At 42.6% G+C, this 116,459-nt stretch overlaps 3 protein-coding genes across 6 annotated transcripts; 2 read left to right on the top strand and 1 right to left on the bottom strand.

Annotated features, from left to right (window-relative positions):
• Positions 1–11,611: 11,611 nt before the first annotated feature.
• Positions 11,612–61,131, bottom strand: cfap74 (cilia and flagella associated protein 74). Of its 3 annotated transcripts, none has more exons than XM_036947180.1 (39): positions 60,773–61,131; positions 60,452–60,559; positions 60,059–60,149; positions 59,611–59,760; positions 59,092–59,190; positions 58,646–58,750; positions 57,994–58,167; positions 57,289–57,399; positions 56,969–57,071; positions 56,284–56,441; positions 55,930–56,152; positions 55,487–55,636; positions 54,185–54,349; positions 53,944–54,062; positions 48,451–48,517; positions 48,265–48,354; positions 47,819–48,016; positions 45,497–45,632; positions 45,081–45,235; positions 42,615–42,737; positions 41,919–42,040; positions 34,382–34,510; positions 29,289–29,376; positions 25,490–25,663; positions 24,934–25,067; positions 24,551–24,827; positions 24,155–24,316; positions 23,684–23,844; positions 22,566–22,700; positions 22,264–22,376; positions 21,909–21,964; positions 20,901–21,020; positions 20,660–20,815; positions 20,293–20,434; positions 19,938–20,092; positions 18,651–18,783; positions 13,676–13,806; positions 12,980–13,114; positions 11,612–12,063 (listed from the first exon to the last, which is right to left on the bottom strand). In XM_036947180.1, the coding sequence occupies exons 2-39, from the start codon at positions 60,552–60,554 to the stop codon at positions 11,941–11,943; spliced, it is 5,166 nt and encodes a 1,721-aa protein (XP_036803075.1). In that variant the 5' UTR covers positions 60,555–60,559; positions 60,773–61,131; the 3' UTR covers positions 11,612–11,940. The 3 variants fall into 3 exon arrangements, with proteins under 3 accessions (XP_036803075.1, XP_036803076.1, XP_036803077.1); XM_036947181.1 differs by having other exon boundaries at positions 22,264–22,373; XM_036947182.1 differs by having other exon boundaries at positions 55,487–55,633.
• On the top strand, positions 60,434–76,756 carry LOC110492221 (gamma-aminobutyric acid receptor subunit delta). Of its 2 annotated transcripts, none has more exons than XM_036947183.1 (9): positions 60,434–60,544; positions 68,873–68,988; positions 70,412–70,479; positions 70,999–71,219; positions 71,556–71,638; positions 73,386–73,523; positions 74,015–74,170; positions 75,055–75,266; positions 75,566–76,756. In XM_036947183.1, exons 2-9 carry the CDS (start codon positions 68,877–68,879, stop codon positions 75,890–75,892), a joined length of 1,317 nt encoding a protein of 438 aa, XP_036803078.1. In that variant the 5' UTR covers positions 60,434–60,544; positions 68,873–68,876; the 3' UTR covers positions 75,893–76,756. The 2 variants fall into 2 exon arrangements, with proteins under 2 accessions (XP_036803078.1, XP_021421998.2); XM_021566323.2 differs by lacking the exon at positions 60,434–60,544 and adding an exon at positions 63,166–63,547.
• Positions 76,757–80,768: 4,012 nt separating this feature from the next.
• On the top strand, positions 80,769–107,843 carry LOC110491091 (transmembrane protein 26). Its single transcript, XM_036945783.1, has 4 exons — positions 80,769–81,122; positions 82,651–82,798; positions 83,270–83,998; positions 107,772–107,843. Exons 1-4 carry the CDS (start codon positions 80,929–80,931, stop codon positions 107,841–107,843), a joined length of 1,143 nt encoding a protein of 380 aa, XP_036801678.1. The 5' UTR covers positions 80,769–80,928.
• The last annotated feature ends 8,616 nt before the right edge of the window (positions 107,844–116,459 follow it).

Below are 116,459 nucleotides of genomic sequence, written 5' to 3'. Positions count from 1 at the left end.
ACTTGTTGCACCCTCAACAACTACTGTGATTATTATTATTTGACCATGCTGGTCATTTATGAACATTTGAACATCTTGGCCATCTTCTGTTATAATCTCCACCCGGCACAGCCAGAAGAGGCCACCCTGCTTCTACACCTGCATTTCTTGCTGTTTGGGTTTTTAGGCTGGGTTTCTGTACAGCACTTTGATATACAGTGCCTTGCGAAAGTATTCGGCCCCCTTGAACTTTGCAACCTTTTGCCACATTTCAGGCTTCAAACATAAAGATATAAAACTGTATTTTTTTGTGAAGAATCAACAACAAGTGGGACACAATCATGAAGTGGAACGACATTTATTGGATATTTCAAACTTTTTTAACAAATCAAAAACTGAAAAATTGGGCGTGCAAAATTATTCAGCCCCTTTACTTTCAGTGCAGCAAACTCTCTCCAGAAGTTCAGTGAGGATCTCTGAATGATCCAATGTTGACCTAAATGACTAATGATGATAAATACAATCCACCTGTGTGTAATCAAGTCTCCGTATAAATGCACCTGCACTGTCATAGTCTCAGAGGTCCGTTAAAAGCGCAGAGAGCATCATGAAGAACAAGGAACTCACCAGGCAGGTCCGAGATACTGTTGTGAAGAAGTTTAAAGCCGGATTTGGATACAAAAAGATTTCCCAAGCTTTAAACATCCCAAGGAGCACTGTGCAAGCGATAATATTGAAATGGAAGGAGTATCAGACCACTGCAAATCTACCAAGACCTGGCCGTCCCTCTAAACTTTCAGCTCATACAAGGAGAAGACTGATCAGAGATGCAGCCAAGAGGCCCATGATCACTCTGGATGAACTGCAGAGATCTACAGCTGAGGTGGGAGACTCTGTCCATAGGACAACAATCAGTCGTATATTGCACAAATCTGGCCTTTATGGAAGAGTGGCAAGAAGAAAGCCATTTCTTAAAGATATCCATAAAAAGTGTTGTTTAAAGTTTGCCACAAGCCACCTGGGAGACACACCAAACATGTGGAAGAAGGTGCTCTGGTCAGATGAAACCAAAATTGAACTTTTTGGCAACAATGCAAAACGTTATGTTTGGCGTAAAAGCAACACAGCTGAACACACCATCCCCACTGTCAAACATGGTGGTGGCAGCATCATGGTTTGGGCCTGCTTTTCTTCAGCAGGGACAGGGAAGATGGTTAAAATTGATGGGAAGATGGATGGAGCCAAATACAGGACCATTCTGGAAGAAAACCTGATGGAGTCTGCAAAAGACCTGAGACTGGGACGGAGATTTGTCTTCCAACAAGACAATGATCCAAAACATAAAGCAAAATCTACAATGGAATGGTTCAAAAATAAACATATCCAGGTGTTAGAATGGCCAAGTCAAAGTCCAGACCTGAATCCAATCGAGAATCTGTGGAAAGAACTGAAAACTGCTGTTCACAAATGCTCTCCATCCAACCTCACTGAGCTCGAGCTGTTTTGCAAGGAGGAATGGGAAAAAATTTCAGTCTCTCGATGTGCAAAACTGATAGAGACATACCACAAGCGACTTACAGCTGTAATCGCAGCAAAAGGTGGCGCTACAAAGTATTAACTTAAGGGGGCTGAATAATTTTGCACGCCCAATTTTTCAATTTTTGATTTGTTAAAAAAGTTTGAAATATCCAATAAATGTCGTTCCACTTCATGATTGTGTCCCACTTGTTGTTGATTCTTCACAAAAAAAGACAGTTTTATATCTTTATGTTTGAAGCCTGAAATGTGGCAAAAGGTCGCAAAGCTCAAGGGGGCCGAATACTTTCGCAAGGCACTGTACCTGCTGATGTAAGAATACATTTGATTGATTGATTTGATGACACCGAGGAAGCTCACAAACCCGCTCCACTACAGCCCTGTCGATGTGAATGGGGGCCTGCTCGACCCTCCATTTTCTTTAGTCCACGATCAGCTCCTTTATCTTGCTGATGTTGAGGGAGGGGTTGTTGTCCTGGCACCACACTGCCAGGTCTCTGACCTCCTCCCTATAGGCTGTCTCATCTTCGTCAGTGATCAGGCTTACCCCCTTCTTGTCTTCTGCAAACTTAATGAAGGTGTTGGAGTCATGTGCAGCCACACAGTCGTGGGTGATCAGGGAGTACAGGAGGGGACTAAGCACGCACCCCTGAAGGGCCCCTGTGCTGAGGGTCAGCGTGGCAGATGTGTTGTTGCCTACCCTCACCATATGGGGGCTGCCCGTCAGGAAGTCCAGGATCCAGTTGCAGAGGGAGGTGTTCAGTCCCAGGCTCCTTAGCTTAAGTATGAGCTTGGAGGGCACTATGGTGTTGAACGCTGAGCTGTAGTCAATGAACAACATTCTCATGTAGGTGTTCCTTATGTCCAGTTGGGGCAGTGTGGGTTGCATAATTTGTGGATCTGTTGGGGTGGTATGAGAATTGGAGGGGGTCCAGGGTGTCTGGGTTGATGTGAGCCATGACCATTCTTTCAAAGCATTTCATGGATACAGATGTGAGTGCTAAGGGGATAGTCATTTAGATAGGTTACATTGGTGTTCTTTGGCACAGGGACCATGCTGGTCTGCTTGAAACATGTAGGTATTACAGACTGGGTCAGGGAGAGATTGAAAATGTCAGTGAAGACACTTTCCAACTGGTCAGCGCATGCTCTGAGTATGCATCTGAGTAATCAGTCTGAATGTTAAACTGTTTAAAGATCTTACTCACATCGGCTATGGAGAGAGTGATTACACAGCTGTCCAGAACAGCTAGTAATCTCATGCATGGTTCTGTTTTGCGAGCCTCAAAACGAGAATAGAAGGCATTTACCTCATCTGGTAGGCTTGGGTCACTGGGTAGCTCGTGGCTGGGTTTCTGGTTCTAATCCGGGATAGTTTGTAAGCCCTGCCACATCTAACAAGGGTCAGAGCCTGTGTAGTAAGATTCGATCTTATTCCTGTATTGACGCTTTGCCTGTTTGATGGTTCGTCAGAGGGCATAGCGGGATTTCTTATAAGCGTCCAGATTAGTTTCCCGCTCCTTGAAAGTGGCAGCTCTAGCCTTTATCTTAGTGAGGATGTTGCCTGTAATCCATGGCTTCTAGAGGTTTTTAGTTGCATAGGTGACCTACTGGTAGAAATTAGGTAAAACGGATTTCAGTTCTGCTGCATTAAAATCACTGCCACTAGGAGTGCCGACTCTTTGTGAATATTTTCTTGTTTGCTTCTGGCCCTATACAGCTTTTTGAGTGTGGTCTTAGTGCCAGCATTGTTTTGTGGTGGTAAATAGACAGCTCCGAAAAATATAGATGAAAACTCTCTTGGTAAATAATATGGTCTACAGCTTATCATGAGGTATTCTAACACAGGCGAGCAAAGCCTTGAAACTTCGCACATCAGCTGTTGCTCTGATGTTCAGAACCTCTTTTCGGTGATATGAAGAAGAAAAAACACAAAATAGCACAATGACACCTGCACACTGACCTCTCTACTATCACAGGGGCCACTAATGGTATTTACGGACATATTCAATCTCTCAATCAGTATATTGTCCCCACTTGCTTCAAAATATCCACAATTGTTCCTGTACCCAAGAAAGCAAAGATATCTGAACTAAATGACTATCTACCCATAGCACACTCTTCTTTCATCATGAAGTGCTTTGAGAGGCTAGTTAAGGATCATATCACCTCCACCTGACCCAACACCCTAGATCCACTACAATTCGCATACCGCCCCAACAGATCCACAGATGACGCAACACCAGTGCCCTCCAAACTCATCACTAAGCTCAGGGCCCTGTGTCTGAACCCCTCCCTGTGCAACTGGGTCCTAGACTTCCTGACGGGCTGACCCCAAGTGATGAAGGTAGGCAACAACATCTCCGCCACGCTGATCCTCCACAGAGGTGCGTGCTCAGTCTCCTACTGTACTCCCTGTTCACCCATGACTACGTGGCCACGCACGTCTCCAACTCAATCAGTGGTAGGCCTGATTCCTAACAACGACGAGACCGCCTACAGGGAGAAGGTGAGAGCCCTGGCGGAGTGGTGCCAGGAAAATAACCTCTCTCTCAATGTCAACAAAACTAAGGAGCTGATCATGGCCTATAGGAGACAGCAAAGAGAGCATGCCCCCATCCACATTGACAGGGATGCAGTGGAGAGAGTCAAAAGATTAAAGTTCGTCAGGGTGTACATCACTGAGGAGGACCTGAAATGGTCCCATTGCACTGACAGCGTGGTGAAGCGCCTCTTCAACCTCAGGAGGCTGAAATTCGGATTGGCTCCTGGATCTATGGCCTGTTCCCCCCACTACCATCTACAAGGTAGAGACAGTACCGGTGCATCAAAGCTGGGACTGTGAGACTGAATAGCATCTATCTACAGGCCATCAGACTGTTAGACAGTCACGACTAGCCGGTCTCCGCCCAGTCCCCTGCCCTAAAGTTCAGACACTGTCAATAGCCGTCCACCATCCGGTACTCTACCATGCACCTTAGCGTCTGCTGCCATATGTACATAGAGCCATTGAACATGGGTCGCTTTTATAATGTTTACATACTGTTTTATCCACTTTATACTGTATTCTAGTCATGGCTTATCCTATATAACTACTGCTATACACACCTTTTCTATTCACATACTGTCTATACACACCATTCACAAATACAGTACTAGTCAAAAGTTTAGACACACCTACTCAGGGTTTTTCAGGGTTTTCCTTCATTTGTACTATTTTCTACATTGTAGAATAATAGTGAGACATCAAAACTATGAAATAACACATATGGAATCATGTAGTAACCAAAAAAGTGTTAGACAAATCACAATATATTTTATTTTTGAGATTCTTCAGAGTAGCCACTCTTTGCCTTGATGACAGATTTGCACACTCTTGGCATTCTATCAACCAGCTTCATGAAGAATGCTTTTCCAACAGTCTTGAAGGAGTTCCCACATATGCTGAGCACCTTTGGCTGCTTTTCCTTCACTCTGCTGTCAAACTCATCCCAAACCATCTCAATTGGGTTGAGGTCAGGTGATTTTGGAAGACAGGTCATCTGATGCAACACTCCATCACTCTCCTTCTTGGTCAAGTAGCCCTTACACAGCCTGGAGGTGTGTTTTGGGGGATTGTCCTGTTGAAAAAAAAATGATAGTCCCCCTAAGTGCAAATCGGATGGGATGGCATATTGCTGCAGAATGCTGCGGTAGCCATGCTGGATAAGTGTGCCTTGGATTTTAAATAAATCCCAGACAGTGTAACCAGCAAAGCACCATCACACATCCTCCTCCATGCTTCATGGTGGGAACCACACATGTGGAGATCATCCGTTCACATACTCTGTTTTACAAAGACACAGCAGTTGGAACCAAAAATCTCAAATTTGGACTCAATCAGACCAAAAAACAGATTTCCACCGGTCTAATGTCCATTGCTCATGTTTCTTGGCTCTTCTTTTTATTGGTGTCCTTTAGTAGTGGTTTCTTTGCAGAAATTCAACCATGAAGGCCTGATTCATGCAGTCTCCTCTGAACAGTTGATGTTGAGATGTGTCTGTTACTTGAACTCTGTGAAGCATTTATTAGGGCTGCAGTCTGAGGTGCAGTTAACTCTAATGAACTTATCCTCTTATCTTGGTCTTCCTTTCCTGTGGCAGTCCTCATGAGAGCCAGTTTCATTATAGTGCTTGATGGTTTTTGCAACTGCACTTGAAGAAACTTTCAAAGTTCTTGAAATGTTCCGTATGACTGACCTTCATGTCTTAAAGTAATGACGGACTGTCGTTTCTCTGTGCTTATTTGAGGTCTTGCCATAATATGGACTTGGTCTTTTACCAAATACGGCTATCTTCTGTATACCACCCCTTCCTTGCCACAACACAACTGATGGCTCAAAAAAATTAAGGAAAGAAATTCCACAAATGAACTTTTAAGGCATTCCTGTTAATTGAAATGCATTTCAGGTGACTACCTCATGAAGCTGGTTGAGAGAATGCCAAAAGTGTGCAAAGCTGTCATCAAGGCAAAGGGTGGCTACTTTGAAGAATCTCAAATATAAATATATTTTGATTTGTTTAACACTTTTTTGGTTACTACATGATTCCATATGTGTTATTTCATAGTTTCGATGTCTTCACTATTATTCTACAATGTAAAAAATAGTAAAAATAAAGAAAAACTCTGGAATGAGTAGGCGTCAACTTTTGACGGGTACTGTATATTTATATTCCGGACTCTGGTCCGCAAGCAACTGTCCTGCAATTCTATCCATTTTGCCATGGGGTTTTGTACTGTGTATTTATACTGAATTTTTGACATTGCTCACTGTAATATACTGCTGTACATATCATTCTTAGTATATCTTGTGTAAATTCAACTGGTGTATATACGTGTAGATTGCATTTGGGTTACTGTTACAGTGCTATGTGTTGTTAATTGGATTCGTTCCAACATTTGTTGATTATTTGTCTTTTTTTGGGGGGGGGGGGGGGTACTGGTTTGACATTATACTACATTGTTAGGAACAAGTAACATAAGGTGGGTGCAAAAAAGTGCTTAACAAGGCTCTCCAACCCTGTACCTGGAGAGCTACCTTCCTGTAGGTTTTCCCTCCAACCCTAATCTAGCACACCTGATACTAGTAATTAGTTGGTTGATAAACTGAACCAGGTTAGTTACAACTGGGGGTTGGAGTGAAAACCTACAGGAGGGTAGCTCTCTAGGAACAGGGTTGGAGAGCCCTGTGCTATAACATCTGCAAAACTGTGTATGTGACCTATGAACTTTTGGTAATGATACAAAATATCACTCAATGAGCTGCATTCCTCATGCTTGAAAAACTACAATATGTGCATTTTGCAATGATAGATGGGCAACAATAATGCCTCTATGATATACACATACTATTGTATTAGTCATTAATCTTTGGATTTATAAAAATCTATATGCGCGCATGTGTATGTATTGTGGCGAAATCTGTAAATACCGCTATAGTATTGCAGACATTTGAATGGATACTTCTGTAAAAAAAAATACACCTTGTGGAGTGTGTGTAGAGCAGGGGTAGGCAACCCTGTTCCTGAAGTCCTGTACTGCAGGATTTTGTTCCAACTAGTCACCCACCACACCGACCAACTGAGCTAATTGATCAGTTCAGTGATTGCCTAAATTTTACACACCTGGTCTTCCAGGTCGGTTAAATCAAAAACATTAAGTGCCTGTGGCACTCCAGGAACAGGGTTGCCTACCTCTGGTGTAAAGACTGCTATCTATAAAGCCAACACCTCTGAGTTAAGTTGGTGGCTGGTTTCATAGGGACCCATCTGCACAGCCCAGCCCCATTTCAGCTAGACCTGAGCGCTGGTGAGATTTAGTTGTCTTGGATACACTATGTCTGCATTCATGTGTTGTGAAGCTAATGCCATGTGCCCCAGGGAACCTTTTCCAAGATTGTCAAAGGCAGGCGCAAGTCAGACAATAGGCTGTAAGAGAAAGCCCCAGTGTACTATCTATCCATTGTTTAGGAAAACACCAGTCTCAACATCAACAGTGAAGAGGCGACTCCAGGATGCTGTCCTTCTAGGCAGAGTTGCAAAGAAAAAGCGACATTTCAGGCTAATAAAAGATTAAGATGGGCAAAAGAACACAGACATTGGACTGAGGAACTCTGCCTAGAAGGCCAGCATCCCGGAGTCGCCTCTTCACTGTTGACTTTGAGACTGGTGTTTTGCGGGTACTATTTAATGAAGCTGCCAGTTGAGGAATTGTGAGGCGTCTGTTTCTCAAACTAGACACTCTAATGTACTTGTCCTCTTGCTCAGTTGTGCACCGGGGCCTCTCACTCTTTCTATTCTGGTTAGCGCGGTTCTGTGAAGGAAGTAGTATAGTGTTGTATGAGCTCTTCAGTTTCTTGGCAATTTATTGCATGGAATAGCCTTAATTTCTAAGAACAAGAATAGACTGACGAGTTTCAGAAGAAAGTTCTTTGTTTCTGGCCCTTTTGAGCCTGTAATTGAACCCACAAATGCTGATGCTCCAGATACTCAACTAGTCTAAAGGCCAGTTTTATTGCTTCTTTAAATCAGCACGTTTCAGAAAAATGGAGGCCAATTCCCTCTCTCACACACACAGTCTTGCACAGCTAACCTTGTGGGGACATACAATTCAGTCCCATTCAAATTCCTATTTTCCCTAACCCGTACTCTTAACCTAACCCTAGCTCCTAAACCCCCTAGAAATAGCATTTGACCTTGTCGGGACTAACAAAATGTCCCCAGTTGGTTTGTTTACTATTCTTGTGGGGACTTCTGTTCCCCACAATAATAATTCAACATGTCCACACCAACAAACCACCACCACCACACAAATACACTAACTCTCACAACTCCACTGATCATAGAAAACAAGTAGTAGCAGTATCATATGGTATTAGTGGAGATCAGACAACAAATCAGATTAGAAAAACGCAAAATGGCAATGCAAATATGATCTCATACATTTAATAAAACGGGTGACATTACATTAAACTAAGCTCATAATGACCTTGCTTTTTATAGCCAGGTTGGGATGCACTAATCCGATCTAGTGTAATCTGTTTCAATCTCTGATAAATGCTTACCACATGCATCTCTCTGAACGGATGGTTCCTATTGGCCCATCCATAGCATCTGCTATTCCTATAAAGAGCTTCACCACATGATTAAACTGAGCACTTCGTTCTCATTCTCCTTGTTTTGTTTTGTAGCTGCGCAGTCCAGGATGTAACGACAGAATGCATGTTAAATTGTAAATTCACAAATAGGAATATATCCTGATCATTACATTTTCAAAGCCTTGTTATAAGTAACTTAGCACATTTTTAAAATTCTTATATTACAATTGACATGGAATTATTATCAGAGATACACTGAGTATACAAAACATTAAGAACACATGCTCTTTCCATGACATAGACTGACCAGGTGAAAGCTATGATCCCTTATTGATGTCACTTGTTAAATCCACTTAAATCTGTGTAGGTGAAGGGGAGGAGACAGGTTAAAGAAGGATTTTTAAGCCTTGAGACAATTGAGACATGGATTGTGTATGTGTGCCATTCAGAGGGTGAATGGACAAGGCAAAATATTGAAATGCCTTTGAACGGGGTATGGTAGTAGGTGCCAGGCGCAACATTGCTGGGTTTTTCACACTCAACAGTTTCCCGTGTGTATCAAGAATGGTCCACCACCCGAAGGACATCCAGCCAACTTGACAACTGTGGGAAGCATTGTAGTGAACATGGGCCAGCATCCCTATGGAATGCTTTCGACACCTTGTATAGTCCATTGAGGCTGTTCTGAGGGCAAAAGGGGGGGGGGGGGGGCAACTCAATATTAGGAAGGTGTTCCTAATGTTTGGTATACTCAGTGTATACACTATAGTAGATATACTGGATCTTGTAACAGTGATGGAACTGATCAGAGAGTAGGCATACATTGACAACAATACAGTATGTGACAGGCAGGGAGGGACGTGAACTTGCAGTGGTCTGGACTTATTCTCCAAATAAATTATACACCATGCACTTTTTGACACTTACAGTTGAAGTCGGAAGTTTACATACACCTTAGCCAAGTACATTTAAACTCACTTTTTCACAATTCCTGACATTTAATCCTAGTAAAAACTCCCTGTCTTAGGTCAGTTAGGATCACCACTTTATTTTAAGAATGTGAAATGTTAGAATAATAGTAGAGAAAATGATTTATTTCAGCTTTTATTTCTTTCATCACATTCCCAGTGGGTCAGAAGTTTACATACACTCAATTAGTATTTGGTAGCATTGCCTTTACATTGTTTAACTTGGGTCAAGCGTTTCAGGTTGCCTTCCACAAGCTTCCCACAATAAGTTGGGTAAATTTTGGCCCATTCCTCCTGACAGAGCTGGTGTAACTGAGTCAGGTTTGTAGGCCTCCTTGCCCACACATGCTTTTTCAGTTCTGCCCACAAATTTGTATTGGATTGAGGTCAGGGCTTTGTGATGGCCACTCCAATACCTTGACTCTGTTGTCCTTAAGCCTTTTTGCCACAACTTTGGAAGTATGCTTAGGGTCATTGTCCATTTGGAAGACCCATTTGTGACCAAGCTTTAACTTCCTGACTGATGTCTTGAGATGTTGCTTCAATATATCCACGTAATTTCCCCTTCTCATGATTCCATCTATTTTGTGAAGTGCACCAGTCCCTCCTGCAGCAAAGCACCCCCACAACATGATGCTGCCACCCCAGTGCTTCGCGGTTCTTCGGCTTGCAAGCCTCCCCCTTTTTCCTCCAAACATAACAATGGTCATTACGGCCAAACAGTTATATTTTTGTTTCATCAGACCAGAGGACATTTCTCCAAAAAGTACGATCTTTGTCCCCATGTGCAGTTGCAAACCGTAGTCTGACTTTTTTATGGCGGTTTTGGAGCAGTGGCTTCTTCCTTGCTGAGATGCCTTTCAGGTTATGTCTATATAGGACTTGTTTTACTGTGGATATCTTTTTACAAAGATACCTTTGTACCTGTTTCCTCCAGCATCTTCATAAGGTCCTTTGCTGTTGTTCTGGGATTGATTTGCACTTTTCGCACCAAAGTACGTTCATCTCTAGGAGACAAAGCGTCTTCCTAATGAGCATTATGACAGCTGCGTGGTCCCATGGTGTTTATACTTGCAAACTATTGTTTGTACAGATGAATGTGGTACCTTCAGGCATTTGGAAATTTTCCCAAGGATGAACCAGACTGAGGTCTTGGCTGATTTCTTTTGATTTTCCCATGATGTCAAGCAAAGAGGCACTGAGTTTGAAGGTAGACCTTGAAATACATCCACAGGTAGACCTCCAATTGACTCAAATTATTATTATTTTTTATTTAAAAAAAAATGTTACCCCTTTTTCTCCCCAATTTCATGGTATCCAATTGTTTTAGTAGCTACTATCTTGTCTCATTGCTACAACTCCCGTACGGGCTCGGGAGAGACAAAGGTTGAAAGTCATGCGTCCTCCGATACACAACCCAACCAAGCCGCACTGCTTCTTAACACAGCGCGCATCCAACCCGGAAGCCAGCCGCACCAATGTGTCAGAGGAAACACTGTGTACCTGGCAACCTTGGTTAGCACGCACTGCGCCCGGCCCGCCACAGGCGTCGCTGGTGCGCGATGAGACAAGCACATCCCTACCGGCCAAGCCCTCCCTAACCCGGACGATGCTAGGCCAATTGTGCGTCGCCCCACGGACCTCACGGACTCAAATTATGTCAACCTATCAGAAGCTTCTAAAGCCATGACATAATTTTCTGGAATTTTCCAAGCTGTTTAAAGGCACAGTCAACTTAGTGTATGTAAACTTCTGACCCAATGGAATTGCGATACAGTGAATTTTTAAGTGAAATAATCTGTCTGTAAACAATTGTTGGAAAATGTACCTGTGTCATGCACAAGGTAGATGTCCTAACCGACTTCCCAAACTATAGTTTGTTAATTAACAACATTGGTGTATTCTGCCCCCTGGTGGTGAAACCAGCCTAGAACAGGGGCTATCTCTAATTTGAGTTTGAGATAGTCCCCCAATAATGATCAAAGGCTGATTATGTGATTATGCCCATAGGTATTTATTGAAATGCATTGTTGTCAATGTTTTTAAATATTCTTTCCACAGTATTTTTGCTTATAAAATAACCCATATCCATATAACTTGTCCACAAAGTGCCTTAAAAATTATGCTTTAAAACATTTCATATTATTTCCAATAAGTACCATGACAAGGGACATTTTGTCCACACTCGTATATTACACTAAAGTATTTAAACAATATTTAAACATATAACAATGAGTTAATTTTCCTCCAGTCCCATCTGAAGTGTTCTGTGTCTTTGGATATTGGTTACTGTGTGAAGTGTTCTATATGTTTGCATATTGGTTAGTTTGTGTGTGAAGGGTCTTGACTAGCCCTGGAAGCCAAGGCCAGCAGGGTGACACTGTATACCTCTGTCTCGTCTCCTCTCAGGGTGAGGGGCGCACACACCTGCACCACCTCATTCGGCTAAAATCACACATACAGACACACGCACGCACGCACCGACACAGACACACACAATCAGAATTAAATCAACAATCAGTGGAGGATGTACAGTACATGTGCAAATACAATAAGAGGAAAATATATTTTTTGTAATGTAGAAAGCCACATGAAGGAACAGGAAGTGTAGTTGGTACGTTCTCTTCACACTGAGACTTTGTAATACATACAGACTCTTTTTTTGTATGCAGTTATGGTTTCACTTGATTTGCACATTTTCTTTGATAACTGAAATATGTCAAAACAAAAACGACCATCCTATGCAGATCTAAGGGAGTGAAATAACTAAAACTATATTATACAGTTTTCCCTTCACGTGGAAGCACCTGGGACGAATAACTTGACAGCTTGCTGTGTCTAGTACAGGGCTCTCCACCCTGGACGTGGAGCACTACTGTACTGCATGTTTTCACTCCACCCCTAACCAAACACACCTGATTCTAATAATTAGCTTGTAACTACCCTGATTGAACATTTATCTGAATAGGAGGTGAATGTTACACCATAGTGCACAACAGAGCAGTGTTTCTCGGGGGACCACTAGAGTGTGCACATTTCTGTTATAACCCAGAGCTAACACACCTGATTCAACTAATCAAGGGCTTGGTGATGTGTTCATAAATTGAGTCTGATGTGGTATTGCTGCTGGGCTAGAACAAAAATGTGGCCACCTTGAGAAACACTGTGTTAAAGTACAGGTCATGGTATGGTTATACACCATTCTAGATCTGTCCATTCAGGAGAAGTGAATGGCAATTAAATTCATGAACTAAAAAACTTTCAGCCACGTTTTCCTCGTGAGATTATTTTCAATAGATGAATTGAACTGAATTGACCCCAAAGCCCAATTCATGTTGAGGCTTTTAGACGGCAGTCTCACCTTAAGGCCACAAGGAGGAGTCCAGATCACAGTGATGGTGCGTCTGTGGCCGGCGTCCACCGTGCCCCTGGTCGGCTCCACGGTGAAGCCCCTCTGTTGCAGTGCCTGAAGCCCCTCCCAGCTGAACTCCACGTTCTGCACATGGACAGGAGAGGGCAAAGTTCACAACATAGGTAAGGTCAACACAGGAGGAGAGGGAGGGGGAAGTCATGTGTTGTGGTCAAGTGGTCCGATTGTCTACTCTTCTCCCCTAACTGTGCAGTTGCTCACTCCATCTCATGGAATAAACAGCATGGGATCTTTTCAGAAATGTGGTGGAAACTAACTCCCTAGCCTATGCTTTCACTAATTCACTGATTTTGAATCCATGAGAGAGAGTAAATAAGGGGGAGTGGTACACTGCAGCCAATGTTAGGATCTCCAAATGAATCTGAACTCATACTAATGACGTTATTTAAGCTAGATTTCAAGCTGTTTTTAATTATGTTATTTCAACCTGTTTTGTAATGACGGTATTTCAACCTGTTTGTAAGGCTGCTGCTGCTGGAACCAGTGAGCTAGCAGTGACCCTGGTCGTGGTCATGTGCGTGTTTACTTTATTTAAAGATAGGGTGTTGTAACCAAAAGTCTCCAGAAGAAGTCTAACCCCTTGTTTTTTAATTGTAATCAACAACAATAGTATAAGTATTAGCCTACCTTTTTGGCCATAGGCTGTGTGGAGCAGATGCAGCCCACCTCCAGCTCTCTGACCGCTGGGCTCATGGCCCCCTCTCTGTAGACCCCTCTAAGGGTGAGCAGCACAGGGAGAGGGGGCTTCTCACAGTCTACTACACAAGGAGAAGAGAACAAGCAAAACAGGCTTACAGTCACAAATCAAAAATTGAAAACATTTGTATTTGTCACATGTTTCGTAAACAACAGACTGTAGACTGACAGTGAAATGCTTACTTACGGGTTCCTTTCCAACAAATCAGAGTTAAATATTAGTGACACGAGGAATAAATACCAGTGAATAACAAATAACAAGTAAAAATAACATGGCTATATACAAGGAGTACCAGTACCAAGTCGATGTGCAGGTACTTGAGGTAGTTATGTACATATAGGTAGGGGTAAAGTGACTAGGCAACAGGATATATAATAGACAGGTAGCAGCAGCATATGTGGCGAGTGTGAAAGTGTGTGTGTCAGTATGTGAGTGAGTGAGTGAGTAGAGTCCATTATGTGTGCATAGAATCAGTGCAAGAGAGTTAGTGCAAAAAAGGGTCAATGCAGGTAGTCTGGGTAGCCATTTGATGAACTATTTATCAGTCTTGTTTAGCAGTCTTATGGCTTGGGGGTAGAAGATGTTCAGGGTCCTGTTCGTTCCAGACCGTGTGGTAGCATTTCATGGCTATTGGTGAATGCTACGTGGAGATAGTAATTTAGATCAAATCAAATCAAATTTGTCATATACACATGGTTAGCAGATGTTAATGCGAGTGTAGCGAAATGCTTGTGCTTCTAGTTCCGACAATGCAGTAATAACCAACAAGTAATCTAACTAACAATTCCAAAACTACTGTCTTGTACACAGTGTGAGGGGATAAAGAATATGTACATAAGGATATATGAATGAGTGATGGTACAGAGCAGCATAGGCAAGATACAGTAGATGGTATCGAGTACAGTATATACATATGAGATGAGTATGTAAACAAAGTGGCATAGTTAAAGTGGCTAGTGATACATGTATTACATAAGGATACAGTCGATGATATAGAGTACAGTATATACGTATGCATATGAGATGAATAATGTAGGGTAAGTAACATTATATAAGGTAGCATTGTTTAAAGTGGCTAGTGATATATTTACATCATTTTCCATCAATTCCCATTATTAAAGTGGCTGGAGTTGAGTCAGTGTCAGTGTGTTGGCAGCAGCCACTCAATGTTAGTGGTGGCTGTTTAACAGTCTGATGGCCTTGAGATAGAAGCTGTTTTTCAGTCTCTCGGTCCCAGCTTTGATGCACCTGTACTGACCTCGCCTTCTGGATGATAGCGGGGTGAACAGGCAGTGGCTCGGGTGGTTAATGTCCTTGATGATCTTTATGGCCTTCCTGTGACATCGGGTGGTGTAGGTGTCCTGGAGGGCAGGTAGTTTGCCCCCGGTGATGCGTTGTGCAGACCTCACCACCCTCTGGAGAGCCTTACGGTTGAGGACGGAGCAGTTGCCGTACCAGGCGGTGATACAGCCCGCCAGGATGCTCTCGATTGTGCATCTGTAGAAGTTTGTGAGTGCTTTTGGTGACAAGCCGAATTTCTTCAGCCTCCTGAGGTTGAAGAGGCGCTGCTGCGCCTTCTTCACAATGCTGTCTGTGTGAGTGGACCAATTCAGTTTGTCTGTGATGTGTATGCCGAGGAACTTAAAACTTGCTACCCTCTCCACTACTGTTCCATCGATGTGGATAGGGGGGTGTTCCCTCTGCTGTTTCCTGAAGTCCACAATCATCTCCTTAGTTTTGTTGACGTTGAGTGTGAGGTTATTTTCCTGACACCACACTCCGAGGGCCCTCACCTCCTCCCTGTAGGCCGTCTCGTCGTTGTTGGTAATCAAGCCTACCACTGTTGTGTCGTCCGCAAACTTGATGATTGAGTTGGAGGCGTGCATGGCCACGCAGTCGTGAACAGGGAGTGAACAGGGAGGGTGAACAGTCGTGAACAGGGAGGGTGAACAGGGAGTACAGGAGAGGGCTCAGAACGCACCCTTGTGGGGCCCCAGTGTTGAGGATCAGCGGGGAGGAGATGTTGTTGCCTACCCTCACCACCTGGGGGCGGCCCGTCAGGAAGTCCAGTACCCAGTTGCACAGGGCGGGGTCGAGACCCAGGGTCTCGAGCTTGATGACGAGCTTGGAGGGTACTATGGTGTTGAATGCCGAGCTGTAGTCAATGAACAGCATTCTCACATAGGTCTCTTGTCCAGATGGGTTAGGGCGGTGTGCAGTGTGGTTGAGATTGCATCGTCTGTGGACCTATTTGGGCGGTAAGCAAATTGGAGTGGGTCTAGAGTGTCAGGTAGGGTGGAGGTGATATGGTCCTTGACTAGTCTCTCAAAGCACTTCATGATGACGGAAGTGAGTGCTACGGGGCGGTAGTCGTTTAGCTCAGTTACCTTAGCTTTCTTGGGAACAGGAACAATGGTGGCCCTCTTGAAGCATGTGGGAACAGCAGACTGGTATAGGGATTGATTGAATATGTCCGTAAACACACCGGCCAGCTGGTCTGCGCATGCTCTGAGGTCGCGGCTGGGGATGCCGTCTGGGCCTGCAGCCTTGCGAGGGTTAACACGTTTAAATGTCTTACTCACCTCGGCTGCAGTGAAGGAGAGACCGCATGTTTTCGTTGCAGGCCGTGTCAGTGGCACTGTATTGTCCTCAAAGCGGGCAAAAAAGTTATTTAGTCTGCCTGGGAGCAGGACATCCTGGTCCGTGACTGGGCTGGATTTCTTCCTGTAGTCCGTGATTGACTGTAGACCCTTCCACATGCCTCTTGTGTCTGAGCCGTTGAATTGAGATTCTACTTTGTCTCTGTACTGACGCTTAGCTTGTTTGATAGCCTTGCGGAGGGAATAGCTGCACTGTTTGTATTCGGTCATGTTACCAGACACCTTGCCCTGATTAAAAGCAGTGGTTCGCGCTTTCAGTTTCACGCGAATGCTGCCATCAATCCACGGTTTCTGGTTAGGGAATGTTTTAATCGTTGCTATGGGAACGACATCTTCAACGCACGTTCTAATGAACTCACACACCGAATCAGCGTATTCGTCAATGTTGTTGTCTGACGCAATACGAAACATGTCCCAGTCCACGTGGTGGAAGCAGTCTTGGAGTGTGGAGTCAGCTTGGTCGGACCAGCGTTGGACAGACCTCAGCGTGGGAGCCTCTTGTTTTAGTTTCTGTCTGTAGGCAGGGATCAACAAAATGGAGTCGTGGTCAGCTTTTCCGAAAGGGGGGCGGGGCAGGGCCTTATATGCGTCGCGGAAGTTAGAGTAACAATGATCCAAGGTCTTTCCACCCCTGGTTGCGCAATCGATATGCTGATAAAATTTAGGGAGTCTTGTTTTCAGATTAGCCTTGTTAAAATCCCCAGCTACAATGAATGCAGCCTCCGGATGAATGGTTTCCAGTTTGCAAAGAGTTAAATAAAGTTCGTTCAGAGCCATCGATGTGTCTGCATGTGGGGGGATATATACGGCTGTGATTATAATCGAAGAGAATTCTCTTGGTAGATAATGCGGTCTACATTTGATTGTGAGGAATTCTAAATCAGGTGAACAGAAGGATTTGAGTTCCTGTACGTTTCTTTCATCACACCATGTCGCGTTAGTCATAAGGCATACGCCCCCGCCCCTCTTCTTACCAGAAAGATGTTTGTTTCTGTCTGCGCGATGCGTGGAGAAACCCGTTGGCTGCACCGCTTCGGATAGAGTCTCTCCAGTGAGCCACGTTTCCGTGAAGCAAAGAACGTTACAGTCTCTGATGTCCCTCTGGAATGCTACCCTTGCTCGGATTTCATCAACCTTGTTGTCAAGAGACTGGACATTGGCAAGAAGAATGCTAGGGAGTGGTGCACGGTGTGCCCGTCTCCGGAGTCTGACCAGAAGACCGCCTCGTTTCCCTCTTTTTCAGAGTTGTTTTTTTTTTGGGTCGCTGCATGGAATCCACTCCGTTGTCCTGTTTGTAAGGCAGAACACAGGATCCGCGTCGCGAAAAACATATTCTTGGTAGTACTGATGGTGAGTTGATGCTGATCTTATATTCAGTAGTTCTTCTCGACTGTATGTAATGAAACCTAAGATGACCTGGGGTACTAATGTAAGAAATAACACGTAAAAAAACAAAAAACTGCATAGTTTCCTAGGAACGCGAAGCGAGGCGGCCATCTCTGTCGGCGCCGGAAGTTAAGACAGGTTACCTTGGCGTTCTTGGGCACGGGGACTATAGTAGTCTGCTTGAAACAAGTTGGTATTACAGACCGGGTCAGGGATAGGTTGAAAATGTCAGTGATAACACTGGCCAGCTGGTCAGCGCATGCACCAAGTATGCATCCTTGTATTCCGTCTGGCCCCGCGGCCTTGTGAATGTTAACCTGTTTAAAGGTCTTACACACATTGGCTACGAAGAGCAGGATCACCCAGTAGTCTGGAACAGCTGGTGTTCTCATGCATGGTTTAGTGTTGCTTACCTAGAAGCAAGGATAGAAGGCATTTAGCTCGTCTAGTAGGCTTGCATTGCTGGGCAGCCCATGGCTGGGTTTCTCTTTGCAATTTGTGATAGCTTGCAGGCCCTGCCACATCCGTCGAGCGCCAGAGCCGGCATAGTAGGATTCGATCTTAGTCCTGTATTGACGCTTTGTCTATTTGATGGCTCGTCGGAGGGCATAGTAGGATTCCTTATAGTAGGATCCTTATATGCGTCTGGATTATTGTCCCGCTCCTTGAAAGCTACAGCTCTAGCCTTTAGTTCAGTGCGGATGTTGCCTGTAATCCATGGCTTCTGGTTGGGGTATGTCCATACGGTCACTGTGGGGACGATGTCATTGATGCACTTATTAATGAAGCCGGTGACTGGTGTAGTAAGGAGAAAGAGAGAGAGCACCAGAGAGAGAAAGAGAGCGCGAGAGAGGGATACCTGTGTGCTCAGAGTCCCCGGAGGCTGGCAGAGGGTGAACGGCATCAGTGGGCACTGCCAGTGGGTCTCCTCCACACAAGTACATGATGTGAGAGCGAGCTGCACCCTTCAGCACCATGACACACACTGTGCTCTAAGGGAAGGAGCGGCAGGGTGTTAGAGCAGCTTATGTCCTCTACATACAATCCAAAATGACACAAGTGTCAGTTTATCTTTAAAAACACTTTACAGTCTGAGACGGTGATTAAAATCGGAAACATCCTGTGTCAATAAATCTATCTAGTTCCACTGAACTCCTGCATTAGATACCTTCTCACTCAGTGCCAACCTAATATAACAGCCTTTATCAGGAAACTGGTTCATACATTGCTCTATATTCAGCTGTGTGTGTACATGTGTGTGTGTACACGTGTGTGTGTGTGTGTGTGTGTGTGTGATGAGTGGCTTAGTAAAGTTTAATTTATTTTTTTCTCACATTGACACTGACTGCATCATCTCTTAGTAATACCACTGGGTGGTGGTGGTGAGGTTTCATTTGAACAACGCTAAATAAACATAAAAAAATAGGCAGAGGCTGCGGATCCGAAAGTGACTACTCCATCCCGCCCCCCTGGAAGCCTCTTCCCCAGAGCTGAAGTTCTGAATCACGCATGCCTTTCTTTACCTCTACTTTATGCAAAAAATGTTGTAGTCACCCTGCCTTCACATTTCTCACTGTCATTCGTGAATGATAACTATTCAAGTTGTACAGGTGAAACGTCCATGCAGCATCTGCATAACAACCATTTGATCTCAATCAGTTTAATGAGAATATGCATTTAGGATCTTCTTGAGTTATAAAGTGTTGTTTCGAGGTAGACTAAAGTGTTGTTTTGAATTATGTACAGTGAATTTCATTTTAGAACAGATGGTGTTAAACTGTAGCATACCTTTGTTTTGTTTCATCCAAAGCACATATTTTGCCTAGTGGTGCGCGCTGTTGAGTTTATGCAGCATGAGAGAAAAATATGACCATTCGCATAATCACCCTAAAATCTCATAAGAAATTAGTTGGTGTGTTTTGTTTCATTAAAAGGAGCACCATTTATTCATCAATGAAATTCGCCAGAGTAGCCAGTTGTCTGGGCAGTCGAACGAGTAGAGAAGAGATAGCGTTAAGTAGAGAATCATGTGCATTAGCTATAGTGCACCACTTTTGTAATAGCACTATGTATGGAATATAGAGGCAGAAGGGTGCCATTTCAGATGCAGCCACTATGTCAGGCGAGCTGGATGATTCTGTGGTACCTTGTTCATGAGCTCCACCTTCAGTATGTCCGAGTAGTGGAGGCTCTCGTGGTCTGGCAGGAAGGTCACGGTGATGTCCTGGCTCTTTCCTGGGGCGATGGTGCCCTCTATGGGCGTCACATTGAACACACTCTGACCACTGTAGTTCTGGGTCCCTGGCCACGGGGAGGTAGAAGAAACCAATATTATTAATTCATTTAACAACAATGTTAGCTTCAGAAACAATTTAACATAATTCGATTTAATATAATGCTGCACCAGAAAACGCTAGATTTTTTAATCCAACAAATGATAGCTAACACTAACTACAGAGAATGCAACAGCTGTGGACATAGGTCGGATGGACTGGTCTTACCCACAGTGGAGTGTGTCTGTTCCTCTGGGCCTGGGCTGAGGAGGGCAGGGAAAGAGTCTGCTCCACTCTGGGCTTTACACCCCAGCGACAGGCTGTGCAGCAGCACAGAGAAGCGCACCGCCAGAGATGACGTGTTCTGCAGCTGAAGACAGAGGACACAGCTTTCAATATCACAACTTCATTGACATGGTATTGGGCGCAGTACAGGATAAGTAGCCTGCTGCTGTAGAAGTACACAAAGTAAGCTTAGTTCGAACCAGAATGACCCATAGGAAAAGATCCTCTCTCCTGTTTCTGTAGCTTGAGGCAGCTTGACCTACAAGTACACCCCCCTGGACAAGATACTAGTTGATGCTGGCTAACTGACCTTAAAGACCTGGGAGGCTCTCTCCTTCTCCAACATGTAGCCAAAGTCCATGAGGCCACCCTGGTGGGAGGAGGTGAGAAGAGGATCCACTCCCACCCCGCATAGCGTGATCTCCAGGGTCATGTTTGGGCTGTGGATCTCCACAGTCTCGCGGTACTGTGAAAGGAGCCACAGCATCAGCTATAAGGGAGACGGCAACATGTGTGTTTGTTTTCAGGTCCATTAAGTGCGATTGACCCACCCTTTTTCCCAATGCGGGTGTGAAGGCCAGTAACAATGTGTGTGTGGCTCCAGGACCCAGCCGTCTCAGAGCATTTAGGAGGGAGAACGGACCACTCAGGTCCAGCACTGAGGACCTCAGCTTGGCAAGGGTTAAGGAAGAGTAGTCAGGTAACAGCAATATTTTAATCCTACCTTCAAAGGGACCTGTTCAGGAGGGTGCAATGGGTGAAAGATACGCTTGTGTGGGTCCATTGTTCTGCAAGTGTTTTCTCAGATCAAGTGTAAAACTAAATTTTTTGCATCATCCCCAAAGCCAATTTTAAAAAGTAATAGCTACCTTAAGATGAATGCACTAACTGTAAATCCCGCTGGATAAGAGCATCGGCTAAATTAATCAAATGTACATGTTCAAGTCACTATTGTCTTGCAAAGTTAGAAGACAATCAAACTTGCAATTATGCTATTTTTCAACCAGTGGATCTGTGGAACAAATACGATTGTCAGCATGTAGACCAGGGAATCATGTCAGTTCTATTCATAACTTTTTTATCTGTTTCACCTCACTGAATAACCTCTGGTTTCTAGGTCTGATGTGTCTAGATTAGCCTTAAAGCTATACAATACTAGCTATATATAATGTGTGTATCAATGACACAAATAGGCCATGCGATGTTATATATTTTTTTAAATATAGGCTACATCAGCACCTTTCAACCAGCACATAGAGAAAGACTGAGGCTTCTTTTTTATTTAAATTAATCAACCACTTTATGTTGAAAACCAATTAAATAATGAATCAAGTGGATTGATGCATGCATCATACTCAGAATGTCAACATGTTATTAGAACTGAAATAGTTTTTCATTCTGACCACCAGAATTTTTTTGTCTTAGAAAAACAGGTGGTAGAAATTCTGCAGAGGTAAAGATTCATGAATAAACCCCACTGACTTTTCTCACATAACCACAGATCATCACACTCTGGCGATCTAGGTCGTTTGTGCATGTTGTGACCCAGAAAAGGATACCTCCAAGGCTTCCTGAGAAATATTCTGAACAGTGAGTTTTTTGACCACTTTCTGTCCTAAGTGAACAAAAGAAACACAGAATTGACACAAGTAGCAATATATTCACAGGCAAGGGAAAATAGGGAAAAACTTCCAATGTCAGAATCAGACCTGGGTTCAAATACTATTTGAAATACTTTATCTGTCCTTGATTGAAATCAAAATATTAATGAACCAATAAAATTGTCCCAAAACCACAAACTCGGTCCATTTGGCACTCTGTCCACTCGCTTAAGCAAACACTCAAAGTTTCAAAAGATTTCAAATAGTATTTGATTGCAGCTCTGGTCAGAAGAATACATTTGAATGGACTGACCCACAGCCACCTGGTGGTAGTTGATGGTGGTCTGGCCATTACTGGATGCGACCACCAGGGGGGGCCTAACGGCTGGGCAATGCAGCTCCAGGTACAGCGTGTTGAGGGGGCTGCTGGGACAGAGTTACAACAACAGAGGCAGTGGGAGAAACACTTCAACCTGTTCTCTCCACATTATCCCCACTAAATGAATGTGTGTAATTGATTCATGTAAATGAAAATGGGGGGCACAGACAAATTAATATAAGGTTGGTATTGTAAATAGGATCTACATGGGAGTTGTAGTGTGTATAGTATACTACCTGCAGGATGGCTGGGCCTGGGGGTCACTCTGGGGTGGCTCTCCGTCGGACACGAAGCAAGGGATGACGTATCGACTGTAGTGCTCAGGGAAGGAGTGCAGGAGGGAGGCCCTGCCTACAGCGTACTCCTCTGATCTGCGAACCAAACAACACAAACATCACTAACTATTGACCCAATCCTAAACCTATCTTGATTGCCTCCCGAGTGGCGCAGTGGTCTATGCCACTAGAGATTCTGGGTTCAAGTCCAGGCTCTGTCGCAGCCGGGCCGCGACTGGGAGACCCATGGGGCGGTGCACAATTGGCCCAGCGTTGTCCGGGTTAGGGGAAGGTTTGGCCGACAGGGATGTCCTTGTCCCATCGTGCACTAGCGACTCCTGTGGTGGGCCGGGCGCAGTGCACGCTGACACGGTCACCAGGTGTATGGTGTTTGCTCCGACACATTGGTGCGGCTGGCTTCCGGGTTAAGTGGGCATTGTGTCAAGAAGCAGTGTGGCTTGGTTGGGTTGTGTTTCGGAGGATGCACGGCTCTCGACCTTGGCATCTCCCGAGTCCGTACAGGAGTTGCAGCGATGAGACAAGACTAACTACCAACGATACCACGAAAACTGTGGAGAAAAAAGGAGGGTTAAATCCCATTGACATAAATGCATAATTTGTGCAAAAATAAGTTGTCTTCGAATGTGCGTAGTTTAGGATTCTGCCCAATGCCTTTAACAGTCATTATTTCATAGAGAAGACAAAATATTACTCACTAAACGCTAAAAAGTAAACGCACTAAACACAGTGCAAGGTCTGAAGCAGATGGTTAAATGTAATGATGTCAGCTTGCAATTAACCTCTGCCTAAGTTACTTACGTTTTAACATAGAAAAGCTTTTAGGATGAAGTTTACATCAGAATTAAGAAAAACATTTAAGGTACATTTTTGATTTGTCACTGAAATATGTAAGGGATTATCAACGAGGGGCTATGCGTTCTATGGAAAATAATACATGTACGCTCTAGAATGCCCTTCAAGCCAATCAGAAAAAAGTATTCAACAATGATGCCATGGTATAAAAATGTATGTATGCATGGTATCTAAGTGATAGTTGTGGTGGTATAGATGAGCCTTACCCTGACTGTATGTCGGCTGGGTTGGGGGCTCTGAAGGGGCTGTCTGTTTTGGGGCTGATGGACACTTTGCTGATCTTCTCCTTCAGGGTCTGCTTCACCTGGGGCCGGGCGGGGGGCGGCTTCTTGCCTTTCTGGGGGGCCGTAGGGGCCTCCCTTTTACACTGAGTTAGCATACACATACAGTACACATGAACAATAATGTGCACATGCGTACACACACACATGGTCAAAGTCAAGTACATTGTATGGCATCAAGACAACATTAAAAGGATAGTTTGGGATTTTTTACTTTTTACAATTTTTATGTTTTTGTGTGCAGTTTTAAGGAAGTTGCTATCTAACGTTAGCGCAATTGCTAACTAGCATTAGCGCAATGACTTCCAGTCTTTGTGCTAAGCAGACAATATTGACCATGCAGACTCATTCAACTTTTATTAGGAGGATGGAGTGACTCCAAGAACTGAAGCTTACCAGCCCCTCCTGCTCCCCTCCCTTCCTGTTCCCCTCGGCCTTGGTAACCCTCTCTAGCTCGTGGAGGCGCAGCTCTTCGGAGCGACACAGCAGCCGCACCGCTTCTTCCCTTATGGCCTGGTCACACAACCTGGGACTGAATGTCACCTGCACCAGGCACCTCTGGGAACACAGTAACGAACCAGTCAATGACCTAATGACGTGACCAGTCAGGTTGTTATTGCAAAATAAAACGTGTTCTCAATGGTTAAATAAAAGGTAACATAAATAAACAATGCAGTCATCAGAACAGAGTATACACTGGAATGGAGTAGAATAGAGAAACTACATAATATGCTAGGCCTCATCACAAAGTGTTCAAGTAAAGTGGAAGCACACTGCTTGTTGGTAGAGTACCTGTCCAGGTAAGACCTTGCCTGTCCTGGGGGTGAGGCTAATCTCTGAGTTTTCGGGGGGAGTGAAGGCGAACAGCCGGGGGCCCACCGGGGCAACAGGGTCCCGGCCAATGCGGGGAACGGGGTGTGTGAACTCGTTGAGGCTGGTGTGTGCGTTGACCACGTGCAGCACGGCTGTGGAACAGTCACCAACCGCCGTGGCTCCGAACTGGACCAGAGAGTGAGACAGCTCTAGCGGAGGGTGCACCCCGACTGCACGACATGCCAGGGGGAAGTCTCTATAGCAACCATTGGGGAAAACACAAAAGTAATGCAGTGAAATATACTTGATAGCACTCTATTTTGTGACACGACCTGGTGTAGGAAGGAACAAAACCTTGATACCTGTTAATTCCGGATTTGCAGTTGAGCTGAAAGCTGTACTCTCCTGCCTTCTTGGCGCTAAAGATCAAATCCACCTCCAAGGTTTCCAATGGGAGGAGAGTGCCGAAGCCGTCGTTGGGCTGAACCTGCACAAACTAGGAGGAGAAAAACACTGCTCAACTGCTCAGTGCTCAGGCCATCCAAACACGGTTTTGTCCTGAAAGCAGAAAATCTCCATAGGGCCGGATTAGCTATTCAGGACAGGTTTAGGTGAGATCATGAAGGTCTAAAGCCACAGATAACAGCAGACACAGAGTCAAATACATAGAAATATAATTCATTCTAATTCAATTGTCAGATATCTCCTGCTGGAGAGTATAGCAAGGCCAAATTGGCATATCAGAGTAAAACCAGTAGAGTCCAAATTAATAAACAGAAGTGTTTCCTACTGATGTTTTATGATGATGACTTGATTTAGCCAAGGTGGAATAGTGGATTATAGAGATGCAAACAGCAGGAAATTAGGTCAAAGGTCAGTCCATAGGGATGCAGTCCGTCAGGCAGATGGAGGCCGTACCTGAGGTATGCTCAGAAAGCCAAAGTCCTGGGGCAGGAGGGTTAGGTTTGTGAGGCGCACGCTGGTCTTCACTGATTCGTAGATGGAGCAGTAGCCAAAGTCCACCTCTGTCCGGTCAAAGCACAGGTCAGAGGAGGTGATGACTGCATGGACCGTGAATGGAACAGGCCGGACCTGAAAGCCCAGTGAAAGAGAGTATTTCTGCCTTATTTCTGTTCTGTTTTGTAATATCCTATGCGGTCAATGTCTTTTATTTGCAAAACAACTCTTGATGTACGCAAAAATTGTGCATAACTCATATTTGGAACTTCAACTTCTATCTAGAGGTTCTTTACGATGCTTATTCATTTAAGCAGTCATGGGACCTATAAATAGAATTACATGGGTATATATGTACAATACCAGTCAAAAGTTTTGACTCCTACTCATTCAAGGTTTTTTTTACATTGTAGAATAATAGTGACGACATCAAAACTATGAAATAACACGTATGGAATCATCTAGTAACCAAAAAAGTGTAAAACAAATCAAAATATATTTTAGATTATTCAAAGTAGCCACCCTTTGCACACTTTTGGCATTTTCTCAACCAGCTTCATGAGGTAGTCACCTGGAATGCATTTCAATGAACACGTGTGCCTTGTTAAGTTAATTTGTGGAATGTCTTTCCTTCTTAATGCGTTTGAGCCAATCAGTTGTGTTGTGACAAGGTAGGGGTGGTATACAGAAGATAGCCCTATTTGGTAAAAGAACAAGTCCATATTATGGCAAGAACAGTTCAAATAAGCAAAGAGAAATGACAGCCCATCATTACTTTAAGACATGAAAGTCACTCAATCCAGAAAATGTCAAGAACTTTGAAAGTTTCTTCAAGTGCAGTCGCAAAAACCATCAAGCGCTATGATGAAACTGGTTCTCATGAGGACCATCACAGGAAAGGAAGACCCAGAGTTACCTCTGCTGCAGAGAATAAGTTCAAAAGAGTTACCAGCCTCAGAAATTGCAGCCCAAATAAATGCTTCAGAGTTCAACAGACACATCTCAACATCAACTGTTCAGAGGAGACTGAGTGAATCAGGCCTTCATGGTCAAATTGCTGCAAAGAAACAACTACTAAAGGACACCAATAAAAAGAAACATGAGTAATAGACATTAGACCGGTGGAAATCTGTGCTTTGGTCTGATGAGTCCAAATTTGAGATTTTTGGTTCCAACCACCGTGTCTTTATGAGAAGCAGAGTAGGTGGTGCTTTGCTGGTGACAATGTCAGTGATTTATTATTCTACGATGTAGAAAATAGTAAAAATAAAGAAAAACCCAGGAATGAGTAGGCGTGTCCAAACTTTTGACAAGTACTGTATATGTTTCAATCCCAACTTGATTTAGCTAGCCTGGCATGATTAAAACAACAAAATAGTCCGAAAAGTGAAAACCCTGCCCACAAAGCCCACGGGGAAAGCTAAATCAAGTGCACCTAAAGTAATAGAATGAAAAAAATAAACATTTTTGACCCAGGTGGAACAATCTGTTGTCAAGAAAAAGGAGATGAGTGTGGACTACAGGAAAAGGAGGACCGAGCACGCCCCCATTCTTGTCGACAGGGCTGTAGTGGAGCAGGTTGAGAGCTTCAAGTTCCTTGGTGTCCACATCACCAACAAACTATCGTGGTCCAAACACACCAAGACAGTCGTGAAGAAGGCACGACAAAGCCTATTCCTCCCCCTCAGGAGACTGAAAAGATTTGGCATGGGTCCTCAGATCCTCAAAAAGTTCTACAGCTGCACCATCGAGAGCTGGTTGCATCACAGCCTGGTATGGCAACTGCTCGGCCTCCGACCGCAAGGCACTACAGATGGTAGTGCGTACGGCCCAGTACATCACTGGGGCCAAGCTTCCTGCCATCCAGGACCTCTATACCAGGCGGTGTCAGAGGAAGGCCCTAAAAATTGTCAGACTCTAGCCACCCTAGTCAGACTGTTCTCTCTGCTACCGCACGGCAAGCGTTACCGGAACGCCAAGTCTAGGTCCAAAAGGCTTCTTAACAGCTTCTACTCCCAAGCCATAAGATTCCTGAACAGCTAACCAAAGGGCTACCCAGACTATTTTCATTGTCGTCGTCTCCTGTCCCCTTTTACACTGCTGCTACTCTCTGTTTATTATCTATGCATAGTCACTTTAACTCTACATACATGTACATATTATCTCAATTACCTCGACTAACCGGTGCCCCCGCATATTAACTCTGTACAGATACGTAGCCTCGCTACTGTTATTTTACTGCTGCTCTTTAATTATTATATTTTATTTTTTTACTTATCTATTTTTTACTTAACACTTATGTTTCTTAAAACTGCATTTTTGGTTAAGGACTTGTAAATAAGCATTTTATTGTAAGGTCTTCTACACTTGTTGTATTCGGCGCATGTGACAAATACAATTTGATGTCTTGAGAGCAGCGTTCCTACCTATGTATTAATGTCCTCCTCAGCCGTATCTGGGTGCGGCAGCTTTCCTTGTTTACCCGTTCACGCTTTCAGCACCGGACAGAGAGGGCCTGGTGGCCAGAGAGGGAGGCCTGGAAGGGAGCCAGGGTTAAGGGTTCAAGAATGGGGGCACAGCTTTGGGTCTCTGCAGGAACATCCTGCTGGCCTGCTTTTGGCTCCGTGAAAACATACTGCCTCCAAATCCTCTATGCTCCTCCCAAGTATAGGGGTGTGGGTTTAGGAGGTGGGCGAAGGGGCATGGGGGGGCAGGGAGGGTAAGGTGATGATTTGGCTGAAGGAGTGTGACTGCTGGCCAGTTTGGGGGATTTGATGACTGGGTAACACAGCACAAATGCGGCACGAGTGTTGGGTTGGAGCCTGTTTTGTGTGTTGGATTTGAGTCTGCTGTTGAGTCTCTGTGTGTGTGTGTGTGTGTGTGTCTGTGTGTGCACGTGCATGTCAAAAGGAATTTAACAATCCCTGATGTACTTACTTAATACTTCACTTGGATAACTATACATTGATAAAAAACTTTTGACATAAATCAATAGGTGGTGGGATATCCAGAATAATCCCTGGAGCATCACGAATCAGTGCCTGAAAATGGAAGATAATCCCTTTATGATTTCCAGTTGTATTACACGATCAGCAGTTTACGTGCCAAACACCCTGAATGTAACAGTTTCAGAACTGAAAGCTGAATAGAAATAATATTCTGTGAGATAAAATCTTTTTAATCTATTTTTAATCTATTTAAAAGAGCTCAAATGGAGTGGAAACAACACGAAAAACAAATAATCCAAATGATATTATGGAGACCTTTAAAACAACGTGGAATAACCTTTATGCTTGGCTCATTAGCACTCATGGAACAGTGCAGGCCTTGGGGTGGTGGATCATTTTTTAGCTTGCTACCATTAAAATGGGTTAATTTACAACCTTCAGTGCTTCTGCCCTTCATGGGGACCTGCAGAAGGTTTGCTACTTATGAATAAGTACTCAACGCTTCCCTGTGGATTGAGAGGGGCTGTTGTATTGTATGATACTTCATACTGTAGACTGCGTCCAGAATTCAATCATCACATATTGACACTTTCCACAATGGTATCTCTCGAAGGCTGTTTGTGCAGTATTTGAGGAAAACTCATCTCCCAAATTGCTTCCTTCTGCATCCCTAGCAGTGTCCCTTTTGTGGACATTTTCAACTGATAGTATCAGTGTTAGTTGACTGATACAGATTGTTTACTTTTTGTGCACTTTGAAATAACACAATTGAATTCTTGCCTGTAAGTTTAGAGCTTAACAGTGCAACAAACCTGATCAGCCACTTGCACTGTCAAGGGGACTTCCAGCACTCCTGTTTCACTGTCAAAAAACGTTTTTGCATCCTCGAACAAGGAACGTCTAGGGGGGGGAAAAACAGGGTAGTGGGTATAAGAATACAGGAAATCATTATACTGTACATTAACTCAGCAATATGACACCATCATGCACAGCGTGGCAACTTCCTGCTCATGAACAACCACAATCTGTCAAGGCTGCTACTATTGGGAAGAGCCAATGCTAGCAGTCTTGTTAGATTAGAATTTTGTTGTTGACTTCTGTAAGTCGCCCCACTGTGTATGTCATATTTCAGAGTTTACCTTCAAACATTACATCAGCAAATATGTCCCAGCCCTCAACAACTGGGAAAATTCTCAGTGCGAGGGATAGAGAGAGCCCATGGAGGAAAACCTTCAGCGTTTCACTGTAAACCAACACGACTATCCCCCGTTTAGATCTGTAGAACCACCAGGGAAGGCAAGAGAGCACGCCTCCACACTACTGTGGGCTGTAGCCATGGTGATGTTCGGCATAAGTACACATCAAAGAGGGCTTGCAGTCATACACAGAGCTTATGTAAAGCACTAGCTCAATCAATACCCTAGGTGGAGAGCTGCTCTCGTGAGAACTGCCACCTCTCTACTACTACGCAGCCAATACTTGATTAGCATGAAAACAACAGTGAGATGCCAATCCACAGTGGATCCACAGTGAGCAGCACAAACCCAGCCCACTCCCTACTCCTCTCTCTCCCTGTTTGGTAATGCTGGCTCTATGAAGGCATGAGAGCTAATGCTTCCAGTGTTAGAGGGTTTAAAGCAATTTAAGAGGGATTTCCAGATGTCAGAGGTTTTCCAAATGAATACAAAGCTCTGGAAGTGACGCCCAATGCTTCCAACAAATCTGTCAGAGCCTAGGGAAAAGGCGTGTTTCATAGTTACGATCTTACAGCAAATCAGTGTTGTATTTCAACCAGCTCGGATGTACAGATGTTGGATCTTATATTTACCAGTTTCTCACAGCAGGAAAATAATCCTGCAGCAACAGGAAATGTGAATTATTGTGTGAATTCTAATTAATGTACACTTTTTTACGGGTTAAAACACATTTTTTGGTTCGGGGAAATTAAGTCTGACATATTAAAGTGGAAATGAAACTTTAGAAGACTTTTTAAACCTTGAATACACTACACCTCTGCATTTCCTGCAACAAAAGGGTGATCAAATTAAGATTCTTCATCTGTACTATATGACATTTACAACAAAACAGAGAAGCGAACATGTCTCAATTGTCTCAATTGTATCTCAATCCCTCAATGACAGAAGGGGGAATTATTTTGGGGAGTTGTTTGGAAGCCCTTGTGTTCTCTGCTAATAGAATCTCTGCTGGAGAGTCACTCTTGAACTAGCTTGGCAGGGTAGAGTAAAAAAGCCTGGCGGGATGTCGCCAGACCCATATGCTGCTGAGGGGAAATGTGCGGTTGGATGAGGTTTTCAAGTTTTTGGCATCCCGCAATTTTACCTCATGCTGCACTCGGCAACCAGTTTATCCACCATTTCTCTCCTCCAAATCTTACCCAAATAACACTATGCACATGTAGTCTTCAACAAGATAATGAATTATAAGAGAACTTAAAAGGTAACTTCTAAAATAAAGGAAACACCAACATAAAGTGTCTTAAAAGCGCGTTGGGCCACCGCGAGCCACCAGGACAGTTTCAATGCACCTCGGCATAAATTCTACAAGTGTCTGGAACGCTACTGGAAGGATGCGACGCATTCTTCCACCAGAATATCCATTATTTGGTGTTCTGTTGATGGTGGTGGAAAACGCAGTCTCAGGCACCACTCCAGAATCTCCCATAAAGTGTTCAATTGGGTTGAGATCTGGTGACACACACACACACACACACACACACACACACCCTTAAAACCCCTATGCTCCTTTGAGACCCCTCTTTCAAAGTCACTGAGATCTCTTCTTCTAGCCGTGGTAGGCAAAATAATGGGCAACTGGGCATTTTTAAACATGACCCTAAGCATGATGGGATGTTAATTGCTTAATTAACTCAGGAACCACATCTGTGTGGAAGCACCTGCTTTCAATATACATTGTATCCCTCATTTACTCAAATGTTTCCTTTATTTTGGCAGTTACCTGTAGACCTACACTGAATAGTTGTACCTGTGGTGCTTAGAAAGCAATGCTTGTGTATAAACCAATGACATTATTCATTATATTATCCTCACATAAGCAGTCAAAGACCAAGGTGGCATTTCAGCGAACATTTCATTGGCATCTGCCTGAGTCACAACACAAGTGGCAGAAAGATCCTGTTGGAGTCATTTTGTGTCACTGCTTAAAACTTGGAAAGTCTAAAACGCAATAAGCTGTGGACCACCTATAATCCTGACAGTGGAAGGCTCAGCAGACTGACAGAGAGTGAGAGTGTGAGCGAGAGTCAGAGATCCATCAGTCTCTGTCAGCGGAATACTGTCTAACTTTGGGACAACGTTCGTGCTATACAGTGGTTTAAACTTTAGGCTACCTGAGAAAAGGCAGCAGAGTATGTTTAAAAAAATATATCCCTATTCAAAATGGGCTCCTGCTTGGCTTTCACTTTCACATTAAACAGTGATTATGAACAAGGATTACAAAATGGATTAAAGAAGATTAGGGAATTTCTCATCATCACATTTAGGAAAAGGAGGAAAAACACCCTTGACAACTGACATCCCCCCTCATAAAATATTATTGAAAATATATATTTTTCCTTCCCTGTAACTCATGTACAGTAACATTTATGTATGTTAGTGATGTAGACCAGTAAATTATGCACCGCTTGGTGAAAGCAGCAGCTCTGTAAAATGTAATCTGAGTCAATCTGGGTAAATCAAGAGTAATCTCCCTTTTACCAGACTGAGCTGACTAGTTGACCGGACGAGCTGGGCAACATCTCCCACAGATTAGACCTAAACCATTTATGATCCAGAACAGGTCCCTGTTCAATCAAATCCACTGACCATGGCCCGTATTCACAAAGCTCCTCACAGTAGTTGTGCTGATGTAGGATCAGATCTCCCCCTGTTAATATGATCATTTTCATTATCTAGCTAAAAGGAAAAAACGATCATAGTATATTGAGTACATAAAAAAACTGGATTTAGCTATCAATATCTGCCCTAATACTATATAAAAAAAGGATATTTATCCCCACAATAAACTGCTATAAGAGTTGATCTACTGCTATGTATATTTTGGTCTGGATATGTACTGTAAAGACAAAGAGAGATGATAGAGAGACAAAGAAATAGAGAGAGAGCGAGACAGACAGAAAGCAAGAAAGAGACATTTCTAGGACTGTGGACGATTCCGAACTCTCTGTAGCCTGAGGGCGATCCATCTGTGGTTCAGGAGTGTACACTACATTTACACTTGCAGTCAGAATCTATTGGAGAAGAGGCAGAGGCAGAGATAAACGGCCGTCTGAAGAATATGTAACAAATGACTTATCTAGCAGTAAGATGAAACAGCCCTGCCTGCCTTCCTGCCTTTGTGTGTGATGAGGCCAACCTACGGAAGCTTCTCACACGGAACTTACTGCTACGGTTCTAGCAGTGCCAGAGCTGCCAGTTTGGATGTCACATAGTCACGAACGGCTTAAGACAAAAGAAATACACACACAGACACATAGAATCTAGAAATAATGCATCATACTGATGCATCATACAACCCCCGCCCACCAGTTGCAGACCGTTGCTGTGCTAGTCGTGACAGCCTAGCTAGAGTATGTGCTTGAGAGAAGGTATGTTTTTGTTAACACCAGAGTGTGATATTTTCCAAACTTTTTGTATCTGGCTGGATTTCCTGTCTGCTGAGGCTCTCTTTAGGAGTTTAGAGCATGTTAAGGATTACAGTGTTCTCCAAGAGACCTCAGAATGGGGCTTTGTGCGTCGGCCCAGACCGTTATGTAACTAAGCCCTGTACTGGATACGCAATCAGGTCTTCTACTGCTGGATGGGTGGATGGAGGAATAAGGTCAGAGAGAGAAAGTGAGAGAGAAAAACAGAGAAAGTAGGGGGGAGAGTGAGTGATCAGAGAGAAAAAGAGAGAGATGTTGAGAGACAGAAGGAGAGGAGGGGCATGCCTCCCGCCACAGCATGGCAGCAGTAATGCTCTCTCCCCTTAATCCTGGTTTAAAACCTCTCTCTGATTCACTAAGGCAGATTATTGTCATTTCCCACTTCCCCTCCAGCCCTCCGGAGTCGAGGCATCCGATATGCCATTAACTTTTGTCAGGTAAAACCTCCCTCATCTTCCACTGCCATCAGTAGACCTGAAATCTTCTTAGCTATGAATATGCCAAAAAAACAAGGTAGGCGTGAACGGGAACTCTCGCCCCCTCTCCGCAGCGTTCTCTACTCCTCTCATCCATGTACTGAAGGTCGTCTTCCCTGTTCCCCTGGTGCTCAAACTGCAGCTCAACTCAGCCTCACCGTCCTAAAAATAGCCCACCCATCCTTCCAGAAATTACCATGTCCTTCAAAGTCATTAAAAAACATTATCAGAAGCCTTCACGGCACTCCATTGCTGTGTTGGGAGCGATTTGCACTTCGCAGTGCGCTGTTTAATTGGTGAAGATGATGGAGGACATGTTTCATAATTGTAACTGCTGGCAGTGACAAGATTTTTTGGTCATTAGTGTTTCCATTAAACTGAAGTTCAATTCCATTACTTAAAGAAACCGGTCCACCACTTAAAATTACCAGGTAAACTGCCTCCAGTTTCATAATAAGAGAAACAGTAAAACAAAGATAAGGCAGGCTAAATTGAATCTGGTCTGAAATATTCACACCATGATTTTAGAGTACGGTAAAGCATTCTGAACATACATATATAAACCCTTCACATACAGTATAACACACTTTCAGCATGCTGTATGACAATCCAATCCATTATCATTGTAATAACTAGGCACCAAACGGAAGAAAACGAAATGCTTGTTTCTGTTTTTCTTTGCAAAGCATTTTGCTAGATTTTGCTACTGTGTGTACTATGATTCTGGTGTTAGTATCTGTGTGGTTACCTGGGCAGGAACTTAAGCTTAGCGTTGAAGCTGGACCTGGCCTGGATGTAGCCGGTCTTAGGCAGGATCTCCATGTGGTTCCTCAGCTCCGGACACACCTTGAATGTCAGCCGAAGAGCTGTGCTCGCTCTGCAATACAACAGACAACAGCGCTGTTTGGTTAGGCCCTGTACTAGTTAGTTAGGGCTGCTAACTCAACGGAGAGCCTATTTAACAAGTTCGGGCGGTGTTATGTCTATTACACAACAGGTTTCACCAAGCTACTGCTCAAGATGGCATCCATCAGTTTATGTGATTTGTTGTATACATTTGACATGCTTCGACACTAAATTAAGAGGACCCTCACGAAGCAAATTTAAAGGTGAGTGTACTTTACACAACAGACTCCCAGGATGTCCCCTTGTTACAATGTAGATATTTGACGAGGAAGTCGGAGAGGGGATCATGAGTGTGTGAGGGACATGAACACAAATTGTCTGGTAGGTACTGCTGCAATGTACTCATGTCCTCGTCTCCCAGCCGATAATTTAGGTGACCCAATTTCAGGGGGATCCAACAGATGGTTGTGTCGGTGGTGAGAAGCCTCCCTCTGTAGCTGTGGTGATATAAATGGATCACTACCCAGGGAATTCTCCACGCACGGCCAACGACACACACACACACACACACACGAGCTCCCCTCTCAACAGCTACACTTAATGACTCACGATCGGTGGAAGAGCTGTGCAGTCAGTTTTTTCCATCACATCCAGTATACAGAAGTGAGACCACTGAATGGTGGAAGTGTTAAACCCCCAAAGAAATTGATTCAATAGAGGTGCCGAATGGGTGCGCTCATTCCTTTTTCCGACGCCTAAATGAAGTGATCCACTTTGAATAGGGGGTCAAACAGATGGCTCTTCTCCCGGAGGCAAGGACACTCAGGGGTGTCGGAGTGGCCGTCTTTACCTGAGCAAAACGACAACCTTTAAACTGCTGTCCCAGGAATTCAGAGACATGTAATCAATTAAGGCCATTTGTTGGATATTAATTGGATAGGGCAGTCTAGTGAACTCATCATTTGCGGGTAAAAGCAGAGACATATGAAGAGATCTCTACAGTGCCTTCAGAAAGTATTCACACCCCTTGACTTTTTCCACGTTGTGTTAGAGCCTGAATTAATTTTCATACCAACACAAATCTTTAAAATCTACACAAATGATCAACATAAATCCACAAGATAGAGGATTAGCTGATAGGCTGCAGAGAAGCCAGGTGTGTCATTGTGCATGAAAGAACACTGAAGACACGCAGCTCAAAAAGCTCCCCTATTGATTTTGTTTAGGGACAATAAAATGATCCTACAGAAAGTATTCACACCCCTTGACCTTTTCCTCATTTTGTTGTGTTACAGCCTGAATTTAAAATGTATTACATTTAGATGTTTTGTTCAGTGGCCTAGAATAAAATACCCCATAATGTTAAAGTGGAATTATGTTTTTTGAATAGTTTTACAAATTAATTAAAAATCAAAAGCTAAAATGTCTTGAGTCAATAAGTATTCAACCCCTTTGTTATGGCATGCCTAAATAAGTTCAGGAGTAAACATGTGCTTAACAAGTCACATAATAACTTTCATGGACTCACTCTGTGTGCAATAATAGTGTTTAACATGATTTGTATGACTACCTCATCTCGTTACCCCACACATACAATTATCAATCTGTAAGCTCCCTCAGTCGAGCAGTGAATTTCAAACACAGATTTAACCACAAAGACCAGGGAGGTTTTCCAATGCCTTGCAAAGAAGGGCACCTATTGGTGGAACAAAAAAAGCAGACATTGAATATGCCCTTGTGCATGGTTAAGTTATTAATTACACTTTAGGTGGTGTATTAATACATCCAGTCACTACAAAGATACAGGTGTCATTTCTAACTCAGTTGCCGGAGAGGAAGGAAACCGCTCATGGATTTCACCACGAGGCCAAAGGTGACTTTAAAACAGTTACAGAGTTTAATGGCTGTGATAGGAGAAAACTGGGGATGGATCAACAACATTGTAGTTACTCTACAATACTAACCTAAATGACAGAGTGAAAAGAAGGAAGCCTGTACAGAATAAAAATATTCCAAAACATGCATCCTGTTTGCAAAAAGGCATTAAAGTAGAACTGCAAGAAAATGTGGCAAAGATGTCCTGAATACAAAGTGTTATGTTTGCGTTAAATCCAAAACAACACATAACTGAGTACCACTCTAATATTTGAAGCATGGTGGTGGCTGCATCATGTTATTGGTATGCTTGACATCGGGATGGGCTAAGGAGTTTTTTTTTAGGATAAAAATAAACAGAATAGAGCTAAGCAGAGGAAAAATCCTAAAGGAAAACCTGGTTCAGTCTGCTTTCAAACAGACACTGGGAGACTAATTAACTTTACAGCAGGACAACAACCTACAACACAAGGCCAAATATACACTGGAGTTGCTTAACAACACGACACTGAATGTTCCTGAGTGGCCTAGTTACAGTTTTGACTGAAATCGGCTTGAAAATCTATGGCAAGACTTGAAAATGGCTGTCTAGCAATGATCAACAACCGACTTGACAGAGCTTGAGGAATTAAAAAAGAATAATGTGCAAATATTGTACAATCCAGGTATGCAAAGCTCTTAGAGACCCAGAAAGAATCACAGCTGTAATCACTGCCAAAGGTGCTTCTACAAAGTATTGACTCAGGGGTGTGAGTACTTATGTAAATGAGATATTTCTGAAATTGTTGCAATACATTTGCAACAATTTCTAAAATCACTTTATGGGATATTGTGTGTAGATTATTATTATTATATTACCACACAATGTGGTATTGTGTGTAGATGGATGAGAGAAAAAAAATATTGAATTCAGGCTCTAACACAACAAAATGTGTAATTAATACTTTCTGAAGGCACTGCATGTACAGTGCATCCGGAAAGTGTTCAGACCCCTTCAATTTTTCCACATTTTGCTTATTATTATTTATTAAATTAATTGTTTTCCTCATCAATCGACACACAATACCCCGTAATGACAAAGCGAAAACAGGTTTTTAGATTTTTTGGCAAATTTGGCAAAAAAAAACTTAAGTATTCAGACCCTTTGCTATGAGACTCAAAATTGAGCGCTGGTGAATCCTGTTTCCATTGACCATCCTTGAGATGTTTCTACAACTTGATTGGAGTCCACCTGTGATATATTCAATTGATTGGACATGATTTGGAAAGGCACACATCTGTCTATATAAGATCCCACAGTTGACAGTCACAGCAAAAACCAAGCCATGAGGTCGAAGTAATTGTCCGTAGAGCTCCGAGACAGGATTGTGTCGAGGCACAGATCTGGGGAAAGGTACCAAAGAATTTCTGCAGTATTAAAGGTCCCCAAGAACACAGTGGCCTCCATTATTCTTAAATGGAAGAAGTTTGGAACCACCAAGACACTGACTAGAGCTGGCCGCCCAGACAAACTAAGCAATCGAGGGAGAAGGGCCTTGGTCAGGGAGGTGACCCAAGAGACCTGAAAATACAGGTGTGCCAAGCTCGTAGTTTCATATCCAAGAAGACTCAAGGTTGTAATCGCTGCCAAAGGTGCTTCAACAAAGTACAGGGTCTGAGAGAGTAAAGGGTCTGAATACTTATGTAAATATGATTTTTCACTGTCTAAAAACCTGTTTTGATTTGTCATTATGTGTAGATTGATGAGGGGGAAAAAACACAATGCATTTTAGAATAAGGCTGTAATGTAACAAAATGTGAAGTGAAGGGGTCTGAATACTTTCCGAATGCACTGTATACTGAACAAAAATATAAAACGCAACATGCAACAACTTCAATGATTTAACTGCGTTACAGTTCGTATAAGGAAATCAGTCAATTGAAATACATAGATTAGGGCCTAAATGATGTATTTCACATGACTGGGCAGGGGTGCAGCCATGTGTGGGTCTGGGAGGGCATCCACTGGGGAGCCAGGCCACAAAAGGACTTTATTACAGACAGAAATTTTCCTCAACTTCATCAGTTGTCCGGGTGGCTGGTCTAAAGATGATCCTGCAGGTTAAGGAGCCAGATGTGGAGGTCCTGGGCTGGCGTGGATACACGTGTGAGGCCGGTTGGACGTACTGCCAAATTATCTAAAACAATGTTGAAGGTGGCTTATGTTAGAGAAATGAACATTCAATTCTCTGGCAACATTCCTGCAGTCAGTATGCCAATTGCAAGCTCCCTCAAAATGTGTCACACAATGCCACAGATGTTCCAAAACTGCACATTTTAGAGTGGCCTTTTATCGTCCCTAGCACAAGGTGCACCTGTGTAATGATCATGCTGTTTAATCAACTTCTTGATATGCCACACCTGTCAGGTGGATGGATTATCCTGGCAAAAGGAAACATTTTCACTAACAGGGATTTAAACAAATTTGAGCACAAAATTTGAGAGAAATATGCTTTTGTGCGTATGGAAGAATTCTGGGATATTTTATTTCAGCTCATGAAACATGGGAGCAACACGTTACATGTTGCGTTTATATTTTTGTTCAGTACTATGACTCTGGGTAAAAATATGACTGGTTACTTACCATGTGTTCTCTAATCATGACGAAAGACTCCCCATAGAACTAGCATTGTAGCTCTCTAACGTTCATTCTATGAGTCATACTTCATGTTCTCCTGCAGTGCCAATGCTTTCCACCGGTTATGGTTTTGAACTGACACCCATCGTTCATCACTGGATAAGAGCGTGATCTAATGATTATCAAAAGGGTATTACACGGGTATTATATTCTAATACGCTTGACCAGATAGGGTTTAGTGATAAGGCCTATGGCTGGTGGAGGTTTAATGCTTTCAGTTGTACTAGTTAAAATCCTAAGGCCCATATATCCAGGAGGCTTCTAGCTGTGGAGCTGATAGACTTCCTTACACTGTCATCTGGTCATCTGACTAGTCATCTGACTGACTAGTGCGCTCACAACCATTGCATGCTAGTGCCCTTGACGGGGGAAGGTTTAGTCAAAGACAGTACAGTTAGAAGATGGGATAAAACTGCTTCTCCAATAGAAATCCCTGATCAAACCTGTAGGCGTTGGCTAGCTAAGCACATTTGCAGAACAAGTTATTGATCTAAATGTCATCTCGCGCCAAATTGTCCATGTGCAGGCCATCAAATGAAACCACTCCATTGATATAAAGTAGTTTTTGACAAAAATGACAACATCTCAGTTTGTTATTTTCACGAGGTTGGAGTAATTGCATTTTCAACTACTTAAGACTACTTCGATTTTGATCAAATTAACAACTAAGGAAGAATTTTTCCCTTCTCTCATTGACTCCTCAAACCCCAAACCGCGGCTTGGTCTGTTTCGCAAGTGTTCCTGGAAGTCTTGCAATGTTACGCCTCTGGGTTTAGAAACTGTGGTTTAGTGCTAGAGTTGCTCATGGATAGACTGGGTATCAGTCTGGTTGTGCCATTATGCCACTCCTTGTCATGCCAAACATATAGCCTGGGACAAGGCTAGCCCATAACAATAATAATTCTTAACATTCATGACTTGTTAGGCTAAGGCCTCTACTAACATACGTCACTAGTCAAGGTGCCCATGGCTATACTGTAGCGGTGCCACTTTCCATCCCCTGCACGTCCAGATGGCACACTTGGTAAAAACCCACGTGGCCCAAGGCCTGATGGGATACTCAACACCTCAGAGGGAGTCTGAGTAATTACCCCACCACCACCAACACCACAGCGATGTCTCCCCTCTCCTGGCAACGTCAAAAGATAAACCCCAAATCAACCAACTCAGGAGACTACTGGAGAAATGCCTAGGCACCCGTTCCTTTCTGCTCTATTTTTAGGAATCTTCCATTCAAAAGCGAGGCAACGGAGAGAACAACTATTGTTTCTGTAGGAAGAGGAGCGGCGTCAGAAACAAAAGACATTCATCAACTCAGCCTCATTCCTCGGGGTGAGAGGAGGACGGTTGTGCATACAGGAGGTATTGTTATAAATAAGTGAGGGAAGAAAGAGGGCAGGAGGTGGTTTTAGGAAAAGCAGATTGTCGTCTGCTTTGTCATCTTCTTTTGACTCCCCAGCAGGTGTCAGTGGAAATGGTTTTAAATGTTTGGCTTCGATTTGACTGGGTGTAGGCGATGAAACTTGCCGTCACATGAAATATGCTATAAGTGGATAAATCATTGACTCAAAAGCCAAGTTGACATTTTGTGTGATGCTGGTTGGTGTTGCTCCCACTGTTTCCCCCAGATATGTCAACTGCTTTATACAACAATAACTATAAAGTAGTTCTATGTACAACACAGTATATTGTTTTATACCATTGGTAAAAGAGCAAACATAACATATTGTATGACGCTAGTTGGTGTCTATTTTTGGGAGCTGGCGTTCTCGGCGTCACTGTCACGGTCATTGTCACATGCATTTGTGTGCTCCAGCTTCCAGATGGCAGCTGCCACAAATCCCTTCTCACACTGTGACGTGTGACAAAAAGCCGTACGTGTGGAGTGACATGCCTGTAAACGTTATGGCCTGCAGCACTTTCTTAACTCCTCGGCATAATGTATAACATTCATAATCAAAAATGATTTGCTATTGCTCAATCCCACCTAAAGAAGAGGGGATTGAGACCTTAAATGGCACCTTATCCGGGGTCCTTGGACCCCATCCGATACAGTAGTCCCAGGGTTTGGTGAGTGTAAGTGAAGTCTAAGACATTTCCCTGCTTTTGGTCATGTTATTAAATATTATGAACGGTATATTCAAAATGGTCCCCATTTGCTGAGTTATATCTCAGAAAAGCTTGAGTAAGCTGTCCATGTGATTGCAAGGCATTTTCTTGAGCAGTTTTTCTGTAAAAACTGAATTTAGCACATGCTAAATGGGACGGTGTTAGACTAGCACTCAGAATATGCAACAGCAGCTAGAAACAAGTTATATAAATGTGTCAAGTATAAACGGCAAGAAAAGTGCTTTTACACTGCATTTGTTTTTTAAGAATGTGTTGTCTTCTAGAGAGGGATGTATGTATGGAGGGAGACAGGCATGGAGGGACACAGAGAGGAAGTGTCACGAACGTTGTTGTAATGATGGTCGGACCAAAGTGCAGCGTGGTATGGTTCCATCATCTTTTATTAAAAGTGAAACACACAGAAAACAAGAAAGCGCAAAATGAAACGTGAAGCTAATATAGTGCTCGCAGGCAACTATACATAGACACGATCCCACAAAGCACAATGGGGAAACAATAAAACAACAATAAACAGCTGCCTCTGATTGGGAACCATACCAGGCCAACATAGAACTAGACAACCTAGATAGGAACACCCCGACCAAACCAAAATAGAGAGTAAAAAAGGCTCTCTATGGTCAGAGCGTGACAGGAAGGGTAGAGGTGGGATTTGTAACCCAGTTGGCAGCACTACCACTAGATCAGACTCCTGCCCAGGCCAAGGTCTACTGTACATAACGTAAATTAATGACCGTCTCTACCCAATTGACAGACTCACCTGCTTTGGACCACGATACTGTCTTGATAGAGGCGATCGAACATGCAGATCTTCAGGACAATGCTTGGCTGGGCCACCCACACAGGCACGCACACAGCCGTCCCTCGGACCCCAATGGATATCTGTGAATAGACAAGGCCCCTGTCAATCAAAACTAGTGCTTGGATGATTCCGGGATATGCCAGAAGGACATTCATCTCATTAGCCTTCACACATTATATATTATTATAAACTGGGTGGTTCGAGCCCTGAATGGGCCTGATTGGCTGAAAGTTGTGATATATCAGACCGTATACCATGGGTATGACAAAACGTATATTTTTACAGCTCTAATTACGTTGGCTTCCAGTTTACAATAGAAATAAGGCGCCTCGGGGATGGGTGATATATGGCAAACATACAAAGGCAAGGGCTGTGTCTGAGCACTCCTCGTTGCGCATAACAGCCCTTAGCCGTGGTATATTGGCCATATACCACACCCTCTCGGGCCTCATTGCTTAATTATATAATATATTGTAAATATTGAGTAAATATAATTTTATTGACTACATCACTCCTATCACACATTCTCATGAGAGGAAAGCTGTTTTTGTCATACATAAGTTAACGCCTGGCTATTGGCTTTGGCTGAATAGACTTTTGCTGTAGTTTTAGTTCACTCAGGTAATGATGATGACATCATGAGTAAAATCTTACTGGTTCACAGGTTGGGTCGGAGAACTTGATGTGGAAGTCCAACTTAGCCTCCCCTGGTACAGTGGGTGTGAATATAATCTCCAACTTGACACTTTCAAACGGGCCCACCTCCCCCTCTCTGACCTAGGCATGGGAGGAAGTCTTGAGGGAATATGTCACAACAAGTCACATCATCAAGGGCAGGATCAGCGGTATTCATTAGTGCACAGCGTAGCAAAACATTCTGCAACGGAAAACATTTTGCAATGAAAACTAGTTTCATATTGGACAAATTCAGGTAGGTCCCACCCCATTTTGGCCCATTTGCTTCTGTTTGGTTCCTAGTGAATACACTCCAGGTGAAATCTTTTTAGGGCTGGTTTTAATATAGTACCCTACATCTCATGCTAGTGATACAGATGTGAAACTTCAAAGTCATATAAAATCTAACTACAGTCAATGTTGGGTGTCATCCTCTGCACCATAACACAGGGATTTCAATAATAAGTTGTGGAAAGAAGAACACTTCAGTGTGGCACCTCACTCCAGGAAAGTTTCAATTCTCTGGGAGCACAATGTGTGTAAATGGTGGAAACACACACACACACACACACACACACACACACACACACACAAGGAAGCGGGAGAAGCAATGCACCATTACCCCCAAGACAGGAGTAATGAGCCCAGAATGAGCCAACAACTAGACAGGTAGAGACCGCAGGGCACATGACATTAGTGCACAAACCCACCATGGAGAGAGACAGAGAGAGATGACAGACTATCACTACAGAACTAGTGTGGATGTGTGTGTGCTGTAATTTTTTATGCATTTGTTCATATCTGATAATTCACAATTTTACGGATTCACACACAAAGACCAAGGCAGACATCTATCAATACAGAACTATACAGAGAAGTGGGGATGAAGAAAAGTTGTATCATAATAACAACAAAGGGTCCGATTTACATAGCACCTCTTATTTTCAGTTACTTACGTTCTTAACATACAGTTGAAGTTGGAAGTTTACATACACCTTAGCCAAATACATTTAAACTCTTTTTCACAATTCCTGACATTTATTCCTAGTAAAAATTCCCTGTCTTAGGTCAGTTAGGATCACCACTTTATTTTAAGATTGTTAAATGTCAGAATAATAGTAGAAAGCTTTCATTTCTTTCATCACATTCCCAGTGGGTCAGAAGTTTACATACACTCAGTTAGTATTTGGTAGCATTGTCTTTACATAGTTTAACTTGGGTCAAACGTTTCAGGTAGCCTTCCACAAGCTTCCCACAATAAGTTGGGTGAATTTTGGCCCATTCCTCCTGACAGAGCTGGTGTAACTGAGTCAGGTGTGTAGGCCTCTTTGCTCGCACATGCTTTTTCAGTTCTGCCCACAAATATTCTATGGGATTGAGGTCAGGGCTTTGTGATGGCCACTCCAATACCGTGACATTGTTGTCCTTAAGCCATTTTGCCACTTAGGAAGTATGCTTGGGGTCATTGCCCATTTGGAAGACCCATTTGCGACCAAGCTTTAACTTCCTGGGTTAGGGTTAGGGTTAGAGATGTTGCTTCAATATATCCACATAATTTTCCCTTCTCATGATGCCATCTATTTTGTGAAGTGCACCAGTCCCTCCTGCAGCAAAAGCACCCCCACAACATGATGCTGCCACCCCATTGCTTCATGGTTGGGATGGTGTTCTTCAGCTTGCAAGCCTCCCCCTTTTTCCTCCAAACATAACGATGGTCATTATGGCCAAACAGTTCTGTTTTTGTTTCATCAGACCAGAGGATATTTCTCCAAAAAGTACGATCTTTGTCCCCATGTGCAGTTGCAAACTGTAGTCTAGCTTTGGAGCAGTGGTTTCTTCCTTGCTGAGCGGCCTTTCAGGTCATGTCGATATAGGCCTGAACGTGTCTCCTTCCTGAGCGGTATGACGGCTGCGTGGTCCCATGGTGTTTATACTTGCGTACTATTGTTTGTACAGATGAATGTGGCACCTTCAGGCATTTGGAAATTGCTCCCAAAAATGAACCAGACTTGTGGAGGTCTACAATTATGAGGTCTTGGCTGATTTCTTTTGACTTTCCCATGATGTCAAGCAAAGAGGCACTAAGTTTGAAGGTAGGCCTTGAAATACATCCAAGGGTACACCTCCAATTGACTCAAATGATGTAAATTAGCCTATCAGAAGCTTTTAGAGCCATGACATCATTTTCTGGAATTGTCCAAGCTGTTTAAAGGCACAGTCAACTTAGTTATGTAAACTGTGAGTGGTTGAAAAATGAGTTTTAATGACTCCAACCTAAGTGTATGTAAACTTCCAACTTCAACTGTATGGACTAAAAATTGGACTAAACTTTTGTTCTTCATTCAACATTCCAGTCTCTTCTACAAAGAACTGGTGTTGTACCGTAGTAATTATTTTCCAGTGTTGATATAGCAACACTATAGCAGTTACTCAAAGGTGCTGTACCTCTCCGATGGTGATGTCACTGCTGCTGTCTGAGGGCTCTTCTGTGCTGGCCTTGAGGGCCGGGCCTCCCTCCTGCTGCTCTGAGGCCAGGCTGCGTCTTCTTGAGGCAGCCTCCACACCCCCCAGGGTCTCTGACACAGCAGGTGTCTGGGCCCCTAATACCACACACACACACAGAGACACGTACATACAAGCATGCATCCACACACACCCACTCTCCAATATTTACCATTGAAACCTTCCTTCCTCCTTTCCCAGAGGTGATCACTGATCTGACAAACTTTACTGACGACTGATAACATGAGCTTTGATATAATTATCAAAGCATCTATTAATCAGATTTTAAAAAAACATGCTGAGTAGAGTGTAACTGTTTCATTTTTTACACATCAAAGACGCATGTGTGCATCAATTACCTGACTGTTTGGAGTCTGAGACTAGCAAGGGTTCCTGACTCTTCCTCTCTGATTTGAGTTCTCCTGAGTCCCGTGATGCAGGGCTCTCCTGGCTGTCAGAGGCTGCTGCTATTGAAGTGCTCCTTTCCTGTGAAAGCTACACACACAAGCACTTATCAAATCAAATCAAATTTTTTGTCACATACACATGGTTAGCAGATGTTAATGCGAGTGTAGCGAAATGCTTGTGCTTCTAGTTCCGACAATGCAGTAATAACCAACAAGTAATCTAACTAACAATTCCAAAACTACTGTCTTGTACACAGTGTGAGGGGATAAAGAATATGTACATAAGGATATATGAATGAGTGATGGTACAGAGCAGCATAGGCAAGATACAGTAGATGGTATCGAGTACAGTATATACATATGAGATGAGTATGTAAACAAAGTGGCATAGTTCAAGTGGCTAGTGATACATGTATTACATAAGGATACAGTTGATGATATAGAGTACAGTATATACGTATGCATATGAGATGAATAATGTAGGGTAAGTAACATTATATAAGGTAGCATTGTTTAAAGTGGCTAGTGATATATTTACATCATTTCCCATTAATAAAGTGGCTGGAGTTGAGTCAGTGTCAGTGTGTTGGCGACAGCAACTCAATGTTAGTGGTGGCTGTTTAACAGTCTGATGGCCTTGAGATAGAAGCTGTTTTTCAGTCTCTCGGTCCCAGCTTTGATGCACCTGTACTGACCTCGCCTTCTGGATGATAGCGGGGTGAAAAGGCAGTGGCTCGGGTGGTTGATGTCCTTGATGATCTTTATGGCCTTCCTGTGACATCGGGTGGTGTAGGTGTCCTGGAGGGCAGGTAGTTTGCCCCCGGTGATGCGTTGTGCAGACCTCACTACCCTCTGGAGAGCCTTACGGTTGAGGGCGGAGCAGTTGCCGTACCAGGCGGTGATACAGCCCGCCAGGATGCTCTCGATTGTGCATCTGTAGAAGTTTGTGAGTGCTTTTGGTGACAAGCCAAATTTCTTCAGCCTCCTGAGGTTGAAGAGGCGCTGCTGCGCCTTCTTCACAATGCTGTCTGTGTTAGTGGACCAATTCAGTTTGTCTGTGATGTGTATGCCGAGGAACTTAAAACTTGCTACCCTCTCCACTACTGTTCCATCGATGTGGATAGGGGGGTGTTCCCTCTGCTGTTTCCTGAAGTCCACGATCATCTCCTTAGTTTTGTTGACGTTGAGTGTGAGGTTATTTTCCTGACACCACACTCCGAAGGCCCTCACCTCCTCCCTGTAGGCCGTCTCGTCGTTGTTGGTAATCAAGCCTACCACTGTTGTGTCGTCCGCAAACTTGATGATTGAGTTGGAGGCGTGCGTGGCCACGCAGTCGTGGGTGAACAGGGAATACAGGAGAGGGCTCAGAACGCACCCTTGTGGGGCCCCAGTGTTGAGGATCAGCGGGGAGGAGATGTTGTTGCCTACCCTCACCACCTGGGGGCGGCCCGTCAGGAAGTCCAGTACCCAGTTGCACAGGGCGGGGTCGAGACCCAGGGTCTCGAGCTTGATGACGAGCTTGGAGGGTACTATGGTGTTGAATGCCGAGCTGTAGTCAATGAACAGCATTCTCACATAGGTATTCCTCTTGTCCAGATGGGTTAGGGCAGTGTGCAGTGTGGTTGAGATTGCATCGTCTGTGGACCTATTTGGGCGGTAAGCAAATTGGAGTGGGTCTAGGGTGTCAGGTAGGGTGGAGGTGATATGGTCCTTGACTAGTCTCTCAAAGCACTTCATGATGACGGAAGTGAGTGCTACGGGGCGGTAGTCGTTTAGCTCAGTTACCTTAGCTTTCTTGGGAACAGGAACAATGGTGGCCCTCTTGAAGCATGTGGGAACAGCAGACTGGTATAGGGATTGATTGAATATGTCCGTAAACACACCAGCCAGCTGGTCTGCGCATGCTCTGAGGGCGCGGCTGGGGATGCCGTCTGGGCCTGCAGCCTTGCGAGGGTTAACACGTTTAAATGTCTTACTCACCTCGGCTGCAGTGAAGGAGAGACCGCAAGTTTTCGTTGCAGGCCGTGTCAGTGACACTGTATTGTCCTCAAAGCGGGCAAAAAAAAACTTACAAAACCCCTATACCACTGTCCAACACTGGTCAGAGCAGTGTCTATTGGATATATTCAAATTACAGTGCACGCCACTAACAAGAAAGCCGGACACAGGAATCAATTGCTCATGGTAAAAAAGTTTATATTACTGTAATGTTTCTATAAACCTGATATGGCACAGGGACATGCATGTGACTGGGATCATGGGTCAGGGTCTCACCTCGGTGCTGGCGGAAGAGGCCTCAGACAAGGCATGAGCCTGGGCTTGGAGCTGGGACTGCGCTAGGCTAGGGCAGGGGGAGGAGACCACGGTGAAGCATGTCCCCAGGGCCCCCCTGTTGGTCAGGGTGATAGCCCGGGAAATGGTCTGGCCCACCACGTGGGTACCAAAGACAATGAGGTCGATGTCCACAGACAGCTAGGAGTCATGAGACACAATGAAAAGGTGCATAAGTACTAAGAAAGCACATGGATGAGGTACACAGTATTTGAGAGGGTACATTTGTAGAGATGAATATCCCAAGATTCTAAATGCAATACTATACATAAGGAATATAAGAATTGAGGGCTGTGTGCAGCCATTTTAGGAAATATGCAGATGACAGCAGGTAGTAGGATACTAAGATAAATGGGCACTCCTCAGACGAGGTCCTTCTTAGTACTTACATCACATTTCTTAATGGTACATCTGATGGGCACAGAGAAGGGGCCAGCTGCTGACACAAACTGGACCTCTCCCTTCAAATCCTTATTCATCTAGAAGGACAGCAATGGTGATCATTTGATAGGAAGGTAAATAACTATTGGAGACAGATGGGTATGCTTGTCTGTCTGTTTGTCTGACTGACTCACCATTGGTTGAAAAATGACCTGCATGTCACAGGCCATCCCAGCTGATATTGGACCAGGAGGCTCAAAGCTGAAACGGAAGATTCAACCTAATTCAAACAAATGCATCTCACACACAGTGGGATATACAGTGCATTCGGAAAGTATTCAGACTCCTTGGCTTTTTCCACATTTTGTTTCGTTACAGACTTATTTCTAAAATGATTATATTGTTTTTTCCCCCTCATCAATCTACACATAATACCCCATAATGACAAATCAAAAACAGGTTTTTAGACAGTGAAACATCACGTTTACATAAGTATTCAGACCCTTTACTAAGTACTTTGTTGAAGCACCTTTGGCAGTGATTACAGCCTCAAGTTTTCTTGGGTATGATGCTACAAGCTTGGCACACCTGAATTTGGGAGAGTTTCTCCCATTCTTCTCCTCAGATACTCTCTAACTCTGTCAGGTTGGATGGGGAATGTCGCTGCACAGCTATTTTCAGGTCTCTCCAGATATGTTTGATCAGGTTCAGGTCCGGGCTCTGGCTGGGCCACTCAAGGACATTCAGAGACTTGTCCCGAAGCCACTCCTGTGTTGTCTTTGCTGTGTGCTTAGGGTCGTTGTCCTGTTGGAAGGTGAACCTTCAACCCAGTCTGAGGTCCTTAGAACTCTGGAGCAGGTTTCCATCAAGGATCTCTCTGTACTTTGCTCTGTTCATCTTTCCCTCGGTCCTGACTAGTCTCCCAGTCCCTGGCGCTGAAAAACATCCCCACAGCATGATGCTGCCACCACCATGCTTCACCGTAGGGATGGTGCCAGGTTTCCTCCAGACGTGACGCTTGGCATTCTGGCCAAATAGTTCAATCTTGGTTTCATCAGACCAGAGAATCTTGTTTCTCATGGTCTGGGAGTCCTTTAGGTGCCTTTTGTAAACTCCAAGCGGGCTGCCATGTGCCTTTTACTGAGTAAATGGCTTCCATCTGGCCACTCTACCATAAAGGCCTGTTTGGTGGAGTGTTGCGAGATGGTAGTCCTTTTGGAAGGTTCTCCCATCTCCACGGAGTAACTTTGGAGCTCTGTCAGAGTGACCATCGGGTTCTTGGTCACCTCCCCTTCTCCCCCGATTGCTCAGTTTGGTTGGGCGGCCAGCTCTAGGAAGAGTCTTGGTGGTTCCAAACTTCTTCCATTTAAGAATGATGGAGGCCACGGTGTTCATGGGGACCTTCAATGCTGCAGACATTTTTTGGTACCCTTCCCCAGAAGGGCGGCAGGTAGCCTAGTGTTTAGAGTGTTGGGCCCGTAACCGAAAGGTTGCTAAGATCGAATTCCGGAGCTGACAAGGTAAAAATCTGTCATTCAGCCCCTGAACAAGGCCGTCATTGTAAATAAGAATTTGTTCTTAACTGACTTGCCTAGTTAAATAAAAATCTGTGTCTCAACACAATCCTGTCTCGGAGCTCTACGGACAATTCCTTCGACCTCATGACTTGGTTTTTGCCCTGATGTGCACTGTCAACAGTGGGACCTTATATAGACAGTTGTGTGCCTTTCCAAATCATGTCCAATCAATTTAATTTACCAATCAAGTTGTAGAAACACCTTAAGGATGATCAATGGAAACAGGATGCACCTGATCTCAATTTCGAGTCTCATAGCAAAGGGTCTCAATACTTCAGTTTTTTATTTGTAATATATTTGCTAACATTTTTAAAACCTGTTTTCACTTTATCTTTATGGGGCATTGTGTGAAAATTGATGAGGAAAAAAAATATTTAAATGAATTTAGAATAAGGCTGTAATGTAATAAAATGTGGAAAAAGTCAAGGGGTCTGAATACTTTCCAAATGCACTGTAAAATAACAGTTTACATGAAAACATTTTATGATCTGCACCAGCCATTCATACTGCAGACAGACATTTCAAAGCCATTGAGACAACACAGCATGATATTCTCCATACTCAGTGGAATTATATTGCAGATCCATTTACACAACGATTGTGAAAATTTGGCCAGATCATATTAAACATTATGGATGCATTTGAGGCAGATTGAAATGGCAACATAGTGTGTGTGTGTGTGTGTGTGTGCGCGTGCGCTAATTGCTAAGTTCCACGTGCTAAGTTCCACGTGCTAAGTTCTGTGTAAAAAGCAAACAAGTAAGACAAGTTCAAAATGAAAAACAGCAACATTCTACAAAAAAAGCATCCAGAACTATTTCAATACTAAAGGATGTTGTGTCTGCCGGGAAAGAAAAGGAATATAATTGAAAACAGGGGGGTCAAAAGTTGACATTAAGCTGTTATTCAGATATATGATCAGCACAACATAACAGGTGCAAAGGTTAGCATTCAATTCTTAAAGCTACTGATGTAAGAAACAGTATTCAGAAATTCCTAATCAATTAGGAAACATATGTCTGATATTGTATAGCCTACTAGCGCATACTGATGACCACGTTTAAAAAAATGATCGAGGCAAAAGCCAGTATCCCAAATATTCAATTGCAACATGGGTATCTGTTGACACATGCCAGACATAGCCAAGAGATTGCCCTGGAGCACTCCAAATGTTCCAGCCTCCAAAATATATAAAAGGCTACCCAATCGATACGGTGGAGCAAAAAGGCCGCAGGAGAATTTCTCAAAATTCAATAGATAAACAATGAGTTGGAAAAAACAACCATAAGCACAACAGTAAAGAAGACTGTAGAGCACAAGCTGGGAATCAGTATCAAACTGTTGTGTGATTATGGCTTAATGATTCCAATTATTATACAGTATATTGCTCTCATGTCACATAGACTTGAGCTGAAACCCATTTTGAGTCTGACACAACCAGGCTCAACCAATTTGACTAGACTAGTTTTGGAGTGACCTCTTTTTCCAATGACAAGGGAGTGTTTTTGATCTGGACAGTCCTCTGGCAGAGAGCCTAGGAGAGGTGGGCTGAAATGCTCCCTGGATCCCATTCCTCACCCCTCTCCAAATAGGACATACTGTAGATCAAGGTTCCCCAATACGTGGTCCTCTGGGGATTTTATTTGGTTTTCTAAGAAATATATTTGTATTATTATTATTTATGTTGTTGTTGGACATAAAAGACTAACATCACCAGGAAATCAACTCAAAATTATATTAATTTTCGATTCGAATTTGTTCTGATTTTGGGCCTGTCAATCACACCTATACATACCCTATATTATGTCTTAATTTACATACTTACATCAAAATCCATTAAAATACTAGTGAGAGAAATCACATGTCATATCATGCTATTTCAAATAGATAGAAATCAGATTGACTTTCAGTAGTTCCAAAGACAGTCGACAGTAGCCTGCTGTGCCCTGGAAATTAATGAAAGAGGCCAAAATGGGCACGCTCACAGGCAGGATCACAGAACACAACCAACATCTGTTGTCTCAATAAGAGGAGTCACACTTTAACAAAGTATGTACTATCTACTGTATCTACCTATACCAAGGTTCCCCAATAGGAGGCCCGCGGGCCAAATTCCGCCGGGAGTGATTTTATTTTTGGGGATATACATTTATTTTTTTGATGTTGGACATAAAATACTGTAAAATCACTAGGAAATCAGCTCAAAGTGATAATTTAGGAAATCTGTTCCCAAGTATTCCCACGTGTAAATAGAGAGGCATATGTGATCGTATCCCAATGTAATCAAGGTTTGTCAAATACTAAATCTGTTTGGGATTATTGCAGTCAATTTGCAGTGTGCAAATTATTTATAACTATGTTCTGCCCCCGACCATTCACTCAAGGAAAATTCTATCCCACGGCTGAATGTAATTGGGGACCCCTGACCTACAATATCTGACAGTCTGCTTTCTAAATGCCATATGAAGGCATGGAGGGAGGCAGTCTTTCTAGGTTCAAAATAATAACATATAACAATAATAATGTTTTCAAAGAAAAAAGAGAACAGTTCACTAGGGATTGAGTGTTGAGTGAGACCATGTTGAAGACGTGTGGTGAACAGTACAGCAAATCAGCCCATATTTACAGTTAGACTAAAAATATATGGCAGGAGCCCATAGGTGCAGTATGACTGCCTGGCATATACATTATCAAACCCTCCTGGGTGACACGGATCCTATAACAAATCAATTAGCACTAGGTAGTTCCTCAACATTGTTAACACCAAAACATGCCTGATGGCTACATATGGTGCTGTGCCAAAACATGAGTCCTGTCACATTAACCAGAGGAGAGGAGCCATATGACAGATTCTGAGTCAGGTGTCCATTTTGGAACACTCTCTGGCTTAGTCTTAGGCATTAAAAGCACTGAAGGATGTAAGTAAGCCAAATTGTTTATTTAAAAAAATGTTTAAGCTGTAAAAGTGCTGCATTTTAATGTGTATAACGCCTTAGTAACGTTTGGCAGAGCCTGGGCAGTCCACCTAGCAGAGTCCCAGCAGTAAGGCTAAAACATGGCAGAGAGAATCAGCCCTGGCACACACACAGCTATGCTGGGGGGGAAGAGAGTTGGGGAGCCATTTTTAGAATTTCAGGGGGCGTCGAAAGAACGATGGACGGGCGTGTAAAAATCATGTTCTTGGTTAACGTTTGTCTACCGCTGAGCAAATGTTGATTTCAGATACTTAACCCCTGAACATAATGGTCATTTAAGGCCTTTTAAATAACATTTTAAAAGAATAGTCCTCCAAAACAAAATACTAAATTCCACATTACATAACAGTCCCCAATTTATTTTTATCAATCACAACAACCATATTGCTTGCATTATAGTACATTATAGCAATTCATCCCCATTTTCACCATTCCATTAAGGCATTCAAATCTACCTTTTCAAAAGTGATACTACAGCGTACTATATACCCAATGAAGGATCCTCCTCCTCTGGGTCACAGTACTGGTGGATGATAGGCTGTGGCACTGGCACCTCAGAGTAATGGGCGAGCTGAGCTGAACGGCTCACTGAGAAGTAGAGTGTGTGTGTGGAGTCGATGTGTGCAGACAGGTCCTGCCAAGGCTCCAACCAACCCAACCACGAGACACTGACTGGGCTCTGAGCAAGCAGCAGCCTGGGAGGACGAGGTCTTAGTTCACTCACCGAGGCAGAAAGAGCAGAGGCCCTCGTAACTGCATAAAGTCAGAGTTATCTCACTATCTCTCTGGAAAGGGATAGTGAGTGGTGTGGGACCCACGTGTAACACTCATCCCTCCTTTGTTTTGTGGGTGGGAGGGATGGAGGCTCAGGACAAAGAAACACATTACCAAAACTGAGCTAGTGTGTAGGCTTTGCGAGGGGGTGGATGCTCGAGGAGAAGTTGTGCAGACCCAACCAAACATCTAGGATCAAATTACCCAACCTTAAATTGTTCATTTGAAGGATTGTAAAACAATTTGACCCTAGACCCATACATTAACTGTTCCCTGTTTTTCTGAGCGTACGAGAAATGAGTAACAGGTTTTGAATCTGTTCCAATTCAACCTACGATGGAACTGAGGCTATAACGCTCACCTTATAGAAATGAAATCCATCAGATCCATGGTGACACCAAGTAACTTGCAATAATTGGTTGTGTAGCTGACATTAGTCAAGGTGACCTTCTTCTTGTACACCTGTCCCACATCAAAATCCTGCAACAGTATTTGGATTTGTGAAATACCTGCATGTCATTTTGTCTGAAATGACTGTACAGTATGAAATAACTGCATGTTCCGCAATACAATAAATAGTTACACAATGCAGAACAATGTACCTTGAAGAGGATGACTTCTGGCTTGCTGATGAAAGGTGAGCCTTTAAATTCCTTCCCCTGTATAACTCTTTTACCAGCCACTGGAGGTTTCCCCACCGGCAGCAAAGACATATCTCGTCTCTCTGCTCGCGACTGTAATGATTTAGCATCTTCATTTGGAGTGCTCTGGACAATCAGGGGGAAATGAACACCAATTCAGGTCATATTTCAAAGTTGAAAAATATATATATATTGATATACTACAGCTTGAATTTTAAACAAACAGATATAACATTTAGGCATATTTTTCTTTCAAAGCCATATTGGCACAAGAGGGCATGGCCAATGCAACCAACACCATGCCATGGAACAAATGAAATAAACAATATGTTAACAATTATTTAGAGGCAGCAGCTCTAAATTCACAAGTACAAGACAGTAGATAAACTCTACAAACAAAACATTAATAGTGTATGATTGTATTTAGTAGTTGCATAATATGTAGTGTACTGTAGAGACTGGCCTGTAGTTATTGTCTACCAGTGGAGACCATTCTGAATTCTCATAGACAGGCCATTCATGTCCTGCTCAGTTAATCAAGGCAGGCAAGGCAGCATCCAGACACAAACAAGACAAGACATCAGCCTTTGAGGGAAAGCACAAATGTGATATGCATTTAGGAAAATTGCAGTGATTTCAGTCTCACCCTCAAGAGTTAAGGAGCTGAGTAATTTTGGCCTATGGTCCTTTTCTCATTACAACTCAGCTCCCAATCCAAACCCAACCCAATGTGTCGTGATGTTATGAGGACATCATTTGCAGAAGTGCATGTGAAAAGTAAAAACCTTTCCGCATGACTTCTCGCACACAGGACTATCTGGCCTGAATGACTGTCATGTTCCGTTGGAGGCTTCCAAGGCACCAGCAAATGAGAAGTGATGTCTGTCGCCATGGATCTCAAGAGTGGGATAGAGGCAGTAGAGGCAACCCACTGCTGCTGGCTGGGGAGTATTAGAGCAGTTCTAAAGCCGTCCGTTCTCCTGTTCTATAGAATGTGACCGAGAGGTACCAGTCCCAGTTTAACATTTATTTCTCACTTACTATTTCATAGTTCTCAATGGTCATTTGTATTTCCAGATTTACCACAAGCCTATAAGGCTTGATTGACTACACTATAAAACAAATTACTTATGTTTACTATACTTATGGATATACATTTATTTTGAGATGGAACACAAAAGGGAAATAGAGTTGAGCATCATGTCTAATCTCAAAATGATTGTATTTGTGAGTTGATGATGATGTGTGTCATTAAAATGGTACCTGGTGAACTTGACGTATCTGGTCCCAGAGGCCAGTGAACTCAGGCTGCGCCAGGCTGTCAGTGAGGCCCTGCTCCTCCTCCAGGTCCCTGCTCTCCTCCTGGTCAGACAGCTCTGATGAAGAGCTGCTGTCACTAAACACTGTGTCCTGCTGGGAAGGACATGAGGGGATGTGTGGATGCTCATGGTCAAAAACAGACACATCAAGCTGTCACAACGTGCCTTTAGAGTGAGATGTGCAAAACTCTCTGCCCACATACATACATACATACGCACATGCACACGCATACACACACGACAAGAGGGTATTATATACCCTACTACTGCTGTGAAAAATAGGCAACTATTTATGGAGTTTTCATGTCATGTGTACCAATTTGTTTTATTAGACTCTTGTTTCAGCAGTCTGAATTCTTCATCTTCAACTGTGATATTTCCACTCACTCGTTTTCTTTCCTCTTCCTTTGTTTCTGCCGGCTGTTGATCAAGGCTCTGAAGGAGCTTCTCTGGAGATCTCTCGTGCCCTGCCAACCTCTCCACACGGCTGACTTGGGTGGGAGGGATCAGCAGAGCATGGTGCCTCTTACGTCTCTCTAACAACTCCTCTTCCAGCAGTAACTTGGAGACAATTTCCACCCGTTTGGATTTCTGCTTCTCCTGAAATTCTCTGAAAAATGACCACAACGACAAGCCATTGTGAGCAAAATAGGATCATATTTCTCCTTGGCACGTTATTGTGAGAAGAAAACACCCACTCGTTGAGTGGGAGAGAGAAGTAGATTGATCAGAAGAACACACTCTTTCTTTCGGTGGAATTCCTGGAGCTTTTTCTGTTGGTACATGTACTTGGTGCTGTTGATACCCTGTGTCTGTAGGGACTCTCTCAGCTGTCTCTCCTCCTCCTCTTGTCTCCAAGCCTGGGCTCTGGCCTTCGTCTGTTGGGCTCGCAGGCTCTCCTGGAAACAACACAAATGTAGAGTGAACAAGGTCAAGGAGGGATGACACTTTCCCTTCGTTCCTGAGGACAAAACACAAACTAGGCTTTCAGTAAGAATAATACTGACGCTTCTTTAAGCAGGGAATATAATGTGTGATTTGAGAACAATGATGCAATGATTGTAGTAATCAATTAGAAATTAAATTCTGCAGTGAGGGCTTCATCACACTGTGTTCACTCCACTAATACAGTAGCAATTGGTCAAGATTATTACACTACTAAATCGTACAAAGAGGTCCAAAATGTATTCCAGCTTAATACAGTAAATCAGAACAAATGTCCGTCCATTGGAAGGCAGAAGTAATTGTGTCACCTTGTGTTCATGACAATGTGACGATGCCCATTGCTATTTTCCATTATGCTGGACCCTCAGAAACACGAGCTAGGAGCTGAGGACCAGCGCTCTTATCTTAACTCTACTCAATGCTTAAACAATATCCTTGGGCCGTTTCATGTTCACCCTGAAAAAAAGTGTCCACTGCTTACTTGGGTGCATGCAATGTTGGCCTTCAATGACAGGACTGCCTGCATCCTTTTCTGCCTCAGCCCTCGACTCTGCTGCTCGTTCTCTGCCTCTTCCCGATGCATCCTGGACACAAAAGGGACATAGCGATCACTCAAGAGCGAAGGAGGGTGCATACATTAATTTGATGTTAATTCTAAACTTCTACGGGATATCTGGTTATCAACTCTCTTACGAGTTCATAGCTAAGTTCAATACATTCTATATGCTAATTTTATAGGTGTAACCTGTTGATAGGTTGAACACAGTTGTTACCTGTTGATAGGTTGAACACAGTTGTTACCTGTTGATAGTCTCTTTTAGATACAGCGCTGCTTTCTGGCGGCTAGCCTGCGACAGCTCTGTGGTCCTCTGATAGTCAGTCTCCTCTTCCTTCTGTGTGGCCGCCTGCCTCCTGTTAACAGACAGACAACATCACGTTCAAACGGAAGGAATCTTTACGAATGACAAACAAATTATCTCAGGAACATTAGACTAGGCTACTGTGTAGCATTTTTTTGTATGTCTATACAGTTAGATTAACCTGGGTCATGACAATATTATGGAACATTTTATCATAACTACCATGCATGGCACTCTGTATGTAGTCTTTCGTGACAGACATAATGATTAAAATGTAAACGTGATAACTTGTATTGGTATTTATTATGGATCCCCATCAGCAGCTACTCTTACTGGTGTCCAGCAAAAATTAAGGCAGTAATATACATTATAATAAAGAAAATGTATGCATTAAAATACATTTTACAACATTTTCACAATACATTAACTGTGTGCCCTCTGGCCACTACTCTAGTACAACACACAATCCAGGTGTACGTGTGTGTATGTTATGTATGTTTGTATGTGTGTGTTTGTACCTGTGTGTACAAAGTTTCTGGGTGTCGAGATGACTTTGTATGTGACATTAGTATTGTCTAGTTTGTGTGCAATAAAGTTATGTTGCTCACAAAAAAACGAACAAATCAAAAGGAGTGAGCTGCTTTACGCTTTGAGGCACTGTGTCCGGAGCTGCAGGCTCTGGGTGGAGGTGTACTCCTTCTGCAGCCTGGCCTCCCCTCTCTGGGCCTGCAGCGCCTGGTAGGCCTGCTCCTCCTCCTGCACCTCCACACGGAGGAGGGAGAAATGACCCATTTCCACCTCCACCTGACACATTTCCAGTCTGTAGAGAAAGGGGGAGCGGTTGGATGGAGAGGGGGGGATGGAGAGGAGGGGAGGGGAGAAAGGAGAGAGAGAAAGGGTGAATGGGGAGGGAGCAGAGCAGAGAGCGAGAAAGGGGGGGGGGGGGGGGGCAGGGATGGTCAAGGATGAGAGTGGTGCTAAAGCTAGTAGTCAATGTGCAGCACTATGAAATTCCAGCTGGGAACTGAAGAACTCAAGTCTGCAAGGAAAATGGTTTGTTCTAATGGGAGCTTGTGGCATTTGAATCAAATTGCTCTTGAAAAAGCATCTTGGATGCAACAATAAACATCTGTTTGAAGAAAGAATTATAATTGCAAGTAGCAGAAGTATTGTAGAAATTTGCCCAGCTGGAATAGCACTCAAAGGGTGAATATCTCTTTAGGATAGATAAACTTGGCAGTCACTTTGAAGCCTTGTAATGGGGCCTAAATCATGCTGCTGCAGTAGTGCAGACTCACTCATGATCCCTCAGAGTGGTGGCCACATGTGACTCCAGCTCCTCCTCTTGCTGTAACTCCTGGCACAGGCGCTTGTGCTGGGCTCGGAGGCGAAACACGGCCGCACTGCATGAAAACAAATGGGTGCTAAGAGACATTGTATTTGTTACCTAAGTGTTGTATAAAAGAAGATCATTATCATCTAATTGTTTTATTTGGATCAAGTCAAAAACAATCCCATTAACATGGGGATAAAGAGGTCATCAGCTGGGGCCATAAATATCAAGCGTCTCAGAGTAGAAGTGCTGACTTAGGACCAGTTTTGCATTTTAGATCACAATTAATAAGATAACATGGACAGGGGGAGGGGATCTGATCCGAGATCATCACTCCTACTCTTAGTCACTTGATACAGTACATACGCCCTCTGACCTGGCTATATCTGGGTTTGCTTTGTTTGTGCCTACCTGTTGTCGTCCTCTTTCTGTTGCTCTATCTCCTCTTCCACTCGAGCTCTCTGCCTCTCCAGCTCAGAAATATGCAGACGGCAAACTTTGAGCTCCTCTCTGGAAACCAAGAAGTAAAGGCAAAACACTGCACTAAATCTACAACAAACTACAATGTGAAAAGCTCTCATTATGACAGTCACAAGAACATTCAGAGACTGTTAGCAAGCTCATTGGGTGCTTAATGGCTTTCTGTAACACAAAACAACAACAAATGTAGACACATTATCGGAAATGCTTCCTCTTTGGCTGAAATTATTTTAATTTTAATAGTCAAATCAATGAATTACAGAGATGGTCCCTTGGTTTAAGGCAGGACTAAAAAGAGGGCATTGGAATGTCTTTGGGCAGAACAAATCTTTGATTTGTGTTAAGGTGGCATACAAAGGTCTGATCCTTGCCAAACACAGGCCATGTCCCAAATTAAACTCTATTTCCTTTATAGTGCACTACAAAAGTATTTTGGATGCAAACACAGACCTGGCTTTCAGCACGTTGTGCTCCTTCTGTCGGTGGAAGCAGTCCAGCTGGTCCAGGTTTCTTCTCAGCTTGAACATCCGTGCTGTCTCAGCATAACTCTTCTTTCCACTACGTCCGCCATCCTCCCCAAGGTCGTCATCATTATCCGCACTTTGCAGATTAAAGAGACATTGGCTAAGGTTTGGTGAATGGTCAAGAATGGATCATTTTTAATAACATGGAGTAATCTAACAATATAAAGCACACCACTATTAATGTAAAATAATTTCTTGATAATCCTTCATCTCATTCCCAGACACTTGCGCAATAGTCTTGGAATGAGGTTAGATAATCCTAGACAAAATATTATTATAAGTAAAAAGTTCATCATAAGCCAAAAGCGGTATGTTGTATAATAAAGTGGAATATTTATCAAATCATCTGTCCTCAAAGCAGCAGAGACACCCACCAGTTAGTAGCATCTAACTCTAAAGACAACTCTGCTGCATCCGTTGGTTGTGCTGGATCCTCTCTGAAGGTCTCCGCTCTTGTGCCTTCATCTGAATTTGTGGGAATACAACTTTATAATGGCTAACTAGCTAGGCTACCGTATGTTTGCATTTGCATGCATTTGTGATTAAGGCCCTACAAGACACATACAGAACAACAAATGTTAGACCCTGATGAAGACAGCTTGTCTGTCGAAACGTTGGATATTGGGTTATTCAATTATTGCATCTGAGCTCCTAGAGTGTGCGGCTCTCCTTAAATGTAAGTGTTCTACTCCGCTAGCCAGCACCATGCCTAACAGGTGTGCGTTTATTTCGCCTCCAAAACAAATGTTAGACCTAGAGTTAGCTACCTCCTGTTTCCTCATCTTTCCAAGTGTCGACTGGAGGATATTCAGAATGAAAAGATGAGATGGAGACTTCCTCTGAAGGACTATCCCTGGCAGGTACGTCCATAAGACCTAAATTGAACAACATTGGTCAACAGAAATAACTTGAAATGACAAAGAGCTCACAGACCTATGAAACATGTTCAGGTAGATAGGCGTTTGCAACAGCCAACCCGGCTAACTAGCATTGTACAAACGAACTTGCTAGCGAGCTAACCTGAGTTGAACAAGTAGTGTGCATGTGGCTACTTTAAAATGTTATCTTATCTTGATTGACTGTGTTACCTGGAGATCTTTCTGCAACTTCGAAGTCGCTAAATGTGTAACTTGCAGGCTAGCTACTGTCTTCTCTTGTTTGAACCGTCAAGCCACTGAACAGCCAGCTGCTAAACATGTGTGTTAGTAGTGTTTCCATGGACACCAGAGAGGGGCGGAATATATACCGTGAGATGTGTGTGTGGGTTCTTCTCCCCATTTCCCTTTTTTCAAGCCCATATGATGCAATATTAATTTGCTTTCATCAGAGGAAAGGTACAGTAGCTAGTGTGTTAGACTGTCCATATCCTCTATCTGGTATTATCTCCCTCTCCCTCTTCTCCCCTCATCTTCCCTCGGGAGAGTGGGAGAGCAACACTACAGTAGATCGGTGGGTGAGTGACAGAGACATCCAGAAGAAAAGCTTCTGAGTCATTAAACATTGCCATTTTTTCTGTAAATCAGCAGATCCATTAGTTATAAATACAGGTGATAATATTTAACAATATTTATTCCATTTGCTACTGTACCCTTTAAAGGTAGACTCAGCTAATTGACTTTGCAACGAGCAGCGAGATATTGAGATGAGCGAGTATCTACACATGTGCATGGGTTTGCTTCACACTGTTCACAGCATGGTAGCCAGAGTACCACAACAGCAGAGAAGTTGAGCCTCGCGCTTCAATGATCTTAGTTGTTGTGGAAATTAACCCACTATGCTGTTTATTTTCTGCATCTACGTCATATGGCTGAGTCTACCTTTCAATAAATATCCTAATTCCAAGTTACCTGCCCGCTGCGGAGAGGTGCATTACTAGGATTTTGAATTTTCTTTGTGTATCTTTGTTAAAAAAATGAATAATGAAATTCATGTCATTGAAACATATGATGTTTATGTTACCATTGTAATAATACAACTGTATAATTTAAGTAGGCTGTACTTGGGACTTGTATTGAAATAAGTAGGCGAACATACAAGTATAATAGCTAGGATGCTTATGAGCATATTATGTGAGTGTATTGTCAACAATTTCATGAGTGTCTTGACATTGACATCCAAATGCCTGCCTATAAAAATGTACTACACCCCGCAGTTAAGCGTTAACTTGAGGGAGAGTATAGCCTGAGTCATAAAATCAACTTATATCATTTTGACCTACATACAATCCACCTCAATCATGACTTCTTTGGGCAGCTCTGAGCGGCTTATGCAAGATCATTATTTGAATTTCATCTTTAGGTTTAATGGACTGTGAATCATTGGTGTGAGACTCTTCGCCCATTTTGTTTTTAAATGCATTGATTATCTAAATTTAACTGACTAAACGTGTTAGTTAGAAGATTGCCTTCTGTGTCATAGGACCTTGACAAAAACAAAAAGGGAGGCTGAGGCGTTAAATTCTGATGTACATGTTCACTCACTGAAGAATTTATTATGTTACTTTTGAAAGATTATAATGAACATCTTACATGTATTTTTTCTGGACTGATAAAAATCAACACCAGCTCAGCAGAATTTTTGTTCAGGGTTTGAAGTGCAAGCTGGAAGAAAAAGAAAGATAACATCTTGGGGTTTATGTAAATTTGGTAGCCTATGCAGGAAGCCATTTTTAGTCCGTATAGGCATACAAACAATTTCTAAAATGCAATTACTCCTGATTTTGATCCTAATCTATGTCACTATGCACAAAGGCCCAAAAGAAACAGATTTGCTGACACATGAGGAAAAAGGCAAGGCATGTGACCTTAGAAGGGCAAAGCAGATAACCACCCTTTACAAGAGTAGATTATGCCACCAGGAGAGGAGCGAGAGAGAATATCCATCCAATCTACTGTATTGTGTAGCATACTGTAGGCCTATAGCTTAATATTAAGTGTTGCAACAATCCATGTTGAAAATCCTCAGGGAAGCAAACAGTGTTTTTATTTCTGAATCACTTCCTGCTTCCCTTGGGTGGAGCAAATGAAACCAGGGCAGGTGCATTGTTATGAAAATACTTTGGTCACAAAATGGGGGAAATGTGATATCTGAAAATGTAATTGTTTATTTACCACATAAATTATTTACTACATAAAAATGTTAGCATAAAAATACATACTTTTTTTGCCTACATCATAAAGGTCTATTTTGAATAGACTGGAGTGAACTTGTATGTATACCTGGTTCTTACCACATAGTAAAAACAGATTTATAAAGGCATGTTCTAGGCCAAAATAGGGGTACAGTGACTTGTTGGATGCGTAATATTAATTAATCTATTGTTAGTTTTGATTGAACAAAACGAATAGGCTTGTGCAGATCACAATAATACTGAAAGTTTATAAAATCGATTATATCTGTTGTATTTTTTCTTGCCTCGAGTTTACAGTGGAGACGCGTTTTCATGCGTGGATGATTTAATCTGACGTTGCTCAGCGAGCAGGCAACGCAGTGAGAGACAGTTTAGTGTGGTCCTCTCTCTCGAGCAAGTGCTGCGAAAGGGGAGCGCAAGAGTACGCTCCAGTTAACTAGACTGCTGTTCTCGTCTGAGCAAAGAGTTGACTCCGTGCGTTCTGTACGCTGGGCTGGGACAGGGACAAGAAGAGGCGCGCGTGTGTGAGCAGATCATGAGTCATCACAACAGTTTACTTAATCATGATCTTCCTCCACATTATGGGACCGTAGGAACACAGTTTGTGCGATCCCCTTCGGTTATTTGATCGTTTCTTGTTGTGGGAACTTTGGCCAGCTGTTGAAATGGACATGATAACTTTCATGTTGGCGAGCCTTGCCCTCCTGAATATCAGGGACAACATTTTCACCAGGTAAGATAACCCTATTATAGGCTACGGCTCTTTTGACTAGGGTTACGGAGGAGACTTTCCCAGAAGCTTCACTAAGGATTTAATAGAATTTTGTTATTTTGGAATAGCCTATATTATTAAATTAGGGACCATTTTTTGTAATAATAGCCTACTTTGCCCTTATTTTGTAGGTCAGCTGTTGCTATGTTCTGATTTATCCTAACATATATAGCCTACTGACCGTTTAGATGACTCTCAAAGCTTTTAGTCAATTTCTGCAAGTGTTTTCAGATTTTGAATTATATTTACAACACAATAAGCACATTGAGGCTATAACATATGTTTCTGATGTAGCCTAGATAATGTTTTGATGGAAACTAATTCCTAACCTACCTTTTTTTTATTTGTCCAATTTGCGTGAAATGAGCTGATTACAAATGAATTCTAAAACCTGATGACTTCTCTGCAATAGCAGAGGAATAGCCTACTCAATGCCCACGTACTGTATGTAGCATTTGAGCAGTTAGTTACAGCTTAAGTGCTGTGGGGCCCATCATCAACATAGACACCCGTGTTGATCATACGTTCATAGTAAAGATAACAAGATAGAGGCAATCGGAAGTGGATATGTGGTAAATAATGTTACATTCTATCATGTGTGACATATTTGTGTACAACGTCACACCATAACTTAAAATTAGTTGTTACTAGTAATGAGATGATTATAACAACAGCATGTTTTTATAGCATTGTAATGAAATTGAGTGGTCTTTGTTATAACACAAGTGGAATGAGGAACAGTTTCTATATACACTCTTATACTTATAAAAAACAGTCTACCCCATAATAACTATGCAGTGACAATGCAAATACTTTGCGATTACTACCTCCACAAGGTTATTGTAATAGTCCGTATACATCCATTTTTGCAAGTTGCCTCTTGACATCAGAATGACACACATCCATCCTGGTCGTGTCATTGCAACAGTCTCTAAACTGTAAACTGTTGAGGTGTGTTCAGTTACACAAGTGTTGCAAACTGTCCCAGTTCAAAAGGTTGTACAAGGTTGTGAATCCTGGTAGCGTCCTGCCACTCCTGACAACACATACCAGCAGAGGGTGTAATTGTTATTAGAATGTGATCTTTCGCAGGTTTTTCTGAGATGTGTGTGTCAAATTGAAGATATATTATCCTCGCTTCGTGAACTTGATGCATTAGCATTTTTATTTGCCACTATACGATCCCCCACATTTTAATTTGTGAGTGTTTTGGAGTAGCAGTCTGACAGTGCCTCATCTCTCATTTCCAAACCTTTTAGAAACAAAATTAAAAACATTTTCTTGAACATGGCTACTTGACGATGTGTTTAAAAAATAATAAAATGTAAAGTCAGAATCGGGTCTGGCAAAATATTTCACCTTTGGTGTCAGTCACAGCTGTCCTTAAATGGATTCAGGTGACATGCACCATACCCTTGGTTGTGATAATCCTTAGAAGTTACCCCTCTTCTGGATAAATTCTCTTCAATGTAAGGCTGCATATACACGTCGTTGAAAATAAGAATTTGTTCTTAACTGACTTGCCTTGTTAAAATAAAGGTAAACATTTATAAAAAGATTCGAATAGGCTACCTGTGTTAACACAGCCTATTGAGGGCAAATGTTTAAATAGCAGACAGTTTTCACTGCAATGTGATCTCATTTTTTTTTGTCACATTTTTGTCATTTTAAAATATTTAACATTTAGGATTAATGTTTCATATAGTGTGTCCTGTAGTGGAGTTTATTTTACTCACACAAGTCCTAGGCCTAGTAAAATGTAAGCCTTTTATTTCTATTTTTTTTTTAACCTTTATTTAAATAGGCAAGTCAGTTAAGAACAACTTCTTATTTACAGTGACGGCCTAGGAACAGTTGGTTAACTGCCTTGTTCAGGGGCAGACCGACAGATCTTTACCTTGTCAGCTCGGGGAGTCGATCAAGCAACCTTTCAGTTTCTGGCCCAATGCTCTAACCACTAGGCTACCTGCCGCCCCATTATTAAATATCTGCATTTAAAGGAAAACTGGTGGTTGTTGCAGTACTACTGGAAGTAGTCCAGAAATGCAAAGTTGAAAGAGGTTCAAGGAAAAACATCACAAATATTCAAATGTGAGAATGAATTCATTCTTGTTGGTTTACTGGGGTAGCAGTGGCATAGTTAGTGACCTTTTGCCTTGTCTTGGCATTCTCTTATGCCCTACTGGAAGACATGGTGGCATCATAGGCTACATACCCTTAGTATGTCCTTAATGGATGCTCCATATGTGCAAATCAGGCAGATGCTATCGCTGAGGGGTCCAGATATGCTCTAGCCAAATGGCTGCGGGATCAGCAGTGGAACAAAGCACAGTTACACTACATTGGGTTCGTGGTGGAAAGGCCACAGTACGTAGAGAGAGCTTTCAGCTTAGAGAAGCTATAGAATGAATTTGGCTAATCAAGGTTGGAAATGACAGAGCTTGAATGTGCCATATCTATGCAATGCCACCATTTCATGTCTGTACAGTTTCTCTACTGATTGGCATTCAAAAGGCTGCAGATTTAATTAGCCAGCTTTACATGCTGTCAACATTCAGGATTTACAACATAAACAAAAAATGCAAGGATGACTAGTGCAAATCTCCCTCTCTGTTCTCAGGTACAAATTGATGTCATTGTATGAAGCAAATTAAGCTTGTTACTGCTGGGGCTACATTACAAGGCTTTTATATTTCAATCCAAGGCAAGAAAGTCTGTTTCTTTTGTGTTTAGTCTTCTTCACCTCAGCTCTCAGTGGCTGTATCTGAAATGGCACCCTATTCTCTTTCTTGTGCACTAACAATGTCAAAAAGTAGTGCACTATATTATAGGGAATAGGCTGCCATTTCGGACATACCCAGTTTGTTATAGCTGGTAAACAGATGGTTAGCGAAGCAGGGCCTCGGGAGATCCTGCTAATGAACTGAAATTAAAGACTAAGAGGAACAACATCGACGGGAAATTGACTTTGAACTGTTTGAACAGAGAGTGGAGGGGTGAGAGAGCGGGCCTTGCACGTTTACAGAAACCCCCTCGAGACTAATCAAATGCTCAGTTCCATTAGCATTTCATGACATCACATTTCCTTTGCTGAGGGCATAATGTGTAGCCTGTGGTGTGGTGCTATACACTGCACTGAAGTTACTATAGGTAGACCTACAAGAGGAAGTCAGTATGTAGCCATTAGCCGAGACAGCACCACTTTAAACAGGTCCCATCACTTTATCAGTTAGGTTATTAAGTTAGAACACCTAGTTGTCAAAGAGGAAGGCCACAAATGGAGGCACCTATGGGATATTCCAATATCAATAGCATACCAGTTAGAATGAAGAAATGTATTGGGCATGCACTCTAAATAAGTGGTATGCTACTGTGGATATTGGAACTTAGTCAGGCTGTTTTTATTTTTGCTCATTTGCCTATATCTTTACAGGACCAACAAAACCAAAATCCGGAGTATTGTAACAAACTTTGTTAAACTCTTTGGATTTTGTTTAGGTGGCATATGTTCTGCACAGTCACATTTCTATTTGACCTCACAGGTTCAGCACATTGGGAGTTTCTGAAGATATGATTTCAATCACTTTCTAACTGCACCCCTTTTTGATTTGAACCAAACCTTCCGTACATGTTTGCCCATGGTAGAAGTGGTCAGAAAGGGACTTTTTGGACCTGAATGCCAAAACATTCAGGAGATAGAAATGCTCAAAGTTGACCCATTTTTGCATACCCCACTCTACCATGAGACATACATGTGTTCATCACTGAAAAAGATAAACGGTTGAGTTTGATATAATTTGAAAGCTTACAAACAGGGTTGTCAAAAAAATTGTCCTTTTTTTTTAGGTTTTAATGTAAATTATTCAAGAGTATGCTGTGTCTCAACTGTGTCACAACCAATGACGGGCACAACACAAACACCTCAGAGGATGTAAAATAGCTACAGCATTTATGAAAAATTGCACAAAAGAATTTGCAAAAAAAAATATGCAAAATTAGTGAACTTTGAGCACCTCTATCTGAACGTTTTGGCATTCAGGTCCAAAAAGTTACTTTCTGACCACTTCCATCATTGGCAAATATGTATGGAAGGTTTTGTTGAAATCAAAAGGGGTGCTGTCAGAAAGTGATTGAAATCATATGGAACGACCCAACAGCTACCTCTGAATATAGAAGCTGCTAATTAGGCTAGTGATAGACTACAGCTGTCGATCACATGGAGACAGTTCATTTGATGTATTCATTCAGTCAATGTTCTCATCTATTTATGTCATAGGATGTGATTAAAACTTCAGAATACAAGCGCAAAAAAAACATTTCATGGTTTTAAAAGACAAAATAAAAAAAATGTCTGGTACATTTTAGGAGTATGTTTTAGCTACTATGTAACGACTATGAACAAAGGGGTAACACGTCAAAAGGGCTTTATTCGTTCGAATATTGTCCGGGGAAACACCTCTGCATGTCCTGAGTGCTGTCTGTCCTCTTACAATACTCTCTCTTGTCCCTTTTGAAACCAGTGGTCTGTTCAGGAGGGTGCAATGTTACTAAACTTTATTCAACTAGACATGCATTTAGAACATATCACTATGATTGTCAGTCAGGTAGAATAAGGAATTTCTATCTGCAGCGGTTTGAACATTTTACATCACTAAATACAACACATAGTAAGTTAGATCAGAGTCCGAGTAAGACAATTGGCCCTTTGTCTCATCCAAGAGTCCACAGAGTGAGCCCTCATAGTAACTAACACTGCCTTCTGGTGGTCAGTTTCTGTGTGCACTGTGTCCAGTCAGAAGCAGCACATATAAGATTGGGGTCAGGAGTGCTGATCTATTATCAGTTTAGCCTTTATATTATAATTAATAATATTTCATAGACAAGACGAGATTACATAGATAGGGAATGATCCCAGATCTGCACTACTACTCTGAGACGCTTAATGAGTATGTGTCTTGAAGCTGAGAACACAAGTCAAGGGTTTATGAACTGCAACTTAGCCCAGACATGTGTGGAATATGAAGCTCTCAAGTGAGATAGTTTTGTCCATTATTCCAAAATCCCTAATGGATAATAGGCACTTTGTAATAATGTATTATTGTAATAAGTTTGCTCTTTTCTTTCATATCCTCCAAGGATAATTGCATGCCCACCGATCTTGATCGCAAATCTATGTTCAACATGAAAATGCTAATACTGTCTTTGCCTCTCTAGCTTTCTTCCTTCAGGGATTCTCTAGTGCTGTGGACGCAGAGTGCTCAAGTGTGCTGTGTTTGTTCCCTATAGGGCCATGCTGAGTGACATTGGGGACTATATAGGTTCAGACATACAAATTTCCTGGTTGCCTAATCTGGATGAGTTAATGAAGGGCTATGCGCGAAATTTTCGCCCTGGGATAGGAGGTGAGTATGAGATCTACTGCTCGTGGCATTGGGTTGCATTTCACCCCCTCACATTTACAGTCATTCTTAGCATAGCAAGAACCAGGTATATAGGACCTAAGCGTTTTGAAAATCACACTCAAATGATTTTGACTCCTCTCAAAATCAATCGTACTAAATTCTCCTGCCCCCATTTTGTCATTTTTAGATCCTATTTGAAATAAATATATACCCCTATGTAAATAAGAGGTTTGAATCTATTAAAATCATTTGTGTTTGAACGTGACGCAAAAGATTACAAACAAAAGCAATTAAGCGTTGGAATGAGTTTGCAGAAGGGATTATTTAAATTATGCTTTGGAAATGGAAGACGTGCGTAGTGTTGCGAGAGAAAAGAAAGGAGCGTTGCTGGAGAATGCCTGCCAAATGTGAAACATCCAATGTCCACAGCATTAGATTTCTCAACCTCACAGCTTAACTCAGCTAAGCAGAGGTGAAAAAGCTTTGTCGATATAAGAACCACCACAATGTCAGGCCTAGTGAACCAGCAACAAGGCCACTACAAGGCCACTACACACCTGTAGCTCAACATTATGCTCAACAATGATCAATAGTCCCACTCCCTCCTTACTTCCTCTCATAAATAAGATGAGATAACATCTCCCTCATATATTATTTAAGTGCTAAGACAGCTACCATAAAGCCCTACTGATGGGCTATCTAAGGCCATTGAAGAATCATGCACATCAGTTGGTGTGGTCTTACTCTGTGTATTCAAATCACATCCCTTCACCATTTCAAATTAGAAGGAAAGTGGTGCTATGATAGGTGTCTAGAATCTAAACAAAGAAGTGTAACACTGAGCCTCTCCCAAAGGGTCACTAGTCAAAATGAGCTAGGTTTTAGTGACAGGCTAAGGGATTATGGATTGCAATTAGTTTTAAAATTCTCCAAAATGAGTTTCATTGACTTTGACTGTCCTCCCACTTGTCAATGCTGATGACTGCTATCTCTATGGTGGGTAGGATAATGGCTATAGAATACAATTTGACGTAAATGGTTATGGGATAAGTGCTGAATGGTGGAGAATGGTAATGTATGATTCCTTAATGTTTGGAAGAAATAGCCTTTCAGTTCCGCTTCGGTGATCCTGATCTCCCTCCCTTTAGATTTCCTTCAAGTGTCCACGATCTCAGCAGCACAAATCATGCTTATCATCGAGCAAACTACAAAAGAATGCTAGCTATGTATGCACTTCTAAATACCACACCATTGCACAAGCCCATGAGACCCCCAATGTCATGTGTATGAATGTACATAGTGCTTTGTCACTTCCAGTAGAGAAATGTTAAGTGGGGTGGCCATTGATCCTTATCTAGGGGTATCTTTGGGGTGGAGGGAGGGAGGGAGCGATTGTTTTCTTTTCTCACTTCTTTTCCCACAGGCCCACCTGTGAATGTTGCCATGGCTATTGAAGTAGCCAGTATTGACCACATCTCTGAAGCCAACATGGTAATGTATAAATTCACCTGCAGGCCTTTATACAAAATGGTTGCCATATTTCACTGCTACTGTTCTGTTGCAGTAAAACTAAATGTGAAACTACCACTTATGTATCATCCACATCAGCCAATAGGGATTCAGACAGAGCATGCATGTTATGAAAGGTATCCTTCCTTCCTCCCTTGAGGTATTCAACAGATTCAACCAGGTTGGATTGGTGAAAAGCAATAGTCTTGTAACCTATATTTCTCTTAACTAATAGCGTTCAGATCAGTGATTACCCTAGGGAAACTATTAAAGGAGACATTTGAAAAGTATTGAAACAGACCTTTATCCATCTCCTATTCTCCTAGCTACAGTACTGCCCTAAGTCTCAACGTAATCCACCACTCAGTCTCGTACCAGAGTTGGCAATGCCCTTGGCTCAGCTTTGTCCCTGTGTGTGTCTGTCTGTCTGTCTGTGTGTGCATGTGTCTGCGCGTATGTATATGCCTACTCTTGTTGTTACCGTGTGTGACTGCTTGGCAGGAGTACACCATGACAATTTTCCTGCGTCAGAGCTGGCGGGACGACCGCCTGTCCTACAACCACACCAACAAGACCCTGGGGCTGGATAGCCGCTTCGTGGATAAACTCTGGCTGCCCGACACATTCATTGTCAACGCCAAGTCCGCCTGGTTCCATGACGTCACCGTGGAGAACAAGCTGATTCGCCTGCAGCCTGATGGGGTCATCCTTTACAGCAGCCGGTGAGGAGTGGGAGAGTGGGGAGGGGAGAGGAATGAGGGGAATGGGGAGGAGAGAGGTGGATATAATGTGTGAGGAGTAGGAGCATAGATCGAGTAGGAAAGAAGGAGGAGAAGGAGGAAAGGGGTAGGAGAGATGGACGGCATGGGAGGAGGGAGAGAAGAAAAGGGTGTGGGCTGGAGAGGCCCTTTAACGATTGATTTGCCGTGGCCTGAAGTTAAGGCTATATAATGCCTAATGATAATGTCAAAGTGAGAATGACTAGGGCCTACCGTTACGGGTCAAGTTACTATTGTGGTTGAAGTGGGTGTTTACTAAATGACTTGTTCTCCTCTTAGGATCACCTCGACTGTGGCGTGTGACATGGACCTGACCAAATACCCCATGGATGAGCAGGAGTGTATGCTGGACCTAGAAAGCTGTGGGTTGACTTATATTACTTACATAGACTTGTATCTCTTTATATGATCTCAATACCGGTAGTCTGTCATGTTCCCTACCACTCTTAATTGACCATTACGATCACATATTTGTGATCATTGTTGAGTGGTCCCTGCAGCGTACCATCGCAAATATGTGATTGGAACAGTAGCAACAGAACGTATGATGCAACAAATGCGTCTAAACAGCATTGTTGTCTGAAAAGCATCTAAACAATGTGTTGTACTGATGGGTAATAAAGGTCTACACAACTTTATTCCTCCTGTAAAAGATAAATGCAAACTTCCTCATCCAAACATCACACGGAACACATCCATAGCCAAACTCTTTCCATAACAGCTATACTTGTTTACGATGTACCACATCTCTGGTGAGCACAAGGGATAAATGTAATATTGTTTAGAAAAGAGATGCGTGTCTGCTAAGCTAACAGCAGCTAAATTCATTATAATGGCAGCCATGTATGTTTATGTTAACTCCTTAATCCTAGAATGCCATTCACTATAGAACGCAAATGAACAAAGTCAAAGATGGCTGAGCCCATTGCCTGAAAAATATTAACTTAGTTTGGCCACTTTTAAGCATATTACAAATATTTGATGTACTTGTTACAGTGTATACAATAACCGGAGCACATGATTTGACAAGTTGTTTACCGTTTTTGACAGATCACAAAGCAAATCAAATGTTATCACCCCAAATACAAGCCTACTGTCTAGCGTCATGATTTGGCCTCGTATTTTTACGTGTTCCCTGTTGTCTTAAAAGTTGTTAGAAAATAAAACTTGTTAGAAAATAATTTGAAATTGACAAGTTGAAACATAGCCTATAGATAATTAGCAGGCAGCATGCCTTGGTTTGAGGGCAGCGTGGGTTAACTGTCCTGTGAGTGTATTCTGACATCACAGCATAAAAAAACTCAGGCTGTGGTGACCTTTAGAGATATTTGGAACTCACAAGTGAAAAGGTTAATGGATGGCTCTCAATAGTCTACAGCATGGGTGTCAAACATACAAATCATCCCGCTAGGGGGTCTAATCCAGGCCGTGGGTGGTTGGAGTTTTTACCTTTTTTAGAATTGTTTGTTAGAACAGTTTTATTTTGGGCGGGGGGTGGGAGACTCAAATCGAAACGGTGTAGATAGGATAATGGACCTACATTCATACAGTTTCTTGACTGTCCATCTTGCTAATAATCACCAAAATAAAGCTATACCCAAAACGATGGATAGAGGATCACCGAGGCAATATAACCAATTTTCAGTACGGCCCTCCAGAAGGTCGATTGCAGCCCCCGGATCAAAGTGAGTTCCCCTGCTTTACAACATGATTATTGATTTCCCAATTCGAAGTAAATATGGTTTTATTTTCTTCCTGGTACAGTAGTTCATTGATCAATTCATCTCATTGATTGGACAGATAAATCCCACACCTGAAACAGTCTCTTATTAAACTTAAGGGATCAACCTGCCGGCTCTGGCTCTACTGAGAATACAGAAGAGGACAGGAAAACACTTTAGACTACTCCCAGTGTCTGTAGAGCTGCATGTAGGCCATAATATAAAGGGAAATTGTGTACCACAAGTACCAGAAGGAAGGCTAGGGTCAATGCCTTACACATACATTTAATATTCCAATGATGCTCCATTGTTGTTGGGACGAATATTGGTTGACTGCTTGTTTGTTGACTGTTTGTTTGTTGACTGCTTGTTTGTTTGACTGTTCCAGATGGCTACTCCTCAGAGGACATTGTGTACCACTGGTCTGAGAGTCAGATACACATCCATGGACTGGACAAACTGGAGCTGTCCCAGTTCACCATCATCGACTACAAATTTGTCACGGAGACGCTGAACTTCAAATCCGGTGAGCTTCCCCCACGTATCCTCGTTTTGCTATCACCATGGTTACGCTACTTAACAGCCAGTGGGATGTTCATGAAATTTCTCTTCATTTCTATACAGAGCACTTCTTTCACTTCTTTCACCTCTTTCACTGTACACAACTCTCCATTTTGAGTCATGCTTTTGAACGTTGTCTTACCATGCCTCTTGTGTAAGAGCGACCCTAGGTCTTTTTAACTAATATGTTTTGAACTCAGACACCTCTGTGGGTATGTTCTATGCACAGACAGAATGGCTCATGTTATTCAGAGAGGATGTGCCCCCTCCTCTGAGTCGGGTTCCTCTAAAGATGTATTCCTTCTTGGGACATTTTCCTTGTAATTTGCTCTTTGGGGTCTTGGTCGGGTTACTGTAGGACTTTGTGACAATTGTTAATATAAAAAGCGCTTTATAAATAATTTTGATTGATTGACTGATTGAAAAGCTAATGCTGGTCTACTTTTTCATGTCAAGCCGGACGTTTCCCGCGGCTCAGCCTTCGCTTCCAGCTGAGACGTAACCGAGGCGTCTACATCATTCAGTCCTACATGCCCTCCATCCTATTGGTTGCCATGTCCTGGGTGTCCTTCTGGATCAGCCAAACAGCAGTCCCGGCTCGGGTATCCCTGGGTTAGTATCATGTTAAGAGTATTCTGTTAGTGATATTGGGGGCGTAGTCTGCAATCTAGTCGGCCTGGAATACGGCTATAAGCTTGCTGTGAGTATGTTAGTAGAGAAATGACAGGGAAAACACAGATTCAATGAGACAGCAAGAATTCAAAGTGAACTGAATGTGTCTACTTGTACATTGACCTAGAATTTAGAAGTGCATTATCATTGAGAAGTATATTCATAGTTATGTGATATGCATGATGACAAATTATATTTGATTAATGAAAAAGGTGAAACCCTCATCACAGTTCAAGTTGTAGATTCTTATCTTAGGTTGTTTGTGTTGTGTAAACCAAAAACAATCCTCAATAAATATAAAATAGAGGAAGAAAATGTTTTCCATCTTAAAGGTGCAATCAGCAGTTGCTACATCAGTTTTTGGACTTATAAATTAATAATATGTACCAATTGAATATTGAATAATATAACTAAGCCTCATGAGCTTAGTTCAACTGTCGTACCCCATCAGAACCCAAAATAAAAAGTTTGTTTCACGCCAATGTTTGTGAACAATGTAAATGTAAACAAACACTCTATGGCCTCCAAAACATGGTTAAAACTATACTTTTGATATCATAGATGGTCAGTCCTTGCATCCATAGCACTGTCTATGTCATTTTTCCAGGCCTGTCCCTCAGCTTTTTATTGAAGTAGGGAGGGGATTACAATGATTATTTCTACTGCTGATTGCTGCTTTAAACAAGATATCATTTTTATTATTTATTTCACTTTCATCACTTTCACTTTTTTATTTAACTTTATTTCACATCAACGATTGAGTGTGGACCTTCCTCTTTTCTATTCAAAACAAATATGTAATTTCCATATTTATTTTGGTAAAGGGATCACCACTGTGCTCACCATGACGACTCTGATGGTGAGCGCCCGCTCATCTCTCCCTCGAGCCTCGGCCATCAAAGCGCTGGATGTCTACTTCTGGATCTGCTATGTGTTTGTGTTCGCCGCGCTCATAGAGTATGCCTTCGCTCACTACAACGCCGACTACAGGCTCAAAGAGAAGGCCAAGAGCAAGGCCAACAAGATGAGCTCCGAGGTAAGAAGGGGGGACAACACTTGCCCAACTGTGGTGTTCCCCAAGGTTTAGTGGTAGGCCCGTTCCTCATTTGACCCATTTATACCACAACATTCATTCAATGTTCACATAGTGTTCAAGGGACATTATTGGGTTGACACAATAGGTGCAAACAATGTGAGTAGGAACCTACAAGCACTTGCATTTTGAACATGCACAATTTCCTTTGGCTTCCTTCGGTGTGAGGTAAAGATACTTCACAAAGGAATTGACTGTTGTAGCCTTTCTCTATTGACATATCTCTCTCTCTGCTTCTCCAGTCAGTCGTAAAGAATGGGAAACAGGCCATGGTGCTCTTCTCCCTGTCCGTGGCTGGAATGAACCAGGGCCTGATGGTGTCCAGCCGCCGTCCGCAGCGCTCCGGCGCCGAGACCGCAGAGGAGGAGGACGTGGAGCCCAGGAGGGTGCGGGGGACCACAGCGTCAGAGGAGAGAGAAGAGGATAAGAAGTGCTGTAGTTGTTGTTCCAAGTGCTGTTGTGCTTGCAAGCCCCTCCAAGCTGACACCATAGATGTCTACGCCAGGGCTGTGTTCCCCGCCACCTTCGCCATCGTCAATGTGATCTACTGGGTGGCGTACACCATGTGAGTTGGGAGGACTAAGGATGGACAGGCTGGCACCACCAAGGACGGGAGTACTGTACATAGAGGAAAATCATGCCGCTTTGAATCCTGGGACTTATATAGGGGCACCGATGTAAACAAGGCTTCCTTAAGAAGAACTGGATTTACGTATAATATGGTGAAGTAGGGACCTGGTAAATAGCAGATAAAGTACAGTGAATGGACGAACAAAATCAGATCAGGTATATGGATATGTTCTGAAGTACAAGTTATGTACAAGGGAGCCTTGAGGGGTAGTCGATGTCTTATCCTCAGTGAGGCTCACTGTATGATAGCCCAGCTGCTGACTTTTATCTCCAAAAACCTTCACTAGCCACCCAAACTCTACTGCTGCAATCCCCTTAGATACTGATTGCTGCCCACTAAGCCATAGCAATAGACTGACGTTCAGCTATGTCCTTTTACTGTACATGTATGAACTCTGCTCACACCAGCAACATACACAGCACACTAATGTGTCATTGCTGAAAACTAATGTGCACAACAATTGTTGTTCGCTTAACTCACAAACACATCTCATGTGATGGACTAACTGTTGAAAACAAAAACATGTCCAGACTTCATGATGATAAGATGCGGTGTAGTCTATTTGGCTGCAGGGCTTATTCTCCCCACCGCCCCTCTTCCCCTCTACCATCCCACTGCCTTCCCCCACTCCTCTTTTTTCTCCTATAATTCCTCCACCCGTTTTTCCTTTCCAGTTTGATTTGGGCTTCAGAGCATCTTATCTCCTCCTGCCAGGTCTTCCTGTTTCCTGTTTCCTGATTATTATTATTATTATTAAAGGACTTCCTCCACTACCTGTGTATTTCCACACTGGAAATGTTCACTTTGTAGTTTTAATGCCTCGGCTTAAAGTTTTGGAACAGTTGTTTCTCATGATTGTCTCTAGAATATCTGCCTTTTTCTCGATAATCCAAATGTCCAAATAGCCTCATTGCAGGTGTTATGGATTCACTAAGAGCATCAAGAAGCTTCCACGTCTATTTTTTTAGCTACAATACATTTCATATTCAGTGATCCCCTTTATGAAATCAACTCAAGTTTGAGGAATAGACTAATTTGAGGCATGGTGAATAATTTAATCTGAAATCCAGATTATGCACTTTGAAATATGTGCAGTATTTATAATTCAGATGATCTCAGGCAGCATGTCCCTTTGTGTATGTAACAGTAGGACTGGAACCTCATGGGGGTATAACATGCTGGTTATAAAATAATGAACACTGTGGTCCCCTAGAAGTCATTGCAGAATCAGGTGTGCATGATGTACACGTATATACATGATGAAGTAAATACTAAGTTGCATCACTAACCAGGAATAAGATAGTGGTTTATTTGCAGTACGGTTATTACTGCTTATTACCTGTTATTACTGCTTACTAGTACTTCTACTGGTTGTTGTCTGTATGGTTAGGAAGTACCATACAAACTATTGTAACCTCCTAGCTATATTCCCTTAGTGATCAAATCAAATTAGATTTATTTATAAAGCCCTTTTTACATCAGCAGATGTCATAAAGTGCTTATACAGAAACCCAGCCTATAAACCTAAACCACAAGCAATGCTGATGTAGAAGCATGGTGGCTAGGAAAAACTCCCTAGAAAGGCAGGAGCCTAGGAAGAAACCTAGAGACGAACCAGGCTCTGATATCTCGGGAGTCTGTTTTTGGTCCACGTTTTCTCTGTGTGGAGCCTGGCTGGGGGGCGTGAGTAAGGCTGTTATCAGGCCCAGCAGTGCTGAACCGACCAGGGGCCACCCCTGGGTGGGAAAGGGCAGGGCTGGGTGCCCATGGCAGTCTGTCTCCTCCAGTGTAGATAACTTTGTTCTGGGCTCAGAGAGATGACATCATGAAGGATGGCGATGAAGAGGTCGGTGCAGAGATGGGAAGTGTTATCTGCTGCCCTTCACTAACAATGCCATCTAGTGGGGACACACACACACACACACACACACACACACACACACACACACACACACACACTAGGCCTTACATAATATTTACGATTGGTGCTCCAGGCCAGAACTCATGGTGAACTGCAGATCCACTTTCTCCCAGATGTTGTCAATTAAAAGTTATTCCATAAGACAATTCCAAGAGCTGTTTACCCAGTGGCATTCTGCCAAATTAAGATATCTAATAATATTGGATGAATGATACTGCAACACTCATGAAGGTGTTATGACTGGTTTTATAAGATGTTAGGAATGCCCCTTTGAAATCAAATGTTACCCAGAGATTTAGTGATCTCTTATCTCCTGTGCCAACTCATCCAGTGATTTAGTGATCTCATATCTCCTGTGCCGACTCATCCAGTGATTTAGTGATCTCATATCTCCTGTGCCGACTCATCCAGTGATTTAGTGATCTCATATCTCCTGTGCCGACTCATCCAGAGATTTAGTGATCTCATATCTCCTGTGCCGACTCATCCAGAGATTTAGTGATCTCATATCTCCTGTGCTGACTCATCCAGAGATTTAGTGATCTCATATCTCCTGTGCTGACTCATCCAGAGATTTAGTGATCTCATATCTCCTGTGCCTTCTCATCCAGAGATTTAGTGATCTCTTATCTCCTGTGCCGACTCATCCAGAGATTTAGTGATCTCATATCTCCTGTGCCGACTCATCCAGAGATTTAGTGATCTCTTATCTCCTGTGCCGACTCATCTAGTGAGGCTACCTCTGTCAGACATGGTCTGTGTTGGGAGCCAGGGGGGGTGGTGGTGGTGTGTGTATTTAGGGTGGGAGGTGTTTAAAAAGCAGACACAGTGGCACAACTTAGCCATGTCATATAGAAGTGAGGGACTGCACACTATAGGCGTGTATCTACTCACGAAAACAAAAGCCTCTTAGACTTGAAGAAATATTGGAGCTACATTTAAACCACTCTCAAGAAAGATTTAATTTAATCTGGACTTTTCACTCTGTAAGTATGACCATATAGTGTATACATGTATATTGTATGAAGAAAATGGACTGACAACACATTTTGATCATCACAATAATAGTTTTGTACTTTTTGTACAAAAGTTAGAAGTTTAGTTAGTTAGCTACTTATAGTTTAGTTAGTTAGTTATTTAAGTATTCTAAGTATTATAGTTGCTTTAGTACTCAAAAGATGCAACTCACAGTATATAATTACATATTTCTAATTGACTTGCATTGATATTCAGTGACGAGCACATTTTCAGTTTGAATTTAACTAGTTGAACTGACAGCCGTTTTGCACTGTTTCGCTATGATTTTACTCATCAATCTAGCAAGAGGGCAATATTTTATTAATGTAGTAGTGTTCCCTCCCCCTTTAGAAAGCTTTGACCTTTGGCTTTCACCTGGAATTGTTTTATTTATGTCTGAGAAAAAAAAATACTTGTCAACCCATATGATTTACTACACAATAAAAGTATAATAAAACATATACAAATATGATGGTATGAATGAATAAGCCTTTTCATACTTTATAATATACTGTACATATATAGTTATAATCAGTTTTAGGAACATATTTCACCTTCTTTATTACTTTACCAAACATATCATGACATTAGTAATAGTCAAAATGATTTGTGAATGTTTAATCAACATTTGGGCCATATAAACAGTGTGCGTCTCTCCTATAGACAAGGGGAGAAGGACTATGTAAAGGCTCGATTGTGTAGTTCTTAGCACATGCAATGTATCTGCCTCTGATGTAAAACAAATGTTTGACTTTCACACAAAATTACTTTACTTCTTTTAGGTTTAAAGAAGTGTGTAGATCACATTTTTTATCGTAGCGCTATGAAAGTTATGTATTTAGATCCGCCTGCTTGAGATAAATTCAGCGATTGTTTTGCCATGCCTGTGCCATGAAGCAGTCGAGCTGGATAAATGTTTTTCTAAGGACCGCCCCTTTGAGATAAAGTTGCTGTGAAGTGATATAAATGGATGTAATGATGCAGCCGGCCACCATAGGGAGGCAAATACATGTTTATTCGACAGAGGATGTTGACATGGTCCTAGGAAGGTCTGAATGGCTGTCTTCTGACTAATAAAACGGTGGGAAATCAATAAAATAAGTTATGTAAACATATGCATATTTTTTTAAAAGTAATTTTAGTGCCCGATTTCAGGGACTGTCAGCTTAAGAGGTTTTAACCAGCTGAAATTGTAACCAACAGTAGATGTGACAAACATGGACAGTGCATTGGCCAGGGACCACTCCTAGTCATCACGATCATACAGTAGATGATCCTAAATGATCCAATATAAAATGATTCACCTTAAAAACATGATTTTTCTTTTTGTGTCTCCGTACAGTCCTTTGAAGTTGACTGGCGGAGATCAGTTGACAGTTTTGTAATACACACTCACTTATCACTCTCAAAGTCACACTTTGGCTCCTCGCACAGTTCTTAATCAGTGTTGGCTTGTTTCATCCTACAGACTAGTATCTGGCTGACCTAGATCAGTTATGGAGGCTACTCATTGTCTAATGCCAATTCAACTGTTTGGTTTGGTCACAGATGGGCTAATACTGAATGTATGGGTTGATAAAGCTATTAGCCATACATTATGGTATGGTAACCTAATTCATCAAGAGTCAGTCCGAGCTGACTTGGTTAAAGTGCGATGATGACTCGAAAATAAGAGGCTTTTAGAGTCAGTTCTTTGCAAAAATGTGTTAAATATTCTTACTATTATATCACTGACACTCACTAACCTCCTGGGTGATACCACACATACTGTAGTAGGTTCCAGATAGAACAGCTCTAGGATGAGCTTACCTCCTTCATTGTCTGGCTCCATCTGTTTATGTTTTAGCCAACTCCTCTGACTATTCATGTATGACATAACAATGATAATCTAAGGAGTTGACTGAAGCAGATCTGGGACCGGACACCTCATTTGATCCTAACCTTAACCATTAGGGCCAAACTGACCTTAGGTAAGTGTCTTAACGGACACTTCATCCTCCTCAACTGGGGCTTGTGGGACTCCTCTCTCAGACAGGATGTGTCGCATCATCAACTTCCTGCTGGCTCTGCTGAGCCGTTTCCTGTTTGCTGTGCATGGGGTGGTGACCGTGTGGCGTGTGGTCGCCGTCAAAGGGGAGCCCCTCTATTGGCTGCTGCTGATGGGCGTGGCTCTGCTGGGGGTGGAGATGGCAGTCACCATCAAGTGTACCCGCAATGCAGAGTGGAAATGGTAACGTCTATATAACATCTATCGCCTTACAGTGCCTTCTACAGCAATGACACAAAGCTAATAATGATAATCATTACCTATCATACACAATTAAGTCTTATAATGACTGCATTAAAATGCATTATTCCTGTTGGCAAAGAAAAGTATTAGCCAAACTGTTTCTGGTACCAATGTTATGTAAGAATGAACACATATGAATTTGCCAGTGCTTCCTCCTTTTGCCCTGTATAAAGCCACAAGGCAGTAACTTGTCCCTCTAACATCAGCCACTCATACTACACTTACTTCCAATTCATATACACACTCACATCATCAACTCATTTAGAAGCCCCCTGCTCCATTATAGTGCATGATCTCGATAAAGCGTCCTCCTCAATCTATTCTCCATAATTTTCACAGTGCACACACTCACACCCACATGCACACGCACACCCACACACCCACACGCACACCCACACACACACGCACACAATACACAATGTAAGACTTACAGTGGCACATCCATTTTTGCACAATCTTTATTATCTATTCCTGTCTCGGGAGTCGTAGCCCAAGTGGAAAACCTAATGAAAAACAATCAAACAGCCCCAGGGTTACACAGCAATTGTAATAATGATTAACCACACAAATGAACTCATTAATTTCATGCAAGGAAAAAAGAAAATCCTCTCCTGTTCATGTTGCGATAAATGGAAATGTTAGATAGAAAGACATTAGCAAATAAACCCGTTGGCCTGGCTGTCTTCACAGTCTACACAGTTCTGCCTGTTTTTTTTTTACAAGGGTGGAATTGGGATTGAAGGGTTGTAGTTGTCTCCACATTAACCTTTTTCTATTGGGATATTGACCTCACCACTGTACTGGTGGAACTCTTTTACGAGGTGGTGAGCTGCAGCTATAGTGAGCCACTTATTGTATGCATCCAAAATATCTTTCCTCTCTCTCTCTCCATGTATAGCTCTCCATCTCTATGTATACAGTATATCTCCCTAAAAATATGATATGTCCTTCAACAACACTCTGACTATCTCGCTTGCTGGATTAACTGTCATTTTCCATGAAAAGCCAGTCTATTTATGCAACTCTTACTCCTTTTCAAACCGTCGTCTCTTGCATGGCTCAGGGCCCTGAACTGAATGAACATAAACACTGGATGACCTCTGCTCCACACCCTTCAAAGGGATGACAGGAAATTATGCCATTGCCGATTCTAAAGCAACAGGGGAATGATTCCTCCATCGATCCTAATGATACTGCAGAAGCCAGCCTTCATATTTCCTCCATGTGCGGAGGGGCATGCTGAGACGGTAACTTACTCCAGGCCCCGCTCTCCCTCTCACTTTGAAGTTCTTTCCTCATGGAGAAGGCTTTGCACTGTCAAGTGGGATTTGCATATATGATGAGAATAATTGGCCGTCTGAAATGGGACACTTCTGTAAGGCTTAATTCTTATACTGACTGGCCAAAAAAACGTGTGTGTGTTGCTAAAAATAGCTTCCCCCTTCCCTCCTCGTCGCTTTGCTTTTAGGTTCTCCCCCATGGTTTTCCTCTACCTCAGTACCGTCATCCCCTCCATTTGGTTCCTGGAGCTCAGCCTGCTGCAGTACAAGCTCCCTGTCAACATCTCCTCTGGCCCCGAGCTAGAAGAGCTGCTGGCTCACATCCCCATCTCAGCGGTAGGTATCACACTACAACCCCCTCCCCACAGCAACAATTAACTGATACCTGATCACAGATAAGATGTGAATCTCTAGGGATTAATACATTATAAGGGAGGACGAGGGAAATTAAGAAATTAAGTAATTGACACATTGATTGAGATGTGATTGATTGAGAAGTCTGGATTAGACTCACTTGAAGATACTCTCAGATATTTCTGTGATGATCATTTTGGGGCTATTTCTGTCTTATGGAATTTTTTTTGTGGAATTTTTTGCCTCATGGCTACTTTGAAGTTTGGGGACAGAATTTATTTGAATCTTGGAGCACAAGATAATGACAATTGAGTCAGGATAAATTCCCTCTTCAAGGCTCTAATGTGTACATTTTATCTTCTGGTTAAGGAGCATTTTTTAAGATACATAGTAACTTTCTTAGAAGACAAAAGTATCATCTAATTTAATTGTGTGTTGTGTTGACTGACGCAGGACATCTTGCAGCTGGACCCAGAGAACTGGGCGGCAGGGCTGGAGCAGACCATGCTCATCGTACTGGTGCTGGGCCGCTGGCTTATGCCCAAAGGAGACATGTCCCGCGACCAGCTCTCCCAGCTCCTCATGGTCTACGTGGGCCTGGGCGCTGACATCCTGGACATCTTTGACACCTTCAAGGAGCCCGAGGTCAAGACCAACAGGGCCGTTATCATTATGGGCCTTGCCCTCTTTTCCTGGGCCCTCATGCAGTTCCCCTTGGTTCTGACCCAGACCAGTCCCCCCAAGGCCCATCTCCAGCCCTGTTTGTCCCAGCCCGGCTTCCTCCAGCGGGGCCTCTCTCAGGAGGGAAGCGTGGCTGTAGTGGAGGGACTGCCTGGAGCTCCCCCCTCCTGCTATACACCGTGCTGCTCCAGTGAAGTGTGGAGTCTGCTGTTGACTGTGGGGCTCCAGGACGGGCCGTTCCTCATCTACCGCCTCTACCTCATGATCAGGGAGAACGTTCTCAACCAGTTAATGATCTTCTTCACCTGTAAAAACATCCTTGTCGTCCTGCTGGAGTTCTACAGGATCTTTGTGGTGCAGTGTGAGCAGCAGGGGGAGGGCTGCCTAGGGGGGCTGGAGATGTGTGCAATGCCCTGGTGCCAACAAGCCCAGGAGGAGGAGGTGGAGGGAAGACGACAGGATAGTGGAGAACAGAACTGCCAGAGAGAGGAGGGGAGGGAGGTGGTGGAGGGGGACGAGGAGAGGGAGGGGGAGGGGAAGCGGGAGGGTAGCGGGGAAGGGGAGGAGGATGAGGGAGGAAAGGAAAGTGGAGAACAGAGCTGCCAGACAGAGGTGGAGGTGGAGGGGGAGAGACAAAGAATCAGATCAGAGGGATTGCCAGGTGTAGAGCCTACGATGCCATGATACATGACTCGACCCTTAGGCAGAATCTCCTTCACACACCAAGAGCCTGCCAACTCTATAACCTCCAGTTAAAAAGTATATTATGAAGAGACTCTGGTCTCTGGAGGCCAAGGAGTAGGGTAGTAGACACTGAGCAAGTGGAGTCCCTGAAAATGTTATCATATATATTATGTAATTCCCATGATAAATCTATGATAAAAGAGGGAGAGAGATGTACTTTCCATGAACACTATCACGCGACATACAACCAAGATGACTACAACCCAAGTCACATCTGTGAATCTCTCTGTGACTCTCTTTATATAGTACAAAATGCGATGTGTATTATAGGGAACTAACTAATGCAGCGTTTCCCAAACTCGTTCCTGAGGTCCCCGCTGGCTGCATATTTAGTTTTCTGCCCTAGCACTACACAGCTGATTCAAATAATCAACGCTTGATTATGAGTTGATTATTTGAATCAGCTGTGTAGTGTTAGGGCAGAAAACAAAATGTGCACCCAGGGGGACCCCAGGACCGAGTTTGGGAAACCCTAAAGTAAGTGCATTACTTAGCTAACACCAGATCAGTCAGTAGCAATGTATTATTGTGCCTTTGATTTTATGTATTCTTAGGAAACATCTGATTTTGTATGTCTTATTTGGAAATGTTATCATTTTGTAACATTATACATTGAGACATGATCTTTTGGTTTGGATCGTAATGAGGATTATGATGATGATTGTGGTGACGGTAATGATTTGAGAGATCTGTGTCTGTTTTGAAAATCGACATTGTTTCAGAAAATGCTTTTAAGCTTTCTGTATTGAAAAATACATGAAAAAAAGCTCTTGGTTGGTTGTCCTTTCCTTTTCTACCATGTGATGGCAGTGTTACCAAGTCAAATAAACCACAGCTCAGCTGTTTATCAAATTAAAAGATACATACCAATGAGACAGAGCATTCCAAGCACAACGTTCCCTTCAAAGTAACACGATTCACAATATTAACAATATTCACAGTGGTGGTGTACTTGACCATTTCCATTATTTGACATGCTCTCCCTTCCACAGATCTTATGATGAGATTGGACTGTGTCATTAAGCAATTCAAATGTTAATGCCGTTAATAGTTTGCTTGACCCCCCCCTCTCTCTCTGATATATTGGATTTGGTGATGTGCCTATTATATTGTTACTTTTACAGTAGGATCAACTTGGGGCCATTGTCAGACATTACAGCTTTTGGATTCATCTGCGGAAATGTGTAGTTTATGACACAGTTTCGGGAAGAGAGCTTTAAGTTTCAGAGGACACATTTAATCCACAGCATGAACTCCATATATGGACACTGTCTTCCGTATTGGAATGCAGCCTTAGAGCAGGAACTCTATATATGGTCCCAGACACCTATATTGGAATGTGACTTATTAGCAAGGAACTCCATATGGACATAGAGCTGTGACCATGCCAATCTGTTCACCCGCATCCAATCTTCATTAGCCACAAACCTTCTTCACTCACCTGAATACCCTTACTTAATCAATCACCCTCATAGTATTTAAACGGCATCCATCTTCACTCCTTTGTACAGCGTCGGGATAGGAAAGAGGAAGGAAGATGGTGGACACACAAGAAGAGGAATATTGGGACAGGTACACAGAAACATGGATTTCTGAGGAGGAATGGAAGTGTAAGAAGAGGTCGAAGTGAATGATGAGACCAGAGGGTGGAGTTGAATTTGAGGAAGATGGCGAAAAAAATTGAGATAGTGTAAAAGAAGATTGATGTCAAGTGCAAACAGAGTGAGCCGTGCACCAGACGGAGTTCTGGAGGTGAAATGGAATTGAACGGGGGCAAGTTAAGTGAGGTGGAAGGTGTGGTGAAGAGTTCCGAGCCTGACATCGATGGACATGATAAAGAAGAGGCTGGTCCAGTAGGAGTGACATTTTTGGGGAAAGTGGATTCTTTCCTTTTGGCGAATCCATTTGTGGTTTCAGGGTGGGTGAGAAAGCAGTTGTGTGCTGTTGAATCAGTGAAAGTAACCTGTAGTGGACTTATGATATTTGTTTGTGTTTCTTCTGCCCAGAGGGAGTGGGCGCTCCATGTCATGCAACTTGGGTCAAGATCTGTTTCTTGCTTTGCTCTTAGGAATAGGGCACGATTGTAAGGAGTAATTTCTGGGGTAGTGTTAAGTGTGGAGGTGGAGCAATTGAAGATGAAAGTCCTGGTGTTTGAGACGCCCGCTGTTTGGTTCGACGTAGACCCAGTGGTGAGTGTGGTGAAACAGAGGAGTCACTGTCAGTCCTTTTGAGTTTTTACCTGGCAAAATCTTGGTAGGATATGTCAGTTATCCTGTTAGAGCTTTTGTACCGAATCCACTGTGCTGTTTCAGGTGCAACGTTTATGGTCATGTTGCAACAGTATGGAGGAGGGAGATTGCAATATGTGGGAAGTGTGCAGGAGGGCATGGGACAGAGGATTGTGTAGTTCCAGTAGATAAAATCATGTGTTAACTGTAGGGGTGCCCATGTTGCTCTGAAGACAGGTTGAGGTGGCCAGAGTCAGGGTACTGCAGAGGGTGTTGTACAGTATGTTGAGGCAGTGAAGAAAGTAGAGGAGGATGTGTCAAAGGTGAGTGATCTGGAGAGGATCCCTGTGAGTAGTAGATCTGAACCAGCACAGAGTGACTGGCCAACGAGTGATATATCCTTCAGCAAGGTTTGATTCTTAGTGTTCATACTTAGCAATGGTTAACAACTGTACTGCAGAAATGGAACGTAATCACATAAAATAGATGTTGTGGTGGCAGCTGCAGAGAAGTATTTGGGCATATGAGTTTTGACATCAGAAGAGTTACAGGGCGTGTTGAGTCGGGGTGTCCCTTCCTAATAGGTCGTTGGGATGGTACAGGAGCAGAGGGTCAAAGTAGTGGAATGGGGTAGTGTGTTTTTAATGTGTAGGGTTAGTTGGAAGTTTTTTTAAATTAATATTATTCAATTATTTTTTTTTTGTATCATAAATGTAACGTGATTGACGACACGCTACAGCGCAGTAGGTGGCGGCATGCACAAACAAAATGTGCTTAACAGGCCGTACTGCAAGTTTGTTCACAACTGTGGGCTCACCCTGCCGGGAGGCCAGTCACCATCTCCGATGCCGAACTCGTGAAAGTGATATTATTATAACAATTATTTTGATTTACACGTATAAAGCTAAATGCTGAATTGTTGTGTACATAGACTGAAATAATCCAACAACAGTACTCAAAGGAAAACAACCAAATATTTGGGATGTGGCTATTCCTGGGGCTTGGGTGAGGATCTTGCAGGTGGCAGCCCACTTCGCTCTGCTGGGCTCAATTCACAGTCTCAACTGTCAACTGTCTCTCTGCTCTCAAGGAATGATGAATCGTTCTCATAAAAGGAAACAAAATGAAACACAGAAAAAACGATGTAAAACAACTTGTATGGCAATCCTTGAAACTCCTAAATGTCTTTCTCATTCTATGAGAACCAAGCCTTTGCATTGACACCAAATCTAACTCCTTATCAACCTAGCCTCAGGGCAATTTGTACGATTTAGGATGTACATTTCTTTCCCTCCGTCTAGGATAATATGTAATGTTACGTTACAAATGGAATTGCATTTGTACAATATCATATGAATTGGAGGACGTATAGTAGCAGAACACCATAGCAGTGGCGGTCAGTGCCATTTAAGATGAGGGAGGACGTTTATGTTTTAATGAGCATGGCCTTATTTCTATTACAGCATATTGGATGACTGTCATTCATTTTTTACATTCACACAGTTCACTGTAACAGAGATAGGTTTAGGCTACTACATGATACTCAAATTTTCCCTATACCCATCATGAGTTTGCTACAACCTAACCTATGAATGAAAGTTTACAACGTAGGTGCACACAGGTGGAGAGGAACATTTTGAGGTGACAGACAGTGACACATGTACAGACATTGACACATTCAACACTGTCTTGCACACTCTTGCCAACATTTGCAAAGGAGAGTTTCTATGGGACAAATTCAGGCATGTCTATCCCCGTTTCGTTCCATTTGCTTCTGTTTAAGAAACATTTTTCAACAGAATCGACAGAATGAATACACCAATGATCACGCGTAAACACAGTTCACTTTCATAGCAGCCACATTGTATTCCTTCTTGCATCTATGCGCTCTGCTCCTCTCACCTTTTCCATTCGCTTGTGGACTTCAATGCACAACACATCAGCTGTATGTGAACAGGCAAAAAAAAAAGCCAAACCATATCATAAGTGCTACACACAGCCAACATCGTTGTTACTATATTAGCTAAAGTAACTCCATAGTCAACATAACTAATATAACTAACGCGTATGCATTAGTAAACCCACTACAATCATGCAGTAACGTTACAGTGTACAGTCAGTAAGCAGTTTAGCACTAACACTGGCGGCTCCTGGTGGCAATACATTTGTAAAACCAAAATCTTACCTTGACTTGGAAGAGTTCCAGTGTTATGTTGGACAGTCATAGCCAGCTAGCTAACATAGCCTCCCTCTGTTTTTTGCAGGGTGTTTGAGTAGGCTAAACTAGCTAGCTGCATTTGCTAGCTAAGTAAGTGAAACTGAAAGTGAAAAAAATGGACTCTCCATCTCTCTCTTGCTTGTCCTTCATTTAGAAAGAAATACATTTGTTCAAAACTGTTCAACTATTGTCTTTCTCTCTCTTTGAGTCAACTACTCAACTACATTTTATGAATTGCAGTGCTAGCTAGCTGTAACTTAAGCTTTCAGTACTAGATTCATGAGATTGTGAGATTGGGTGAGATTGTATTGTATTGAAGTCAATGTACAGTGCCTTCCGAAAGTATTCAGACCCCTTGACTTTTTCCACACTTTGTTATCTTCAGCCTTATTCTACAAAGTGAAAACAGGTTTTTAGAAATGTTTGCAAATAAAAAACAAATATACCTTATTTACACAAGGTTTGACTATTTGAAAATGTGGTTACCATGATGACATAATCTTGTGGTTGAAATTTTAGCCTCACAACAACAGATTACTTTTTTCCCACGTAGATTCCACGTCACAATACGTTGATAAATTCTGTTGAAACAACATTAATTTAACCAGTTTGTGCCTCTGTCTGTCCATCTCTCGGTCTCCCTCTCCTTACCCCTCTCCCTGTCTGTCTCTCTCTCTATCTTGTTATCTTTCCACCGATTCAGGCAGCTTACTGGAACCTAAACACTGCCTTCTAGTGCAGGCAGCGGCTGTTGCTCTCCTCCGCTGTACTTGACGGCCAACAGACACAGAGGGCTGTAATATGAGTGAATTTAACTCAAATCCCTTGTCGAGAACACCTGCTGCTCATCTCCTGCCACTGTTTTACAGCACTTTAAGATTTAAACATGAGAAAGGGCTTTAAGGGGCTACATATATTTGGTCACCAATTTAAACCGTGTCAGTATAAGCGACCTGACCACATTTAACAGACATAGGCTTTGGGAAGTATTACATTTAGATTTATTTTGTCACTTGCCTACACACAATACCGTCAAAGTGGAATTATGTTTTTTTTTAAACATTTTTACAAATTAATAAAAAATGAAAAGCTGAAATGTCTTGAGTCAATAAGAATTCAACCCCTTTGTTATGGCATACCTAAAGTGAAAACATGAAAACATCTCTAGGAAGTCTTGGTGGTTCCAAACTTCTTCCATTTAAGAATGAAGGAGACCACTGTGTTCTTGGGGACCTTCAATACTGCAGACATTTTTTGGTACCCTTTCCTAGATCTGTGCCTCGACACAATCCTGTCTCGGAGCTCCATGGACAATTCCTTTGACCTCATGGCTTGGTTTTTGCTCTGACATGCACTGTCAACAGTGGGACCTTATATAGACAGGTGTGTGCCTTTCCAAATCATGTCCAATCAATTGAATTTACCACAGGTGGATTCCAATCAAGTTGTAGAAACATCTCAAAGATGATCAATGGAAACAGGATGCACCTGAGCTTAATTTCGAGTCTCATAGCAAAGGGTCTGAATACTTATGTAAAACATGTTGGTCAGATCTTCAATGTTATAGCCACTATCAGAGAAAAACAACAACAAACATTTCTGATGTTGTATTGCCACATTCACCAGCTATGATATTTGTCACTGAATGATTGTTGTGAGATCTCCACTTAAACATGAAATACATTCACTGTACCTATTGAAGTCATTCCAAAGGTTAGGTTTAACAGAGCAAATTAAATATGACCATACTTTACCACTCATATATCATCAATGATGCTACTTTATTTAGGCTGATATAGCATTTGCAAAGTCATCAAGAGCTATAAACACTTATCTCCCTCACTAGCTTTAAGCACCAGCTGTCAGAGCAGCTCACAGATTACTGCACCTGTACATAACCCACCTATAATTTAGCCCAAACAACTACCTCTTTCCCTACTGTATTTATTTATTTTATTTATTTATTTTATTTTGCTCCTTTGCACCCCATTATTTTTATTTCTACTTTGCACATTCTCCCATTGCAAATCTACCATTCCAGTGTTTTACTTGCTATATTGTATTTACTTTGCCACCATGGCCTTTTTTGCCTTTACCTCCCTTATCTCACCTCATTTGCTCACATCGTATATATACTTGTTTCTACTGTATTATTGACTGTATGTTTGTTTTACTCCATGTGTAACTCTGTGTCGTTGTATGTGTCGAACTGCTATGCTTTATCTTGGCCAGGTCTCAGTTGTAAATGAGAAGTTGTTCTCAACTTGCCTACCTGGTTAAATAAAGGTGAAATAAAATAAAAAATACAAATATTGTTTCAATATACCCCAGAATTCAACTAAACCTAGATAATACAATAGGCCAAGGGATTTAAGCTCTGGTTGAATTCATATGTAAGGATATTTATTAACATTGAATTGTGTTTGGTAGTCAACGCAACCAAACACAATTCCAGTTTGTCTACAAATTAATAATTGATATCTAGGATTCACGTCTTCACCTCAACCAAAAATCTATGTTAAAGTGCATTTCAAGTTTTATTTTATGATCTATTTAACTTAGATTTTGGGCTGAGATGGAGATCCAACATATACATGTCCATAGTCCATCTGTAAATAGCCCACCCAATTTACCTACCTCATCCCCATACTGTTTTTATTGATTTACTTTTCTGCTCTTTTGCACACCAGTATCTCTACTTGCACATGATCAACTGATCATTTATCACTCCAGTGTTAATCTGCTAAATTGTAATTATTTGCCTACCTCCTCATGCCTTTTGCACACAATGTATATAGACTCTCTTTTTTCTTTTTTTTTCTACTGTGTTATTGACTTGTTTATTGTTTACTCCATGTGTAACTCTGTGTTGCTGTCTGTTCACACTGCTATGCTTTATCTTGGCCAGGTCGCAGTTGTAAATGAGAACTTGTTCTCAACTAGCCTACCTGGTTAAATAAAGGTGAAATAAAAAATAAAATATGAATTATTAATTTGTAGACAAAATGGAATTAAAGCCAGACTAAGTCAGTGGAACTATCCTAGCAGATGGAACTATCCAAGCAGAAGATAAATCTCTTTCAAATGTTGATACTTGGATGCGTTGTCAACCAAACACAACTCAATATTAATTCACAGTAAATAGCCTAAAGTTAACTAATGTAACATTCAACCTTAAAATTAGTAACACATCCATGGCCACATTTTGAGGTTACTGAAACTATACATTTCTTCTTATGTAATCATAAAAAGCGTGCATGTTCAAGATACCATACATAGGTCATCGCAGGTCTGTGGAGATCTTCACAATTGCTCTACGGAATTGCTCATTTGCACCTTGCACTTTTAATGTATTAATGTAACTTCCTTCCAGGCCATTTGGTTCTGCTATTAGATGAAGCACAGTGATAAAACAAATAATATCCGACAACATTTCTGACATTGTGTTCCATTAGAATTTGCTTATGCTTTTAGATGGTTGAAAGAATAGTGATAACATATTGGAAATTCAACAAACTTTTGTCTGTCTTTTTGAGTGGGTAAATATAGGTTGTAATCTCATTGATCGACGCTTGATCAACCCAATTATCCACATTGAAATGATGTGGTGTGCCCAGTGGGAGGAGGGAGAGATGGAGTGGAAACCAGATAGCCTCTAGAGGAACAGTTAGAGAGCTGTATTCTCTGTGTTTCTACTTTATGTCACATTGGTTTCAATTATCCATGGAGGACCAACTTTCACTTGAGAGATACAGATACTGTATCTTAATTTGAGCCAATTTCACACAGCAGGAAAATAATCCTGCAGCAACAGGAAATGTGAATGTCTATGATGGATTACAACTAATGGACATTTATTATAGGGGTTGATACATTTTTCATTAGTGCAAATCAAGTCTGACATTTTTAAGTGTAAATTACAAACTTAAGATGCCTTTTTAAACCTTGAATACACTACAAGGTTGCATTTCTTGCCGTGCAGGGAAATTCCTGCAACAACTGGATGATCAAATTAAGATACGTCTGTACAAATAAAGAACAAAACGTACAGAGAAGTCAGCTCTGCTCCAAATGCAGCTCTCACTTAAATGTCAGATACAGATTGGCCAATATGTCAACCCACTCTCCTGACTGTCAAAGGAATCAGGTGACAAGCTAATGTGCGATGAACTTCTTTAAGTCTAACTGGCTTCTTCTTATGCACCTATATGTATTTGTATGAGAGGGAGCGTGATCAAGGCAGACAATGGCATGATGAAAGACCTGCTTGCCTGAGAAGAGTCCATTTCCTCCACAGATTAGCTGCATGCTTTAACAAGATTGTGTGGGCACATGGGAGGATGGGACTGCCAGCTGATCGCTGTTCGTTAAACCATGGGCTGCCCTAGATAGATAGAGAGAGAGAGAGAGTGAGGAGAAAAGAGACAACTGCAAGCCAGTGTGCATGGGAAAATGAAATCAGCCCTCTACCTCTCAAACCAAGGGCTTTTTCTTCACATGAACAACCACAGACAGACAGAGACAGACGGAGATTCGCACGCACGCACGCACACACGCACACGCACACGCACACACACACACACACACACACACACACACACACACACACACACACACACACACATACTCCCTCAAACAAAACAGGTGCTAAAACATCACTTGCTGAGATTTCCTCTCTCGTCTCAAAGAATCATGAAGGGGCAAACATGCAACCGTGTGCATAATAATCAGTTGGAAACGCTATAGCTAAACATTCCATCTCCAGGAAAGAGAGGAGAGAACGATGGCAAACTTCAAATGAACTTGAGAACTTCTGCCTACTGGCATACTTTTACTACAGCATCATCCACTCGAGTTGGCAGGATAATTAGCTACATTTTATTGGTAGTCGATTGAGGATGTCAGCTTGTCCTCCAGCATGCTGGTTACCTACCTCGGCAAGGAAAATTATGTTGAAGAGAACAAGAGAGGACTGTGAAGGTTCCGGGGTGAAGTTTCCTGAAGGTACAGATCTAGGATCAGCTTCCCCTCCTCTAATCCTAACCTTAACCATTAGTGGGGAAAATACAAAATTGGCCCAAAATCAGCGTCTAGTGGCAACTTCACCCAACACCCAGTGCAGGGCTGTACATAGACATTGAGGTTGGAACTGGGAAGGTCAAATTTACCCCCTCAACCATTTTACAATTTTAACATGCAAAACAAATACAGTATAAAGCTCAATCATTTGCGATGAACCTATGACATTTTCTGCTTTGACGGTAGCTCTCGTGAGACCTTGTCCTGCGCCCACTTCTGGACTTTTGCCCGACCCACCTGAACTGTGCCCTGTGCTTCCTTGTTGTCGAATGGTCATTTAAATCAATATGCATATTTATTTGTGAAAAATATAACTTAGAATTGTCTTATAGTTGTGAAATAAGAGGTAGAAAGCACAGCTTTTTAATAGAAAAATAAATTGGGTTGGCGGCACTCTAGGGCACCGCTGACACCTCCCTGTGTACACGTGCCCAAGGCTGAGTCATAGCGGTTGTGTGTTCTACATGCGTGGGCCCAAAGGATTATCAACGTTATTAAGATGAATAACATGGGTCAAAATCCAGACATTTGTTATGAACTATGTAATTCTCCTTTATGCAGTCACTGAGCATTGGCTATAGACAGGCTTCAGAATAGATTAATACATACATTCATTATATTGTATACATAATAATGGGTTCACTATGGCTAACAAAAGGAGTAATGACATCTAACATATTCATGTTTTACTAATAAGGATTCTCATAATTTAGTGATAATGGTTATATAGTAATTAAACCTCATTAACATAAATTGTACAGTAATAATTGCTATGAGCTACCAACTCTACCATATACTACCTCACATGTAATTCAATGATTCAGTTGTCCATGGCATTTACTATCGTACCCACAGACTAGACCAGAGCATGCACTGACTTAATAAGTCAAGTCTTATTCAACTCTTGTAGCACTAACACTCTGATTCACTGTATTACCTCTTATACAATGTCATTGTTGAATACTCGTTTCTGATTGGCTTGAAGGGCATTCTAGAGTGTGCATTATTTCCCTATAATGCACAGTATATCAGCACGCTAGAATTCATCAGATTTAGATAAGATTTAAATAAGTTCAGGAGTAAAAATTAGCTTTCCCATAATAAGTTTAATGGACTCACTCTGTGTGCAATAATAGTGTTTAACACGATTTTTGAATGACCACCTCATCTCTGTACCCCACACGTAAAATGATTTGTAAGGTCCCTCAGTCGAGCAGTGAATTTCAAACACAGATTCAACCACAAAGACCAAAGAAGGGTAGCTATTGGTAGATGGGTAAAAATAATGTAATATCCCTTTGAGCATGGTGACGTTATTAATTATATTTTGGATGGTGTATCGATACACCCAGTCACTACAAAGATACAGGTGTCTGTCCTAACTCAGTTGCCGGAGAAGAAGGAAACCGCTCATGGATTTCACCATGAGGCCAATGGTAACTTTAAAATGGTTACAAAGTTTAATGGCTGTGATTGGAGAAAACTGAGGATGGATCAACAATATTGTAGTTACTCCACAATACTAAGCTAATTGACAGAGTGAAAAGAAGGAAGCCTGTACAGAATACAAATATTCCAAAATGAACATCCCTTTATGCAACAAAGCACTAAATAATACTGCAAAAAATGTGGCAAAGCAATTCACCTTTTGTTCTGAATACAAAGTATTTAGTTTGAGGCAAATCCAATACAACACATTACTGAGTATCACTCTACATATTTTCGAGCATAATGGTGGCTGCATCATGTCATGGGTATGCTTGTAATCATTTTCAGGATAACAAAGAAACGGAATGGCGCTAAGCACAGGCAAAATCCCAGAGGAAAACCTTGTTCAGTCTGCTTTCCAAAAGACACTGGGAGATGAATATACCTTTCAGTGGGAAAATTACCTAAAACTCAAGGACAAATCTACATTGGAGTTGCTTACCAAGAAGACAGTGAATGTTTCTGAGTGACCGAGTTACAGATTTGACTTAAATCTACGTGACAGTCTATGGCAAGAACTGAAAATGGTTGTCTAGCAATGATCAACAACCAATTTGACAGAGCTTGAAGAATTCTTGAAAAGAATAATGAACAAATGTTGCAAAATACCAATGTGGAAAGCTCTTAGAGATTTACTCAGAAAGAATCACAGCTGTACTTTCTGCCAAAGGTGCTTCTACAAAGTATTCACAGGGGTGTGAATACTTTTATAAATGAGATATTTCTGTATTTCATTTTCAATACATTTGCAAAGAATTCTAAAAACATGTTTCACTTTGTCATTATGGGGTATTCTGTGTAGATGGGTGAAAAAAAATAATATTTAATCCATTTTGAATTCAGGCTGTAACACAAAATAAATTGAAAGAAGTCATGTGGTATGAATATTTTCTGAACGCACTGTAGACTAGCCTACAACACCATAATCAAATTAATAATTGCATTATTGTTTTCAAGTGAGTACAATTGAGTATAATTATACTCTAGGCTGTAAAGTGCAGTGAAAATGTCATTTGAATAATGGCGCAAAAGCCTTGTGTGGTGGAAATTCTAACCAAGTGAGAGAGACTTTGTTATTTCTTCCAACAATCAATCTTTATTATCGATTAAGAACTGCAATAATGAAGCTGGTGATCGCTGAGAGCCCAATGAGCAGGTTTGGGTTACAGCTCTTTTTTGCAAAGTATATCCTCCTGAATGTTCATGACAAACAACAGATGTGTGGAATTATACAAAGGTACATTGTGCTATCAAGCAACAGACAGCAATATTTACATTGCGTCAGGTTTCTCCAGGTCATTTACTGCTTGTTTATGCAGGGCTATCTTCTCAGTTTCGCACTCCTTAACACACAGATACTAATGCAACAAGTCCAGTGTTCATCTGCATGTGAGAGAGAAACTGGAGGGAGGGTTCACCTGGCCATGGCAGAGAGGCCAGCATTTCAGACACAAATCATTCAATGGAATGCTGTAGGTTCTGTAGGTTCTATCACCAACCCATCATATATCAATTGCTAGCGCCAAACCCCAGAGCCCCAACTCAGTCTCACAGACACAGATGAGAGAGTACTGAGACCTTATTCGATGCATAAACAGTTTTATAACATAATCTTGTAGTTTTTTTGACCATTCCTGTTATTTGAATGTTTCATTCCATTTGGATCAGTTGTGGGTCTACCGTTGACAGATTATAGAAGGGCACAGTAGCAGGCCAGTCTGGCTGTATTTTTACTTCTGATACTGATGCGCTGTCTTTTGCCGATCATCATTCTCTTAAGTTGTCCTATGGCCACATAGGCCTATGCTCCCAGCAGGCCCAGTTATTCAGGAAAGTTTAACACGTGTTCTGCCTCCTTTCCGATCTGAGCAGCTATTCCTCGACCAAGAACGTATCGCTTCAATATAGCCTAAATATTTATAATTTCACTTTTAAAATAAATAAACTTTTGTGTGGAATAAACATGGATGCTGATTGCCAACAAAGCCTCATGACAGAAATATGATGGAATGTTTTCAAACTACCGGTAGTTTCTTTGAGAAGATATATAAAGCGATGTGTGCATTTGAACAACAGCATAAACACCTATTTCACCTTTGAATGTCAAAAACCAAATGACCACTGCTGCACATGCCGCCACTGTTTAGAACAGATTAGATTATACTATTTAGAACGAGCAGCCAGCTCACGAACAAACAAGTGCACCAGGGACAACACAACAAGCACGCAGATGCAATAAGTGAAAACACATGATCTATCAGGAGATAGCTAGCTAGAATAATGACACAAAGCCTGATGCGCTAGCCAGTTACTGTTCATTCTGAAATATCTTCATATTTCAGAGTTAGTTAGATATGAGTTTATAAATTGTTTCTGTTCTTCGACTCTTGTTGGATGTAGTTGACCGGTTTATCAGGTCCCAGGCTCCTATGACTGTTATGATTGTTTATTTACAAGTTATTTACAATTAGCTTTTTGTTTTAGTGCTATCTGTACCCGACAAAGCAGATCTAGCCATGTGCTGTCTGGCGTGAGCGACTCATTGGGAGGAGGAGACTAGAGCAGACCTAGAAGTTCTGTGACTGAACAGATGCACATTTGAGTGCCCCAGGACGGTTCATTTACTTTGTGCTGTTACAATTTATTATATGAAATCTTGCCGCCCCTTATGCCCTAATGGGCAAGACTCTGCTGGATTAGGCTAGTTCAAAAGTCTCCTGTAGGCTACCTGTGCATGTTCGTCCACTCCACTCTAATATAATTCCAGCATCCAAATGGCGCAATGGCCAAAGGTTTAATGACATTCGGAGATTGTCAAACCAAATCATAATCAAATCAAATCAAATTTGATTTGTCACATGCGCCGAATACAACAGGTGTAGTAGACCTTACAGTGAAATTACATACAAGCCCTTAACCAACAACGCAGTTTTAAGAAAAAAATGTTAAGAAAGTATTTACTAAAAGCTGAAGTAAAAAATAAAATAAAAAATAAAAAGGTTTTCGAGATTGTCATAGTTCACTTGATCGTGGTGTTGAAAATGCAAACCATGATGATAAGTGCTCAAAGTCAGTATTCGGTATGCAGTTATACGTAGCTTATTGGTTGTCTGTTGTGCATTGGCATAGAATTGTGTTGGTGGAAAATCTGTTGCATATATTTTATACAATTATAAATATAGCATCAAAATGTTGAAAATTTGATTTCCCCCTAGCTGATCATTGTCTCCAGTCGGCTCTGATAGTAGTGTAATGAGACAGGCAGGGAGAGTGAGCTCGTGAGTGAGTGGTCGGCGAACCCTCAACCTTCTGGCCAATTAGCCCTGTGTGTGGCAATGACTGTGCAACAAAACCATGCTGAAGTGGTAAAGTCGATATCCACGCTTATAAACACAGGTTTGCTACAGTTATTGTTATTGACGGTGGTAAAAAAGATTTTTGAGTAAATTATATGAGGGGGGTGTACATAAATGTTTACAGTACATGTAGCACCGCTTCCAATCCAAATGCCAATGCCATTTATCAAACTCCAGGCGGTGCTATGGTCAGATGACATAAAAATAGAGCTCTTTGGCCACACACACCAGTTTTGCGTCGAAAAACGGAAGCATATGCAGAAAAGTAACTCATATCTATGGTAAAATATGGTGGTGCATATTTGATGTTATGGGGCTATTTTGCTTCCACTGGTCCTTTGGCGCTTGATAAGGTCAATGGCATCACAAACATCACCAAGTACCAGGACATTTAAGCCAAAAACCTGGTTGTCTCTGCCAGGGGGCTGACAGTTGGCCGCAATTGGATCTTCCAACAAGACATTAACCCCAATCACTCATCAAAATCCACAAAGAAATTGTAAATTGACCGCAAAATCAGTCTCCGGACTTGAACCCCATTTTAAACGTGGTTTAATTTGAAGAGGGTAGTCATTAAGAGCAGACAAAGGATATCAATGATCTGGAAACATTCTGTACAGAATCCAATCTCATAAAACTATTTAGAAACAGACTCAGTGTCATTATTCTTGCAATCGGAAGGTGCAGGGGTGCCAATACTGTAATCTTTTTTTGTAATCTTTACTTGTTAAACAAAATCCCTTTCTCTGAGCAATTATATTAGTATTAAATATTATAATTTCCTTTTAAGCATACAACATAGATCAGCATTTGTATTGTTTATTTTATAGTTTTTTTTGCTCTTTATCAAGGGTGCCAATAATTATGGACCTGACTGTAGGTGTGTTAGTACCTTTTGGCTCTCCAGAACCAGAATGGAAAAACACTGCCCAGCTAACACATGTTGCTTCCCAGAACGTTCTGGGAAAGTTATAATGTCAAATGACCAAAGAATAACAAATCAGGAACGTTATTACAAACATCTGTGTTACCTGGGTGAACTAGACTAGAGCATCAATTTCCCATGACTTGGTCACTGGAACTTGTTTGTTTCAACTATGTCTTCTTTGCATATTCTAATTTGTCAATGAAAGGTATTTCTCAAACAAGGCTAGTAACAGAGCTTGCCAGGTCTTGTGTAAAACAAACATCACACACACGTCACACAAACCAATCAAAGCAAATTTCATCCTGTCGAGGTTTGTATGGTAGCGAGAGACTGATTTTCTCCCATGTCAATACGGCTTTATTACGGAAAGAGTACCTGTGATAACGGATCAGCAACCATTACGCCCAAATACACTGCTCAAAAAAATTAAGGGAACACTAAAATAACACATCCTAGATCTGAATGAATGAAATATTCTTATTAAATACTTTTTTCTTTACATAGTTGAATGTGCTGACAGCAAAATTATCAATGGAAATCAAATTTATCAACCCATGGAGGTCTGGATTTGGAGTCACACTCAAAATTAAAGTGGAAAACCACACTAAAGGCTGATCCAACTTTGATGTAATGTCCTTAAAACAAGTCAAAATGAGGCTCAGTAGTGTGTGTGGCCTCCACGTGCCTGTATGACCTCCATACAACGCATGCTCCTGATGAGGTGGCGGATGGTCTCCTGAGGGATCTCCTCCCAGACCTGGACTAAAGCATCCGCCAACTCCTGGACAGTCTGTGGTGCAACGTGGCGTTGGTGGATGGAGCGAGACATGATGTCCCAGATGTGCTCAATTGGATTCAGGTCTGGGGAACGGGCGGGCCAGTCCATAGCATCAATGCCTTCCTCTTGCAGGAACTGCTGACACACTCCAGCCACATGAGGTCTAGCATTGTCTTGCATTAGGAGGAACCCAGGGCCAACCGCACCAGCATATGGTCTCACAAGGGGTCTGAGGATCTCATCTCGGTAGCTAATGGCAGTCAGGCTACCTCTGGCGAGCACATGGAGGGCTGTGCGCCCCCCCAAAGAAATGCCACTCCACACTATGACTAACCCACCACCAAACCGGTCATGCTGGAGGATGTTGCAGGCAGCAGAACGTCACGTCTGTCACATGTGCTCAGTGTGAACCTGCTTTCATCTGTGAAGAGCACAAGGCGCCAGTGGCGAATTTGCCAATCTTGGTGTTCTCTGGCAAATGCCAAACGTCCTGCACGATGTTGGGCTGTAAGCCCAACCCCCACCTGTGGACGTCGGGCCCTCATACCACCCTCATGGAGTCTGTTTCTGACCGTTTGAGCAGACACATGCACATTTGTGGCCTGCTGGAGGTAATTTTGCAGGGCTCTGGAAGTGCTCCTCCTGCTCCTCCTTGCACAAAAGCGGAGGTAGCGGTCCTGCTGCTGGGTTGTTGCCCTCCTACGGCCTCCTCCACGTCTCCTGGTAGCGCCTCCATGCTCTAGACACTACGCTGACAGACACAGCAAACCTTTTTGCCACAGCTCGCATTGATGTGCCATCCTGGATGAGCTGCACTACCTGAGCCACTTGTGTGGGTTGTAGACTCCGTCTCATGCTACCACTAGAGTGAAAGCACCGCCAGCATTCAAAAGTGACCAAAACATCAGCCAGGAAGCATAGGAACTGAGAAGTGGTCTGTGGTTATCACCTGCAGAACCACTCCTTTATTGGGGGTGTCTTGCTAATTGCCTATAATTTCCACCTGTTGTCTATTCCATTTGCACAACAGCATGTGACATTTATTGTCAATCAGTGTTGCTTCCTAAGTGGACAGTTTGATTTCACAAAAGTGTGATTGACTTGGAGTTACATTGTGTTGTTTAAGTGTTCCCTTTATTTTTTTGAGCAGTGTATGATGTCACAGCTCTGGTGTCATTCGATCGCTCAAATATAACTACATAAACTAATATTTCAGGCTCTACTCGGAGTAGAGTGCAGGGTTGGAAACATAAAAGTGATTAAAAAAATATCCTTTAGATATGCCACAATTAATAATTAAAAACCTCAGCTTCACTCATCAGAAAGGGTGATGCTTGAAATTCTTTGAACAAGCTGTGGAGGAAGTGAATAAATACATAAATTGTGTGTTTGTGCACCATGCGAGCAAGAAACCCACCAAATTGAAATTACACAGAGAGGATGAAAGGGGGAAGTAATTTGAACACAAACCATGAACTCTCAGAAAGCTTTTTAACTCTTAAATAGTAAAAAAAACACACTGTAGCACTTCTCAAATCACTGATCGCATGAACCAGCTTTAGAAACAGAACCACCTCAGGCACCAACTAACCTGTAAAGCAAATAGCATGTTTGCACTTCACAGGCCTATAGACAGTTTATCTGCTGGCTGTTGGTATTTAGAAGTTGCCTATATGAAGCCACATTGTGCTTATCACTTCAATGGAATACATTCCGAGTGCCACTGCATGTTGTGCCACTGTTTGCATTCAGCTTCGGCACATACCGTTTTAACATTTTTCAACTTTTCTTTTACAGTTCTGCATCCATTCCACTCTACTTCACTAAAAAACATAATGGAACAGTGCAATGCTTGAAAGGGACTCTCTAACCCTCTTGATGACAAATTGAGCATGCTTCAGCGCTCAAAGGATGAAACATGCCTGGAAAAGACTTCAATTGAACGTCACACCAATGAAAGTCATCAGTGGAGGTGTCAGGTGTTTACCACACTGTAGGTAATGCAGTTTCACTGAGAGACTATAGCTGCATCCCAGATGGCACCCTATTTCCCATAGGGCTCTGGTCAAAAGTAGTGCACTATATTAGGAATAGGGTACCATTTGGGACGCAACAAATTGTTTACATTTGAGTCATTTAGCAGACGTTCTTATCCAGAGTGAATTACAGGAGCAATTAGGGTTAAGTGCCTTGCTCTAGGGCACATCAACAGATGTTTAATCTAGTCAGCTCGTGGGTTACTGGCCCATTGCTCTTAAACTCTAGGCTACCAAATATTATGGGAGTGACTTCGGATTGTAGTCTAATGTAAAGGGATGAATCACGATTATGGGAGAAGTTGTGAACTTGCTGAGTTAACATCTATTCTGATGAATGTGACTTCTGACAAAGGAACATGTAATAAGAGCTCTGTATTGTGCTCTCGGGCAGAGAGAGAGAGGGAGAGAAAGAGAGACAGATATATACATATACATTTCTTTCCACAGGGCCGTGGGGGTGAGACAGGGATGCAGTTTAAGCCCCACCCTCCTCAACATATATATCAACGAATTGGCGAGGGCAATAGAACAGTCTGCAGCACCCGGCCTCATCCTACTAGAATCTGAAGTCAAATGTCTACTGTATGCTGATGATCTGGTTCTCCTGTCCCCAACTAAGGAGGACCTACAGCAGCACCTAGATCTTCTGCATAGATTATGTCAGTTCTGGACGCTGACAGTCAACCTCAGTAAGCCAAATATTATCGTTTTCCAAAAAAGGTTTAGTTGTCAGGACCACGAATACAAATTACATCTAGTCACTGTTGCCCTAGAGCACACAAAAAACTATACATTCCTCTGACAAAACATCAGCGCTATAGGTAACTTCCACAAAGCAGTAAACGATCTGAGAGACAAGGCAAGAAGGGCCTTCTATGCTATCAAAAGGAACATAACATTTGATATACCAATTAGGATCTGGCTAAAAATACTGGAATCAGTTATAGAACCCATTGCCCTTTATGGTTGTGAGGCCTGGGGTCCGCTCACCACCCGAGAATTCACTAAATGGGATAAACACCAAATTGAGACTATGCATGCAGAATTATTCAAAAATATCCTCAATGTACAACGTAAAAGACCAAGAGCAGAATTAGGCTGATACCCGCTAATAATAAAAATCCAGAAAATTGCTGATAAATTCTACAACCACCTAAAAGGAAGCGATTCCTTAAACCTTCCATAACAAACACATCACCTACAGAGAAATTAACCTGGAGAAGAGCCACCCAAGCAAGCTGGTTGTCACAACTCCTACCGAAGGTGGTCCCCTTCCTGTTCGGGTGGCGCTCGGCGGTCGTCGTCACCGGCCTACTAGCTGCCACTGATCCCTTTTCCCCTTTCTGTTTATTGGTTTCACCTGTTTTGTGTGTAGGCTGATTAGTCGGGCTATGTTAGCCAGTAGGCCCGTCTGCTCTTTGTGCGGGATTGTTTTGTGTTGCTACTGTGCACCTTTGAGGTTGACGTGTTTTCGTTCGTGGGCTTTTCTCCGGACTGTATGTGTCCCCGTGTTTCAGGCATTTGTTTTGTGTGCACCCTGTGTTTCGTGGGGTGGCTTATGTTCGCCGTGTGTGCAATTAAAAGCACTATCCTGTACTCTCTGCTTCCTGCGCCTGACTTCGCACAGAGCGTTACACTGGTCCTTGGGGCTCTGTTCACAAACCCAAACAGACCCCACAGAGCCCCAAGACAGCAACACAATTAGACCCAAACAAATCATGAGAAAACAAAAAGATAATTACTTGACACATTGGAAATCATTTTTAAAAACCCAGAGAAAACTAGAATGCTATTTGGCCTCATAACAGAGAGTACACAGTGGCAGAATACCTGACCACTGTGATTGACCCAAAATTAAAGAAATGTTTGACTATGTACAGACTCAGGAAGCATAGCCTTGCTATTGAGAAAGTAGGCAGACCTGGCTTTCAAGAGAAGACAGGCTATGTGCACACTGCCCACAAAATGAGGTGGAGACTGAGCTGCACTTCCTAACCTCCTGCAAAATGTATGACCATAGAGACACATATTTCCCTCAGATTACACAGACCAACAAAGAAATCGAAAACAAATCCAATTTTGATAAACTCCCATAAACTCCCTGTTCATTTTAACATGACGCCGGAGGGGAGGGTTGCCTTTTTATCCGCTCTCAACCAACCATGCTATTTTGTTTGTTTTGTCGCGTTGTTCGTAACTTGTTTTGTACATGATGTTGCTGCTACCGTACCTTATGACCAAAAAGAGCTTCTGGACATCAGAACTGAGATTACTCACCTCAAATTGGACGAAGAGTTCTTCTTCAATGAGTCGGACGGGAGGGATATACTACTACAGACACAAATCTGCCCTTGCCTTCCATCCTGCTTGCTAACGTTCAATCGCTGGAAAATAAATGGGACAAACTGAAAGCACGTATATCCTACCAACAGGACATTAAAAGCTGTAATATCTAATATTTCACAGGGTAGTGGCTGAACGACGACATTAAGAACATACAACTGGCGGGCTATACACTATCGGCAGGACAGAACAGCAGCCTCTTGTAAGACACGGGGCGGGGGCCGATTCATATTTCTAAACAATAGCTGGTGCACGATATCTAAGGAAGTCTCAAGGTTTTGCCTGCTTGAGGTAGAGTATCTCATGATAAGCTGTAGACCACACTATCTACCTAGAGAGTTTTCATCTGTATTTTTCATAGCTGTCTACATACCACCACAGACAGAGGCTGGCACTCAAAGAGATGTATTCCACTATGAGCAAACAGGAAAACGTTCATCCAGAGGTGGAGCTCCTAGTGGTCTGGGACTTTAATACAGATAAACTTAAATCAGTTTGACCTAATTTCGAATTACTAGCACGTTAAATGTGCAACTAGAGGAAAAAACATTCTATACCACATTTAATCCACACACAGAGATGCGTACAAAGCTCTCCCTCACCCTCCATTTGGCAAGTCTGATCATAACTCCATCCTCCTGATTCCTGCTTACAAGCAAAAATTAAAGGAGGAAGCACTAGTGACTAGATGAAGCAGATGCTAAACTACAGAAGGCCAGCATCCCGGAGTCGCCTCTTCATTGTTGACGTTGCGACTGGTGTTTTGCAGGTACTATTTAATGAAGCTGCCAGTTGAGGACTGTTTCTCAAACTAGACTCTCTAATGTACTTGTCCTGTTGCTCAGTTGTGCACCGGGGCCTCCCACTCCTCTTTCTATTCTGGTTAGATCCAGTTTGTGCTGTTCTGTGAAGGGAGTAGTACACAGCGTTGTACAAGATCTTCAGTTTCTTGGCAATTTCTCGCATGGAATAACCTTCTTTTCTTAGAACAAAAATAGACTGACAAGTTTAATAAGAAAGTTGTGGCCATTTTTAACCTGTAATTGAACCCAAAAATGCTGACGCTCCAGATACTCCAGATAGTCTAAAGAAGTTTTATTGCTTCTTTAATCAGAACAACAGTTTTCAGCTGTGCTAACATAATTGCAAAAGGGTTTTCCAATGATCCATTGGTATCTTAAAATGGTAAACTTGGATTAGCTAACACAACGTGCCATTGAAACACAGGAGTGATGGTTGCTGATAATGGGCCTCTGTACGCCTATGTAGATATTCCATAAAAAATCTGCCGTTTCCAGCTACAGTAGTCATTTACAACATTAACAATGTCGACACTGTATTTCTGATCAATTTGATGTTATTTTAATGGACAAAAAAGGAGCATTTCTAAGTGACCCCAAACCTTTGAACGGTAGTGTATGTGAGAATGCTATTCATTGACTACAGCTCAGCGTTCAACACCATGGTGTTCAACACCACCCTCAAAGCTCATCACTAAGCTTAGGACCCTGTGACTAAACACCTCCCTCTGCAACTGGATCCTGAACTAGCTGACAGGCCATCCGCCACGCTGATTCTCAATTTCTCAAACTTCAGGGTTGCGTACTCAGTCCCCTCCTGTATTCCCTGTTCACTCATGACTGCATGGCCAGATACGACTCCAACACCATTATTAAGTTAGTTGATGACACAACAGTGGTAGGTCTGATCACCAACAACGATGAGACAGCCTATAGGGAGGAGGTCAGAGAACAGACCGTGTGGTGCAAGGACAACAACCTCTCCCTCAATGGAGATGATTGTGGACTACAGGAAAAGGAGGACCGAGCATGCCCCCATTCTCATCGACGGGGCTGTAGTAGAGCAGGTTGAGAGCCTCAAGTTCCTTGGTGTCCACAACACCAACAAACTAACATGGTCCAAGCACGCCAAGACAGTCGTGAAGAGGGCACGACAAAACCTATTCCCCTTCGGGATTTGGCATGGGTCCTCAGATCCTCAAAATGTTTTAAAGCTGCACCATCGAGAGCCTTCTGATGGGTTGCATCACTGCCTGGTATGGCAACTGCTCGGCCTCGGACAGCAAGGCATTACAGAGGATGGTGCGTACGGCCCAGTACATCAACGGGCCAAGCTTCCTGTCATCCAGGACCTCTATACCAGGCGTTGTCAAAGCCCTAAAAATTATCAAAGTCTCCAACCAGCGGTACCGGAGCGCCAAGTCTAGGTCATAGAGGCTTCTAAACAGCTTCTACCCCGAAGCCATAAGACTCCTGAACAGCTAATCAAATGGCTACCCAGACTATTTGCACTGCCCCACTTCTATCCTGCTGCTACTCTAGGTTATTATCTATGCATAGTTACTTTAATAACTCTAACTACATGTACATATTACTTCAATTACCTCGACACCGGTACCCCCTGTATATAGCCCCGCTATTGTTATTTACTGCTGCTCTTTAATTATGTTTTATTCTTATCTCTTATCTTTTTTGGGGGTATTTTCTTAGAACTGCATTGTTGGTTAAGGGCTTGTAAGTAAGCATTTTACTGTAAGATCTACACCTGTAGTATTCTGCTCCATCAGGAATCAAGGTAAGACCCAGATGCAGACTGTCAAAGTAACAATATTTATTGTAGCAACAGGGGCAGGCAAAGACAGGTCAAGGCAGGCAGGGGTCGATAATCCAGGGTAAGGCAACAGTACAGGACTGCAGGCAGACTCAGGGTCAGGGACAGGCAGAGTACAGTAATCCTGAGGTGGAGCAAAGGTACAGGATGGCAAGCAGGCTCAGGGACAGGCAGAGAGGTCAGGTGGGTGGGTACAGGGTCAGGACAGGCAAAGGTCAAAAACAAGGAGGACGAGAACGAAAGGAAAAGGATAGGAGCTGACAGCAAAAACGCTGGTAAGCTTGAACAAACAAGACGAACTGGCAATAAACAGACAGAGAAAACAGGTATAAATACACAGGGGATCATTTGGAAGATGGGTGAAACCTGGAGGGGGTTGGAGAAAAGCACAAGGGCAGAAGAAACAGATCAGGGTGTGACAGTACCCCCCCACCCCCTCTAGGGACCCCACCTGGCATTCCACCTGGACGGATACCTGGGAGACTGGGATGCAGATGGTGAAAGTCGGCGATGAGGGCCAGGTCCAAGATGTCTTTAGCGGGAACCCAGCACCTCTCCTCTGTCCCATAACCCTCCCAGTCAACCAGATACTGGAAACCCCTGCCCTGTGGTTGAACCCTCAGGAGGTCTCACTTTGTACGCTGGCTGGCCATCGATGACACGGGGGAGGGATGGGCCTAGAAACAGAAGACAAGGGGCAGTCAGACATGGTTTTGACTAATGGTAGGAAAAATACAGAGGGTACGGGGCAACAGAGGATGAACAGCAGAGGGGCTAATGATCTTGGAGCGGGGGGGACAGGTCTCGGCTTCCGGGGGTGTAGCCGCAGCCCTATAGCTACGTGCCAGCGCCTCAGGCTTAACCTTCTTGGATGCCGGTCGGTGCTGCGGAAGCGAAGTGACCCAGGCCTTACTGAACCCCTCCCGGAGGTCCTGGTACTCTGTGGAGCTGGCGGAGAGGTCAGGGGCAATTTCCAAGCCCAGGAAGATGTCCCAGGGCAGGCAGAGCTGACTTCAGGCAATGAGTGTGGCAGGACAGGCTCCAGCCCACGATGGCACCAGTAGCCCAGACAATGGAGGGATTGTGACGCTGGAGCCAAGAGAATCCCAATACCGCGGGAACCTGCAGAGACTCAACCAGCAGGAATTGGATAGTTTCACTGTGGTTCCCCAACACTCACTGTGGTTCCCCAACACACCGGCCTATAGAGCGCCCGTCCAGCGCTCTAACACCCATGGGAATGGAGAGGGGTGGAGTGGGGATGCCCAGCTCGGACGCCAGGTTAATGTCCATGAGACTTACATCGGCCCCTGAGTCGATGAGTACCTGGAGAGACTTGGACTGGTCGCCCCACAGCATGGTGGCATGGAGAGGGGGGCGAGTAAGGAGAGAAGAACAATTATCTTTCAGACCCACCAGTGCACTCACTCCAACAACTGAGCTAGCTCTCTTGAAGGGACAGGTAGACACAAAATGACCGGCAGTACTGTAATACAGACAACTCAAGTCTGCATACATGTTCGGCTAGACATTCTAGCCCTGCCGAGCTGCATCGGCTCGGGAAGAGGTGAATCGGCAGTCTCCGGAGGCTCTTGAAGGGACTTGGGTAAGCTTGGATCCTCTCGGGGACGTAGACGCCGGGGACTGCAAGGTGGGATCCCTGAGTGAGTGATTGGGACTGCAGTCGGACCTCTTCTCCCTCCTATGAGAGAGCAAGAGAGAGAGAGAGAGAGAGCGTGTGTGTGTGTGTGTGTGTGTGTGGATGTATCATAGCAGCTGTTTAGCTCTACAGCGGGTAGTTCTACAGCAGTGTGTGCGTCAAGTTGGGTGAAAAAAAGACTAAATGCTCTTACGTTGATTACTTCATCACATAGATATTTTGGGTTGAAATGACATGGAAACAAAGTTGATTGAACTAGTCTTTGCCCAGTGATAAGTTTCTCTCTAATTGGTAACAGTTACTTGGTGGTAGGAGACAGTCTGTGTGCTTCATCTCCGGGTTGAGTTTTCCAATATAATGGCAATATTGAGACTTCCCATTTTCATCCACAAAGGAACTACGTTACTATAAGCCTCCCATGTCATTTCACTACATCCTCTCTCTTTTCTCAGGCATGTTGTACTGTATTTGTTTGTATTCGTGTTTTTAACTTTTTGTAGTCTTTCTTTATTACTTGTTTTGAAAGTCACTCTTCTGAAGGGTGACTTTCTCTCCATACTATTAGCCAACATATTAATTAATGTTTGTGACTGGTGTGGATGTGATTTGTTTTGTAAATCAAATCAGGCTCTCTTTACTTAGCATGGATTCTCCCAGGTGTGCATGTGGTTTGGTTTTCCTGATTAAAATGGTCTGGCTGATTGGACAATGTGATAAGTGCATTCTCTTGAGACAATGATTTGCAAAGTAATCATGCAAAAATGTTAGTGAAGTGTTGTTGCTATAGGGTTGGTGGAATCCATCATACATCAATATTAACCTGTTGGTTTTGTGTATCAAATCAGTCATTGGACATGCATATAATTGGCTCTAACTGACTGGGAGTGATAAAATGTGCCACAGAGCCTTATCATAATTGTAACTGGGCCGTGAAGTACATTTCACTCTAGATAGCAAGCGTTTTAACATTTTGACTACCCTGCCTTTGCAAACTTGACGTCCCAATAAATTTGCTTAATTTAGCCCACTATTTGACCCAGTTTAAAGAAGCTTAGCACCCACAACAAAAGAAGGGCAGAGCGAATTTTTTGAATAAGGAACTCCGTCCAACTAGAACGCAGCGGTAACTTTTGATTGACTTAATTCCCCTTCATTTCAAGATCATCTCTGGGCGGTTCACAAAGCTGGGGGACTGGCAGCCTCTAACAACACTGCAGAGTGAGGAATGAGGCAGCCATGTCACATTGGATCCATATCAGAGCGGCTCTCGCTCCCTGTTCCCCACGAGCCACCTCCCCTTAATAGGCAGAATAAATGAGGTGTCAGTCAGGACGATGGTAGTCAGAGCTCCAGTCGCAGACACATCCCTCTGTCTCCTATCTCGGTGTGTCTTGTGAGAGAAGAGCTGTCTTGTCGTGGTTGTGGGATTCACTTCACTCTTTGCATTGTAGGAGCAACAACAGATCCACTTTGGGTTGTCCCACGCGGGATGTCTCTGGTTCTGCTCCAACAGAGAAAGAAACAGAGAGAGAAACAGAGAGGGAAAAAGAAGAAGACAGAATGAGATAGTGAGAGAGAGACAAAAAGAAAGAAAGAGAGAGGAAGAGAAAAGTGTTATCTGTGTGCTGCACTCTCAGGCCTGTCAGAGCCATTGCCATTGAACTCTGGTCTTTACGCTCTTTCCCCCTCCCCCTCTTCCTCCAGGGCTGTCTGCATGGAGACACAGCTATCTCTTCCAGGGTCTGTGGAACGTACAACTCCTCTGGGAAAAGGGTTCCAGGAAAGAGATGTCCACGAGAGTGTAAGGACTTACAGGAAACTCCCTGAGGATGAATGTTTTTCCTAGTAGTCTAACATGCTGACCAGACCGCATGCACATGTGAGTCTGCGTGCACTATCACCCCCCACACCAGACATGATCAGGACACGCAGGTCGAAAAGCATTAAGCATTTATGGCAATTAGCTAGATAGCTTGCTGTTGCTAGCTAATTTATCCTGGGATCTTAACATTGGGTTGTTATTTTACCTGAAAGGTCCTCTACTCCTACAATTAATCCACAGATAAAACGTTAAACCGAATTTGTTTCTAGTCATCCCTCCTCCTTCCATCAGGCTTCTTCTTCTTCTTTGGACTGTATATGACTTTAATATACTTTTAGGTATATAACCACAGTGTGGACCTCAGTTCATCTTTCAATCACCCACGTGGGTATATGCTCCTAAAACCTATGAGGAGATGGAAGAGGAAGGACTTGCAGGCGTCGTGTGTCACAAGTCCACAAGTTCTATTTTAGCGCCTGGCTAAGCAGACGCTAGCTGACACGCGCGAGCAGTGTGGGTCCAATGATTGAATAACATGTATGTGTACATTTATTTTGCAACACGACGCACACGCGACAGCATGTAAGATTACTTCCTTAACTTCCCTTTCCTTCATTAGCACTGATCTTTTGAGGATTTTAAATCGAGGAAAGGATGATATACAATATTGTGACAACAAATCACTTCCATTCACATCAGTGGAGATGAAGGAAAATAGACGAGGAAAGGAAGTCATTCAATAGAATGGGGACATGCCCGTGGCCTCGTCTCAAATGAACGCATTGACAAGAGGAACCACCAGCTCCTCCTAAAAGTGGGCAGAGAAGAGTATACTTCGACAGGAGGAAAGGACAATGATGAATGTGGTTATAAAACCAGTGGCCGACTTCCACACTTTCAGTGGATCGGATACCAAGGGAGCAGACGAGCTCACTGGAGCGACGAGAAACTAGGTGATGTGAAAAGCATGTTGGAAACAAATCTCTCATCAAACATTGATGTCTCTCCTCGCTCAACAAATCCTGCCTCTCCAAATCAGGCCTCAAAAGCTGGCCTACACGTGGCAATCACCTCTAAATGTATGATGTTTCTGAAGTGGTGTTCATCGCTTCATTATATGACATTTCCTCAGTGACAGTAGAGGTCTAGGATGCCTTTTAATTTTAAAGGTGTAACATGAATAATGCACAGCATTACATCCCACTGGGAAAATCTGGCTGAATCAACATTGTTACCATGTCATTTCCACAATAACAATTCATGTGATGGCGTTGAATCAACGTGGAAAACAGATTGGATTTGCAAAAAGTCATCAATGTAAGGGAATTTTGTATTCTTTTCATCCAATGTTTAACCTAAATCCAATGACATGGTGAATTTTTCGTTGTTGATTTCACATTGAATTAAAGTTATTTGACAACTCAATCAAATGTAAATCAAAACTAGACTTTGAAATGACGTCTGTGCCCAGTGGGATAATAATACATTGTATAATCAACCGTAACTAACCCAGTTTCCTGCACGGCACCTTGTGTGGCTCTTATTTTTTTTATGTCGCTACATCTTACGGTGTATCTGTATGGCACCATAATGCTGTCTTGAAACCCACCAAAACTCTTGGTCCAATCACTCACTTTGTCATGGAATTTACCTGTAACATCATGTTCGTGTCTGAAGTCTGATGCCTTTACATCAAATGAATGACAAAACTCCCTGTGTGCAGACTTATGCACTGTGTACACACTGCAAAATACTCTATACATTAAATTCTATAGCTGCTTGTTACTGATAGTTCAGCGGTGGGTTTTACTATTCTCTTCTGTTAAAAACAGATTCAATTAACTGGACTGCTACTGTTAATCTTGATGAACTCCTTTTTCCTTTCCTTCCATGGTGACTATTGATTGAACATCTGAGTGAGCCAAAACAAACACCACCAATGATATTGATTTATCTGTTTGTTCTGCATTTGTATTAATGTTTCCCTCCTTTTCCATCTTCTCTTCTCCCTCTATCCCTAAGGCGTGAGCGGAAAAAAAACATGATTTGTTCAAAACAAAAGCTCAGCAAAAATGATCCTGTTATTGATCAAGCAATATGTCAGTTATGCTCATGGACAAATATGTTACCACCTCCTACAAGGAAATATGTGCATGTGTAGTCAAACACAAGTATTCCATTAGATCATAGCCCTGCTATACAACTATATTCTAATCTAAATATCCCTATGAATATGTGCATGTACACTTATAAACTGTACTAAAATGTGTGGACAGAAATGTACAACAAACGGGGCCATGATGCAACTCAAAGTGCTTGAACAAAGTGCATTGACTGTCCCTGGGGTTAGTGTCCATATTGGATTCCCCTGGGCCAGTGCTGACAGTGACAGATGGAAGCTGAACCAGGATCAGCTGAGGGCTGAAGAGGGGATGGACCCTTCTGCATGGCATACTGCATACATATTGCTCAACGTCAACAAAACGAAGGAGCTGATCGTGGACTTCAGGAGGGTGCAGAGGGAGCACGCCCCCATCCACATAGATGAGACTGCAGTGGAGAAGATGAAAAGCTTCAAGTTCCTCTGCGTACATATCACTGACGATCTGAAATGGTCCACCCACACAGACAGTGTGCTGAAGAAGGCGCATCAGCGCCTCTTCAACCTCAGGAGGCTGAAGAAATTTGGCTTGCCCCATAAGACCTTAACAAACTTTTACAGATGCACCATTGAGAGCATCCTATCGGGCTGTATCACCGCCTGGTATGGCAACTGCACTGCTCACAACCGCAGGGCCCCCTGGAATGTGCCCAACGCATCACTGGGGGCACACTGCCTGCTCTTCAGAACACCAACAGCACCCGATGTCACAGGAAGGCCAAAAATATCATCAAGGACATCAACCACTCGAGCCACAGCCTGTTCACCCCGGTGAAGGCGAGGTCAGTACAGGTGCATCAAAGCTAGGACCGAGAGACTGATAAACAGCTTCTATCTCAAGGCCATCAGACTGTTAAATAACCATCATTAGATGGCCTCCACCCAGTACCCTGCCCTGAACTTAGTCATTGTCACTAGACAGCTACCATCCGGTTTCTCAACCCTGTACCTTAGAGGCTGCTGCCCTGTGTACATAGACATGGGAATCACTTGTCACTTTAATAATGTTTACATACTGTTTTATTAATTTCCTATGTACAGTGCCGTCGAAAAGTATTCAGACCCCTTGAGTTTTCCACGTTTTATTAGGTTACAGCCTTATTATATTTTTGCACGCCCAATTTTTCAGTTTTTGATTTGTTAAAAAAGTTTGAAATATCCAATAAATGTCGTTCCACTTCATGATTATGTCCCACTTGTTGTTGATTCTTCACAAAAAAATACAGTTTTATATCTTTATGTTTGAAGCCTGAAATGTGGCAAAAGGTCGCAAAGTTCAAGGGGGACGAATACTTTCGCAAGGCACTGTATACCTGCTGGAGCTCATGCTACAGGTGGGTGTTGCTATGGTGACCAGTGAGCTGAGATAAGGGGGGACTTTACCTAGCAGAGTCTTGTAGATGACCTGGAGCCAGTGGGTTTGGCGACGAGTATGAAGCGAGGGCCAGCCAACGAGAGTGTACAGGTCGGAGTGGTGGGTAGTATATGGGGCTTTGGTGACAAAACTGACGGCACAGTGATAGACTGCATCCAATTTATTGAGTAGGGTATTGGAGGTTATTTTGTAAATGACATTGTCGAAGTCGAGGATCGGTAGGATGGTCCGTTTTACGAGGGTATGTTTGGCAGCATGAGTGAAGGATGCTTTGTTGCGAAATAGGAAGCCAATTCTAGATTTAATTTTGTATTGGAGATGTTTAATGTGAGTCTGGAAGGAGAGTTTACAGTCTAACCAGACACCAGACACTTGATGAAAACCTGCTCCAGAGCGCTCAGGACATCAGACTGGGGTGACCTTCCAACAGGACAGCGACCCTAAGCACACAGCCAAGACAATGCAGGAGTGGCTTTGGGACATGTCTCTGAATGTCCTTGAGTGGCCCAGCTAGAGCCCGGACTTGAACCCGATGGAACATCTCTGGAGAGACCTGAAAAAAGCTGTCCAGCAACGCTCTGCATCCAACCTGACAGAACTTGAGAGGATTTGCAGAGAAGAATGGGAGAAACTCCCCAAATACAGGTGTGCCAAGCTTGTAGCGTCATACCCAAGAATACTCGAGGCTGTAATCACTTCCAAAGGTGCTTCAGCAAAGTACTGAGTAAAGGGTCTGAAAACGTATGTAAATGTGATATTTCCAATTTTAGAATAAGGCTGTAACCTAACAAAAATGTGGAAAAGATAAAGAGGTCTGAATACTTTCCTATGGGACTGTATATACTGTATTCTACTCCGACATTGCTTGTCCTAATATTTATATATTTCCTAATTCCATTATTTTACTTTGAGATTTGTGTGTATTGTTGTGAATTGTTAGATACTACTGCACTGTTGGAGCTAGGAACACAAACATTTCGCTACAGCCTCAATCACATCAGCTAGATACAGTGGGGCAAAAAAGTATTTAGTCAGCCACCAATTGTGCAAGTTCTTCCACTTAAAAAGATGAGAGTGGCCTGTAATTTTCATCATAGGTACACTTCAACTATTACAGACAAAATTAGAAAAAAAATCTAGAAAATCACATTGTAGGATTTTTTATGAATTTATTTGCAAATTATGGTGGAAAATAAGTATAAGTAAATACTTTTTTGCCACACTCTATGTGTATGTGAACAATACAATTTGATTTTATTTAAATACTGCACAATTTAAATCCTTGCCCCCCAATAAACCCTTCCCAAAAATACATGTAAATATTGGACTGTAAATTGTGCCTTCCTCTATTATACTTACAGTATGCTAAAATGTTTATTCTTTTCTACTGAGCCATTTACTTTATGTTCCTGTTCTTATCTTTTATTATTTCTTATTGTTGTTGCATTGTCGAGAAGGAACCTGCAAGTAAGCATTTAGTTGAAAGGTGCATACCATGTGTATCCTCTATCTAGCTGTACGTCTTGGACAACTTGGAACTACTTTATCAGTACCTCTCACAGTTCCTTCATTTTTCTGACTTCCATTTTTGGCAAGCTCACACAGGAGGAATGTTGGAGAATCTGCCTTCAAAGGATTTTTTTGCCACATACCTGTGCCAAGGTACTTCAAAGTGAATCTATCAATTATAATTTGGGAGCATATACTAATTTTACTTAACCAGTGCAGCAGTACAGTAGTACCTCAACTGGTTAAAAGTAAACCGTATTTAACCACTTTCATGTCATGCTAAGAAATCGGTACAAATAGGACTTGAGTCTGCACAACCATTAGCGTGTCATTTTGGTTTATTTGAGATTTTCTTTTATCTGCCAATAGAAATGGAAATCAGCTCCTACAGTAAATCCATGCATGGAAGTGCTTTGAGAGGTGTGTAGAAGTAGGTTGCATTCAATCCAAAGCAGTATCTAGGTTTCAGGGACAATTCCAAAATAATATTCTTGCACCAGAGCGAGAAAGCATGGTTAAATATCAATATGCAGCGCAGTTTGTTTCAGACTGTAAGACTGTTTCAGACTGTTTTGATAAGTATATTCCAACCTTTCTTGCAGC

Source organism: Oncorhynchus mykiss, chromosome 16 (assembly GCF_013265735.2).
Source record: "Oncorhynchus mykiss isolate Arlee chromosome 16, USDA_OmykA_1.1, whole genome shotgun sequence".
Lineage (NCBI taxonomy): Eukaryota > Metazoa > Chordata > Actinopteri > Salmoniformes > Salmonidae > Oncorhynchus > Oncorhynchus mykiss.
The sequence above is the reverse complement of the archived record's forward strand: the minus strand, read 5'-3'. Positions and strand labels throughout refer to the sequence as shown.

Bases quoted from the DNA above. Each gene is read 5' to 3' on its own strand.
- cfap74 (XM_036947180.1), bottom strand. From the start codon at position 60,554: ATGGACGTACCTGCCAGGGATAGTCCTTCAGAGGAAGTCTCCATCTCA. The intron at 57,400-57,993 runs GTAAAGCAGCTC...GTCTGTTAACAG, and splicing joins CGGACACAGTGCCTCAAAGC to GAGGCAGGCGGCCACACAGA. The intron at 45,236-45,496 runs GTAATTGATGCA...GTGTGGTATTAG, and splicing joins CTCAGACTCCAAACAGTCAG to GGGCCCAGACACCTGCTGTG.
- LOC110491091 (XM_036945783.1), top strand. From the start codon at position 80,929: ATGTGTCGCATCATCAACTTCCTGCTGGCTCTGCTGAGCCGTTTCCTG. The intron at 81,123-82,650 runs GTAACGTCTATA...CTTTGCTTTTAG, and splicing joins CGCAATGCAGAGTGGAAATG to GTTCTCCCCCATGGTTTTCC. The intron at 82,799-83,269 runs GTAGGTATCACA...TGACTGACGCAG, and splicing joins CTCACATCCCCATCTCAGCG to GACATCTTGCAGCTGGACCC.
- LOC110492221 (XM_021566323.2), top strand. From the start codon at position 63,480: ATGGACATGATAACTTTCATGTTGGCGAGCCTTGCCCTCCTGAATATC. The intron at 74,171-75,054 runs GTTAGTATCATG...ATTTTGGTAAAG, and splicing joins CCCGGCTCGGGTATCCCTGG to GGATCACCACTGTGCTCACC. The intron at 75,267-75,565 runs GTAAGAAGGGGG...CTGCTTCTCCAG, and splicing joins CCAACAAGATGAGCTCCGAG to TCAGTCGTAAAGAATGGGAA.